The 121,896-nt window shown below is 41.7% G+C and overlaps 2 protein-coding genes across 4 annotated transcripts; one reads left to right on the forward strand and one right to left on the reverse strand.

Moving 5' to 3' along the window:
• The first annotated feature begins 17,262 nt into the window (after nucleotides 1-17,262).
• LOC311021654 (uncharacterized protein) lies at nucleotides 17,263-50,033 on the forward strand. Its single transcript, XM_084022340.1, has 54 exons — nucleotides 17,263-17,485; nucleotides 34,970-35,194; nucleotides 35,625-35,644; nucleotides 35,740-35,772; nucleotides 35,858-35,890; nucleotides 36,156-36,209; nucleotides 37,068-37,160; nucleotides 37,447-37,518; nucleotides 38,266-38,310; nucleotides 38,417-38,470; nucleotides 38,651-38,704; nucleotides 39,076-39,129; nucleotides 39,268-39,321; nucleotides 39,398-39,451; nucleotides 39,643-39,687; nucleotides 39,822-39,875; nucleotides 40,020-40,064; nucleotides 40,243-40,296; nucleotides 40,563-40,661; nucleotides 41,153-41,197; nucleotides 41,290-41,388; nucleotides 41,479-41,532; nucleotides 41,634-41,741; nucleotides 41,941-41,994; nucleotides 42,190-42,288; nucleotides 42,402-42,455; nucleotides 42,578-42,676; nucleotides 42,778-42,831; nucleotides 42,909-42,962; nucleotides 43,055-43,108; nucleotides 43,228-43,281; nucleotides 43,458-43,502; nucleotides 43,586-43,684; nucleotides 43,859-43,966; nucleotides 44,123-44,176; nucleotides 44,372-44,425; nucleotides 44,725-44,778; nucleotides 44,871-44,924; nucleotides 45,037-45,144; nucleotides 45,407-45,460; nucleotides 45,679-45,732; nucleotides 45,904-46,065; nucleotides 46,193-46,300; nucleotides 46,437-46,544; nucleotides 46,646-46,699; nucleotides 46,780-46,887; nucleotides 47,121-47,174; nucleotides 47,329-47,436; nucleotides 47,546-47,599; nucleotides 47,709-47,816; nucleotides 48,028-48,337; nucleotides 48,518-48,699; nucleotides 48,916-49,158; nucleotides 49,702-50,033. Exons 1-54 carry the CDS (start codon nucleotides 17,395-17,397, stop codon nucleotides 49,846-49,848), a joined length of 4,491 nt encoding a protein of 1,496 aa, XP_083878466.1. The 5' UTR covers nucleotides 17,263-17,394; the 3' UTR covers nucleotides 49,849-50,033.
• Nucleotides 50,034-52,277: 2,244 nt separating this feature from the next.
• Nucleotides 52,278-120,744, reverse strand: gulp1a (GULP PTB domain containing engulfment adaptor 1a). Of its 3 annotated transcripts, XM_084022342.1 has the most exons (13): nucleotides 120,590-120,744; nucleotides 90,747-90,831; nucleotides 74,403-74,483; nucleotides 65,836-65,897; nucleotides 61,173-61,244; nucleotides 58,623-58,721; nucleotides 58,340-58,477; nucleotides 58,006-58,122; nucleotides 55,865-55,951; nucleotides 55,012-55,248; nucleotides 54,704-54,842; nucleotides 54,450-54,544; nucleotides 52,278-53,106 (listed from the first exon to the last, which is right to left on the reverse strand). In XM_084022342.1, exons 3-13 carry the CDS (start codon nucleotides 74,428-74,430, stop codon nucleotides 53,035-53,037), a joined length of 1,146 nt encoding a protein of 381 aa, XP_083878468.1. In that variant the 5' UTR covers nucleotides 74,431-74,483; nucleotides 90,747-90,831; nucleotides 120,590-120,744; the 3' UTR covers nucleotides 52,278-53,034. The 3 variants fall into 3 exon arrangements, with proteins under 3 accessions (XP_083878468.1, XP_083878470.1, XP_083878469.1); XM_084022344.1 differs by lacking the exon at nucleotides 55,012-55,248 and having other exon boundaries at nucleotides 120,590-120,736; XM_084022343.1 differs by lacking the exons at nucleotides 90,747-90,831; nucleotides 120,590-120,744 and adding an exon at nucleotides 79,559-79,680.
• Between the last annotated feature and the right edge of the window lie 1,152 nt (nucleotides 120,745-121,896).

The raw sequence follows: 121,896 nt of genomic DNA on the forward strand, positions 1-121,896 counted from the left end.
GGCTACTTTAAAGCTTAAGCTAAAGAACATTGTTAAAGAAATACAATTTAATCCTATTCAAACAGGAATAGCACATGCATGAATGAATGCATGTTTCCATTTTTATTCAAATTGATTGACTGATTAACACTCTTTTGCGTCTTACCTCAGAGCAGCTTGGCCAGCGGTCGCAACACAATATCCTGTCAAGCCAGGAAGACAGATTACATGGCAGACTTCATAGTGGTGTCAGGAAACCCTGTTAATGTTTAAAGTTCAAAGATGTTTAAATCTGCAAGGCAGACGTTTCACAGCTGGAGGGATCATCCAAACGGAACATTTTCCACTGCCATTATTTGCTCGAAAGGAGAAGAGAGGAAAAGAGGGAGACTTCTAATTCTCTGTCCCCATTGAATCAGGGATGTCCTGTATTTTTGCTCAGGTTTCCTGCTACATCTTTCCATTCCATAAATATGATTCCAGCCCTGCTGCGCCAGTTAAACAAGATGAATATGGTTACAGTGTCAAACATGAAAGGGTCCGGCTCATACAGTAGAAAGTGAGCCTTCTCACAGCTGATGAGCTTCCAGAGTAATCTTGCTTTGAGCTTTCCTAAGGTGACCTCAGCCAGACGTCCTCGGGTGCTTTTACAGGCTGTTTCATTCGGCTCCGTAAGTACCTGAGGATTGTATCTTGAGGCCCCGGGGCGAGGCAAATGATTAGGTCTTTCAAGGAAAGAAAACAACACTTCAAGACCCCCCCCAGTCATTTATTCCACCCTGTTCAAACAGCTTTCTTCTGCTGAGAAATCCAGTGACCACTCAGCCTTTGCAGTGGCTGCTGATTTATCGCTTCCATGTGTTTAGTTACACTTTTAAATACTTAATTAACAACGGGTCGATTTGAAAGGGGTCACCCATAGAGATAATTATCACCAGACTTTTTATTTATTTTAGATCATCATCATCAGCATCGTTTCCAGATGTAGCAGATGGGTTAGGTAACCCATGGTAACCAGAGAAAAGGTGTTAAAAGAGTAAACTAAAATGTATTCAGAGCCTTTACTTTACTAACAGCTGCAAGGAAACAATATGCTGTTGCTTAAACAAGGTTATTTTAAAGTATGTATTATCAATAAAATGTACTTAAAGTTTTAAAAGTAAAAGGAGGTGAAATATTACATTTTTATGACTGATGCATCAATGAATGAATCAGTTGCAGATGATCGAAGTGGGAGTTGAATCTGCCTCTAATGTTAATGAAACAGCCTCTCCGGTGGTTATAATCTCATATAAAACCAATAAGTTGCTCCCTCTCATATTTCACGTATTTCTATGTGCCATACACCTTCAAACAGGACTGTGTGGGCCTCTAAGGGTTAACTCTTTATTATTTCAAATGTAAAAGCATTGCATGTTTCCTTTATGATCACAGTGCTCTACCATCTTAAATGAATAATAAATGATGATTTGTGCAGAGCAATGCCAGTAATGCCTGTGGTGAAGCCGAATCAGGCATTTTGAAAGGAAGTTGGCCCGATCAGCACTGCAAATGTGCAGATGATGAAAAGCGTGCCCCTTGGGAGCCTGGTCCAACCGAGCCGAACGTCTTAAAGGGACAGTCCAACAGTTGGGAGAAATAGCATTTTTATTCAGAGTGTGTTCACTCCTGTGTTACAAACAACAGACAGTTTTGTGGGTTGAACTACGATGATTTAATCCAACCAAACAGAGAAGATCTAAGTGAAGAAGAAGCTCTGTGTCAATGAGAAGAAAACCGGCAGACCGGCTCCCCTGGAGGAGGAGACGGGAATGCTGTGGCGAACCACACGGGGCAGCAAGAACGGTAGACAACTTTGCAAACAACATCAACATTTTTTTTTTTTTGCTTCAGCTCCCACAAAGACCCCAAAGGGTTAGAAGAGTCTAACAGAAAAAGTTAGTTGAAACTGACACCTGAGTTGTTCGTGAAACTAGTCTTAAACCATGAGAAATCCCTCATTTCCCTCAGGAGATTTCCCCAGTTGCAGCCTATCTTTGAATCTTGTTTCAACAAGAACATGATAAACAGAAACAGTGAAAGAACAAACTGTTTAAGGAAGGTAAGTGCCAAAATGTCCCTACACAAATAACTCAAATTCCCTGAGTGCCCAGGTTTCATGAAGGATCTTATCAACAGCACAGTATTTGTGAACAATTTTTGTAAATAAAGAAATAAAATATGGAACCCCAAAACTGACAATATAAAATAAAAAAACTGCATTTATGCAAAAAATAAAATGCTAGTTTTGCTAATGTTAAAATAATTAAAAAGCATTCTACTTGTATCACCAGCCAGATGTTAAACTGAGTCATACTTCTATCTTCAACATATTATCTTCACCCTCCAGTGCATATCTCTTCCCCTTCTTCAAGGAGCACAATGGAAATGAGTCACGTTTTGTAGATGTGCATGATTTAACACGGACCCACAATCTGGACCAATCCCCTCCCTGGACACATGGACACTCCCACCTCATTATCATGTGACAAGAAGGGAAATAAGGAAGAGATGAATGATCATGTGTGTGCCAAAACCCGGAAAACAGTCAATTGAAGGACTAGAAAAATAAATGAATGTAGCCTAGTTATAATTTCTTCAACTCAACATGATTTATTTTAACTGGCTTGAGTTTAAAGTTAAAGAACACAGCTTTATATTTGTTTCCATTTTAATTATCTAACAAAAACTGTTATATCTTGTTTATTTATATTGTATATTTTGAAAACCCTTATGATGCCTTTTCTTGGTTTTGGGGCTCTATAATTTAAATCCTGGATTGTAGAGCCCAAGTTGATATGGTCCCTCATTGTATCCTTAAAGTGTCAACTGAAACATTTGCTGACCTCAGTGTGTTTTTATGAGTCAACCTAAATTGCCAACTTTTTTGCCCACATGTAAGCCGTCCGTCGAGGCGTCTGCTGGATTCTGCTAGTTTTTATTGAGACGGCGGTATAAAGGCCGTACTGCTGCGTAAACACCAACCCAGACACTTTTGCATGGAGGAAAAACATGGCTTGTTGCCAGAGACGAGCTGTGTAAACAGTGTCAACCCCCCCATCGTACACATGGGCTTGTGCATGGTGTGGCACACTCGTATATCTGCTCTGGCTAAACAAGGAGTTGAATTACAAGCCTGTCAGCCAGCAAACACTGGAAATCGCTGAGTCTCAAACTTTATCTTATCAATCCGAGAGTTGCTAAAAAATGATAATAAAAAAGAACCGGACTGGTGATAGGGCTTGTTTGAAGAACATTTTCTCCATATTGCACTTATTAAATCAGTCTGGGGGTCGGCCAATGGAAAACATTGTGGGAAAGACACATGGTGCTTGTCAGAGGTCACATTCTAACGCAGGAAGTGCTGCTGTGCTCCTAAAATGGACGTTGTACTGCATCCTCCACATGCAGCACGCGCTGTAGCCCCGCCACGCCTTCGTACTATCACCCACTCAGGAATGTGACTCAGCAGTTAAACTCCACTTTATAGGGAGTAAACGGATCCAACCTCCGCCACACTGGGAGAGTTCAGCCCGGGCTCCGGCATCTTCAGGAAACGAGGATAATTAGCTGAGCCTTCCCAGTCTAATGTGGGGAACGGCTCTCAGCTCTGAGGTCATCATCGAGCGTCCGACTTGGATCGGGGGGCTTCCGTCTTCTACTCTCGGCCCCTCCTTCCCTGAACGGGAGAATTCTCAGTATTTTCTTTAACTTTCCACTACCCTAAAAAGAAGAGTTAAAAACAGGATCTGAATTCCTGTTTTTTTTTTACAGAAAAAGTTTTAAAACCGCAGTAAAAAATGGCTTCTGATGAAGCACAATGGATTTCAACATTTTATAGCTGCAGTCTTACTGCTGGAGGCCGTGGAAGGGTAACACGACCCACCTACTGTTTGTTGAAGGGATAAATCCAAAAGTGTGGAAGACGTGTGCTCTGTGCAAGATTAAAAGAAAATATTGAAATACAACAAATCTTGAAAAATCTCCAAGTGTCTTGAAAGTATGAAAATATATATTACTTAAATGTTTCGACCCCCAAAAAGGCAAATGAGTTGAGCAGTGGACATCGAAAAGAAAAACTGTCTTCAGACAGCCAGCTGGCCAGCTGTTGGTCATCTAAACCACAAATGATGAATTCCTCAGTTGTTATTTTAATATATACAATACATGAGCCACAGTGTAACAATCTTATGGCACCAGAAAGAATCTTCAATAGAAAGCACGAGATTAACTATTCCGTTTTATATGAAAAAAAATATTTAGAAAAATATGAATTATCCATTAAAGCTAGGGTTGGTAATATTGAGAAACTAAAAACTAAAAAAGAGCCAGATTCCCAGATTCTAAAAACGGTCCAACCAAAAAAGCCAGCTCAGTGATGGCAACACTTTTTCAAAAAAAACCTTTATACCTATTTTTCTTTCATTTCCCTTTTCTGTAGCCTTGAGATCCATCATTTTATGCAGTTTACCCATAATTCAGCCTCAAAACTTTGAGAATAATACAGAAGTTTCTGTGGGTTTGGGAAATTGTTGGTTTCACAGCATGAGTTTGCTCAGACTGTCCTGCCAGCATGAAGAGTAGAAACTACAGACTCATATTGGCAAAGGAGCTTTTTCTGTAGCATCTGTGCATGCAGGACTTGTTACTGTGGATGCTTATGCATATAGCTGTCTGGGAGTGTATTGGTGCATGCATCTCTGCATGCATATAGCATTGTGGTTTGTGCCTGTATGAACATGTAGCTGTTCAAAATATAATGCAGGTATGGTGGCCAGTTCACAACATATGGCTTCATTCCAGCAGGACTTATGTGAATTGTTGGTTTGATCCAACAGTTCTGACATGTTTGCTTACATCACATAACTAAAATTAACTTAAAGTTGTAGGATCGTGTGTAGGAACGTGTGCAACGTACTTCGGCTCAATAATGTGAGCATTTTCATGCCCTAAATAAACCAGAATAAACTTAATTAGAAGAAATAATTCACAGTGAGAGAAAACATTTACATTTAAATGTGTAAATCTGATTTATCTGGATACGTGATAGAACAACTCGCCGAGCTACTCGCCTTCTTTGTACAAGTTAGGACAAGATGCCGTTCTCTGAGAATTATTGGCAAGGAAACTCAACACATCGTCAATGTTTGCATCAAAGGTGACAAGACACACACACACACACACACACACACACACACACACACAGAGATCTCTGCAGGCAAACACTCCATACCTGTACCAACTACAACCCGACATGGTTGAATAAATAACTTTTTTGAAGAGCTGTCATTACTCAGCTATCAGCTATTTGTAACATGACCTGCCCGAGGTTAGCTTTCCCTCTCCATCACTCAGCTCTATAGCAGAGGGCGTGTCATCGTGCTGTATGGTGTATACATTAAGGGGAGTCTGCACAGGCATGTATTAGGCATGTTGCAAAGGAGGCAAACGGATACTGTTGTCACAGGAGTCCAGGGAGGTTGAGGTGGTAACGAGCACCGCCGTTATTTTAGATCAGCTATCTTTAGTATAATATAGCAGCCATAGTTCCCTTTTCACTTTTTCCTGCTGATTGCAAATCTATCAGATGAGTTGCCTTTTGTGTTGGTGGTGTTTCTGTTGGACAAAGGTGGCTTTGTAACGTTTTCATTGAGAAAATGGTTCATAAAGATTTCCTAAACCGTAGCTCTCCTTCTCCTCAGGGAATTATACATCTTTCCTCTCGACTCATAGACCTCAGAGTGATAAATGACTCTGGTGCATTCCAGTTTGGGCTGGAGGAGACCCCCACTCACCAGACCCACAGGGGTGGTTAACCCATCTGTAGAAGAGACTGGAATATGAGGGCCGGTACTTTTTTTTCCTTTCCCCCCTCGGCGGTGGAAAGAAAAGGCTCATATCCTAATAAAAGTGTGACATCACCAGAGTACGAGCATTTGTTTTATACCTAGTGATTATCTCTGTGCTGCTGACTTTAACGTTCTGGTAAGAAAATAGGACCCAGCTTCTTTCCTCTCAATGCCTTGTCTTTGTTTCAATTTAAAACAATTATGGATGTGAATGTGACATGTGTGGGGCATCATATCTGTTATTGTTAAGGCAGAGAATTTCCCATATTCACATTCCCGGGGAATATGAAGTTCATTTGACCCCGTCTGCAGTGCATTGTAAGAAGAGACTTTATTACAGAAGCTCCAAGAAGCCTGGACGTTTTCTGCCTCCGTATGCAGAATTGGTCCCCAGCTTGTGGTCACAGGGGCTTGGATGAGGAGGGCTTCTGCTCGTACACCAAATACTCCTAATTGGACCAGGGTTCGGTGCATAGCATGGTTTTAAAATGGAAGCAAAATGTTCAAACCGCTGATATTACTGCGATGAAAATTGAATGTTTGATCAACCAGTTCTGGTGGTTAGGATGGTGGGCGACCCTGTTTAATGTGAGCCAGTCATAGTTGGGCTCATACGTGGGTGGAGTGGTTTTTTATGTAGAAACCAGATTTTGGACTTCATACATTTACACATTTCTGCAACAAAGCATAAGTCATGCATACGGGCTAAATTCAGAACGATGCAAGACCACGTCACTCTTTGAGCATCAAATAACCTTTGAGGAATGAGACGCTTGTAGTTTGCTCCTCTGTGAGGAAAACGGCTGCAGTTAGCTTCATTTCACAGCACTTGCATTGAATTTCATTGACCACCTCGAGCCATGAAAAAGAAAGAACCACCACGCAGAGAGAAACTCTTTTGATTTGACACTTACAACACGAAAAACACAAGGAGCACCTCGGCGGTATAAGGAGGCGATAGCGTTAGTGTGTAGGGTGTCTGGCATCACCCTCAGGGCCAGGATGAGGAGGCGGTACCTCGGTGTAGAATCTCTTCACTTCTTTGCAATTAAAACAGTGCCGGTTGAGGTGGTTCTGGCATCTAATCAGGATGTGGAAGCCTCCCTGTGGACGTATTCAAGCCACATCCACATGGGGGTAAACACAGGGGCAAGCCCAGAAGGCAGTGGAGGGATTATACTGTATATTTACTGTATAGTCAATCAGACCGAGGAGCCCTTTGGAATCCCTCGGGACGCACTGGAGGAAGTAGCCATGTTGACTTGGTTAGCTTGCATCACAACACAGAACCAGATCAGCGTCAGAAAAAAAGGATTCACACATAGATATATGTCAAAAACTGTGCTTTCTGTAACTAGGTTTTTAATACACACTGTTATGAACTCACATCTTGTCTTCATGTCATGAAAATGGCCTCACAATCAGTTTCCACCCTTCTGTGCCATCTCTAGAGTCTTATAACCTTCAACCATAAAGGTGGGACAACACCCTCTCAGCCCCCACGGCTCCTCCTGCCCTGATTGGCTCAGTGGGAAGCAAAACACATCATGAGCCATTGCGATAAAATAAAACTACAATTGTTCTATAAGAACTTGTTATAACAAGTCACAGAAATAGGAGGAGGGAATATGTTCCAAAAATAAAAAATAAAATAAATAACATACATTGATAACCATATTCCAAACTAAATATGTATTTTACTGTAGGTGAAGAGCCTGTGAACAAATGTTATGTGCACAGCTGAAATAACAAGGGAACTGTCTTTTTAGTATGACAGCCTCTGTAGATGAAAAAACAGTGATTTGAGTGCTTTGTGAAGTCACAGACATTCCTTGATCTGTCAGTATCCTTATTTTAAACTCTCCCTGCATGCACAACTGCGTCAGATTAAGCTGAAAAGCAATAAACTCAAATATTTCCCTTTCTCTTCAAGTCAGGTCTTTGCCCCCATCAAACATTACCACAAACAGAGCTAACAGTCAAGTGTCCTTCCATTTTCCAAACAGCTTGACAGACAGCCGGGCTTCGAGCCCCGAGGACATGCAAAGGGCTCTAAGCCTTTATAAAGCCTCTGCTGCACTCACAAACATGCAGGTTCAGTCCTGTTCCACGTGAAAGGCCTTCAGTGTCATGCTTTGGTCGGACAACTTAAGGCTTTGCAATGTTTGATTCATGAAAACACACTAGGATTGTTTGTCTCTGTCGGATTATCGGCTGAAAGGTCAGAGGTTCATCTAAATCAATGGGAATCTATTCTCATCACGACCATGAATACCAAGCAACTGCAACATGCAATGCTCTGTCTGGGCCAGTGTTGGACCCATGAGTGAATGTGCCTTCCATTTAGCAGCACTGGATTATAACATGGTTATTCTTATTGTAGCATAACAAAACTAAGAGTTTCCAATGATGCTAACCGCTAATGTTGACTTGGGTGGAGCTGAGGAGCTCATGCAAGTAGCAACAAGGGTTAATTGATTAATTGAACAAACAGATCAAAAAGAGGCCAACTGCTCATTCTCATAGGGATCAACACTTTAATGAATGACATGGAATGTGTCACCATTTTGTAAAATGAATAGTCCTTGCAAGGCTGTGTAATGTCCGCTCAGAGTGACCAGACCTCACATCTCACTGAATGAGCTCCTGGGAGGTATAGTCATACTTTCCCCAGTCTGTTGCATCTGTCTCTCTTTCAGCCACAAAGTTCATCTGACTAGCCATGATCTCATGGGAACTCCATCCAGGGAAGGAAACCACTGCTTGAATGCCAAATCCTAATTTTGAGATAAATGAAAATACACGAAAGGCCACTTTCATACAGTTATAATGATCGATTTTCTCTTCTGTTGCATGAAAACATGTTTATTTGGTTAACAAAAACTATGGCTGAAATCTGATTTCAAACACTCAAATGTGAAATTAATCAAAACTTTTTAGGAGTAGGATCAGTGTACAATCTGAGCCTAAAGTAGCATTGCTACTTGTGTCCTCACACCTTCAAGCAATCACTGCCAATGATCACATCCAGCCAACATCAATGTATGTGGGCTTTTTTCTTACATTATGTACATTTAAAATAAATATTCACAGGAATTCTTACAATTTCCAACAATAATAATCACTTTATGAATTTATGAATATGTTTGTCAAAAGCATTGCTTGTAAGACTGAAATGTGTAACGTGAAGTTTTTGTCCAAGATTTCCCCCTTCTTGTGCCTCTCAGCTCCTCTGTCTGGAAAGTAAACAAATGTCTGAGTCCAGCACTCAAAGGCAAGACTTCCATCCCCCTCAAAGATAGCTGGCCAATGACTCATGCTCGGTGGCCTCAGCCCTCCTCACATTTTCCACAAGGTGCAAATCATTTCCACACAACCATGTAAAACCAAATGTAAATGTGGTCAGACACTAGGCCACTCTGAAAACCTTTTATACCACTTATTTGCTCTGGTTGCTGCCGTCCTCTGCCTGTTCCTGCTCATTAAAAGAACCAAAGCACCGAATGGCCGAAGTCATTCTCCACCAATGCAACTTCTCTTCCTGAAGCTAGCCTTAGCAGAATAATCCAATATTATGTTTAAGATGTAGTAATATGAGAAAGCATGCACATTTGAAACAGAAAGACAATTGGGACGATTCCTGCCATCTGGGTTAGGACAATTGGCACGGTCCATTCAAATGTATTCCAAACGTCTTCAAATTTGTATGAGCTGGCAGTGTATGCCAATTGTCCTCACTCAAATGGCAGAAATTGACAAATAATCTGACAAATAGGACACTTAAGCCCAAATGGCATATTGTCATGGAAATTGAAATATAGGACATTCCTGTAATATCTCTCCAGGGGGTTTAGGGAGCCAGCAATCAAAGGGCTGGTTCTGGTCTTCAGTAGGGAGATTGGTTGAGTCAGGCTGTTTCATCAATTTCCTGAGAAAATAAAAAATCAATTAAAACATGTTAAATAAAATGAGAAAGAAGGACATAATGGACTACTGGCATACATGACCGCCCCATACCCACTGTTCCCAAATGTGTCAGTTTTTTAAGATTTTTAAAGCACAATCAACTAAAATTAATCAGGGTAGATCAAAACTTCACTATGGTTAACTTAATTTACTAGTTGATGCAGCTAATTTACTAGGGCTGGGTTGAAGTTAATGTATTTGGGTTGGGTCAACTACATTTTCAACCTGGGTTTGATCCCCAGCCCTTCTAGCTGTGATGTGGCTGTGTTGGGACAAACTTAATTTACTTGGTTGGGGGTCATACTAAAATTACTTTGGCCAGATCAAGTTCATTTATTAGGGTTGATTCAACTTATTTTTCTTATGTGGTATTCTAGAGGAAATATCTGAACATGATAAATTCATGTGTAATTATTGTGTCTAATCATATCTGGTTTTAAGCACGGACTGGTCATTGTTCCCACAGCCCATTATTTTGAAACCGGTCTGAAAATTGCAACTTTGGACCAAAAATCGAGATCCCTTCACACTGAAACAAAACAACCATTGTTAAAAAACACATTCTCCATGCAACAAACAAAAACACAGATAATTATCATACAGAATGAAACCATCTAATGTTGACACTTTTTGCAGTGAAATTAGTTAGATTTAGATTTATTTGGGGTTTTTTTTAAGAGCGACGAGCCTTCAGAATAATAGTTGTTTAAATGGCTGTTGGCCAGATGGGTCTTCAGTTGAATGTGATTTATTTCGGACTATAAGGGTTTTGAAATGATGGGACGTCAGAAAAATTGTCATGGCACCTCTTAGAGTCTACCATAAGCCACTGCCACCAGTTCTGTTCAGTTGATTTATTCAAACTAAAAAAAGTAATCCTCATGCATTTTACAGACAGAAGGCAGGTTTCTTCATTACTTCCCAACGTTACATCATACATTTGTGGTTACAACAATGATCTACAGCACATGACGTTATATACTCCCAGATACTGACACACACTCGGGAATGGATCTCTTTCCGAAATACTCTCCACTAAAGAGAGTTTTAGTCCTCCCACATTACTGAGGAAATCCCTTCCCCAGATCTGCTCGCCATCGGCCTGGAAGAGCTTGTCTGAGACTGTGACTGATGACTGTTGTGTTATGGCTTCGTTTTCTCATTTGTCATTGGACATTCCGATTGGTTTGCCTCTGTTCGTTGGGACTTGTTCTGACGACTCCCTGACAATCTATTTGAGAAAATTCATCACCATTACAAAGAGAGAATCACCGTTGTCAGGAGAAATGGGAAAGGGGTAGTGAAAATAGAGGTTAAATGGACACATAAACTTGGCTTCAGCCAGCTGACAGTTCCACACCCTGAAAGGGGAAAGTGCATTTTTTTTGGTAAGCAAAAGTAATGTTAACATTCAATGTTACTCACTAATATGCACATGTAAGGTGTATCCTTGAGTTAGTTATGTATTTACGTGTTTTTAATATACCTTATAATGGTGCATTAATGATTCTATAATCAGACAAAGTTACTTTAGACTTAATTAATTTCCACACTGTATTCTATGATGGAGTAACGCAGTCATAGATCAACGGTGATTCATTGCTAAGCACCCCTTTGACCTGTTTTATTCAGGATACCTCCAGAGTTCAGCAGGAAGACTGAGGAAACAATTCATTTCTCTTTGGGGTGAAGGAAGTCGGCCCTGGATTCACTGCAGCATGCGGCGTTCACATGTGGGCACTGAGCAGGGCCCCTGGCGTATAGGTTACAAAGTATCCTTCACTCATGCTTGCCGGAAATGTGCTTCATTCTAAAAACAACAGTACCCTGCTGTCCATATGAGTTTTGAATTACATGATCAAAGAAGTTAATTTGGCGAGAACACCATTTAATTCTCGAGAAACAACAACAACTGCAGACCTAAGTGGGAAACTTAAAAGATTTATACAAAATGACACATTGCAACCTTCCCAACGGTTTTGAAGTAAAACAGCGTTTGTGATACAACATTTATTGAGCCCTTGTGACTCCTTAATCCCTCATGACAATAGAGGATAAGTACCATGAATCAGGAGAACAGATCTGTCCTTAAGTGGCTGATTGATGTGACAAAATGATATTATATCATTTCCCCTGACAGACAAATGGCTGATTCACCAGAACACTTTTACAACTCAAGAGGAAAAAAGGCTCGATATCGTGATTCTGTGTTCGTGTGGGACGTTTTTGACCTTGGACGTGTTTCGTTCTGTTAAGAAAATCAGAATTTCAAGTTTCAAGTTGTGTCCTGTTATTGTGTCTGTTTTACTGGCCTCAACTGTCTCCTGGTTTTGACAGAGGGGGGTTGGGGCGAGATGACTTTAACAGATGAGCCAAGACCATGAAACTGCATGTAAGAAAAGAGGGGAAAGTCATGGCAGCCTTGGCAGTCAGAGACTCTGGCTTAGTTTAGAGTGAAGGGAGGATTGTTGAAGTACGAGTAGGAGATAGCACAGAGGTTTTTCCGCTGGAGGAAGTCCACTCACTGCTTACATTGCCTGGGAGAATACTGTCAAGGCTTTCTGCCTGCACAATCAGCTCTTTAAAGAGTTTCACTTTCGCTGCAAACAAAGTATGGGTTTAGTCATTTTGTCAAAATGACCTTTTAACAATTTCCAAAGATATAGGCAGGTTTTTAGCTGAATTTGGGATTAATTTCATAAGATTGTAGTATTAATTGTTAAGGTGTTTTATGTTTTCATTAGAAAGCCAAGGAAATGAAAGATGTTGTGGTTCATCGACTTTGCTTTGAATCCCGTGGAATGGGATTGTATGGAAAAAAATAATTTAGCATTCAAAGTCATCAGGTGTGTAGCAGAATCTGCAATGTTGGTCATGGTTTTAACCTTGTTTTGATGTCTCTGAATTAGTTGTTTGTAAAGTGCTACATAAATAAAGATATCATTAATCATTATAGTTAAGCTTAGCTAAGCAAAAGGAAGTCATCTAGAGTTTTATTTTTTCCTTCCTCTGTGGGATCGTTTGACTGCACCGTATACTCTGATATACAGCATGGAGGTCTGCATTTTACAATAGGCTCCATGTGCATTCCATCTGCTCCAACATTCTTCCCGTCCAATCCCAGAGCTGAGTTTACAAGAGAGTAACAGAAGTACAAGGAATTCCCTCTTGGGGATTAAAAGGCGATCTTTAAAAACCCAAGGTGGAAACAATGTTAGTTCTTGGTCATGAACAGGGACTTCTTCCGAGGAAACGATGAGCATGCTGACGGTGTGTGAGCTCCGGCCGCAGCGTCTGTTTGTTGCAATAGTTTGGCAGGCGTAGCCCTGGAGACTAAGACACTGATAATTATTTCCATTCTCGGTTTCAGTCTAAAGCTAAGGTTGGTTGTTATCGGATCAAAGAAGCACCCCTGTGTCTGTCAATACAATCAGGTCCATGTGAACTGAGGATGTCTGACACAGGAGCACAGAATGTACAGCATGGTTGGACACTTTGCAGAAAAACAAATCGCATTAGCTCAAAGGCCAACATTTTCAAAACAACTTTCAGAAATGTTTTTTTTTTTTAGAGCTTTTTAAAAGTGTTTTTTTTTTAATTAAAAACTGCCTGTATCCAACATTATCTGCAGCATTCATTGCTAACAGCTGCAGCCACAGAGACATTTTAACATCACATTTCAGCAGTAAAATGTGTGAAGTATGCTGGGAGTTGAGAAAAAAAAAAGAAGAAAAACAGCCAGAGAAAAAGGAGGAGTTAATAATCTGGGAGGAAATCGAGGAGTGAAATGGAGGATGATGTCAGTTTTACCGAAGGAGTTCACTCCCTTCTACAGATGATTTATCAAGGCAGAAATTAAGCCTTTGGATCAGCCACAGTGTCTCTAAAAATGTCACTAAAGAAAAAAATACATTTGTCATAGCTGGTTGATAACTTGAAACTTGTATACACATTTTGAGCTTGTCACATCCCTCAGTGGACCACCATTGGACCTAATTAAAAGAAGAAGAAAAAGTATAAGGCAAAAGACAAATCCCTTTTTTGCTTCCTGGCTGATAAAAAGAGTTGCTGGATAAAACACATCAGGTAAGATAATGTTACGTTTGGGTCTCGAACATAGCTGAGTTAGCTAACTAGCTAGGAAGCCATGGTAACGGCCCTGTTGATGATTTACATTACGCAACACGACATATAGTTCACTTAGCGGTTTAACACAAAACAAAAGTATATTATAACGCATTTACCACAATGGACGACTTTCCTGACGAAATTTAAACTGGATCAAAAAAAGATTTGGCTGCTGCCGTTGACTAACATTCACGTTTTTTCATCCAAAATAAGGTCTCCTGGGACTGGAAGGGGCGTGACAGCTGTGTGTGTGTGTGTGTGTGTGTGTGTGTGTGTGTGTGTGTGTGTGTGTGTGTGTGTGTGTGTGTGTGTGTTTGTGTGTCACAGTCTAATAACCTTGATCTGATACCCTGTTGCATATCCGGCGTCTATCATTTCATTCAGTCCAAACAAAAAGGAGACTTTTCCCCCACGTCAAGGTAATAAGGGTTAGTGATGTATTAAGGCAGGAAGCAGAGCCAGATAAATATCTCCAAATATCTCTCCAGAAATGTGAATGACAATAATACTTCTTTCTTTTGAATTACTTTTAGTGATGACAGCATAATGTTTGCTACTGTGCCTTTTATGTAAAAGGAAACCCGGAGTTGATTGATTTTCCTTTTGCCTGTTATAATAGTCCGTAACTAGGAAAGGGAACTCGATAGAGTGTGGATTTCCGCCAGTTGTGTCTGCAAAGACCACTGCTGTAATGTTTGATTGAATGAATACAAACCACAATTACTTCCTGACTTAACCGCAGACGTATCAGACACGTTTATCAGGTAAGTAGATATGCTCTCATTTTAATCTATAGCGCTGTCCCCACCGTCTCTTTGCAGCTTAACTGCAGTTAACTTTTTCACGGGTCATATTGACTTTTAAAAGCTTAATCTAAGCTAGCTAGCTGTTAGCTCTACTAGCCAAACACCCATGTACCCATGCTAACTGCTATGTAGCGTTCCGACTAACTAAATGAGAAGACGCGCTCCGTTGAAGTCAGCACTCGGTTCAGTTTGTCATTTGCCAAACAAACGTTATATATGCTTAATTTGTCTTGCTTGTATACAAATGAGTGAAATGATCTGTGATCCTAAAGGGGAAAAAAGGGTTCAAACTAAGACATTTGTCAATAATATATGTTATCAATTAACAAGTTTGAGCATACAGTCATAAATGAGCACAACAACTGTAAGGCTGATTGGTCCAGCAGCAGATGCTAAATTAGCCGTGGACAGACAGGCAGACGCATAGATGCACACACATGACGAAAAACATCATCTCCTGGCAAAGATAAGACAAATAGGTCCACAACCTCTGTGGATGCAGCAATTTTTTTAATTTATTTTCCCATCAGTTGCAAAAGCTAGTTTGTTTAAAAACCAGTTACAACACAAATTGATCCCCAGAGCACCTCCCCTCCCTTTGGCAACATTCTTTGTAATGAAACCATCATGGGCAACACAGCAGCTGGCAGTATTTGTGGTGCCCTGATGTTTTTTTTTTTCTTTTTCACCAAAGCATTCACACTAAACAACAACATCGGATGCTTCTTGTGAGTTTTGTTGAGAACAACTCCGAATTGGCGGACCCGGTTTGTGGGCAGGGACGACAAGAAAACAGCTGTCTTTCTCATTAGTCTCTGCTCTAGTCTCTTGAACTCCCCCCTTCTCTCTCCCTCTACACACACACACACACACACACACACACACACACACACACACACACGTCTGATGGAGAGCCAATCACCTTTTAGTACCTTGTGAACATGGCACACAGCTGTTTCCTGTCTTACACTTCAGGGTTACTTGTGTGGCAAAGTTTGGGTGAAAAAACATTGGTGCATTGTCATGAGCTGGAAATAATCAACATTTAGGCCGTTTGAAATTAATTTGCATGAATGTGTATTTAGAGTGTTTTAGCTACAGTACATATTTGACCAGTTTGCTGTAATGTACAGTTAAAAATAAGGCGTAAAGTGTTACTGTGTCACTTTTTCTGTTCCTGACCATGATTCGCCACAACTGAATGAACCAGTTGTGGGAAAACGCCTCCGTAGAGAATCCTCACGCTGGTCACCATCATACGTCAACTTTTCCCAAAGAATGAATCAACGACTTCTTCACGAGCCATTTCAGTGACTTAGAGAAGTAAACTTTAACAGATTTCATCAATCGAGTGTTTTGGAAGGCAGAGGAATGGCTCCTCATTCCAAGCGGTCTCACGTGACGGGGTCGGGGTCAAATTAAGAGTCGGGTCTATAAACTTTATGACCAGCATCGGCTAGCTCGCCACAGCGTAGTGAGTTACGTTTTGGGGGAAAGATTTTGTCACGGATTCCACTTATTTTTGACGTATCACAAATTAGTTTGATAGAGTCTGTGGAAGTCTGAATAGGGAGGCGGTCCTGGAGAGAGACCGGTTTCACCCAGTATATGACCGCTAGTGTCCTGTGTGAAGTACCGAAACCTTACCAAGCAGTTTTGTAGCATTTTCTTTGGTTTCAATTTACAACGTTAACTACATGTTTCAATTGTTTAAAACAGGAAATATAACATTGATCACACACACTTAGATGACGTGGATTAGACAAACCTGTTTGAATCTAAAACGCTGAACTTTAATACCGTGTAAATCCAGTATTAGCACAGTGGGCGGATTCCAAAAGTCAAGAGGTGTTGACCTCCAGATTTCTCTCTAAATTTACCCCCTGGATCCCCCGTCGTGACCACCTACAGTCCTGACCACCCACCGTCAGTGTCAGGCACGGTTTCAGTTGGCTTTTTATCTCTTGTTGTGCACTTTTGCCTCAGGACGGTGCAACCAAAGATCATCCACGCACAAACAAATCGCAATCTGTGCTCCAATTTCTCATCAGAAAAAAAAACAGTAGTTATAAACTCTATTCTTACTTTTAATTGGCCAGTAAAAAAAAGGGATTCTGAGCTTACTTGTGTGTCGTTTGGTGCCCCAGAGACAGCAATAAAACAACAGTTTTATGATCTAGCTTAGCAACCACTTCTGAAGGGAGTCAAAACTCGGTGACACCTCCCAACAAGCAAAGTCATTCCCTTATCTGTTCCCTTTGCATCTTTTACTTTTGAACCACAGTTCATAAGATTGCATTGTGGCAAAGATAGACGGACAAAGAATCGCTGGAAAGTATGAGGAGTTGTGAACATGGGTGTAGTTCTCCCACAGCCACAAAAGCCTGTGAGAGGATGGTTATGGGAGAGGGCTGACAAAAGGGGGAGGAAAATTAGGCTGGCCAGCATTCTTCTCATTTAAAGCTGTAACTACACAAAAAAGCACTCACGCAGTCTGGGCTGGGTCTGCTTACAAGGAGAGGTACTCTTGTATTCATGGTGGGGCAGTGATAACCTTTTTTTCTTCTTTTTCATCCTTTTCCCCCCTTCACGCACACGGAAAGGCTCATGTCTTTTTTTTTATAGACATGATGAGCTTTGTGCATTTAAGGACTTTCTTTTTTCTGGTCGTCTCCGTGGCTCAAGTTTTGATTGTTACATGTCAAGACGTGACCAGTGGTAAGTGAATCCCCCCGCGACAGTGTGATGTGTGACGGTTGCTGATGGTTTTGAATGGACTGAACATTTTTTAGCTTGGACTTTTATTGTCTGTGCTTGTACAAGCAGATAGAGTTGCTCAATTTCCTTCTTTTTTTTTCTGCCAGCAGTTTTGGCATCAGAAACTCCTTTTTAAGTGTGCTTTTGATTTATATTTTTATATTGTTAATTTCCTATGTCGTGTGTTGGATTTTTATTTTTTATTTCCTGTGCCAAAATAAATCAAAATTCTTCTTGTACATGACAACTTAATTTGCCTTACTACCGTGTTATAAATGTCTTTTTTTCCTGCTGCTGAAACTGTATGGAACAAGTTGTATCTCTGGGGATGATTGAGACAAACCACGGGGGTTTCTTGAACACTAGCTTAGAGAAGATTTAAAAGAGATGAGAACAGCTCCGATGCGGATTATCTGCAATTGGCAAAGAAGCTGTGCACGTCCTGCAGACATCTGTCAGTGATTGGAAGTGATGTCACCCTCAGGCACCGAAAATGTGCACGGGCGGGGGGGTAAATGAGCACCTTTTTTTTGGCGGTTTTCATTGCTCCTGCACGACTCCACCACTTTGGAACATTCATTAAGTGTTACCACAACCGTTTCTCTCCCCCCTCCGGACTACATCGTACATCTGCAAAAAGCATTTCAGCACCAGGACCCGCGCGCCTCCGCGGGGAACGCTGGGCTGCATGTTAACGCAGGCCAGATGTGGGGAGACATGAGCAGGAGAGATGTTGTCGGATTCTCTGAGTCACTCGGTGCACTGAAGGGCTGCTGATGTCTTCAGCTGGCAACGCCGACAACCTGGAACACCTGAGTGTTCTTGTTTTACTTGAACTGTGCTTCCCCCCCTTTTTTTTCGCAGCTGGAGTGTTTGATGGCTTGTGTCGTCACACGGGGCCGTGTTGTTTCTACCTATGATGTCATGGGCCCCACGGAGCACTGGAAAGTTAATTTGAGGGGCCCCTGTTGGAGTTAAGCGGTGCAGCGCAGACAGAAGTGTTTATTTGACTTTTTTTAAAAGCTGTCGTTCCCTCTGGTTCATTTTGAGTTTTTCTTTCATTATGTCATTAACTTAAATTAGTTGGCTTTACTCTATTTATGTGCAGGTAAAGCAGAGACAGCTGTGAGGTAGCGTGGAAACCAGAATAGAGCGCCACCCTGTGGTGAGCGCAGCATAGGGGCCGAAAACACACCTTTTGCTAAAAAAACTGTCAACAACACTGCAGTTAAAGTCATTTTCAACTTGATATATGGACATTGATTGAGGTTTTACCTCACTGTACCAAGCTTTCGGCTGTTCTGACATCAGCTAGGGGGAAAATCCCACATTTTTATATTAATGTATGTTTATCGTATGCAGTTGAAAAGTTCCCAGAGGCTCTGTTTTAATCAGCTACTCCATCTCGCCTCTGTCTCCATATTTGTTCATGTGAAACGGCACAGTGGTCTTGCAGGCTTCCTTCCATGGAAGAGCGGTGGGTGAGGTGATTGCATTTCAACCAAATAAAAACAGTGGAAAGTTCATGGTTTTTGTAGACTAAGGGAAAATGTGGTTCACCAGCCCTTTGAGACAATACACATGTGAGTGTGTGTGTGTGTGTGTGTGTGTGTGTGTGTGTGTGTGTGTGTGTGGAGGGGGGGCCCTCAAGGCTTGTTCCACCAGTCAGTATTGTATGAAAGATAAATGTGCAGATCTTTTAGTAGAGTGGGCTTATGTTGACTAGAAAACATACTAAACACTAAAGAGGGTGTGAAAACAACATGAGACACTGCTTAAAACATTAAGAAGCACTGGGGCATTGCATACACCCAATTACCAGCCTCCATTTAACTGGGACTTTTATATGGAAAATGAAAACTTCACATTGAATGCGGTTGGCTGTTGATGAAACTACGTCATTATAAGCAGTCTCATTGGCTTAGTTAACTCTCAACATGATTTCTTTAAGTCTCTAAAAGTCCAAAAAAGTATCTGGAGGACATGGAGATTATTGGAAAGTTATTTTTTCACGTGTCTGGCTGCACATGTGTGGAAAGCTTGCGAAAGAACATACGTTGGCAACCCTAACCCAAAACTTCAATCTCACAATTGGAAAATGATCGGCAAATCCAACAAATCCTACCACAAGTGTTCCAATAGTATGTGGAGGAAGGTTTAAGGACGCGAACATGGAAAAAGGAAAAGAAACGACAATCGATCAGTGACTCCAATAACAAGTTAGAATCATGCCTCTGCATGTGTGTGTGTGTGTGTGTGTGTGTGTGTGTGTGTGTTAAACTCCTCCCAGACGCTGACATAGCTGTAAAACATCTTCAAAGATGCCACTTAGCGCCTCACATCAAAGAGCCTAAAGACCCTTTGTGAAACCAGTGGATTAGTTCAGTTTGTTAGCAGGGTAACATGTGCTTTATCACCACAATAGGGTTCAATGCTCATCACAGCCCCCAAAAATATCAACTCATAACCCTTTTGTCCCGAGAGAAATGCATGAGAGAAAAGCGAATATCCACTACTCCGAATCTACAAAACCCTACATGAGGTCACTCTTCCAAATTGGTTCCAGTTGTTGTTGCCACATCACTGACATCGCAACAAATGGGCTGTTTTCTACCAAAGCTGTAACGTCCAAACATGTGAATTCAACCAGGTCCACAGACGGCCTTTGATTAGAAACACATGCTGCATTTTTGAGCAATGACTTGATTACACGCCTCTTTTCCTTCCAGAGCTGAGGGGGTCGGCCTCGCCAGATTGTACATTGTCTTGAGTTACACGTTCGGGACAAGACGACGTTTTAACGCTCGTCTGATACGCAGCGTCTGGTCAACCTGGGATCTCGTGGTGGCACGGAACCGCCGAGCTGATAGATTTTCAATGCCGATTGTGCCTGTGAGGAAGGTTTCATGGGAACTACTTATAAACCGAATTGTTGGCGTCAGCAAATGGAGGCTTGGGGTATGGGGATCACTTCCAGATGTTATAATAGTTGCTTTGGCAGTATTTGGAAATATAAAAAAAACAGAAGAGTTTCAGCTTTTAGATATAGTTGGGGGAGGATGTAAACTGGCTGATATAAGACCCAACGTTCCTATATTGCTTCAGGGTAACTTGGATAGACGTGGAACTTACTGGCTCATGGTTTGTCTAAACAATGCTCTACCGTATCTTTACATTTGCTTCCTTGTTCTTTACACAGGTTCAAGTTAAAGTAACTGTTTGTCCGAAAGCCATGCAATTACGGCTCCCCCCCCCCCCCCCCTGACAGGCTTCCTGGTCCTTGATTGGCACTTAGTCACCAATCCGCCCTGTCATCCTCTCAGCCTGTCACATGTGGGAGGATGACAGGACAGAACGTAAACACAGAACAGGCTTGGTTTTTTGCTGTAAGTGCTGTAATTGTCTTTGATTTCGTTCTCATTAAGACTGTGTTAAACCTGCTACTTATAAGAGTCACGCGACGCCACCTTCGCCATTACATTCACACGTGACGTGCTGCGATGGGATAGATAAAACACATTAAGAGGTTAAGTTCACTCGTCAGGAGGAGTTCTAGTCAGCTTCAGATGAACAATGTTTTCTGTGGTTTCTGTGTGAAAAAACCCTGATGATGTCATCAGTTCTTGGATTTGAGACTTTTTCTAAAATGTTCAATGAAAAGTCTGTATAACATCCTGGATGTGGGAGGCTTGAAAGAGGTTTACATACATGAGGCAAGTAGGGTCTGAAGAAAGATGTTCTACTGTTGAATTATGGGTAATGTAGGATCCAGCATTTTTATAGCTTAACGGAAAGACTTCTGTGACTTTAATTTTGACCATTCTTTGTTTGACTCTTTTGTCTAATCTGACTCTTGTGGGACCCCAAACTTTATGGAAGTGTGATTCTTAATTGGCGGAGTACCTCTTTAATTGTGCATAAAAGTATTGGTTATATAGTGATAATGCGCATTACCTCTCTTAACAAGTAGAAAGTAATTCTGTCCATTCTCTAATGGCAGGAAAACAAACTTTAACTGTCATGTTCATGCCTTTGAGAACCCCTGCCGTTGCCGTTGCTGTTGCACAGCACAGTTAGCCTGTACAGTGTTGTTGATACAGCTGGTTGTAGTTTTTCCAGAAGATCAGGAGGACGTTTGCCCTTTGGAGCTTATCCTCTGTAGGTTGGTGGGTCTTAGGGTAATATAGCTCTCCCTCTGAACATGTTCTCTGTCTCTCCCCTGGTGAATACTTCAAAGGCTGATGTAATTGCTTCAAATCTTCCAATTTCATCTGGGAACCTTTCTCTCTGTGGTGAAGAGGTTTGGGCCAGGTAATGATGCAGCGAAATCCTATTAAAGTTGCTGTTGAGGGGGATTTTTCAATCAGGCAAAGATGACTGTATTTGTCACAATAACTACTTTTGTTGGAAGATAATTTTCCTGGAAATTACTTATTTTTAATTATCAAAGATATTCACACCTTGGAATTGAAGTCTCAAAAAATATATTAAAATATTCCAAGTAATTAAACGGAAATATAAAAATGGACTCTCGGGCCTCGTTATCCCCAAATCTAGGCCTATCCATGCAAAGTCTTGTACTGGTAACGGATAAAAAAACCTGCAGTTTAAAGTTGGTAACACTCTTCCATAAACACGCATGCATGTAAACAAATGTTCAGCAAATGTTCCAGGTCATACATCAGAATAAATCACTAGCGTAATCATGCACACATTTCCTTTTATGAAAGAGTGGAGCTCTCGAAAGGCCACGCCCACATTTTTAGATGTAACCGCCTCCTCGTATATTCTTAAAAGTGTCCGAATCTTGGCCGTCGGTTTCTCAAGCACTACTTGTTTAAACGCCACAACATGGTGGCTGTCGGCCATAATTGCAGGTTGTGGTCCAACCCAAATGCTACGTTGTAGTCAGGTTGTGTATATTACAACTGCAAAGTGGAGCTGCATGACTGACAAAGGTTAACAGTGTGGCCTAAGTTATGTTCAGGCTCTTAACAGCTCGTTGGACAGCTGATTGACGTGACGGGGAAATGTCTCATTTTTGTATCTCGGTGGTTTTCTTGTAAAGGGGAGTTACATTACTGCAGTCTGCTAAAAGTCATAATATTTCACTATGTTGTGTTAGTTAAAAAAACTACGTTCTACTGTTTGTGTTGAAAGCCAGGTGTTGCATCATTTTCCAGCAACCTCTTAGAAACAAGCAAAACGGTGGATTTCTTTTCCCTCGTGTTGTTTGTTCGTGAAGCCCCCACTGAATTGGACCACATACTTTGGGACTATTCTCTGTCAGGACGTGTTTTCAGTGGAATACATGATTCAGAGGTGATCTCTGGCAACATGAATCATTATAATTGATGTTCAGGAGGCTTTTATAGCCCAAACACAGGTAATCTCCAAGAGAGTCGTGCTCAGAAGAAGAGAAATATTAGGTTTAGTAGCGTTCCAACACACACACACTGGAGTCTTTACTGTGCAACACTGCCAGGACTGAGACGATGTTTCTCCAAATATCATCTGCTATTTCAATCATATCGTGTGCAAAGCAAAACCATGAGCAGCGTCAGTTCTGTGAAGCAACACGATAATCAGTGGCGAAAAGGAGATTCCAGGTATTCAATGAAAGCTTCCCATTGGATCGCGGACCAAAATCGGCGTCGCCCGTTCAGATCTCCGTGCGACGGACCCAAAAGATGTCCAGTAAAGTCATTCAGTGGAGAAAACGGGTGCATTCTTTCAACACAATGTGAGCCTGTGCTGTCCCATAGCCACTGACTGCGACGTCCACTCAGTGTCCCCGAACAAAGTAGTTCTCACACAGAGCCAGACCGATGACATGTGGAAATGTCTGCTCCTAGACGGTTACTCATGGCGACCATTTAACCTCAATGGTTTCCCCAGATGAGTAAAAGCGTTGCTGCAGAGACATGGCTGAAGGTTAAAGAGAGCAAAAGCTAACAGGACATCAACTGCAATGTACTGTGTTTGTGCACAGTTGTGTACTTTATACTATTTAGAAAATGTGAAAAATACAGGAAGTAACTTTGAAAAGCACATTCATGAAGTTGCTACAAAATCCAACAATGCAAAATAACTGTTTCAGTTTACAGTTAAAATGATACTGTAACCAAATGCAATTAATTTATTTTTTACAGTAAGTCAATGTCTGCCAGGTATTTACTGTGAATCTCACAGTAAGTCTCTTCCAGTGCATGCTCCCTCTTGTTTCAACCCTTTCACTGATGTGGCCTGGTATTTAGGGGGCTGAGCTTTAAACATGGGACGAGACCGGAAAGGAGGGAACTTTATTTCATCATAATATAATATCTAGTGTGAGCGAAGGGGGAGGGAAAGCAGGAGAAAGAAGGAGGGAGATGAGGACAGACGGGAGTCGAGGCAGGGGAAGGGTGAGGTGAAGAGCTGGAATCTGTAATGCAGGAGGGGAGGGGGGGTGATGAGGGTGAGAATGTGAAAAGGGTGTGTAGGACGCAGCAGTGAGGGAAGCCCAGAGGATTGTTTTAGTCTCGTTCTCTATCCCCCCGCACATCGCAACACACTGGTGTCCAGCACAGGAAGTCATGTCGAAGTGGAATTTCCTCTGGAAGAGCACGGGTTTTGGCTCTGCTTGCTGTAGATGATTGTTATGATTCATGTTCAAAAGATAAGACGAGCATGGGAATAAAACAATGTTTTATTTCTGCCTTCCCTTTGTACCCACGAGCAAGTGAAATACCAATGCACGTATTGAGGTTATGGATGAAAGCAAAGGAAGTGTGATGGCAGCACTGACATGTCTGTGCTCCACATGTAGGAACTTTTATTTACTTGTTTATTTATAGAAATAATTGATTATAGCCTTTTTCCCCTGGTTGGATTAAATGTTCTCAGGAATATGTTTATGAGGCTCACGCAGCTGTTGATGACATGTTGAATAAAGTATGCTGAAGTCTCACTGATAGAAGGGAGGAGCTTCAGTTTCAAACAAACTGCAGCAGATCGGCCAAGAAGTAATCCTCCGCTTGGCACTGGTGACGCTGCAGGAACGCTCTCAAGATGCTAGTAACACAGCGCTGCATTGGTTGATGCACGCCAGGCTTTTTGTCGTAGTGTCACAAGGACATATGTGGGAATATTCCCTTCATACATCTCTCATGGGGACATTGAAATCGTATTACATTTATGGAATTACACGATTTGACTATGTATTTCAAAAGGTAATGGATTGTGCTGGAATCAATACCAAAATAAGTTAATTAGTTAGTTATGTATGGAAGTTTAATTTGCAAGTTACAGGTTTATCAACATCTAAGTGTTGACCTACTTAATAAATGTGATTAATCGGTCCATATCGGTAAATGAGATGTCTTACGTCGATGGCAGTGGTTGATGTTTTTTTGTTGTGTCCCATCAGTCTGGCGCTGGTTAAATGCTCCGTTTGCGGTTACAGTTGGAAATGATAGGACTCGACTCTGGCATATTGTAAGAGGGCAGCGGGTGCCTTGTGCTTGTGTGGTGTGTTCGCAAACAGAGAAAGAGAATGTTGACGATGTCTCAGAGAAAATTCAGCAACGTTGAATTCTGTATGAAAAACACAAGAGTGGAATTAAATTTGTGTTTCTAATCAATTTAGCACTGAAACATTATTCTTCTCATTAAGAAGGTTGAGCAGCTTAAAAGACTTTTTGAAAGAAGGTTGTTTTAACGGCTGGTTCATAAATGTGTTTCAAAGAGTGTGTGAAGAAATAAATAACTAACCACAAAAACTAACATCAGTGTAGGCATTGGCAATCAGCCAAACTGTTATTTCAAACAGCCCAGAATTGGTGCATCCCTCGTAAGTAGCCTCCTTAGACAAGCTGTTTCTAAACTGCCTTCAAAATGTCTCTGCATGAATGCACTGCAGCAACAATCTGTCCACATATACACCCATACCTAATATCCCTAATTAGCCCTAATTATTAATATATCAGCTCAGACGTCCAGGACGTTTGGGCTCGGGTGAGTTTCACAAGAGCACCATGCAGCCACTAGCTCGCCTGGCCCTCTGTGACCTCGCTCAACAACAATGCATCATAACAGTGCCCTTCTGACCTCGTCGCCTCTCTCTCTCTCCAGCATTTACCAAAAAATGCAGGCTGCAGTAAACTTCAAGGGCTCCATGCAGCAATAAAGAGAAAGTGATAAATCCTGTGTGTCCCCCGGGGGGGGTTTCAACCCGAGTGAGGTCACCAGGGTAAGGTGGCGACCTCCTCTCAGGCTCTTCTTTCTGCACTGTTATCTGGCCACATATAAAACATGGCCACTGGCCAGCAGAGACGCGGTTCATCTGTAGATCAGGATTCTTCTACTAACGATGGTCCCAGGTGGTTTTTTTACCTGTGGAGAGGCAATCAGTGGAACCTCTTTCAGTTGCTGTCAGAAGTAAAGTGTTGAAGTAAAGTAATAATAGATGTCTCTGCCTGAAACACTAGTTGGACCAGCTGATGTAGTTCACCTGGAATTAAGTCATGTTTTCCGTTTCTGAGACGATACAGTGCCAACGCCGGATCAAGCGTATCTCAAGATGTTTTGAGGAATCTTTGGCCTAAAACATCTGTTCAGACACTCTGTTTTCTTTACAGAGTCAGCTTGTGCTTCCAAAAGCTTCCCCATAACATTGGCTTTGTGTGTTTGAGTTTCAGGACTGCAGCCCACTTGTGATATTGCATTTCTGTTACTACAATCATGTCACATCATTTTCAAACAAGCACCTTTCAGCAAGTTTTTTCAAACCTTTGTTGTGGCAAGAAACACTGGATTTACTCCCATTAACCCGTAAGAACCCAGACCCATTTTCCCCTTAAAGGAAAATACATTTTATTCATGATTTAGAGTTGTGGAAAACAGGACCAGCTAAAAAACTCCCAATCTGATGCAAATATAAATAATGTTGACGTGGTCGAGTTGAAACTGTAAATATCCTTCCCCCAAGGGGCTACACGCTGACATCGAGGCCTAACAGTTGCATCATTCTCTGAGCTTTTAGAATAACAAAATTAAAATGAGAAAAAAAAAGAAAAGGGACACAGGGAGAAAAAAAGAGGAGTGTGGAAGAATAGTCCAACAGCAGTCAGTGTGCTTTGGTAGGGATGAGGAGGAAGATTGAAGAGCTTGATGGGGATATGAGAAGAAAAAATAAAATGCAGGCTAATGCGAAAGAAAAAGTGGAATTTAAAAAAAACGGGGTAGCCATTTGGTTTAGGGATTGGATGCTGCGTCCTTGAAACCGCTGCAGAGTTCAGACAAAATGTGGAGGCAATTAATCTCTGTTGCCTTTTGGGTTGCTCCACACTGCTGATGTCGGACTCCTCGTGAAACAACTCCTCTCCAACACGGAGACAATCGGACATGAGTTTTCACAAGTGGGCATTAAGACTTCAAAAGTGTCCCATGTTGCTGCTGTATTGATTCAGAGACTGCAGAAGGGGAAACGGTTGACATGATGCTGTGTGAATGCAGCCGCCTGGGATCATGTTCCTGCTGTACTCACATATTTAAAGTGAAATCCAGAGAGAGAGGAGACAGTTTGGTGCCAGCACCTCGGCCTGCTCTTGAAAAGGCGAACAGATGTGATGGGATGTGATTTGCAGACAGAAAAAAATGCGGTTCACAGCGCAGAGCATTCGTTTTAATGATTTAAACTGTTGGTCAACCCAAATCACAAAAAAATTAAATAATAGACTCTCTGTCTCGCCATACACGTCATTTCAGAAGTCAGGCTGAGGTTAGACAATCTCTGCGATTTCTGCCACGAGCATCAGAAGATGACATTTGAGAGAAGTCTCCGGCATCTTTTTTTTTCCACAGTGTCCTCATTTCTCGGGATAATCTACAGAACACGCTGTCAGCAGATTTCATGGGGTCTATTTTAGGTAGAAAGTAGCTCAAATGTTGACGGTGAGGTCTGTGTTTCATCAAGAGCAACTTGGATTCTGTTTCTTTAGTCTAACATTGTGTTTAGATGCAAGTAAAACTTCATTCAGCTCCTTTTTATTGTGGTGGCGACAGATTTTTAATCAAATACCCTAAAATGTTAAGGAGCTAAATGATCCACATGGCCATTTAGATTCCATTCAATACTCTCAATACATTGGAAACGGCTAATAGTGATCCAGTGAAATAGTTTACAACATTCACAATTATAATAAACATTTTTAGAACACTCATACAGATTACATTCTAATTGATATTTCTCTATTTATTACATAAATACAAAACAGGCAGCAAATTCCAATTCCCAAAAGTGAAGCCAATGCGGAGGTGCCTTAAACTTGCATTCTCTCTGCTGTCCATCCACTCCTCTGGTTGCAAAAAATTGCATGGAAGTCAAAGAGAAAATGACTGATTTATTATCTCACTCATCATTGTAAACATGAGTCTATGGCGTCAATCTCTAGTTTCGAGTCTTCTTCAGTTCAGCATGATGTTCATAAAGTAAATTATGGTCCATTTAGAGTCAGTTACAGCAGGATATGATATGGGGCGTGGCTACCTTGTGATTGACAGCTCGCTACCACACCGTCAGCGTCCTCGCTACGTTGCATTCATGTTTCTGTCTCCATTACTAGCAGCCATCACTGCTCCTCCATGTTTGATTTCACAAGGCAGCATCAGGAACATCACGTTTTGCTGCATCTGCATCTGCATCTTGTTAGCTCCTTTTTTGGCAGTTTGTCATCAGCTTCGAGGAGACTACATTGATTGAGAGAAAATTACTTTATTTTTCCAGCCATGATTTCAGGCAAAGTATCATGGGAAAGTAAAATGAGTAGAATCACTTTAGTTTGAACATTATATTCCATAATTGTCCTGTATGAAAAGATCCATGATGAACACTGAAGTGGACTTCTTGATCCATATAACCACTGTAACTGATCACTGAGCTGTTTCCACTGTATTTCACCACAGGCCATTGTCTGTTTTTCAGTCATGCGGAGAAAATACATTGTGCTGGAAACCACTTCTCTCTGCGTTCTTGTACAGAATCACAGTTTATTCTTTCACATCTGGATATGTGCTCAGTTGACGTAAAACATCAGGGTGCTCTGACCTTTTGTATATGTTAACGCTCCGCTCTGGTAAACTGGAATGTTTGACGTCACCCATTTTCCTTTGCTGTATAACTACTCTTACTTATATATTTATATACTTATACAGTATTTATTTATTTATATGTATAGGAACTTAGCAGATATATCACTGGAGATTAGATCATGATTATGTACATATAAGGGATTTTCTGCCTTTGCAATGTCACAGTGTTTATGGTCAGACTTCATAGGATATGTACGCTTTTTTTTTGTCTATAAGGAGCCTCTCATAAAGCCAAGGTCAGACAGGTGGTGCAGCACCTTGTTCATATTTAGTCAAGTGTGTCATTTAGCTTGATGCATGTGGCTGGATTCAGCCTGAGAGGATATGAAAGCCACATGTTTGACAGTTTACCAGGACTTTGTGTACGATCGGATTCCAAATCAAAGAACTCCGCCTGGTATGTCAATTGAGTTAAATACGTTTCAACACTTTACATTTGTTTCATGAACTGATTCTCTTTTTTTTCTAAATGTGAAACCGTTGTGTTTGTTTGACGTCACTTTAAGGTGAGATGGAATTCTAAACGCTATACAAACATAAAATGGAGTAGAGTTAGCGCTCTCCTTCCATAGGCTATTTGTTGTATTCCAAGCTTGCATGTGCTAGCTTGATGCTAATTCATGGCCGCCACTCTGCACTGTGCTCATATGACAGTTACCGCTGACAACGCCCCCACCCTCTGAAGCCCCCTTAGCTAAACACTGTTGGTTCTGGCAGTACTGTTAGTGCGAGCAGCTAACAATGCTTAAAGTGCTGTTAGCTTCTAGCCGCCAGCTCAGCAGTCTCCAGCCATGTGGAGGCAATCGATAAATACATATTTACTAAACAATTCTATGACCATGTGTCTGCAACATGTGTGAGGCAGAAGTGCAGTGAAAATAAGGCAAACACAAAGAATGAATGGTTGCGAGAGTAACCGGATCTTTCTCAAACTTAAAAGCACACAAAGGGAGAACAGAGGAAGAATCCTCATGCATTTAAGACATGACCTTGTTTCGTCTGAGTTTTTTCACATAAAGTTTATTTTGAGTGTGTTGAACTTTGACCCTGACCTCAGAGTGAGCGTAGGTGTTTGCAGTGTAGAACATTCACTGTTTAGTCGATTGCATGTTCATTTCAAGCACTTGTATTTTCTAATTGTCTCCAATTTGAACAAGTTACTTATTTTGCAAAATGCCATGCCACTGCATATTTTATCAGTTGCATTGCTGTTCGACTGGTACAACTGCAAGGATTGCTCTTTCTGTCACAGTATTTAATGACACCGGCAGTGAAACGTGTGGCCGCATGCATCACCCATCCTTTAAATGCTCGGTACCCATGGTAACGTCTGAGATGCAGATTTAGAGTTCAATTATACATACAGCTATAAGAAGGAGATCAATCAAATCCAAGGCGACAGAAAGAGATGAGTCAGCCAGTCAAGTAGATAAAGAGGCGAGGAAGGGGGGACATGTAATTTAGCAGGAGCGTAATCCTCCCAGCCGGGGCTGAACGTGGGATGGGAAAAGCTCGCCGGCGCTGCGGTTGCCTCTTTAGACGAAGGCCAACTGGAGACGAGGCCTGTTGATGGAAAAGCCTTAGACATGTAATCATCAAGCTGCTTATTCATTTCCACTTTCCTGGCCTGAGCTTCGTACCCCTTCCTCCAGATCCCGGCCTTTTGTTCGGGGAAGCCGAAGTGAGGAGTGAGCGTGTTCAAACTAGAGCATTATTTCACATTTCAATATGGCGAATCCTCCAGGCATCAGAATATCAAACCGACATAGTGTGAGGGATAATCACAGGGCGTTGATTCACTTTGAAGCAAAAACACCGTGTTGACATGTTTTTGACCCCCATTACAGGTCAGGCTTTGGGCTAATATGGCCTGAAGTTTGTAGAACGGCTGCTTTTCTGGACAGCTTTATCGGTGGAGCGATCACGGGGCAAAGCGAAAGGTCCTCTGCAAGGGGAAGATTTGTGTTTGTCCTAGACACCGGGGTGTTTTAGAGCAGGAAGGAGCAGCTGCTGCAGAGCTGCTCCTCAGCAGCTGTAAAACATCTGCATCTGGACTAGCACTCTGTCCGTCCTCCACGCGGTATTAACCGTGTCAGGTATTCTCACTGCAGTGAGGACCTTGTTCAAGAACAAGAATGGAGACAAAGGTAGCATCCAGTAGGCATGATCACTCTGAAATGAGACCATCAGTTTAGGGGCTGCACTTGGACCCACTCACTCTTTTTTTTTTTTTAAAGGAAATGAGAGTTCCAGTTTTATGTGACTCATTGTTTCCATAAGGTCATTTTCTAACCCCTCCACTAGCTTCTCCCCAAAGACCGCGTCTTATAAGTGTTTCCAGATCAGCAAAGGAAAATCCATAAACCATCTCTTTTTGTGTCTCATGCCAGTCATATCACCTTGTTTTTGATCTGCGATAGGATATTTGGCAGGGTTCGATGTGTTTCCATGACTTTTTTGGGGGGTGTACTGGGTGTTATTTGACTGATGTCTGGTGAGCTGCGTTAAACCATGATGGGTGAAGAGTAGACACATGAGTCATGTCGAAGAGCTCCAGACTCCATGTTTTCAACCAGGAAAAGGAAACCGTCTGCCTGCTTACGGCTGACTGGTGGAAAAACCAGATCAAGCAGTCACTCTGGAGCGGGCGCATGCCTTTTCGCCGTTGTCACGGTTAAACTGTGTTTTTACGGCGTCTGTGGAAAAGTGTGGAACCTGCAATGAATTAGCTGAGAGGAGGGGAAAAAGTGAACGTCCCTCTCCTCCTTCCCCTCAAGGCTTGCGGTGTTTTTTCTTTTTGGGTGTTTTTTTTTTTTTAAGACCGCTCTGTAAACCAGACTTCTCTTCCAGTAAATTTTAAACTGCCCCGACATGCAGTGTTTGAAATGTCTCAAAACCCAACGAGGAAAAAAATGTCTCTCCAGCTTTGTGGCCGACAGCTCAGGCAGACTTCCTCGGTGGTGCGACGCTTTCATGTCTCAGTGATGAAAGTTATGCACAGTTCTTGTTTTTACCTGAATGAGTGTTTGCAAGTTGACGAGAATTAAAATCCACTCAGACATAAGAACGATAGCGGAAAGGAGCAGTCATGCTTGTTCTTGTTCTCTTTCACAAAATCAAGTTTATGGCAAAAGTGATTGAAAGCGTCTCCAGAAATGCACTCCACTTTCCAGAACAGAACTTAGATAGGAGATGATACTGGCTGTTAAAAGGCAGGACATTTCCCTGCTGAAGTATGTTGTGCTCACGGAACAAGGAATGCTGAGAAAGTATACATTCGGGTTGTATTTGGAGTTCTAAAGTATACACAGATAAAAGCTGCTTGGGAGAGGCAAGAGTCTATGTTAAAGACTTACAGCTGTTCTATGTCGTGGGGTTATAATAGTGGTGGCTTTCTGAGTGGGTGAATGTGTCTGTGTTCATAGATACTGTATGTTCTAGATCTATACCTGATCCATAGTCAAACCTCAATAACAGAAAATCTTCTCTGGGATGAACAGATTGTCCAACAATGTGCACAATTATTTGTTATATACTTTATTGCAAGAGTGTGTAAAGTAGATTTACACCTGATATTCCTAATGTGTTTCATCACGATTGAGAAAGAAAGAAAAAATGTTAAGCAAAACTGATGGGAAGATACAAAAAAGTAAAGCCACATGCAGAAACCAGAGGGAAATCTTGATTCTGTGTTTTTTCGGAGGAATTATCTGAATCTAAGATAAGCATTCTTATGAGATTAGATGTCATGGATTTAACATTCCGATTACATCATTGCTTGGAGTTTGCTGTAATTGGATGTGTTTCAGATCCAAATGATGATTAACATTAAATATAATTCATTACATTTATCACTGACATCTTTCTTTGATCTTATACCAAGAGTCCCTGAATCGTACCATTATATTTTCATTATATTTAATTATATTTTACAAAGCTGGCCCTCCACGTCATCAACGAACAGTATGTATGTTTATGAATGACTTAAAATAGGTTTATGTTTTATTATCAGCCGCCCTTTCTCACAGCAGCCATTTTGACTTGTGCTAGTAGATAAGAGCAGAGGTGTTGGTAAAACACCAACAGATGGCTCCGTTGGATTCAAACGTCCTGGTGAGAGGGACGGTGAGCCAGCAGGAACAATCCCAGCAACCTGATATCCAAAGCAGCTAAATGGAATCCAGCCATTCATTTCATTATGACACTTCCTTTTCGTCACCACCAAAAGTGATGCCAAATGTCTTTATAAAATGAATTATCATTAATCCTGATTCTACAAATTGTTTTGCTATATGGTATATGTTGCTACCGTTCATAATTTCTCACCTTTAAAATATCCTTCTTAGTACTCTTTAAAGAGTAATATTCTGACGGAATTTGAGGTATTTTGAAAAAAGGAATGTCAGAGTTTTTCTTGTTTTACTCTCATGTAATTCTATTCATTAAGATTCAGTACAGATCAGGCTTTAACCTATAGCTGAGCCGCCTCTGGGCCCTATAGTCCTGTATCTTCCTCCACATCTGTCCGAGGCAGTGTGTATACATTCCAAGGCTTGTCCAACACAAATATAGATCTGGGATTGAGCCATGTTAAAACATGTCGGCGTGTTGCATAAGGCCTCAGCATAAGGAGCCCTGTGCGTTTACCTGTCCTTTTTCCTTGAAAGGTTTATGGAACCACCCAGAGATTGCCTGAGGTAGAATGAAGTCCCATAATGTAGCTTCTCCTGGAATAGAACACAATGATATAAACCTCCATCAGTACTCTGCATCTTCCCTTTTCCCCTGTAGCTGCCTAACCTGACTTTACCTGCAGTCCGAGGCTCAGAGCTGCCACCTGCTGTTTACATCAGGAACAGGTGAAGCCTTCAGAGTCGTATCTCTGCAGACCTTACAGACTATAACAATCAGGGGTCCTGTAAAAGCCAGGCCAGCACACTGGACAACGGACCCGGGGACGTTCCATTTTTCTATTTTTAAAGAATACGTTCAGGGTTGTTTGTGTATTTAGCTGTTGATGATTTGCTGCAGGATGCCATCTTCAGTCATTTGTGAAGCACACATTAGAAAAAGTCAACATCCAAAAGTGGTTAATGAGACTTCTGGGAGTTGCTTCAAAGGAGGCTGCAGATTTCCTCTTTTGAACAAGAGTCAAGTTTTTTGAGACGTCGGGAGGAAATGATCTTATGTCTGACGGCGGCAAATTCACGACAACAAAGGGGCACGTCACTCAGACCTTTAATCCATCGCGGCTTTGCAGAATGTGGTGGTAAAGCTTGTTTCACATCACAGTGCAACAATGAATTGAACGGCGTTGTTCTGCTTCTTTTTTTTTAGATTCTTTGTGTTTGATTAATTGTTTCCTGGTGAAACGAGCAGCTGTTGAACACTCACACCTGAGATTTTGGATCCATTAGCATTTAAAAGGTTTCACGATTTCTTAGGCAACCATAATACCCTGCAGTGTTATCAAACAGGACAGTATCTCAGCAACTATTCCCCCGGAGGCAGCCACTCCAAGGACAAATACATTAATTTCATTTCTGTTGGCTTAAAGACAGAAGGCGCTCTCTGTGTTTCTGCTGAGGTTTGCTCAGAAGCATAGGGTCAATATGTTAACAACACAACCGTACTTTTTCCATATGAGATCAGCCTCCAACCTTGGAGACATTTTTGAAAAATAACACAAACATTCTTGTCCTTAATCCCACCCACATCAGGTTGGGGACAACAGAAAATCTGATTGTGACGAGCAGCAATAAGTTGATTATTTTGAAGTTGAAGTCAGCCTCAGACTGGTACATTGGATTTATTAGGACTATGCCCGTGTAGCTACGCTTCAATTTCTGAAAGCTTTTAAGATGCATTAGTTGAAATACAGGCAATAAATGCTGTCAAGTTGAGCCCAAATGAAATGTGAATAATTTGGTATACGAGTGGTATTAACGTTGAATAACATTGCAGATTTCCCTGCTGTGAGAGAAAAGATGTTTGGCCGTATCTTAACATGATTCAAATGTGTCTGTTTATCACTAAGAAACAGCTCCGAGGTCTGGAGATTGGAACGTTTGAGAAAACATATAGTTCTAATGGCATCTGAGGTTATGCTTATGAGGAGGGGTCTTGGAAAATGTCCTCCCATGTGGGGAATCCTAAAGGTTTGAGAATGTGCCAGTTGACCCCCATGACTTCTTTCCCTGCCATTGGAATAGAGGATGGATGAATGGATGTTTATTTGGATGAAAAAGCTTTAGACGACCACAGTGCATTTTATTTAATCGACTAACCGGCGTCCTCCTTCTCTGTGCGTCCCAGGCGATGACGTGAGCTGCACGGCCGACGGCCAGGTCTACACCAACAGGGACATCTGGAAGCCGGAGCCATGCCGGATCTGCGTTTGTGACAACGGCCAGGTCCTCTGCGACGAAATCCAGTGCGATGAGCTGTCCAACTGCCAGAAGGTGGTCGTCCCCGACGGCGAGTGCTGCCCCGTTTGTCAGACGGAGACGGCGAGCACCGGCGGGCAGGACAACTTCGGTGGTAAGCAACGGCTGCTCCCTCTGATTGGTTGAGGTGAAAAAGGAGATTTGCTACCTTTTTTAGATTCTCCAGCCCCAATGAAGGACAAAAAACAAGACATGATGTTCACATTTGGAATCAATAATGATGTCATCACCATGAAATATGTGTTAGTTGTGACAGGTGAAATCCTCCACTCGTCTGTCAGGAACAATCAACAGATGACGGCCAGTAATGAGCTGTTGGACATGAATGTCAGGGTGACTTTGTTAATTGATTGTGCTGCCTTTGTTTATTATGACTGGCCTGCGTGATGATGACGAATGAGTCTCTTTGGAATCGCTCCCCTTCCTACTCAGTATTCACTTTGATGATTTATTGACGATATTCAGGCCCAATCATTGTAGGATGGACAAATAATGGGATCTTTTATGCCTTTTCCTCGTTGCAGGTGGGGGCAGGGTCTATAAGGTAGGCAGACAGTTTTGTGTTTGGCTGATACTACTTCATCATATGGTGTCAGCATCGTGGAGTATGAATATAAATGTTGTTGTCTCTTTATTCAGGGTCCGAAGGGAGAACCCGGGGATGTCCCACTTGTAAGTGTTTACTAAATGCAAAGCTTTCAAACAGTATTGATCATAAAAGACAATTCATAACTCGTGTCTTTGATGATCCCCGCAGGTGACTGGCATCCGAGGCCGCCCCGGACCGATGGTGAGCACCTTTACCTGCCTCATCCTCTGCAAATGACGTGTTTTGTGTGAACGCTCAGCTGCCTGATCTGACACTAGATGGCATAAGAGGACAGTCCCGTCCCGCATAGCATCACCTTACAAGGAGTCCTGCACAGCGGGACAGTCTCCCAGTCGTCCCAGTCACTGTGACATGTTAAGCCCCCCGAGATAGGTGTTGTTGTGATGTGATTGCAGTATTCTCACTCTCAGACTTTTTTATTGGCTCTCTCTGTTTTTGGCTACAGGGGCCTCCCGGCTCTCCAGGAGAAAGAGGATCTCGTGGAAACAAAGGAAGGCCTGTATGTCACATTCACAAACCTCCACCCACAAACAGAGAACATCTAACTTGAAATTAGAAGTAAAAGTAGGGCGATCAAATGTCATCAAACACAAACTTTGAATGCAACAGTGGCAGTATGTGATGCTGTTTTATTATATATATAAATCTACATTTATTTGTAAGTTATAAATTGAACAAAATGGCTGTCTTTTTGAGATGATTGGGATGATTTAGGTAATCAGATAAATCAATTCATTCCAAATTAGGATTTTATTTTTCATTTTAGGTTGATGACAAACCAAAATGAGCATCAAATGTGGAAAAATAAAGAAAATAATTCACTACAGACATGATTATTATGTAATAGTTTCATTATTCAGACAGATATTTTTTCCTATATTTTTAGTTAATGGTTCCATCCATTCATTCTATTAAAGTCTCACTGCTCTTTAAACTAGAATTCACCTCATCTCTGTGACTTATTCTTGCTGGGGTCACAAGGATGACTCCTTATTACTTCATAAACTTTCAAAAAAGTCTATATAGGAAGCATATATCCTTTTATGTTAGCTCAAGGGCAAGACTCTTACCATCAAAACATAATGTAATGTGCCAAGCTGATGTATGATGTGCTATGAGAGCAGAACTGTATCAGGCTGATGAATGGAGGCGTCCCTCATGGTGGAGTTACGATCCAGTCGAGGGGCAGCGTTGTGGTTTTCCTTACTGGACACACTTAATAACTCACGGCACATGAACACAAATTAAGCTGCATCATTTGTTTCAAAGTGTAAAAGACTGGTCCCACTTCACGTCCAAGTAAACCCGAACGGTTTCACAGCCACACAATATTCACTCGTTGTCTCCATCTCTCTAGGGACTGCGGGGCTCTCCGGGTTATGATGGAGAGCCTGGTGTACCAGGTCAGCCTGGTGAGCCGGGACCTGCCGGACATCCAACACACCCAGGGGTGAGTTTTGTGCCGTGCAACCGCACAAATGTTCACCTACATGCATGTTCTAATGGCAAACAAAAGACCAACACTACACGTTGAACCCTATTGACCTTTACTCATCCAGACATGACATCAACACCCAGTTATAGATCTTTTTAGTTTGTAAATACTGAATCAACTGTCCTTCATGTGTTCGATTGTATATCCACATTTATTTATTTTTGCATTACTGATGAATATCAATACACGCTGGTTATACAACAGTTAGCCTAAAACCAGAGGCTGTGTGCTTCCCCTGCAGGGTCTGGGATCCCAGATGGCTGGCGTGATGGATGGAAAAAATGGACCTCAAGGCGTGTTGAGTGGCGCACGGGTAAGAGGATGTCCGAAAAATATGGACTAATCTAATCTGAATGCACTAAAATTAGGATTGATTCTGTATTGGAAAAATAATTTTCAGCTTGTAGCTGTGTTTAGAAGAACCAACAGGAAGAGAGTCGTAAATCGTTTGCTCTGGTTTCCCAATTTGTCTTTAATACATCTTTAGGCTCGAAGGATAGAGATTTATTGCACAGGTTGTAAAGCAGTCTGGAATGATTTTGTAATTTCCGGCTAAATCAACAAAGTTTACTTTATTTATTTGGTGTAAGTTGATGGATCTTTGTTCATTCCTCAACTTAAACACACACGTTTATACCAGGTGGGGTGTTGCAGCTGCACCCAGTTTGTAACTCAGGCTTTCTATTATACATTGTAGTCCAAGCCAAGGACAATTTAAGATCAAGACATTTGAAACTACAACCTTTGCTGTGAAAACCTGCAGTCTTCATTTAATAACTTAAAGGGTCATATTTTAAAAACTGAATGTCATTTTTGGCATATTGCCCGACACCAGAAAAAAACAACAACTATACATGAGTTTATAGAGTTTATACATTAAAAATGAATCCGCAAAATGGAGCCAAGATTCCACGCAGTGTCAAAGAGACCATTAATCAGTTTACAACAAATGGAAGATCAGGGTCATGTTACACTCAGAGGGCAAACTTCTGCCACTACCATCGGTAGGATTCAGCTGCATTCTGTTCATCATTTAACTTTTGCATCATATTTGTTTTAGGGAGAGTCTGGGCCAAGAGGAGCTCCTGGGCCAAGTGGGAACGCTGTAAGTCCCCAGTAAACACAATATAATAATATTTCAATGCTTTTTCATTTTTTTGTATCTCTCCAGGTTTATCTAAGTGTTTTGTCTCTTCCCTCACTATTCTAAGGGTCAAGCTGGACCCCAAGGATCTCCTGGAGATGTCGGCGATCCTGGGCATATGGTAAAGCATCATCCTTCTGTATAATTTCTCTTTATGGTCAAATCAGCAATACACTTGATTAATTTTGATGTTCATGTTGGAGCACAACTGCAACAGAGTATCTATCACCGTTTTGGCCTCAACACATTGTAATTGTACCGTGATGGATGGATGTTTACACTCTGACTGTGACTTTTTCAGGGTCCTATGGGCCAAAGAGGACCTGAGGGCCCTGCAGGAAAAGCAGGTGAAGATGTAAGTCGGCTCTGGGACAAAATCACTTTGTGTCTGACTGAAAACTACATCAGTTTTATGTCTATGTTGATGGTTAATATACCCACAAATGTTAATGAAGTGTTTAAGTGTGTAGTTAGCATCACATACTGTATTATCAGTGAGTCAATTTTCAAAAAAGAAACATTCAATAGCATTTTCTGTGTTGGTATGTGGTGGTCATGATGTCATGAAGATAATGAAAGCATTATGTGTCGATGTGCCCAAACATCTTGATAAGCAAAAACAACACATTAAGTCAAAAATGTGGGATTGGATGGCAATCATTTCACTATTACCGCCAAATATTTTGCAGCGGACTAGGTTTGTAATGTGTTAATGTCGTCACACAGGGAGAACCAGGCAGAGGAGGAAATGCAGGAGAAGTTGGATTCCCTGGATCAGCAGTAAGTTTGCAGACCTCGATACTTAACTGCACATACACTGTGTCTTCTCATTCAATCATAACCCCAAGATGTGTGCAGTTAGTGCACCTTCACTGGCTTTAACCATAAATCAACGCTGTTCCATGTCACGCTTTTCAGGGAGGCAGAGGGTTTCCAGGAACACCCGGGCCTCCTGGACTGAAGGGTCACAGGGTGAGTAACGCTAAGGAGGAACACCAACGGGCGTGCTGACTTCTACCTACTTAACTATTCTTCTCTTTGTTAACAGGGCCATGGTGGAATAATTGGCCAAAAGGGTGAAACCGGAGCACTTGGATCCAAGGTATAAATTAATCCAAATTCAAATCAATTTCAACAGTTTGTTTGAGCATGAAAAGCTGATTTCTATTGTTGCTTAAGTGAAACCTGTTTGACTTAATTACTATATGAATGAACTGCCTTGCTAAACGGCTTGTAAACACCCCGCCGCCATGCTATTTTATGACTGAAGTACTTCTTCTGTGGTTTTTGTAGGGTGCTACAGGGCCTCCCGGCCAAATGGGAATAAACGGACCCATGGTGAGTTATTCTATGCTTTCTTTTATAGATTATTGTGCTTTTACTTTTCTAAATGTTCTGAAAGCTCTTAATTGAGGCAAGGCGTTTGCATTGGATGAGGAACACTGAAATGTATCACTGCTTGTGTATAACAGGGTCCTGCTGGGATGCCAGGAGAGAGAGGACGCTCTGGACCCGGCGGCATAGCCGTAAGAAACATCTGCGACCATTATTTTTCTCATAGATTTGATAATGATTATATCAAATGTGCATTAATTGTTTACAAAGGAAGTGCTTTACATCAGCGTATAACTGCAATTTATAAATCAGAGTGATATGATTTTGTCATTTAGGGTAAACGTGGTATGCCTGGTAATCTTGGAAAGCCTGGTCCAATGGTAAGTCAGCATTCACAACATGTATTATCAAGGTGGATTTGAGTGGAAAATTATGGGAAGACCTCATTACCTGCTTAAACTCTGCATATTTCATTCAATATTTGTGTACATTTGTCACCCATTTGCAAATTTATTATGCTTTATTGAAATCTAATTGGCATTGTTGTTGGTGTAACAGGGTCCCTTGGGTCTCAGTGGTCCGACTGGATATCCAGGAACCCCAGGAATGAAGGTAGGAACAGTAAAACCCTCCTCCGGCTACATGCTAATGCTAATGGACTCTTTTAATGGCTCTGTAATGGAAATTATATACTTAATCAGTTATTTACCCTTAAATATCAAATGTATTACTGCTGTTTTCTATTATATTACATGCTGCTATTATCTGTTTAGGTTTGAGACCTATGTACTGTATGAGACCAAACTGGCACCTCATTTTCAAATGTATCAGTGTCACATTTATTTATCTCAACTGTGTATGGTGATGCTCTTCCATAGGGACAACCAGGCGCCACTGGAGTCCGAGGTCCAGAGGGCCCACAGGGACAGAGAGGAGAGACCGGTCATCTCGGTAGAGCTGGACCAGTTGGTCTAAGGGTGAATTTCTCACTTTACTTATTTTATAAATCACCTGCAGTTCATCCTAAGGAAGTTATAAATGAAGCTAAAACAACTATGGTGGAACATGCAAGGCTGGCATGTGTGTATACTACTAGTTATGTTGATGCTAGTGTTTAGCATTAGCAACTCACAGGCTACAGAGTTGATTGTATACGAGGTTCAGGGAGGGGGCTGGGCGGTGAGGTCAAGCCAATAAAGTTGGCTATACTTCACCTGGCTCCAGATCAGCTAATGGCAAAATTAAAATGCAAGAATTGGGTTTCAACCAGTAGAGGGCAGTCACTATGTATATTTATTACACAATATGTAGAATGCACAAAAATGTCAAGATTGGGACCTGAATCCAGAAACAAAATGACTAAATCCCCACAGCCGAAAACAATCGTTTGTGGGTTAAGGTATTCTTAAACTTGTCAGCATGCTGCTCACTACAATGCTTTCTATCTAACTGAATGTTGTGTTCAAAGGGACCCACGGGTACGGATGGTGGGCCTGGTACCAAAGGACCAGTGGTATGTACAGTGCACAGTTATTTCTTTTAAACAACATGTTCACTATTTATGTTACAAAAAAGGTCAAATATAACATGCATTACTCTTCACAGGGTAACCTTGGTCCACAAGGTCAAGGCGGCCATGCTGGACCCTTCGGCCCACCAGGACCTCAAGGAAGCACTGGTCAGCCTGGTATCAAAGGACAATTGGTAAATGTTTAAACTTTATTGCTTTTCATTGCTGGAATCTGTTTTAAATTGCTGAATAAACAGTGGTAATAATTGCCGTTTGTGTTACAGGGAGATGTCGGTGTAGGAGGATTTAAAGGAGAGTCTGGACCCAAAGGAGAACCTGTAAGCTTCTAGTCTCTCTCTCTATAGGAAGAACAAGGTTTTAATGCTGCTCTATGAGACACGCATGTTTAAACAACACCAACATTCATGCAACCTTCTAGGGTCCGTCAGGCTCTCAGGGAGTGCTCGGACCTCAGGGTGAAGAAGGAAAGCGAGGACCGCGTGGAGACTCCGGCTCCGTCGGTGTCCTCGGTCCCCCTGGAGAGAGAGTGAGTTGGCATTCTGCGTCCTGCATTAACATTAATCAGTCAGAGAGCTGCAAGGTCAGGGGTCATCTCAGTAAATGGGAGGCAGCAGTTATTAGAGACACAAATCACGCTCAGTACGATCTACTATTGTTACTCATTGTTTGTGTAAGAATTAAAGTATGAACATGGGGTGGAATCTAACTCATGATCTGTTTTTCAGGGATCTCCGGGTAACAGAGGATTCCCCGGTGCTGATGGTTTACCAGGACCTAAGGTGCGTAATTGTCTCCACCTGCATATCATAGTAATAATTCAAACAATTGAGGCAAGATATGTTAATAGTACCACAGTAGTGGATATCAGTAGCTTCTTGCCAGATGTGAGATTTTTGCTGTTGGTGTTTTATTTGGCACTCACACGTTTCAATCAGCAAAACTGAATGACTTATCATCTATTTTTCTTTCCAAAGGGAGCCCAAGGAGACCGTGGAACATCCGGCCCACCTGGGCCAAAAGCTTCTGTGGGAGACCCCGGACGTACAGGAGAACCTGGTCTACCAGGTGCAAGGGTAATACTGAAGCTCGGCATTCCGATTTCGATCTGCTATTTCATCATCATCAGTTATAATGTCTGTATCCCACATTTCCATTGCTCATATATTTGTTTGCCTCTCAATCAAAGGGTCTTACTGGTACCCCTGGAGTCCAGGGAGCAGAGGGCAAGCCAGGACCATTGGTAAGTTACAGTGATTAACCCTAACCCCATTAGAAATTAGAAATTGACTTAGCATCCATCTAATGATAACTACTATGAGAATAAGTAATTATTGAGTCTGCGTGTGGTTTTCCTTTGCTTAGGGAGCTCCAGGTGAAGATGGCCGTCCAGGCCCAGCAGGGTCCATTGGAAACAGAGGACCTGCAGGAACCATGGGAGGACCAGGCCCCAAGGGCTTCAGTGTAAGGCGGCAGGGTCACTCCAAACTTTGCATTAACAGTCAGTCAGGTCTGTTTAATCTCCTGTTCTGATTCTAAGACAAACCATGTTTTTACACTTGAAGGGTGACCCAGGAAAGACAGGTGAACAAGGATCTGCAGGAGTGTCAGGTCAAAGAGTGAGTATTGTTTATGAATGAAAGAGTGTGTGGTACATGTTGTTTGGGCAGATTGTTAAGTGTCTCTTTGTCTTCAGGGTCCTCCTGGAAAAGATGGAGAAGTTGGCCCTGCTGGCCCCCCTGGCCCATCTGTAAGTGTCTCATTCTTCATTCATTGTATGTATGTAACTTCTTGTATTCCTGCAATGACAAATTACTAAGTTGTTACTGTGTCCTTTTAAAGGGGGTTGCAGGAGACAGAGGAGAGCAGGGACCTCCGGGTGTGAATGGATTCCAGGTGCGTTGTTGGTAGTTAGATAGTAATGAACGTTTACGAACACTTGTTTCTTGAGACATGTGACCCAAGTCTGCTGAAGACGTGCCCTGATGGTCATGTTTAACTCTTGTGTTTGTTAGGGTTTGCCTGGAAATCAAGGGCCTCCTGGAGAATCTGGAAAACCAGGTGACCAAGTGAGTCTGACAGACGCTATAAATGCTGCTTTGGGCTAAAGGACTGAAGCACATTCACTTTCACTCTGATATCTTTGATGTTGCAATCTGTCCTGACATATTTCAATCAGTTAAATTGTCATAATTGAGAAATTGATCTGGATTAATTTAAGTAATGTATTGCTTGTTTCCATCAGGGTATTCCTGGAGAGCTTGGATCTGTGGGACAAATTGGACCGAGGGTAGGTGAACTTCCGCTATGCTACATTATTCAGACGGTAAAGCTGAATACCTCAAGCTCAAGCTGATGGTTTTTCTTCCCCAGGGAGAGCGTGGTATTCCTGGGGAGAGAGGAGAGCTGGGTCTGACTGGTCTGCAGGGACCAAAGGGAATCCCTGGTGCACCTGGACCAGATGGGCCAAAGGTACAGTAAAGGGGCCTCACCTGAATGTACAGCATGTTGACCGTGTGATAAGGATTGAACTAAAAAGATAGTAACATTTAAACATTTAAAAATACAATATTGAGTGTACCTTATAGAATGAAAATGTGTGTAAGCGATAAGCCTGCTAACATTGCTGTTTGTTTGACACTGAAGGGTAGTCCTGGTCCCACTGGTGCTCTTGGGGACATCGGTCCTCCTGGTCTCCAGGGAATGCCAGGAGAGAGGGGCATCTCTGGTCCTTCTGGGCCTAAAGGTGACAGAGTAAGTGCATCATTATCTTCTCTTTTATGCTATAAAATGCTTATCTATAATGTATATTCCACAGAAGAACATCTAATTGCAAACTAGGTTAATGAATGCAAGTACAAGATACGTTGCATAGCTGCTGAGTCTTACTTTTTGCTGTATTTTGTACAGGGAGCGCTTGGTGAGAAAGGATCAGAAGGTACAGCTGGAAACGATGGTGCAAGAGTAAGCAACCTGTCTTTCACTCGCAGCCATGAACAAGGAATATACATTCACACTTGTAAATAAACTGATGCTGTATAAGTGCACATTCAGGACTTGTCTCAGCTTGTTCAGAGAAAGGTGCCCACTGACTTGCCTGCACAAGTTACTGGTAATGTGAGCGGAGATCCCCCAACCTGATCTGTTTTCTCTTAACAGGGAGCCCCAGGTCCCGTTGGCCCGCTAGGACCTGCTGGACCCAGTGGTGAGAAGGTAGAGTATTTTTCTTCTCTTTCACACACACATTAAGAGGCTGCTATTCCCATTTTAATGATTCAATGTGATGAAAAGTTCTAGGAAAGTGACGATTCCCAGGATGCCCACTATGTTGTTAATCTTTTCTTTTCTTGGCTGCGTCTGAGAGCATCTTTCACCGGACCAGGACAAGGACAGTCCTTGGGTTGAATGTGTCTGAAAACATAAAAATACTATAATACAGGATTTATGGGGCAACAGAGTCTCAATGAATGGCTGTAGATAATATTATCAGTAAGTTTGTAATATCTTTGCAGGGAGAACCTGGACCCAAAGGACCTCATGGACCCCCAGGATCCAGAGGAGTGCCAGTAAGTAGACTCGGCCAGTGTTTATAGTGGTAATACAGAATGGGTGTACATTTCTATATCAACTCACTGTAATAATCTCTCTCCTATAACAGGGATCAAGAGGTGACCCCGGCCCAATTGGTGCTGTTGGATTTGCTGGACCTCCTGTAAGTAGTCATTCATACATTGTGTTTCATAAATCCTATTAATGGCTATATGATGCTCGAGGAGGTGATGTAAACGTTATAACCGATTCAACTTGTTTCACACATTCTACAGGGTCCTGATGGCCAACCTGGAGTCAAGGGAGAGCCTGGAGAACCAGGCCAAAAAGGAGATGCAGGATCACCAGGACCTCAAGGCTTGTCTGGAGCTCACGGACCACCTGTGAGTCACACACAGAAAGGACACAAGATTAAAAAATGAAAAATTTCACTTGAGTTATTCGATTTAATATAGCTGTTTTTATGCAGGCAACTTGTACAACTTGTGTCATCTGTCATCTCTTTATGTGGTCCACTCTGGAAGTTTTATTTTGTTAACCCAAATTGATGAATTGTTCTGTATGTCTTCAACGTTCCAGAGACGCCAGCTTTCACGTTAAACATGCTGCTGATGAATGTTCCCTCATACCGTGTTGTTTTTGTAGGGGCCAACTGGAGTTGCTGGATTGAAAGGCGGAAGAGGAACACAGGGTGCACCGGTAAGATCATTTCATAGTTACATACGTATTAAGATAAGGTGGAATTAAAGGGAGTAGAAAGGAGTTCATGATCATAGTGTGTCACTCCTGATTGTTCAATTCCTCTAATGTAGAGTTTGAAGTTTGAATAATGTGTCACTTTTCCACACAGGAGACATTGGTATCTGTTGAACTTGTAAAGAACTATCTAATCACTGTGTATACTTTTCTCCTTCCAGGGCCCCACTGGTTTCCCTGGATCTGCAGGACGAGTCGGCCCGCCAGGCCCAACCGTAAGTACTGGCCTGCATTTTTATGAGAACACAGTCAGGATAACAGGAAGAAATATTTGACATTAAAGCGTAATAATGATATAATTCCCTTAAAGGTGCAATATGCTATAGTTTCCTCAAATAAAAACAAATTGAATGCATGTATCTCATGACCACTTCCATTCCTGCCAGGGTCCACTTGGGGAACCCGGACCCCTTGGACCTCCAGGGAAAGAGGGTCCTCTCGGTCTCCGTGGAGACCACGGACCCCCCGGAAGACAAGGAGAGCGAGGACCAGCAGGACCACCTGGCAGCCTAGGAGACAAAGGGGACTCTGGAGAAGACGGACCAACAGTAAACTTTACATTATAGTTACAAATTTTCATGCAGATTAATTTACTTTTAAACCACGTTATTAATATGCTACTTTTCTAAACAGACATACATCTAAATGCTCTGTGTGTGGTGTTGTCTGCTCTAGGGTCCTGATGGTCCCCCAGGCCCAGACGGAACTACAGGACAGAGAGGCATTGTGGGTCTTCCTGGTCAGAGAGGAGAGCGTGGTATGCCAGGCCTTCCAGGACCCGGGGTCAGTATTCTTCTGAGTGTCTTTCTTCATGTCATTGATCATGAATCATATAAGTTCTGTTTCTCCATCTTTAATCACAATATTTTATTCCAGTGTCAATTTTGACTTTATGTGGAATGTATGTTTCTTTTTTTAGGGTCCACCAGGAAAACAGGGATCCACCGGAACACCTGGAGATAAAGGCCCCCCAGGCCCAGTTGGTTCTCCTGGTGCAAACGGACCCCGCGGTGATCCTGGTCCAGATGTGATTGAAACCGTTTTTAATTAATTATGGTTCTCAAATTATATTACCCAAGTGTGTCTATAATTTGCTGCTGTCTTAATATTTCCTGGTCTGGTCCTCAGGGCCCTGCTGGATCTGATGGCCCACCAGGCAAAGACGGCGTTCTAGGACAAAGAGTAAGAGGCGGAAAGAATGTTAACGTCACCCGTTTGTTATTCTACACATTTCAAGTGACTGACGGGTGTAATTTCACCAGGGAGCCCGAGGAGATTCTGGTCCAGAAGGTTTGGTCGGTCCCCAGGGACTCCCTGGCACTCCAGGACCTGTCGGTGTTCCGGGTGATGCTGGAAGGAGAGGAGACGCTGTAAGTCCCTTCTTTGTGTTTAGTCCACCAGGAAACAAAACTGTAATAACAGATTCACGCATGAACGCCGTCTGAGGGTTGATCTGATTGAAGCCCAGCAGGCACATTGGAACGTGTGTGAGCTTAATACAAAGCGATGGGGATGATGTGTTTGGGGATAACAACAAGGGGGGGAGTGCTGACAGAGGGACGTGGTCCCTGAAGGGCTTCTAACGATCCCGACTCATTTGCAGGGATCAAGAGGACCTCTGGGTCCACCTGGCTCAGCTGGAAAGAGAGGATTAGTGGTGAGTTTCCAACTCGATGTACCACACACTCACGTACACTAGGGGCGCTGTACATTTTTGTGAATGATGCATCTGCATGAAATTTACAAATTTACAATGAAAACGTCCCCATTTCAAAATGATCACGAGATGTGTTAAAATCTTTCTAATTCAGGGACCCCAAGGACCAAGGGGAGATAATGGTGACCTGGGAGATCATGGAGAGAGAGGGCAGAAGGGACACCGAGGCTTCACTGGTTTGCAGGGTCTTCCTGGACCTCCAGTAAGTTAAAGTGGTGCTCATTAATCCAATCCAATAGGAGTCAAATCTAATGTTGAAATCGAATGCGTTATTATAAAGAGACTAATGAATATTCACCTCTTGCTTTTAGGGTACAACAGGTGAGCAGGGAGCTCCGGGAATCGTTGGACCAAGCGGACCAAGGGTAAATGCTATGAAAACACAATATATATTTGTTTTATTTCAGCAATCATTGATTGATTGAATGATTATGAGGCAGAATAGTAAGCATCTTTCATATGAATATGATTCAGGGGCCTCCTGGACCTGTTGGGCCTCCTGGAAAGGAAGGATACATTGGACAACCTGGACCGATGGGACCTCCTGGAGTCCGTGGAATCGGTGGAGAAATCGGACCTGAGGTATGAACTGATAGAAAAAGATTCCGGCAAATGTGGACTTTAAGAAATATGAGACTGACTTTAAATAGTTGAACATCTTTTCAACAGATTTTCCGTAAGTCAAGAACAAAGAGACTACTTTAAGTGTCCTATTATTGTGTGTGTAGAGTTCTGACCGGAAAATCAAAACATGAAAATTGTACATACTACACATACAATACCAAATCCACAGGGCCCTCCAGGAGAGGATGGACCCCCAGGCCCCCCTGGTCCTGCAGGACGTCCCACGGCTGCTATCGAAGACCTCTTTGGCCGCACGGACGATTACGACATGGGCCCTCCACCTCCTCCCGAGTTCAGCGAGGACGAGGCCATGCCCAACAGCAACTCCTCCACCATAGTGGCCGTGGACCCCGGCGTCCAGGCCACCCTGAAGGCCCTCAGCAGCCAGATCAGCAGCATGAAGAGCCCCGACGGCAGCAAGAAACATCCTGCCAGGACCTGCGACGACCTGAAGAGATGCTACCCCATGAAGAAGAGTGGTGAGTGTCGGTGGCGTGTTTGGGAGGATTTCACGTTTAACATGATCCACTGAGAAATATTATCGGGGCACGATGCCTCCAAGTTGTCAGCTAAACTTGCTTGTATGCAATACAGCGGAGTTTATTTTACCGTTGTGGTCAAAAGCTTCACATTTTAAAATTCCTGATCGCCCTGTTTAGGGGAGTTCTGGGTGGATCCAAACCAAGGCAGCGTAGAAGACGCCATCAAGGTGCACTGCAACATGGACACCGGGGAGACCTGCATCACTGCCAACCCATCCAGCATACCTCGTAAAGCGTGGTGGAGCTCTGCCAGGAACAAACCCGTGTGGTTCGGAGCCGACATCAACCGTGGAACACATGTGAGCAGTTACAGTTTGACGATGGGGGAGAGGGAAGCAGGGCCGTTCAGGGCCGAGGCACACTGAAGTTGTTGAATATTTTATTGTAATTGAAACATTAAGAGCTACATCCTGAGAGCGGTGCAGGAATGTAATGTTCCTGTAAAAAGAGTGAAACTCATGTTGGAGCTTTATTAGTGTGACTCTGCATTGATTGCATTATTTTTATTCCTCTAGTTCACTTACGGCAACAATGATCAGTCGGCAAATGCCATCACAGTTCAGATGACTTTCATCCGCCTGCTCTCCAAAGAGGCGTCTCAGTCCATCACCTACAACTGCAAGAACTCTGTGGGCTACAAGGACGAGAGGACGGGCAACTTAAAGAAAGCTGTGATCCTCAAGGGCTCTAACGACCTGGAGCTCAAAGCCGAGGGAAACAACCGCTTCAGATACACGGTGGTGGAGGACTCCTGCTCTGTAAGTTCCCACAGATCAACAGTGGCTTTGCTCTTCTTTTTTTCATATTAATTTGTTATTCACTGCATCAAAGGTTTCTGTAAGGGATGCTTTATTACATGTTTTTGTTGTTCTCAACAAATCCCGTGAAATGACCAAAAGCAACGAAAGTAAAGCAAATTTTAAGCCACATATTAAAAATATCAAATACACTTGACTATGCAAGTGTATTTCACTCAAAAATTGGCGTATTGCCTTGGCTTTATGCAGGGACTGCCCATTTATCAGACAACCCATTTTGGTGGAGACCAACAATAGAGTAATCAATACAATCAATTTATTGTTGGTTTTGGGCTTCTCGTGGGGTTTGTTGAAAGTTAAGGGAATAGAAAAGTATTTGAAGTTACTTCAAAGAAAGACAATTCCTGAAGTTAAATGATTGGTACAGTGAGGCAGCAAAAAGTAATAAAAAAGTCTGTCTGACCTTTCATTAAGTTGTATCGATCCTCGTTGTGGAGAAGTATTAAGTTTGTCACTGACCTTCTATTTGTCAATCTTTCACAGCAAGCAAATGGCAAATGGGGCAAGACGGTGTTTGAGTACAGGACACAGAAAACGGCAAGACTTCCTATTGTGGATTTGGCCCCTGTGGACATTGGCGGCGCAGATCAAGAGTTCGGCATCGATATCGGGCCTGTGTGCTTCTTGTAAAATCGTCAGCAGGGATGCGTGGAGGAGAATCCCGAGACTATTGAACTGACAGCTGACCCGATCAGCCACATTGTACATACGAGTACTGAGGACTATTCTGGCCCTGTGGCAAGATATTTATTGTGCCTTTCAACCCAGTTCAAGACATCGAAGATTTGTAACTTAGAATGAATGTTTGGAATTTACTTCAAAAATTGGTATAAAAAAAAACGAGTCAGAATCATTCCTCTGTCTTCTTGTGTATGTTTGACTCCAAGCGTGATGCATCTCGAGGCTCACTAATGGTGAAGTTTGGTCCAAAGATATTACCCTTTTTATTTTTATTTCATAAAAAACAACATTGCCAAAGATTGTTGAGCATGAACGCTTTAAAATAGTAATTATAACTGCTGTTTATAGGCCCAGAGGAATCCCACTGAAGTCAAATGTTGTCCCTCCGTTACTATTTTTTTAAAGATTTGTCTACTCATTTTTTTTTATTTGAAATGTTTGCATATACAACAACATTGTGGTGCTATTGAGGAAACAAATACAGCCAATGACGCTTTAACAGGCACAGGCATCAGACAGTTTTGATGAACCAATGTCTGTATTCAGTTCTTTTAAAACTCTGTACCGAGAACGTACGACATTAAAAGACGACATTAAGACTGTCGATCCCTCAGTGTTAGCTACCTCGTCACTGAAACAATGACACTCCATGTAAATCTTCTTTCACAGGTGCTGTTTTGTAAGTAGTGTGATCCTTGTGCGCTCCTCCCGGCTGGGCGGTACAGGGCAGGGTGTGGGGCTACCAATAAAGATCTTTCTGTCCACGATGGAGAGACGAATGAGGTGTCGTGTGAGTAGTGTGTGGTGATTTGTAACATTTTTTTCCCTTCAATTTCAGTATCGTTTAAAAGGTAGCACAGAATATTCTATTTTTATGCATGTCAGTTCCCCCCCCTTTCAGTATCCTGGACTTATATGCTCTTGAAATCCTTTTTATAATCAGTCTTATAGGATGAGGTGGCTGTGAGTTGCCTGTCTGCTTTGTATTTCTTGCTATGCAACAAATTAAACAAACTGCTTGTTAATCCCCCCAAACTCTTTGTCATATTGATTCAGGTATAGTTAGGTCCTTTACGTTTGTCATTTTGCACGCAAACTCGTTTGTAGACATATTTTGTAGTTAAAAAGATTATGTGTTTAACATAATGTTCACAGTTGTTTTTTTAATGTAAGCTGTTTGTTTAAAATGTTCATGAATGTGCCGCCGAGTAATTCTATTGTGACCTTTTGGTTCATATTGGAGTATATTTATTATAGATTTTGTAACTCTTGCGCGGCTCGACTGCCTGCTAACACCCTAAAGGCAGAGAGGAGAAGAAAGTGGCTTTCCACGCTGGAAGCAGAGGCGTTTCATCCTTGGAAATAAATATTGAAAATACTTCTCGCTGCCTGTTCTTGTTTGAGAAGATTTCATTTGGTTCTTTTTGTACGATAAGAGAATCATTTCAGCCTCAAGAGGTGTGAAATCCTGAGGCGAAAAACCCAAGAAAATAGAGATGAAGGGAAGAAAATCGGATGTTAGACTACAAAATGAACATACATGTTAATTGAAGAAGTAGGACAACTGCAGAACGAGACTGACTCAACATTACAAACCACAGAGTATCTATACAGCAAATCATTCTAGTAGGCTACTGTGAGGCTGTAGTTACAGCAATGATATGTGCTAAATGCTAGTGCCAACATGCAAACAATGACAATGCTAACCTGTTGAAGTATAGCAGGTAATATTTGCCCGGCTCGCCGTCTTAGTTTAGTGTTTACTAAAATTAGCTAATGTGCCTCAGTCACAAAGGAATGAGAATGCCCCACCATCTTACTTAAGCATGTTAGCATGTGTGTATATTTGCATAATGAACACCAACACGAGGCTGTTGGGGAATGCCATTCCTTTTGCACATTTTTGATGTTATACCAAAGCATTGGACGAATGTGGATCACGTTACAATTCATGCAGTTGGGAACACATGTTTTTACAGTAAGACGCTGGAATAGTGGAGTTTTTAGTCAACCTCTTGGTGGAGCTAGAGGAAAAGTCAGAGGATCATCAATGTCTGTAGGGTTCATCATCTGGGAACCAAGAATGTGTGAACCAAAAAATGCTGTGCCCATCAGCAGTTCACTGGATAAGTGAACGCTTTGACCTGCTGGTGATGCCAGAGGGGGGAAAAAATCACAGGATCACTTAAGTCAGTAGGGTTCATCCTCTGGGAACTATGAATGCACTGGATTTCACAGCCATTGACATATGTCAGTCTGGACCATTTGTTGGACCGATCCAATGCCAACCATGCTGCTCTGAATCACAAAGAACACAAACATACAAAACAGCTAAAAGTCACACAAATAACATTCAATGATAGAATCAATGAGTAGCATTTTGTTGCAGTAAGATTTTCTTTAATATCTGTAACAGCAAAGACAATGCAACCAAAAGTAAAATAGTGGAATAGTACTGGAGACAGAGACTGTCCAAAAAGTGCCTTCTGGTGCAAGAAAATAGGAGACTAAAATGATGACAATGCAACAATATGACAAGTTAATACTGAAATGGAAAATCAAACCTATGAAATGCAAAATTAAAATTAAAATTTAAAAATACCAAAAAGACACAACAACTAAGTGTTGAAAACAAAAATGTGGAAGAATCAGCCAAAAAGAAAAAGATTAATTGACTACATAATGAGTAAAATGTGATGTTACGGATATGCTGATGCTCGTGTTAATGATACAGATTCCATTTTTTATTTCCCGCCAGCGTGTGTTCGGGATACAAACAGGAATGTGTTACAATACAACAATAGAATTCAAATGGTGCATACACACAAACTGTCTCATATGAAAATTTTGCCACATATTGTACCATGGACATATTCGACTATTTACATCTCTCGTTGCCTGTGCGAGCAAAAGTACTTTTTCCTTTTTTACAAAAATAGTTATTTTTCTATAATGGATCTGAGTCTACCTTGAAGTATTGAAAAAACAAAAAACAAAAAAACAAATCTAAATGCAAATGCATATAAACCTCAAGATGAAAAACCGTGACATCTTGACTCAACCGTGGAGTGGATTTTGGCACTTCTTCATACAAACGGGGGTTAAAAGTACGCGACAAAGAGCATCTTCATGGCATCAGCAGCGGCTGTCTAGGGGGTCCAGAGAGAAGACGGTGCCCTCTAGGGTTAGTCCCATTTTGAACCCCTCCTGGAAGACAAGTCGCAGAACAGCTGTGAGGCTCGGCAGAGTGACCTTTACATTAGAACCAACGGAGAAACGGGAACGGAAAAGGGAATGAACTAAACGGAACAGACACTACAACACTGTCGTGCCGCCATGCTCGGACATGCAATGTGTGGAAGATCGACGACTCAGCAGAAACAAGGCATGCAGCTAATGATGGAACTCATTCGTAACAGATGGAAAAGTCAAAAGCAACTTTATTTTTTTTTGTAAAATGAACTTTTTTCCAATTTAATGCAATGTGGGTTTCGAAAAGTATAATTACTGGCTGGAAATCAACTTCTTGGATGATTAAAAACCGTGTTTGCTCACATTAATTAAAACACGTCGGAATGAGACGAGCAGCTCGTTAACTACAGAGCGAGAGAAAACAAACCGCTAATTACAGACAATGAGGCCTGAGCCCAATAAACTTCTTCTCTACGGGGGACGGAGATGAAGATTTCGGAGGCGGGTGGAGGAGGTAAATCACTTGACGCGGCATGCGGCGCCCTCTAAAGGCATGCAAGACGACAACCACGGTCACACACAGAGAAGCATAGAGTACGAACCATCTCTGACGCTACAAGTGGGAAGGACAAGAGATGCATTCGCTTGTTAATAGTTCAGAGGAGGAAAAGTGAAGTTCCCTAAGAGAGGGGTGTGTCAGTGCAACATCGCCTCCTACTGGCAACAGGAGAAGTTGCAGGCGATTTCCACTTCCAGAAGTCATTATTTTCTAATAATAATACAATTCAAAACCTTTACACAGACCAAGAGAGAATGACTGATTGCTGTGTGAATGTATTTGTACTGAGAGTGAGTCTAGTTTGCGTTGGCTCCCCCAAACAGAAACCGCCCCACAGCTGAATGAATAACATAAAAACAGAACTAGGTAATACACCAGCGTTGTTTTGTTAATTCATGAATTTCTAAATGTGTTTCCGTGTTCTTGATACATCTAAATAAAGAAGTGAGTCATAATCAGCTGAGGAGGAGAAATCCTATCGTGCTCAGTTCTTTCAGAAATCCCTTACATGAGCTTCTTCTGCACACCACTGTCAAACCCGAAGCATTTTGACATTATTCATTTTAATAAACAGTGTTGCCGGAGCTGGTTTACAGCCCACCACAGACCAATTAGGACCGAAACAGTCCAGAAATGATTCGGCGGTGGTCTGCGGCGCTGAGGCATCCCACGATGCACAGAGCCTTTTGATCATATAAACAAGAGTGAAATTGACTCTTCAAAGCGCTGATGGTGATAATAAGACAGACGAGGTTTAACCCGTCTCCCTGCAGCTCTACGAAACACAGCGTTCACTCACCTGCATCTCGTCCAGCTTCGACTGGATGTCTGGGGGGAAGTCAGCTGACCCGCAGGTGAACGGGTCAAACGGCTCGGCGCCGAACAGGTCTTTCCCTACAAACAGCGGAGAAACATCCCGATGATTGAATGTGAACATAAGGACAGTGAATTCACGTCTTCTTTGAATTATGCTCATCCTCCAAATACTGCAGAATGCATCTCCCAGGAGAACTAACAGAATCCTGTTAATCATGTGATGAAGTGACTGCTCACGTATATCTGGTGGTAATGTGGTCGGCGGTGGTGGTGGGCCTCCGTTGCTGGCCGGTGTGGGGACCATCGGTGTCACCGGGGAGAAGGGGACCATGTCGAACACGTCCGTAGACTGCGGTTTCGTGGAGACGCTCCCTGCCTGTGAAGTCATGGAGACGGATACACCGACGTCACGTGTGAAAGCTACACCGCTAGTTTTTTTTTTAATGCAAAAGCAAGAGAAGAAGCAGAAAACAAAGCAGGTAACAGCAAGAGACACTACGGCCACAGGGGCGGCGACAAAGCACAGAAAGAAGGAAGGCGCGTACGCGAGGCCGCGGGATGCTGCACCCCTCGGTGGGCTTAGGAGGGAGGAGAGCGGGTTTGGCGGGCAGAGGAGGAGGAGTTAGTAGCCCGCTGGACAGGTTGGACTCCGGCGAGCTCATGGGGGTGAGCGTGATGGAGGAGATCTCCAGACAGGAGAGTGACTTGATGCTGTGACACCAGAAGAGAGAGGAGGGCCTCTGCAGCATGTACGCCTCGTTAGATGCGTTTATGTGCAGCGGCTGAGAAGAAAAGAAAGATGGCAGACAGGAAGATGAGCAGAGAGGAAGATGAGCAGAGAGGAAGAATATTATTCAGAGTCGTAGAGGAGGAGAGGTGTGGGTGATTTGCATTCGCAGGAGGATGTCACAAATAGTGTGCTGAATGTATCACTTTCTCCCATCAGACCAATCAGGTGTGTAATAGCCTCGCTTCAGAGCCAGCTTAGACCCCCACACAGGTTTGGTCATTCCAAACACTCAAGCAATATGTAAAACACATAATTGCAAGCTTACATATGATAAGCTTTCATAATTAAAAGAGGGCGTTGGGTTGTGTACTTGTTGAATACCAAATCATTTGAGATTTTGTTTCTCTGCAGACCCCGCAGTTAGAGAGAGACTATGTGACTTATTGAATAAGGAATAACACAATCTTAGTCTTTGTGATAAAAAGTTATATTCATAAGCAATAAAACAGCTACAGACTAACTTGGTCTGGTATGACCAGTAACTCTTGGCGGCTAATGGTCGAATAAGACTTTTCCGAAATTGTGGCCGGCTGTTTGAAAAGTTACACAGAGCTTTATTATGAAGAATATAAATGTTCTGTAAACTGAAGAGGTGTGTTCCTCCTTACTGGTGGAACGTGAGCGATCATCAGCTGCTCTTCGAGATCTTGAAGCTGTTCCTTGAGCTCAGAGTTTTCTGTCTCCAGTTCTTGAATCTGCATGAAAACGACAGTTCAGTCATTTTAGAAGTGCATTTATGTTGTCTGATATCAAAACACCAATTTGACTGCATATTTTTACAGACATTATTCATTATTCATGATTTAGTCTGGCCAGGTCAACATAGTTTCATGAGGCCTTTATTCACTATTTTGTTAAAATATGTCACTGACCTGTGAAAACAAAATAGGTAAAATATAATAAAAAATTGAAGAAAAAAACCTGTGTTTTCAGCTTTTTGATGTAATTAAATGTTTTTTTAAATGGTTTCCTTTTTACACCTTCAAAATAACCTAATTTTAAGATACATAATAATAATAATAATAATAATAATAATAATAATAATAATAATAATAATAATAATACATTTTATTTGTATAGCACTTTTAAAAGTTCTCAAAGAAACTTTACATAAAAGGTTACCACTTTACAAAGTGTAATTTTATATTGCGAATATCAAGATAAACATTCTGATATATTACATTTGTGATGATTCAGTTGTGTTTCTGGTTTTGTGTTTTGTCTTCTTTCTCTCCATTCGCTTCTACAGGATTAGGGTTAGTGTGTTAGGGGGCGTGTCAGGGGGGCGTGGCTTGCATCTCCTGCTGGAGCAATCAAGGCACACCTGATCCCACTCCCCTCATCAACCTGACAATAAAAGCTTCACTCCACCAGTCTTCCAGATCGTTCTGTCCTGTTTGGTTGTGTGCTGTGTTTTTGTGCCCGCTTGGGTTTCAGTGCTTTGGTAGCTGTTAGACTTTCTAGTGGTTCTGGCTTCTGCTTGTGGTTTTTGTGTTTACAAGTGTCTTCTGTGCCTGAGTTGAGGCCTGTACTACAAAGCAGGTTTTGGTCTTAAGGAGGTAACTTCAGGGTTAACTCTGGGTTTCTGGTTCACTTGTTACCGGGGTACATGGCCATGCTCAGCCCTCTTATCTCCTCAGGAGATATTATTCAAGGCAGCCAGCTCCCAGCCTCCGCTGCCTTCTCTTTTAGTTTCTGCTCATGTTGTTTTTTTTATTTAACTCTTTCTACCTTCACCGAAAGAAACCAAAAAAAAAAACTCAAACTTTTGAAAATGACTGCTTATGGTGTATACAAAGCAGTAGACTGGGGAGAAACTGATATTGATTGATTACAGAAATAAATCAAAGAAAACCTGAAACATTAAAGAAAGATGGTATGAGGAAAAAAATAACATTGTCTCATGATATTTATCATCAGATCACCCAAACCATAGCAATAGAACAGGACTGTGACTACCTTGGCTATTGGTTTAGCGGGGAGCTAACCCTAATCCACCATCAACAACAATGGCCTTTTCACCACTGTAAACAGTTCAATGTCTGTTCTATTCTCTTCTATTTCTATGATCCAACAAAATATTCCCAACTCAAAGGCCACTTACTAGCTTTTCTCAGGGCTTCATTGCATTTCAACAGATTCTCTCAATCTTTATCCACTGATGAAGGCTGTGTGATACAGTTGAAAGCTCCAGAAAATGCATGCTAGTAAGCCTTGAGCTGAGATTGTTCTTTCGGAGTATCATTTCCATGATCAATTCTGACTTTTGGAAGTGTTTTTGTTCACATGGAAATAGCTTTTAAAAACTTTTTTCTGCTCAAGTATCTGAAAAACCAAATGAAAGTCTTTTTAAATGCTGTCTAGAAATGACTGCAAAACAACCTTTTAAAATTCCTGTCACATTGGTGTTCAGCTCCCCATCCTCTGTCCCTCATTTAATCAGGATCATACAAATGTTTTAATAAGTGGCCATCCAAACAAAAACCTCTGGAAAAGCTCTGCGGGTGCAGCAGCGTGTGCAGTAATATAGTTACAGCTCGGTTCTCTAACATCGGAGCTCATTAATATTCATTACTGTCATTCTTCATCAACGCAGCTTAATTGTCCACACCGCATGATTCCAACCAATCAATACCAAACAAGCTACGCATGAATTAATACAAATATCAACGTGTCAGCAGCACGGTGGTACGGGTTTCAGGTCTGCCTGAGAGGAAACCAGCTGAGTCAGCTGAGGAAGGAGACGTACTCTTTTCTGCAGGGTTCCGATCTGCTTCCTGGTTTCCACGTCTTTGCCTCCAGACTCCAGGAACTTCTTGTAGGCCAAGTCGAACGCCTGACCGATCGTCAGAGTTATCTCTTCCGCCTGCAGCAGGGAAGAGCAACACAGGCTCGCTCACAAGATTTCACTAAATGTCACCACAGCTTATTTATAGTGGGATCCTCCCCGGACGGTTAACTAAAAGACGTCAAAATATCCCAGAAATGTGGGCACGGTATCAAAAATATAAAGCATGAGGATACAAAACAATACGTCAAAGGTGTTCTACATTTGTTTCACTGAAAACACAGAAGGCACTTACACACTTTTCACTGTCAAACACGTAGCAGAGGTGTTTGTTGGACTCTGAGTCTTTGCAGATAAAAGTAAATATCCTTTTATCGGTTTTGTCATCTGCACAGAAGGATATCCTGTGTAACTGACAGTTATGCAGCACATCCTGGGGAACACAAGCACAAGCCATTCAGTATTTATACACGTCATGTCGACCTAGGATCTCTTCTTTTTCTCTGCACGGCTGCTGTTGTCAGTATAACCTCAGGTGTCGAACACAATTCTGCACCAGAACCGATGTCTGGACTCACTTTCGTCTTGGGGTCTAGAATCTTCACGCCGTAGATGGAGATCTGCAATTCCACTTTGGGGGTCTTCTGTCCCTCCGACTTCTTGATATGTCTCTGAAACTGCCGACGACAAACAGAAAAAAAAGATATGTAGGACGATGTGAACATCTGTAAATGTGTGCTCTTTGGCCACTAGGGGGCAGCAGAACAAGCTGAAGGCGCAACACTGTCACCTCTGAAAGCTGTTCTGGCGAACACGCTGGGAATCAATTGCCTGTGTGCAACATTCAGCAGATACAGAGCAACATTAGCATTCATTTGAATTTCTGGCCATCTGGCAGCTCCGTTTTGGTTTCCATCATCTCCTGAGGAACATATGTGGTACTTGAGCTGCTAAATGCTCCACTTTGTTCACAGGCGTGTTGCTAACTTCATCCGATGAAGTGAAACGCCAGCATTTTAGCTTTTAAGGGTAATGATAGTTTGTTCAAGACAATTATCAGTAAGTGTTTTTAACAAATCTGTGATTCATTCAATGGCTCGTTCAAGCACTGCCAAAAAAACAAACTGTCTCACAGTTGTGTTGCTAAATGACATAAATACCAGCAGGACTTGGCAGTGAGTTTAGGTCAATAACCAATAAAACATGTCTTTCAAAAGGGCCGTGAGAGACTCTGAGTCATTACACATAAGGACACTTTCAGGAAGCTTTTGAAACCAGGGTCTTTAGACACAAACGTCCCCAGTGAGACACAAAGGTTACCCCTCCAACACTGGCACTTTAAGGCTTTTAATAGAAAAATGATGATGATCTCAGCAGATTCTTTTTTTTTGACACACACAATGATAAACGACTGCAGTATTTGACCTAAACCAAGGACGCATGTCTTCCAGGCCTCCATCTCACTTCTCCTCACATGATCTTTGAAAAACAATCACTCGGCTCTGTGCTGATTGCCAGTGTATCTAGGAGAGTAACCATGGAGACTTGGTCTCCAAACAGGCTTTCAAGATCAAAAGTAATGTAACAATAGAGGTATGGGTTTGGGAAAGCAGTCCACCCCTACAAGTGGCCTCCCAGAATCAACTCTTGGCAGGAGAAGACAGAGGCGAGGCCAACAGGCATCGAGCGCAGCCGCACTACCAACAAGCTGTGAGAAAGGACCGGCTTTGCTGCACTTCAACCTTAACCCTTAAATACAAACCCCAACCCTAAGACTCCATGACACCGTTTAATGTGACTCAGTCAAATTTGTTTTCACCAAGATTTCACAAATAATAAAAGAACAAAACATTGTTTTTCTACTCGTCCCTAAAAAGTTTCTACGATTGTTTTACTTTTTTAAAAGTCATGGTGCATAATGTTGTTTTTTGCCTGTCTGGTTGATAAATGGACTGTGTTAATAAGCACAAAATACTCCGGGAAAAGCCAACAATCTCCCTCAGCTGTTCACATGGGAAATGAAAATGAGTCCATTAATATTCCTGTTTACATGCAGCTGTGCATACTGTGATTAATGTAAAATGCTCCCATGACGTACGTCCTACAGCTCTGCTCTATCCAAGTCTTACATAAGAAATGTTGCTAACTGTTGGCTGGATGTGATGAGATGGTAGTCCCTGACTGTTGAGGTTAGACATTGATCTCTAATGGTTAATGTTAGGACCTTCCGTTGGGCCTCCAGACATGACAGCTCGCTGTAAACAGGCAAGAGGTCAACTCCCAAAATAATTTGGTGTTATTGTGAAAACATGATTAAATGATGTTGAAAACGTTGAAACGTTGGAGGGTTTTGATGACAGCAGGTCTGGAAATCAGTCTGCTGATGATGAGTAATGGGTCATACCTGTCCAGCACTAAATGGCAGAATTTGGAATAGTGGAGGAGACCAAACACTGAGCTCAGTGAGCTAGTTCTCCATATCCACATTATGACACGATGTGACAATTTGGTGATTCAAGTGGCCAAAAACAGACGGAACTGCATACAATGGTGGTCATTCTCAGTGGGTTAGTTACTAGAAGTGATGCTTTTTTATATAGTAATTTATGCCATTGTTAATATATGATTGGTGCAGCTTTAATCAATGCGTTAATTAGCAAAACATTGCATGGCACACTTGTGTATACATGAGTTGTATTATCACTAACACTGTGTAATTTAATATTAAGGGATTATATTGTTTCAATAAATGTATGCTTGTCTTTAATATGCAAATGCAGTCTATAATTACATCACATCATTCGCACCAGTGGTGGAGAATATTAAGCCAAGAGTACTTAAAGTGGACTCATTCTTTCAGGACACAACATGTTGCCGTTGAAGGATTCGAGTGTATGAAACCGGTTTCATGGCAGATAATGACTTTTGTTGAATTGTGCATCAACCTGGAGGAAGGCTGACAGAGCCAACTGCACTGCTTATCCAGCACTTATAGGCTTCCCCGATTGGGAGCAGAAAAAAACTCCAAGGGCACCTTGCTGGTAAATGATGAGGGAAAGAGCCCCCCTCCCCCACCGCCAATCCGGTCACTCTAGACCACTCTCCCATGCTCCAGGCTGCAGCTTTACCTTCAGCTTTCTGACTGCATCCTTCACAACTTCGGTGCCTTTCGGGGCTTCAACCTCTGTGTTTCCCAGGAACTGGAAAGAGAAGGAAAAGAAGGGGACACTGTGAAATGACTTCAGCACAACAAAGACATACAGTAAATAATCCAGTGTTTGGTGCAGTAAGCGGCACATAAATCAGACCAGGAGATACAAACTGTGGAATAGTCCTTGAGTCGTAAACTGTAGGAGGGCAGATGTCTATCTGCATAAATAATGGACTCCTCTATGTTGGCATACTAATCACTGGTGATATTTGAGTCAATATCATCTGATATTTCTTATTCTCAGTTCAAATTAATGTAGAAAACGTGTATCAGACATCAATCACCTCTTTATATAATTCAAAGTATAAGTCCACCTATAAATGTCCCTAACCTTAATCCTATATGTATACATGCACTCCTGCCAGTCCCCAACAGATGGCGCCATTAACCTTTGTGCCTTAACACTGTGTTTACCATCTCAGCAGCAACTTAGTTCCAGTCACACACACACACACACACACACACACACACATACACTGCTTCAGCGCCTCCTGAGTTTAACGCGTAGCCTGTTCCAATATCAGCCTTCATAAACACCGGTGTCAGCCCCTTTAAAGGTTAGGAAAAAGAAAATAACAATGTCTCCCGCCGGAACTCAGCAGACAGACGGCTCAGACGGACGTGGACCTGCCGACACAACAGAGTCTGAGTGAAGCTTTCCCTGATTTAGGCTTTGCTAATGACCTTTTTTTTTTTATCTGGTAGCTCGGTTTGCAGACACATTTTTTATTGTATATGGATTGCCGATAAACTCTACAAGCCGTTAAGTTTTATAAAAAATAACTCTTCATCATCCTGACAGAAGTATATGAGACGGATCATCTCTGAAAACCTCAGGTTCCTCCACCTCCTTTTCCGTGCTCCTCCATGACATTTCATTCCCCTGTGCCCAGAGAAAAACAGCCAATCAGAGCCGAGGAGTCGCTCAACGCAGCTGTCAATCACCGCTCATGAACTCCAATCAAACTGTCAAACTAGGCAGCGCCAATCAAATAAATCAATCACGATTCTGTCAAAGCGTTACCTTTGTTATCCCCGATGCTTTCAGAAACATATTTTGGTTTATTGCTCAGTTGTAAAATGTGAAACTGTAACATTACAGTCGTGAATCTAGGATGGATGGATGGATAGGTAGCTCCTTTATTGATCCTGAGGGAAATTCAAGCTGTGTGTGTGTGCAGTTAATAATAAATGCTCACACACATTAAGACCTGTGACGACACACAATCTAAGTTCCCGTATTAAAGTGAAGCTGGAAGTTTTAATAAACTAACTTTTTTTTGTAACAGCCCATTTCCACATGGACCCTCTAACGTCTTCCCAATCGTCTAAACGTAATGAGGTGGTAGAAACCCTAAAATGGCACTTATCAATAGAGCCAGAAAACAGATTGAGGCTTCATTCCAAAGTGTCAGCAGTCTGCACCGGTGTGACGAATGTACTCGGCACTCTCGAGGACGCGTCTGAGGGCGCCGCTGACATTAGTCCGGAATAGAAGGAGAGACTCGCTTCGTTCCTGACCGGTGCATTCTGGGCTTCTGGGGACTTTTCACAAGGTAGACCGAGCTCGCAGGCTCATCAATCAACGAGAGCGTGCAGCTGCGAGACCAATCACCCCTGACCTTCATTCCCAGCAGTGAGGAGTCACACGTTAACTTAACAAGGGGCTACTGTGCACCAAATGCAAAACATTTTTTTTTTTATAAATGACTGGAACTCAAATATGGCAACACTTCGGCAGGTATGAAATTTTAATTGAGACGACGCAAAGAGGAGTGAAAACTGCACTCAGGAGTTCCTCCCCTCGGTCCTCCTGATTGAAAGGTTCCATCATTCTTTTGACGCGATTCTAGAAAGTTCAGGATCTCTCTGTCGTGTGTGATTTAAATGTGATGTACTTGATGTTAGACAGCTCTCAACATTCTCTCTCCTCCTGCAGCCTCGAGGTCAATAGCACTCGTCGATGCCAGAGGTCAGCGGAAGCTCGGAACATCCCGGTCGCTGTTGACGACAGCCGAGATATTTGGCATAAACATGAAAACAGGCAGATGTCTGTCGAGCCAGCTGGTGTTGGGTTTCCTAATATGTGGCCCCCCGAGACTTGGGATTATTTTTACTGCTGAGTAATCCGGTGATAATCTTCTCGGCTAATTGTTTATAATGTCAGGAAACTGTGAAAAATGCCTGTTGCCGTTCCTCCACAGCCCAAAGGAATGACGGATGGAGCTTATTTTAGGGCGGGTGTTGCTCAGGAGACGGAGTGTGTCATCCACTTATTGGAAGATCGGCGGTCTGATCTCCGGCTCCTCCCGTCGGCATGTTGAAGTGTCCTTGCAAGATACTGAACCCCAGATTGCTCCCGAAAGGCTGCGGCACAGAATGAGCATGTTTGGATCGTGATGGGCAGGTTGGCATTTCGTATAGCAGCGTCTTCTATCTGTGTGTGTGTGTGTGTGTTGAATGTTGGGACATAGTGGAAAGCAGTCTAAATACTAGAAAGGCATCCAAGACCCAAAGTCATTCAGTTAACTGGGAATGAAAAAAAAAACCTTGCAAAAGTTCCCATTTAAGAAGTTCCCAAAATTCCACCACTCCATTATTTTTTATAACTATTATTTTTACTTTCAAAATAATTTGGAATTCAATAACTGCTTAGGGAACTGATTAAAAAGGCAAGTCCCAGCACTTAAACTCTTAATTTCCCCAAATAATTAACACAAAATGACATTTCTTTTCACAAAACCTTTTACTTTATTAACCATAATCGATCTGTGTGGACATTTTGTCATGATGATCGGGCACCAGCTTCTCCAATGTTCCTCCTTTCTCGGGAAAACGATTGCAAATGAAATATCTTTGTACTTTTTTTCAACAAAACAAACCATTTCCAGGTTTCACGAGAATCTCAATGCTGTATACGACTAAAAGTGTGAAATACTGAACACTTCACTTGTGTTAGACAGGCGTAAAAAGTACTAAAGTTAAGTTAAGATATACCCCACATATATATGTTTCTAACTGCTCTGCATTATGAGTCATAAGACAACTCAAACTTCATCTAAATGCCTGGAGGAAACCTTCAGGATTCTGGGTAAGATCAAAAATGATTCAAGACACAAATTTTATAACCGTGTTGAATGAATGCAGGAAGTGATCCAACATTTCAGATTTTACTTGAGGGATCTAGCCAAAAGATTGTTGCAGTAAATTACTTACTGAGCTTATTTTCAACCATTCTGAGCACTTAAAACCAGAGAGTACCGGCTGACTCATTCCCTCCGACTCCTTCAGTGACGAGTGGCGTTACTCAGATCTCGGCAAATTTAGCGAGACAGGCAAGTCACCAGTAAAGCCGACAACACGCAGACAGTAAGGGAGCTGACTATGCTTTGACATTAGAGATGTGTCACATGCCAGCTCTGCCTGCTTCTTTGCCGCATTCAGTAAAGCAGCTTCCGCAGTTTGGATGGGGGGATGCAGTGGTTTCAGAGCTCCACCTCCTTAAGATTTTCTGAAAATCAGGATGTAGCTGACAGATTGGGTGCCCCACAGGAGAGGAACGCTTCAGCGAAATGAAGCAGAAAACCCCGTCTGACAGAGAAGTGCTCCCCGAGATCTCCTGGTGCTTGAAAAACTTAACTTAAAGTGTTTTAGTCACAAGCCATGTTTCCCAGTTCTCCTCGTGTGAAGGACGCGTTTTTGGCTGGTTTTTAACAGAAGTAACTTTACATACTTTATTATTACGCTTTATATTTGTTTAACATGCTCAAATGCGCTGAATGAATTGAGCAGCTCATTAGTCATTTTGTCTTTATGGCGATTAAAGTCGTCACAGCGGCTTTTCTGGGATGATTTTCATGTTAAAAAGCTGAGATGACATTTCTGTCACACTTTTAATTTAATAACTTTCTTTATATACATTTTTTTTTTAGAAATGTTGTCAGAACAGTTTATAGGCCTATTAATTTGAAATGGGTAAATATGCATACGTGTCACTGGGGACTACACAAGGATAAAGCTGTAGAAGGAACCTTCCAGGATGTTTAGTGTTTGTGAGAAATGTGTCTCTGTGGGTTTCTAGATATACAAATAAATAAACAAATCAAGTATTCTATTTTCTGAGGGAAAACATCTGCCCTGGATGATAAATACTACAAAATACATTAGAAAAGTTCATAATTCTGTTGTGGTGGCATCTAAATAAAATATCATTAAAAATCAAAATGATAATTATCATGTCATTCTTTAATGAGTTATCATGCCGGTGGCTCCATCCGGTGCCATGCTAATGTTTTGGACTTTCCCTCAGAAGGTGCCCTCAATGCTAGACAGAACTAGTTGTCTCAGGAGAAATGCACCATGGGAATCCTGGACTGACAGAGCATGGGTTTGCCCGCCAGAGAGCGAGCAAAGGAACAGGAAGGTGGACAAGACAAAGGGGGGGATTGTGTTTTGTTTCTTTGTTTCATTGTGGACACCATGACAGCCTCCCACCATTGTTCTACAGCAGAATGGCCCTCTGGTCTCTGTGTTTGAGATGTTTTACAGTCACAAAGCTCCAGTCTGACAGAAAAACCTACCTTGGCACTGTAGGGTATGTAATGCTTGGCCAGAGCTTCCGGGGTGTGCATCCATGATTTATCTGAAACGATAACAGACAGCTCCGTCAGTAATGCATGGTTTCACCAGAGGAAATGAGGTACGATCATCTAAATACGTGGTTGAATCTCACACGGGCAGACGGGTGAGCTGTGGGGAATTAATATTATACAAGACAATAAATAATATAGAAGTACAATTTAATAATAAAGCACATACACACATCACGGAAAAGGGAAGAGCTGAACTTATGAACATAAATATGTATTCGGTAGGGAGTTCACTTCCATAATTCAAGCTTTACAGTTAAGTTTTGAAGTCATCTTAGTAGCTAATTGTATTGGTAGCGATGGAAGCAACACAGCTGTAACGAGGACATGGTATTAGGCACCTGTCCATCACAAGCATACCCTGCTTCATCATCTATTTCACTCTAAATGGACCATAATTCATATATTCTTTAATACGTCACGCTGTATTGAAGCTAGAGATCAGGAACATAAATGTTTCCAGTGTTTACTGAGATAATAAATCAAGTGAGAAGTAGGATCATTTCCTCATAGACTTCCATGCAATCAGACTTCTTTTTAAACCAGAGAGTCGCCCCCTGATGGCCAGTAGAGAGAATGCAAGCTTAAGGCACAAGCATTGGCAAGTCATGAGAATATCCAGGACGACGGAGACAGCAGACACAGGAAGTAAAAAAACCCAAAAAAACAGACTGGGATTCCTAGAAAGACAACAGCTTCAATGAATAATCCATTAAGATCACAAAGTGAGCAGCGGGTTAGAGGTCGTCACGCTCCGTTTACGGTTTTCAGCATTTTTTAATCATCCACTGATTAAGCATCCTTTTTTTTTACTTCACTTCATTTTTTTTTCTTTTATTATAAATGGCCTACGGCCCCGTTAATGAATCCTCTGACAAAAGATGTGTGATGTGACCTTGGGGGGGGGAGGGGGCGGGTTGTGCTTGTGTAGGTTGATTGCATTAATCAAGACTCTGAAAGGTGCTAACAACTGTGTCCTCTGCACACGTATGCTAATGACGGTGTTTACATTGACGTGGTTTGCTAAGTGGCTTGATGAATTTCAAAGTGTACTCTAATTAGTGTTAATTCGGTGCTCGCAATTGCTTTAATTGTCATTGCTAATCTTGCGTATTATTCACAAGGAAAGCGACAAGCTTCCGTTAGACTCGAAGTTGTGCCGAACTCTCCCGGATCTCAGTTCGGTTGCACACACGGAGACGGCTACTTTGTCTCCCTTTTTTCAGGCGCCGCACACCAAACTGGGAGCCTTTTCCTCCACTTCCCTTGGTAATCCTTTTTAAAATGACTTAACAGCTGGGCAATGAGATTATCCTGGCTTGCACCTTGCAACACTCTTCTTCCAAAGTGCAATCAATTTCCAGACTCCAGAATGAGAGCTGATGGAAGGATGAAGTATCTCCTCCCTTTCTTGTGGCGGCTTAGAAAGTGTAAATTCCAAGAAAGAGGGAGGAAGGAGGAGAGCCGTGAGGGCTGACACAGCGACATGGCAGGTAGGCTGACATTTTTTTTTCAAGGCGTCAGCACACAGTGTTCTGATTAAAGGAGGGGAGGGGTTGGGGGGGAGGGGGAGCGTGTACCTCCTTTCTCTCACTTTGCAGCATGAAACGGCGACCACGTGAGCTCGCCGAGAGTCGTAAAAGTTACAAGTGCTGCTCGGGGGTTCGCCAAAGGGGCGTGAATGGAGAGCGGCGGCGTCTGAAGGTCGCTCCGTGTGGTTGAGTTGTCAGGTGTTGGATGAAGATGAGGGCAAGGAAATTCAGGCGATGACAGCCTGGAAAGCGCCAATGACTCTCCGTCACGCTGTAGCGTCTCTCTCTCTGGAGACACTCTCCTCGACGCGTTTCCTGTTTCCTGCAGGACCAGTGAGGAGGCGCCGCGACGGAAAGGTCACGTGTCCTTCACGCGTGTTGCGCACACACAATCCAGCGACTACCGTTACGAGTAATGGCTGTCTTTATCTTTCCCCTGTCACACCACGGGGTCGGCAATGGCCACTTCGTAATTTTCAATCCAGTGATTACAAATCAGAAGGTTGGATCTGCCAGAAAGGTCGGCGGGGGGGTGGTTGGGTTGTCCCCCCCCCCGTCGTTGGTCTATATGTGATTAATGCTACTTCCCCAGTAGACGATATAACATGTCTAAACGCTGGAGAGTCTCCTGTTCATCTCAGTAAATGGAGCAGGGACTTCCTCCTTCCTGCCTGCAGATTTGCAGAGATGTGGGACGACACACCGTCGATGACCCTTCCAAAGAAAGGTACATTATGGACCTATATAACACTCTTCTAGACTTTTCAACCACTCAAGGTTCTTTACACTACATTCACACACTGATGGCAAAGGAGCCGCCTGCCCATCAGGATCTAATCGAACTCATTCACACGCCGATGGCACAGCCTTCGGGGGCTCTGTATCTTGCCCAAGGACACTTCGGCATGCAGACTGGAGAGGCAGGAAATCGAACCATCGATCTTCCTCTGAGCCACAGACGCCCTTGCTTATCAAAGCACCTGTTTACTTAGTCTTAAGGCATAAACGGCAGCCTATTCATTTTCATGTAAACATGACAACACGCTGTGCTAATACAATTTGTGATTATTATCATGATATTGAAGTTCGAAGTGTTTTCGCACACCTGAGTGGAGCTCTCCAGGGTACTGAAAGGGGGATTTAAACTTTTGTTTTGTTGACAAGAGAATGACAATGTTGTACTTGAAGAATACAATTTTTTTTTAAAAACATGAAGATTAAAATATTCCTGCAAATGCAGTAGTTAGCTTAATTTGCGAAATTCTTTTGTTAAAGTTTGCAATTATTCTAGAAATGTCACTTTAACGGCTTCATCGGTATTATTGATTTATTATGAACAAAAGGCTTCAAAAACATCCCCGCCTCACACCACAAAATCAGTGGTTCTCTGATCTACTTGCTCTGTGGACCAGATCCTACAATGTTTCCCGTAATTGAACAGAGCAGATGGATATAAATGATTCACCATAGCTCCTTTTAGCTGGCGTTCCTCTATGAATCTGGGCATTGAGGTGATAAAGGGGCTCCACAGTCAATGAGATGCACATTAGAAGAAACTAGTCCACTGTACAAGTAAAAATAATATATTTTACCTTGTTGAAAGACACTGGAGACTAGACCATAAATGATACCAAATAAAAGTAAAAGAATAATATGTGCCAAGAAGAATCCCAGTAACATGACTTAGTATTTATATTACTGATAAAAACAACAATAACTTTATATCAATTATTATTATTTTCTTGTTAGATGTTGTGGTCACCCCATATTAACATTCTCAGAGCTCAGCTCTTACCTCTCAGAGCTTGAGTGCTGCGCTGTAATTTCACTTTTTTTCTTTCCCCTATAGGGTCTCCCCAAGTGGCCAGGCAATAGCCTAATTCACTGCAGCGCTCAATCAATGCCACACAATGAATGTGCTGGGTATGCACAGTTCTCCATCATGGCAGAAGACAACCTCAAAGGCGCTCCAATCAGAGAGGACCTCGGCTGTACCACACGCCTGAATCCCAATGGGACAGCTGTTACTTGGAGATGAAGCATTTGCATTTCTGGTCCATTTCTGGTTCCATACGTCAACCACTGTTTGGCATAAAGGGTAAAATGCAAAAAACGCTGCCATGACACTGACAGCGTGTCCTTTGAGAGAATGTCACTCGAGGTTTTGTCTGAACCACATGAAGTCCATTCAGGAAAAATATCACAAGCTCCCGACAACTAAATGCAATTCAGTAACGCTGCACAGGACTAGCAATACCTCAAAAAAGTAATAATTACAAACACAATACATTCCCAGCTGCAATTTAAGCAATTGGTATTAATTACCAATACATACGTACTCTCAAATAAAGCCAATGGAGTTGAATACATTACCCAGGCTGTTACTGATGTCGTACCTCCCAAGCAATTCAATTAATGGAAAATAATGATTTCAGCTTATATATGTGGAAAGCATCAGATTTCATGGTTACAACCAGCCCAAGGACGAAGGCGGACATAATCATGGTGTGTCGTATGGCTTTATAATCAGTGATATTCCAGACGGTATAGCTCAGGGGTCTCATTTATAAAAAACAGTGCGTAGGATTCACACTTTCTACATTTCTGAATCTTGAATAAACAGTTCTGAAATGAGTCACTCTTCAAAATTGCCTTTTGTTTTGTTCCAGTAGTTGAAAAACACACATTGAAGACAGATTCACCATGGCCAAGTACACTTGAGAAAATATGTGTCACAGAAGAGAAGTACTTAAGTATCTCTGGTTCCCACTGCTGGAGGAGAGTAAATGGTGTCCTTGTATAATGCACAATCAGAGCACGTCATATTATTATACTAGACTTTTCTTCTGCACTAACAGAACATAATAATGTTCAGCTACCATCCATCGGTGTGACAGAATTGTAAAATATGTATTAGTGCAGTCCATCAGCTCCGATATGAGGCGGCACATTACAGCAAGCTGCTTTGAAAGTAACCCAGATTTCTGCAGTGCAGATAAATACATACAGCAACATAATGATATCTTAGAAAAGACAAAGATAGTAAATATTGTGCAGCTTTTGCTAATTCAGGACTGTTGATAATTCTTAGGTAGCCTACTCAAAAGGCAGATGTGGTAACACATGTGGTAATACAGTACAGTAGTCAGTCAAAGGTAATGCAATGCACTCGGTAATGAACGTTTGCGGCTGTTAAACCTGCACATATAAGGCTGGAACCTCTAACTGCTCCCAAGCAAAGAGCATCTCGGTGCTCCGGTGTTATTAGCACGTTTTTAAATGAGGTAATATGCATACATTTCGGGCAAAATTGGCCTCTTTCTATGCAAATGAGTCTCATTGTAAAAAATCAGAGCAATTCGCAAAGATCAGCGCTAATAGCCACATGCAATTACGGTCAAATTATGAGCATCTTCAGGGAGTTTTTGGTAACTGAAGCACATTAAGAAGTGGCTGGCACGCCTAGACTTTCCAGAAATTATGGCATATTAAATCTCAAACACATTATTTTTTTTTACTTCTCTGCCTCCGAAATGTGTGACATCAAATCCTCAAAAGGTATAAATTACAACAATTTCCTCAAAAAAATCGATAGACTAATCAAAAAACAATCCCTCTCATCATCACTTATGAGCGACTTCAAGTGTCTGGTGGTGTCTGACTCCGCCCTCTTCCTGTATTTTATTTTTCTAATCATTCTGCTGTGTTTGGAGCACTTGGACACTATGTGGGAATGTAAACCCCGGACAATAACCAGAGTATAGAGTCAAAAATGGTGCTTTTCACACCCCTCGGCACACCGAGGCTACAGACCTGACAGAGAGAGCAGGCAGGCCACAGCAGGATGAAGCATGCCCATTCAACATTGTATGCTTTGTTTACAATGTGAGTACACGTTCTACCTTTTCAACAATCTCAACAAACACTCAACATTACAAGCTTTTGTGGAGGTGGGATCTATCCAGAATAGTTGCATCAGACTGTATTAATTTCAGTCCACAAGGTCGTCAGCTAACGAGGTCGGGGTAGGTTACGTTAGCGGTGCGCTACATGAGACGTTAAATGAGGTCTGTTTTCTAAATTGCCGCTCTGTGACTCGCCAGAACTCCGTCTGCCTGTTCAGTGCAAGTCACGTCCGACAGCATGGGGCAATAAACAAAGGAGATAAAAATGATCAAGATCCCCCGTCGGCGTTACCTGCTAGACGTGATCAAGTCCACAAAAACACATCCAGACGCAGAGATGAAAGGGGGAGCTAAATCAGCAGAGCGAGCCTGTTCCCAGTGTTCTCTCAGCTGAGAGAAGCAGAGGACGGGTAGAAAATATTATAAAGACATAACCATTTTATACTCATGTTGGGGCCGCATGTTGACTATTCTAACTGTTAGAGATAAAGAAGTGAAGAAAAACAATGCTGGAACCATCCTGTAGGTGTAAACCTCCATCGTCTATAAATAAATAGGTCAACAAAACAAATGTGCAAATGATAATGGAAGGGGGCAGCATCAGCAACACAAGGCAATTATCCTCTTCTGGACATATTAGGAGTTCAGCTGAGTCTGAATTAAACTGTTCTAATGTGGAACCACAAGCGAATAAACCTTGCCTGCGTGGGAGGTTGTCAGCTGCGAATGAAAAGTTCCATAACAATGTTTCCAATCAATGGGGACATTTCATCCACGACTGAAGTCAAATTTGTGAATAAAGTGGAAACTGTCACATTGTCGAAGGACATTAAATAATGACGCAACGATCTACCAGCTTGTCTGCATCGAAATATATTCTAATACGATTCAAAGCCCCTGAGGAGCAAATATGGCACAATGCTTATCTTCCTCATCATACTTTTCATTACAAATAGTTCAAGATACCAACTCATTCAAACAGCGATTCAAACCTCCATATAAAGGCCTTTTATTCCGAATTTTTTTTCATTGCCTTTTCGGAGGGTAGACTTTGAAGTGACGTTAAATAACTTTCACTTTGTTTTGCAACAGGGAACGTGGAATGAGGTCCATTGAGCATGCACGCCTGCGGCTAAAAATACACATGAATGCTTCCAGATATTTTTTCTCTATTAAGTTTCGCACACTCAAATAGGAATATTTAAATAAAAATGGTTTATCTTCCTGGAAAGGGGGGGCTTTTGTCATGCAATCTGTTTTGGCACCATTTGCCACGGACCGACTGTAACAAGTTTTGCAGAAATCAAATCAAGAGTGAAGCCTGTTGGTGAAGCATCTGCGTTTTAGATATAACAGCATGTGGTGCAGGTCGGACACAGTTTGCCCTTTGCTTAGAGAAAAAGGCTTTAACAAACTTTTAATGGCGGGTGGATGTTTGTTTGCAGCTCCTCGCCGTCGTACAGAGATGGAGAGTTTGGGCTAGCCTGGGACAATTTATTAAGGGATCTATTTAATCGCCTGTCCCCGTTTTTGCAGGGGGGGCTCATTATCTCTCTTGTGCCTAGCTGTTCATTTACCATTTTTCCACAATCTAAACACAGACATGTGGGCAAATGTTCAGCCGAGGTATCAACTGGAATTAAGTGAAATGAAATCCTAGCTGGAATTAAAGAAATGGAGCCATTTCCATTAGAAGCAATCAAATGGGAACTTAATGTGAGGTGAGGAGAGACTACCTGCCGTCCCCTGATCGCCGTTCCTTCGTTCATCAAATACTGGACTTAATGGGAAAATGTGAATAATAACACCCAGACATCATTAGTGCCCGATGCACCACCTGGGCCCGCCACACTTTCCCCCAACGCTGTCCAAGGCTTCTCCAGGTCTGTTGATTCACACCGGAGGGAGCCGAGCAGATGGTGGTAAACACATCAAGCTGTTCTGCAAACTGCAGTCCCACATTTCCTTCTCTCTGCATTTGGGCAGGGTCACCTCGAGACTCCACCACCTTAACTGTCTCACATTTCCAGGAAGACAGGGCATTCAGATGTTGGAAATGTTATTTTGAATTCTGCCCGTATTGACAGTTCATTTGTCTGAGCTTTGTGGAAACGTCTAATTTCACGTTCGGGCTGTTTTTATTGCAACCCGTGTCAGACAAACCCACCTTTTTGAAGTTTCACGGTGGATTATATATTTATCCGATCCATAAAATCATCATCAGCCACGATAATACACATCACAGTTTTTTGATTTTCCTCTGGAGCTTTCAAGTGTAAAGACTTTATAGTCCAAATTAATGAATTGTATGGGAATAAAAATGAAGACGGTCATTATAGTCCTCCATTTCAGAGGAGATTAAAATATTAATATCCAACAAGTGATATGTACACCAGAACAAAATCTTGATGAAGAGATGATGAGAAAATCAGCCAGGTGAGGGCTTCGTCAAAATAAAAGTCGTTTTTATCACTTTCACGCTTACTTGAGGTGTTTTGTCTTTGTCCAAAAAACGAGTTAATGAGCTAAATGGATTATTGATTATATTATGGATTATTGAAACGCTGAGTGAACATTTAAGTTGCATGACTCATGGGCTGTCAGCGACCCTGGCTTGTGTATTGGAATCGTTGTGCTAATTTGTCTTTGTCTCCAGACGCCATGAAACACGGACAGATTGTTTTTTTTCAGTCGGCCAATATTAGCCGACTGAAAAACAAAATCCTCAAGACATCAATCACACATGGGTCGGATGGCCAAGCCGGCTTGTTTTCTCTTCAGTTCAGAACCTTCGAAAAACAACACGTGTATTTGCTCCAAACCAGATGATGGAAATGTGTCGATTTCTTTTTTTGTGTCTAGAAATTTGAAATGTGAGGCTGTTGTTCTGTTGCAACTATTGAGAGCTCCCGTGACAAAAAGACATCTGCTTTGTGCAGCACAACAGCGTTCCTTTGAAAGACGTCTAAAAAGAGTCTGTGCAGACTGTGGCACCGTTGTGGCTAAAAACAGTCAATGCTAAATTCCACATGCTAAAAAAGCACCGGTTATTTCTGCTCACCTTTTTTCCTGTTGAAGGCGCGGTTCATAGTGGAAAATGTGCGTCTCCAAGGTCCCTCCGGAGTGTCTGCCTATATTCCACCTGGAAAAGCAAAAGGGAGAAGTGAGTTTAAAAGTGGCTGACCTCAAGCCCCCATTGAAAAGGCAGTCTGAAAACATCATAGTCTGATGTTTCTCCTGCAAAAAAAAAAAAAAAAATCCCCATCCTCTGAGAGTGAAGCAATGTTTAGCTGTCAGAATGTGTTCCTGTTAAACTCCCAGACCTTCTGCATTACAGTTGTTTACCACTGGGCCGCATTACAATCACAATCTGGGGCTGAGGCTGTAATTCTAACCGTGCTGTTAATGATAAAGTACTCACTGTCCTTATTGTTCTGCAGCTCAAAGCATGCCTGGTGATAATGGTGTGGCACTGGGAAACGGAACATTGTTGACTCTGATCCCCCTGCTGCATTAGTTTCTAATCTTTCCAACAGAACTAGGGCGTATCTTTCTGGCAAAGTGCTGCACGCTCAACTGTACCACCGATGCACATCCAACTACACATAAATGAGGCAAAGGACTTGAAACTCGACCCGTGAAGTTAAGTCATCACAAGAGATGCCAACGTTGACCAGTGTTTGTGTATTAATCGTTATCTCCACATTTGTGTAAGTAATGAAATGATCTGAGAGCTGTGGTCAAATCATGTTTTCTACATTTCTGTTTTATTCTGCAATAAACTGTATATTACAATATAGAAACATGCAGGAAAATGTCTTCTAGACTAGGCTCTGTCTATTTTGCAGCCTGGTGGAGTCCTAACACAAACAAGGGTACAGTACTAATTGATGGAAAAAGGACCTATTTTTTTTAGAAATACAATAGGCCCACCTCCACAGCAGCTCTAAAATGTGACACTTTGCTTTGACTGCTTTCAGACCTTTGCATCAATTACCCACGGGATTTCAGCAGTCGAGAGTGACTGCAAGGACAAACTGTCCAGGACAAGGATGTAAGCCTGCTCCACAATCAATATTCTTTACTGTGGAAGAATATGCAAGGGCTGCCGCATAACAGCTATTTCAATCTTTGCCTTTGTAAAGAAATGAAGGTGTGCTGGGCAATTTGGAAAATGAATTTTTCCATCGTTGGGTTTTCCATTCATCAAGGGAAGACTGAGTTAATGTTTTTTTTGTTTTTTTTTGTAAATGGAAAAACTAATTCTGCTCATGCTTTGGAACCAAACAACCACAAACTGCTTCACTGTTTGAAACAAGGGTTGATGAAAACTGTGATAGTTCTCTACATTCTAGAAGGTTTATAGGATCAAAGTTGTCACACTAAAGTAAATCCATACGCCTTATGTATTTATACCAACAATAAACCAATCTTTACCTTCAACTTCATCTTCAACCTGGTTAGATTTTCTAATTTAATTCCTTGCATGTGGAATTGACAACTGTTCTCTTATCTCAGTAGGATTACAATCTGGAAGACAACTCTGGAAAACAAACCGTATGCAATAAATTATGGGGTGAAAGGGGAAAACTTGTGAACCATTCATAGTTATAAGCATGGTGTGACATTGTGAATAGAAACTAAAGTACTTGAAACAAAAGGTTAGATTTAGGCAACAGAACTACATTCTTTAAGTACATACTGTCAGGAACTTTAAACTGTATGAAACAGTCTCAGTATAATAGGGATGCCTCTATATAACCTACAAATGGAAACAAGACCATCTGTGAGAATATTGGCTATTTCTATATAGTTATTTTTCATGCTTGTCATCAGTGCCACCGGGTCACATTACATGTAAAATTAGACATGTGGTTCACCACAAATTCCTTCAGCTCAGACTCCAGCAGGACCTCCAGCAGCGACCAGCTGGGAGCCAACACCGACAGCACTCTGCTGGAGACCCAGGACCTATTAATGGGCCCACTGGAGGGGAGCGAGGAATGGGAGAACCAGAACCAGGACCGCACCGGAAAGACTGTCAAGACCCTGCTAGGGTAAAATAAAAGGTTTTCTAAGGGGAACCTGGTGGTCTGAAACTCTACCGCTTTTGTTACTGGCATACATCATTTTAATTCAGGCAACTGTGTTCTTTTGGTTTATTATGGAACACGAACAGCGGTCTCCTGGTTGAAAGTCCTGTGTTTGTTTGACCCATACACCCCTACTTCGTCACTCCTTATCCTACGTCACCTGACATAATTTGCTCCTGTCATAATTACGCCCACTAGAGTTCAGCGCCTAACAATGCATTGATCCAGTGTACCAATAGATTAGCGGCCTGCTGAGCCAATTAGGAGACAGAGCAGGGCCGTACCACTTTAAATCTATGCTCCCAATGACAAATGATGACGGCCATTTAATCGGCTGATAACATTCGAAGTGGGTGTTTCCGCTCAAAGTGATCATACCTTTTGGACCGAGGCCAACCTGGGTGGATCATTTGCCACTGCACCCAAATCTGAGGAAGTTTATGATGCACCAATCCCTAATGATGAGACATAAATGACGCCATTCAGAAAATAAGCTGTTACGTAAAAGACCAATCAACAGGCCTTGGGGCAGTGATACGAGAAACTGAAGTATGTGAAAACAAATCGATCGCTGCTACATGGGAGGTTAATGGATCATTATCCTTCACTGAATAGCGGAGAGGAGCCACTGCAAAATGATGGTTATGCTATTGAGTCACATATCTCAACTTATGATGCTAGAGGAGGGAGCTGGTGACGAACAACAAACCATCCTAAACCTCCCCCCGCAACAAAAAAAACCCCCACCAATGCTGATTTTGCATTAAACAGGCTCCGCAAGGAGAAACAACTGCCTCCTTAAAAGGAAAAACCCTTAGCTGCACATAATGACACTCAGCATATAATTGAAGGAAATATAGTTTGCAGATACAAATACAATGTATGTGGGTTTTCAAAGTAAGGGGATATTTTACTGCAACAGAGGCCCTGGAAAGGGCTGCAGAGAAGTTAAACTGAACAAGCTTCAGGGTGGGGACTGGGACATTCCTCAGTCTGCCAAAACAGAATATCTTTGCCGCTGAAAAAGACAACTTGTGTTCCTCATTTACAGGTCTTATGTGCGGCTGTTGACATTGCACGGGCAGATGAACGAGGACGGTGCCATTGTTTACATTTCACCAAAGACAGGGAGCGTGGATTCTGCGGATCTCAGCGCCAAACTACCCTGCAGTATCTGGACTGCCAAATTATGACCTTGGCAGCGGTTGGCCTCAGCATTTTTAGAGAACCAGTTTCTAGGAATTAAGTGCACTGACTTCAAAGCAAGTTTGATATTATTTTTCTGCGATACAGCGCTGGATTTATAAAATCCAACTTCCCTTTAATGAGTTTCTGGTATTTTAAATGGCACAATGTTTTATCTTTTCTACAATCTGGGGGGAGGGAGAGGCATTAGTGGGAATCTTTTGTGGCAGGAAGTGTGGAGGCTTGGACTGTCTCTCTTCATTTCCATCATGAACATAATGTATTTTTAACCAAGTGCTGCACTCTAGAGGTGTATTGCACCTGCAGATGTTGCCAAAAAAAAGGCCTATTCTTAAAAAAGTAAACTTCCACAAGAACTGTGTTCCAGGTCAAAATGCATGTTTGACAGCTGGCATTTCTCAGAGTAAACTGGGCGACAACAAACAAAGGATTGGACATTGATCAGGCTTTTAATATCCAATCCCAAATCACCAAAAGCAAAGCCAGATCCCGATCTTGTGGATTGACTTCGGACAACCCGAAGAAAGTCATCGATAAGAGCATTTTAGCGACTGAGCTGCAGAAAGATCTGGCAACCCTTTTTTTCATTGTTTGGAACATGCTGCGGTGTACTGCAATGCTTCGCCTGACACCCGGCTGTGATGTCACTCATTTTGATTGGCAGCTGCAGTGTTCATCCTGTTTTAATAGCTTCCTGTCTGGTGAATCAACAGTACCCCCTTGGGAGAGATGTTGACCCCAACACACACACACACACACACTCGGACTTAACGCTGAGCTGCAAACTTTTTCAGTCTCCTTTCGATGTTTGCCAGCTGCAGTGGAAACTCCAGGTTAGTCCGACTCAAATCCTCACTAGAGGAGTGAGTGAACGCACATGTAAAGACATAGAAAAGTCCCACAGTCTATCAACAATCCACACAGAGAGTCCATACTCAGCTTACAGCATGATCACCAGATCCATGCTCCATTGTTCTGAATGCTGTAACATTAGTAACCCTACAAAAAACAAATGGTCACACAAACCACGATGACACAGGAACAAAGCTGCGGAATGTGGTCACAGAAGTTAGAACATCAGCAAGATACAAAAATGCAGTCTGAACATCAGAGAGAAAAAAACACTCAAAAAAGCTTAAAATGTAACATTTAGGTATAAAAACCCTTACAAACACAGTCTGTTGTGTTTTCGGAATTTTTTGTATGATCTGTGGAAAATATGAGCTATCTTCCTCATCCTTTAAAAGGCAAAGCCGTCCAGAGTCTAACAATTCACCTCCAGTGACTCAAACATTTGGAATTTAGAGTCAGAAAGACTCTTTTCTGGAAATTAACGTGACCTACTTTGACCCTGTGATGTCCTCTCTCAAGCCCAAACAACAAGCTGACAATGAATCCAAATGCAGATGTTTTCACAAAAAGTTAATGTTTTAAAAAGGTTTATTGACAAAAAAAAGAAAGAAGGCAAAGTTAGCGTCCCAGTTATGAATGCCTCTCAGCCAGTCACTAATCTGACCCATATGCACTAAAAATGCAGCAGGCTTTTAACATGGACTAAAAGCAGAGCATGCACTGTGGTCCCGGCATAATGCCTCCGAAAAGACAAATCAACAAAGATCCTTTGTTTTCTTTGCTTTGCTCTCACCCCGGCTCTGGAATCTCGCTGGCTGAGCAGCAGCACATAAAACATCCCAACGCCAATCTGTTTATGAATTTAGTCCCGGAATTCCTCAGTTGAATGAACCGTGGTGTCTTGGTGTCTAATCTAAAAGCCAGACTTGCTCTTTCCCAGGTTCTTAAACTCCGCAGAGCCCTGACATACTTTATCACCCTGCTAGAAGAAGAAGGGTTGAAAAAAATGAAGATCTATGGAGAGAAACATGCAAACAACAACAGAGCTGAGATAAAAGCTACTTACTTGTCTTCAAACTGGGGAGGAATAGTGGAGAGGAAGTTCCAGCGGATCTTAATAGTTTTCAGCTGTGGGCCAGATGGTGGTACACTAAAGACTGCAGCAAAGGCGAGATGATGGGGTTTGCAAACTCAACAAGAAGTTTTTGCCTAGACACATGATACTTGACATTCAAAGCCAACTTCCTCCGCCCACAGTTTGTCCGAAAGGACTCTTTTGGAGTTTTTCATGTGCAAAACAAAAAGAGAGACCCCTTTCGACAGAAGCGGCTCCACTAAGATGCACCGTGGCATAGCGGGGGTGACCTATAAAAGCCAACATGCAGGAGGTTGCAGTCAGACCTTTTTTTGCTGCAGTGTGTGATTCATCATCACACTGTGTGCACTGGCAACAGCCTTAGGTCAACACCTTGGCATCGGTCAAAACGTCAGTATGGCCAAACCGTTGTGAAGTCAAAGTCACCGTAATTCTCTGACACAATGTCTTAAAAGCCTGCCTGTGAGATTATGTCAGCATAACAATACCCTTTCATTTTCCACTGCAGTTCAGAAACATTCAAGGAACAAAAGGTGTGCATTCTGGCAGCTAAATTGTATAAAAACAGACATGTGATTGTCCTTTTATATCATAAGAGACGAACTGTCTGGAATACCCTCAAAGTGAAGACCAGAAGGGAGGGGGATCAGAACACGCACAATGCTGGACCTGACAAACACTGAAAAAGTGAAGCCTGATTACTCTGCTTATTGAGAACACAGCAAAAAGCTATGCAGTAGGGTTTTTTTTCTTCATCTCCACATCTAAGACCTCATGTAAATGTTGTCTCCTTGGGGTCTAATCAGGAAACCTTCTATCAGACTCTGCATCCGTCACAACCTGTATTTAAGTGGACGTGGTCACCGTGATGTTTGTGAACTACGGCTGTGAAGCCCTGAGTTCATTATTTTGGCCGGCACCATTTCTATTTTCGGAACCAGAAGTGACGAGAGAAGGTGGAGCTAAATAAAACGCTGAATAAGGAAGTTTCATTTGTGAACTGAAAACATGCTGTGAAAGAAGAAGTTCTAAGACAAAAGCCAGACAGCTATGAACCACACCGTGGTAGCAACCTGTCAATCAAGCATCAACTGTGAATAAGATGTGGGCGGAGTCATTGTGATGTCACCTATTTGTTTGTGCACTATGGATTTGAATCCTCGAGTTCGGAATTTGGGCCACAACCATCTTGGATTTGGGCTTGGAATTGTTGCAACCAGTGAACGGAAGTGACCATATTTGGACTGCCGAGGAGCGACGGGTGGATCTCACGAACACAAGTGGCATTGCAGATCGTCGAGCAGCACCCCTACTAGCTGGCTCCATCTAGCTTGTAAAGCTTTTAATCTGTTACCTTCATAATTCAAGGTCAAGTGTTAAAGTCCTCTTAGTAGCTAATCGCTTCATCGTCTCTACGAATCAAGGATGAGCAACTGACTACTTTTTAAAGGGTCAGTAATCATTTTCAAAGAATGCATTTGCAATTTCAACAAATATGGGCACTACAGAAGAACATATTTTGGGGTATAGGTGAAATTCCATTAAGAAAGCATGGAATGGAGGTTAATAAACCGTAATATGCAAATACCTGACATGTCTTAGCAAGAAACGTGTGAGATGTACAGCTGTCTGTGGTCAGGAGTGAAAGTGGAATTTTGAATATTGGCCTTCAGCTGTTTCACAACAATGGAGACATTCATCCAAATATAATGAGCGAACCCTCAACCCAGATGAATTCACGTCTGTATTAGCATGGGTGTTATCGCAGTGTTGAGTGTGCTGTGCATTTTGCATATGGGCTTCAAAGAGCTGCTCACACATTTGGTGTATGTGTGGAATGTATCGGCTCAGGGAAAAAGTAGCTTAAGAGAATCTTTGTTTGGGGAAATAATTAGCTTTTTTTTTTCTTTTTTTAAACACAAATCAAAAAGACAAAAAAGGTCACAAACACTTGCCAGCCAATTTACAAAGGTTATTCAAATCAGTGGAGGGCATTTCTTGCTCTTTAAATGGTATGTGGTTAGAGATTTAGCTCAGGCAGGGGCCTTGGGTGGTGGCGTGTTTTTGCTGGCCAGCAGACTTTGCTTTCTGCCTGAGAGAGCATTTAAAATAGGGAGGGTCTCAGGATTTGGGCTGTTCTGTTCCCTCTATTTGTCTAAGGTTTTATTCCTTTTCACTGCCCTGTATCATTTCATGTTTGCGTCTTGTATTAACAGCTGTGGTGGGGTAAGGGAAGTGGCTGGTCCAGACACTTTCCGGGAAAGTGGGGCCTTCGATGCTGAGCAGCCACGAATACAAACTGAGGAAAGAAGTAAAGTGAAAAAAAATACTCCATTATACAGATGAAGTGTAAACATTTGAACCATGATTGATGATGTCCATAACACTTCATTTTTTCACTAATTTGTCTGCACAATGCGTCTCTAAATGTTGCATGTTTGATAAAGCTGCAAGACAGACAAACTCAAATGCATCTAGGTCAAGAGAAAGCAATCCTTTCAGACTTTGTTTAGTAACTAGGCGACGGAATCATAGTAGTTGTCATATTTCATGTTCAGCTGCTAAATGTACAAGGAGAAAAATCCAGTTGGACATTATGACAAATGAAAACAGACAATTTTAAAAGCACTTCCATATCGCTACCAACTGCTACTGTTTACTGTCCATATTTGTTTACACATTTGCAAAAGTTCAGAGCCCAATTATTTCCCTCCTCCCCTGGGATGTGTGGGTGGACAGGCAGGATCATTGAGATTTGCAGCCTCCACATAAATTTGTGTTGCATCCAAGCAGTACTACAAAGCGGTAGCGTGTTGTACTAGCGACGTGTCCTGGTGTGGCCAGTAGACGTGGAAGGAGTAATTTCCATCTCCCAGTACTACGCATTGAATAATCTCAACCATATCAGCACAACACAAGTTGGGTTTTAATTAATTATATGCAAACTGCTCTTGATATGAAGCCTAATATAATAGTTTTGAAATTCGTTTTTAATTTCTGGCTACACAGCAAAAGGAAAAAGAACATTTTGATTAGCCAATGTAATCAAATTATTATTTATCCTTTTTATTTTAGCTCTAGATGGTGAAACCAGATTTAAAAAGAAATCTCCCATTCCATGAATCCATGTCAACACATAATATACAGTGCAATAAAGGGTAAAATCAGTGTGACACCCTTGTATATTGTATTGTGGGCTGTTTCATAGATGGAGGCAGCTGGCTGCTCTATGCCCTACATGCCTGCTCATGTTTACCATTAAAATATAATCTCACCTGGGGAGCAATCTATGCACTAACACCGAAGTCTTACAACACCTGTTCTCATCTCAGTCGTTGTTAACTGTATTAAGTTTGTTGTTGGGAGGCAAAGTGCATTGATGTTAATTAAAAAAAAAGGAACATGTCATATTGAAATCGATTTTCTTCCGGAATCTACAACAGGAAAACTCAATAGGTTATGAGCTGGTATGTTTTTTTTGCTGAATCTACACATGAAGCTAATTAAAGTAGACAAGCCATGCAATATCACAAGGTAAACGGTGGAAGCATGAAGGTCTCCACTATTAATGTTCCCCTAGCTCAAAAGGTGTGTGATATGATGTTTAATGTTATATATGTTTTGCAGTATTATTCGTATGAATTAATTAACCTTTTTTTGTTTTCATTCAACTGGAATCTGGAGAAGACTTTCTTCTATATCATTAACCACAGAGATGTGAAACCTGAAACAGATACAGGAAGATTAATGTCCACTATAAATTGACTGCAGACTATTTTAGTCCTTTTTGTCTCTTTTCCTTTTCTTACTTTCTTTTATAACCAATGGCTGGAATGAATGAAAACTGTAACAAGCTACACTATTATGTTATTATAAAAGTATTATTGCTTTAACATCTTTCAAGCCAATGTATTAGTTTTCCATTCCCCTAAAACTCTCATCAACCTTTGTAGTAGTGATGCAACACTATGCAGTGTTTTTCTTAGAATTTCAATCCACCAGATACATCAAGGTCTCCTGAATTCACATAATATGTTCTTCAAATACACCCTCATTTGCAGGTGGGAAGTAACGATGTACAAATACTTTTTTACTGTAGTCAAGTAAAATTTTCATGCATCCGTACCTAACTTTTTTTTCTGACTTTTTACTTTTACTCCCTACAATTTAAACAATACAAACACAATATGTACTAAAAGAAAGTACAGAGAACTTGAGGTGTTACAAATGATTGAGCAAGTCTGCAGCAATAAGTGACAGTGAGGGTTAGTGACTCCAGGTTTATGGATTTTGGTGGAGGGGGTGAGAATGGAGTCATTAATATTTATTGTAAAATCCTGAGTGGGGCCGATGAGTGAGTCTGGGTCACTGATTAGGGTTTCTGACATACTGCAGTAGAGTTTCAGAAAATGTCTTTGCATCCATGTTTTAATGAGTATTACGCAAGTGGTGAGGGTGGAGTGAATGGCAGCAGTGAAGGTCCCGGAGGAGAGGTAGAGTTCAATATCACCGACATAACAGTGAAACTGGAGACCATGGTGTCGTAGGATCTGTTTTAGTGGTAGCATTTAGAGGATGAAAAGAAGGGAGCTAAGCATCGTACCCTGGGGCTCCCCATCGGTGACAGGAACTATGGTTGATTTGCAGTTACTGATTGATGTGTCTGTCATTTGGGGGAGGGATGGAAACAGGAGAGGGCAGTGTCAGTAATACCAAGGGTGGATATGATTTGATTGATGTGGATTGATTCACAGGGTAAATATGGATGAGAATGCTGATGAAACCAGAGTCCGAGGAAAACAGTCAACTTTGATAAGTCTTTTGATCAGGCTCAGTGCTGTGATTTGTACTGAAACCTGAATGAGAAGGCTAATAGAATTCACTGGAGTCAAATTGGGTTTTGATCTGAGTGGCAACAACTATGCAGTACAGTACAGTTTGGAAATGGGCCGGTAGCTAGTCCTGGAATCAAGGTGAAGTGCACTGTCTTTTGGGCTATCTGGACGACTGGATAAGTGAGGAGGACATCGTAGTGGAGTGAGGAGTTTGTCAATGGTGGAGAAAAGGGTATATTGTATTATCACAACCTGATTGAAGCAAACATGCTGCTGAGGCAAGTTTCACAGCTTGAACAGAAAAGTTGGTCTCTTGGCGAGCCGCTCAAGCTGACGTCCCTTGGATTTCAAGTGGTGCATCTCATCAGCGAACGAGGTCGCAGAGTGTGTGAATTGTATTTTGTTTGAATGGTTGCAAGCTGGCCTTGAGTAGCTGAAAAGGCTAGAAAAGCGCTATATTAATGCAGGTCTATTTATTCATTTGATTTCTTCTTCTTTTTTTTTTTTCAGCGGACTAAACACAGGAAGTGCATTGATGTGTTCCACCAGTTAAAAACAATAATGCATTTGGTCTCTGCAAAGAGAACGTTCATTTGCATATAGATCGGGGAGGTGAGATCCAATAACAACTGTCTCCATATTGAGAAGCTGTATTATGAAAGGGTATGAGTCATGCTATATATGTCATGGAAAATTATATAGTGCTCAATAATGTGTTCTATTATGTGCAAGACATGATAGGATTTGTGTTCTTTCTGTCCAAAAAGCTGTAGGGAGGTTAATTGTTTGCACCAAACATCTCTTTGTTGGATAATCCCCTTTCAAAACAAATAATTGTTATAATTATCATTATTATTACTATTATACATTCCTGCTATGCATGTGTAGGCCAAGAAATATGCACACCATGCATCCCTTGGGGAGAAGGCAGAACAACAGACATGTTACCGTTAACATCAATTTCTGATCAAAGTGTCATCACTTCATCATTTTATCCTATTAGACATGTTTGTGAAAGTGTCATAAGTAGTATATCAGTTCTTGAGTTATGTTGAAAATGTATTTTATGAGGTCACAGTGAGCTGACGACCGATTTCAGTTTATCCTGGAGATGGAATTCTCAAGGCCTTTCTCAGATATCGCATTCATGATGGACAACCCGAAAACATGCCACCAGCTGTCGACCGCCACGGAGGCATTAAATAAACGTCGATATGCTTCTTCAGGATGGAAAGTTATGGAGGGAAGGAATGTGGCGGACATCATTTTAGTGAAACCAAATTGGCAGTTTGCAGTGGTACAGCTGTACGATCCACACTGAGAGGGCCCACGAGTGAAGGACTTTTGCTGCCTTAAGAAGCCCATTTCACACAATCTGTCAGGTCATGGTGACCTGGCCAGCTGATTGGACTGGAGTGCCAGGCCAGTGTTAAAAATGCTCAATTAAACTTGTAAATCAAAGCAAAAAAAAAAAATGACACTTGGCAGCTTCAGACAACTCGCTCAGAACTGTAGACCGCCAGCCCTCCCGGCCCGCATTAACCTGATGGTGTGATCTCTGCCTGTCATCACACCTGATTGATCACACGTATACATCACCACAATGTTCATTCAGTGCAGGGCTGAACAGAGTGGAGAAAAACTGGGCGGTGCAGGTGAAGAGCGAAGACAAGAAATAGAAATATAGTGAAAAAACAACACTGTTACAGTACACGTGGTCTGTTGTGAACGTGTGGAAACTGGCGTGGGCTGATGTGTTCCCCTGAGATTAACATGGATGTGGTATTCCACAGGGAAGCAAAAAGTAATGCCATATGTGCACGCTGCTTGTATATAGAAGGTAAGTCAGTTCAAACACAGATCCGTTGCAATATCCTAATTTACCTCAAATGCAGCTCCCTGATATTCCCTAATTGATATATCTCCTCAGGATATGTAATGTGCAAGATAGAAACTATCAAAGATGGCAGCACGTTAGAGTTTCCTTCCTATGGGAAGGATCAGGAGGTGTGTTAATATTGTTTGAATGGCGTGTATTAAATATGTTTCAGGCTGTTCGGACTCTGACATGTTTACCCCTTTGGGATGTGTGTGTAAGGAGAAACAAACATGATCATTTCATCATCATTTCTTTTAACTCTACAGAATGATATGTTCTTTAATTTATAGTTCATAATTACATCAGTATATTGTCATTTTCCAGGTGTATCAGATAGCCCGAATGTGCTGAAAGTTGTACACTGAGGCTAAATAGTTCTAGTTGGACCACACATTGACGCGGCCACTAATATTTATAACACTGAGAGCTGCAGCCTGAACTCATGGCATCTTTTAGTTCGTCAGCCATTAAAGATTAAATCTGTGGAAAAAAAGGGCTCGATAACTTTATGAAGAGTGTAGTTTGGCAAATCTTTCCGACTGATAAATATAGACCTTATAATTCAGTTTTATTTGTCTTGCACCTAATCACAAGAGAAGGCTTTATAATGCTTCAATTATGAAAAGAAAATGCCCCCCAAATCATCCAGATAATCCACCACCAAAACCTCATTAAGATAAGCACCTAAATCTAGAAGAACAAAGTATTGAGAAAAGAAAATCCCATTACAATAACAGCAGTAAAGACCTTATCAGTGGGGTGGTCCTGCTTTCAGAGCATCCTACGCCTGATAACATTCTCAACTGTAATGTCATAGGATGATGATGAACACGACAATTACATGAATAAACTATTTCCTGACATCTTCAACCACCAAGTAACTGCAGCTATAATGTGTATCTATCACAATGTGCATATGACTTAGTTTATCCTCATTATGTGTGTGAAGCATAACATGGAAAACCTGAGGGGACTATTTCTTGGCAAACAATGGTGCAACAATGGTGCACAGCTTCTCAAAGTCCTGTCATCACATTGATTTTGTGATATTTGTTACCAATGTGGCCGTGCAGATTCAAAAACCCTCTGTGTGTGTCTGTGCTACAGCAGCATAACACTGTTGTTTGTCAAGACATAGTTGAAGCACATGATTCCTCTCAAACACTGCTTATGTATAGGTTCTCTAAATGATTCACCCTTATTGGGTGCATTGCTGAACTTTGCACAGAGCCACACTAGCCGTTTCCCCCTGGTAACAATTGTAATGCAACCGCTAAGCTAACCACATTATGACTCACGTCTAAACTTAACTTACAGTCATGAGATTGATCTAGTCATCTCACACTCAAAACAAAATCATCATTGGCACTACTGAGCAGGGTTCATATCTGAATGGTTTAATCACATAATGCTAATTGGTTTTGGGGGGAAAACTTGTCTACTAAAGTTGACCACACATATATTTAAGATTCTACAATGGGAACTGCTTTAATAAATACAGAACTTGCAACCTCAGCAACCGCCCAGTTGTTAATATTCATGTCAGCAGTCAACACGATATAGTGTCGTTTAATGAAATGCTGCATCAAACAAGACTCATCATTAGTGTCATGGCAGTTTTTCTCTTCGTTGGGCTCTGATGGACAAGTCTGATGCTGAATTCCTGACGAGAGGAAACAGCTGAGAAAGGGCAGCGTATCTGGAGGGGCGTGGCAGCTTCGCCATGTGTTTGGATAAGCATAACAAAGAGTTAGATCAATCCACAAAAGGCACGAAGAGTGTATTCTTTACACTGCATCCCGAACAGCAACAACCTGTCGGCAATCATCTGGCCATACGATACATATCATGATACAGCGGTACGATTCAATACGCTGATGTATCGCGATACTTTTCTGCATGAAGATCACGTGCAGAAAAAAACAAAGTATTTGTTTATGTAACCAGGACTCTGCATTTGCAGTGACAGCACTACTTTTTGTGAAATCCAAACAACACACAGCTGAAGGAACATCTTAAAGAATCATTTAAATACCATTTATGAGCCAAATCTATTTCATAATATATTATGACCCTCCTGTTTCTGCATGATAATACATTCCCTAGCTTTAAAATACAACTCCAGCCAGGGTCATTTATACAAGGCCACAGTTTAATTTCAGCGACTGTTTTGCATGTGCTGGCAATCTCTATTTTCAGACTTTACGTGAAAATACTTTTCAGGTCATGTTTACCCACTCTGACACTCATAATATAAGTGCATAAGAAGCAAACGAGACACTGAATACAAGCCAAAAGGTATAGTAGAAGCTCAGACGGGACCTACATGATAAAAGACCTCCTGCAACCGTACAAGCATTCCTCTTTCAAATGGTAAGCAAGGTGCTGCTACAAAGGCGCGCCACTCATGTGAAGTCTTGCCAAAAAAGAAAAAAGCCAAAAAGGAAGATCACATTTTCTACAACATTGCCATTCTCCACATCAAAGCTTCAACTTTATAGCATGCAGCCCTTTTCTGTGCCTCTTTATCATCCCCTGTCCCCACCGGGCCTCTGAAAAAATGCCTCAAATTGAAGAAGACATGCAGCACTATGACGTTTGGACTCTTTCCCTGATAAAAGCATGTCACAATAAAATGGGCTACAAAGGCTAAGCAAGTCTGGCTGTAAGATATGGAATGTTTCTTTTTCATCACTTATTTACTCATTTTATGATTAATCTTTAGTGAAGGCAATGCCAGAAAATGAGTGTTGAAGATAAATAATATAATAATATGAATAATATAGATGTCCATACATTTTAAGATGACTGGTGCATCAAATCTTATATCTGCTTACAAGACAGGCCGGCAAGTTTCAGTACTTTTTCTTTCAGCACATCAAAAAATAAAGGCAGCATCTTCATGAACCACAGTACTGCTGACTGCAACAGTCTGATCACGGTGTAAAGTATTACGAAATGTAATTATAAAAAGATCAATGATGATCATAAGCTAAATCTTCCTTGTTTTTTTGTTGTTTTTTTTTCTCATGGCAGACCAAGTTTTAAATGTGGTGAACAAAGAAAAATATCTGGGTCACATCATCAGGAATGATCTATGTGATGATGACGATGTGCAGCGCCAGAAACAGTACGCACAGGCCAAAATGCTGGCAGGCAATGTTTCATCATTTCTATATGGGTGTGTTTGTGTGTATAGATGATGTGTGCGGTGAACTTATAGTAATGAAAAAGCTTCAGGTGGAATTTAATGATGCATTCAGAATCCTGCTTGAGCTCCAGATATGGTGCAAGTCATATGTTTGTGACTAGTAATGTTCCCGCCTTTCATGCAGTGTTGAGGAACTCAATGTATGAATTTTACATTTAATCATAACGGCCTTAACTGAGCCAACACAAGGTGACTCTCTTGTTTTTGTCCCTGGACTTGTAATGATCATACTGCTGTGTAGGTTTCCCTTTATTGTATTTCTTTTGAATTAAATGTTACTTTATTCTTATTCTTTATGTGTATGAAATCAATCTTGACACAGAAAACCATTTTAGCCTAAAAACAGTTCTGCCCAACTTAAAAAATGCATAATTTCTGCATTCCTGTAATTCTATTTATCGATCTAGATTCTCAATTGTTTGGTTGATTGCTGATTGATTGGTTGCCTGCTTTTGGAGATATCGGCTGTGTAGATGTTTCATGTGGAAACTATTTTCTATCAACTGTAATTCCTACAGAAAACTGCTCACTACAAGATCTTTGGGTTATTATAGAGTCACTGGGTCTTAATCTCTGGAAAGATAGATTGCTATTGATTTTTTTAAATGTATTTTTTCTTTGGCACTTTGAGCACCATAAGCCAAGGATCATACAATTTCATTATATTGGAAAGAAGGCAATCATATCAACTGTTGATATCTCAAAGCTGGCAACTCACCTGCATTGCTGTCTATCAGTCTAGATTCTTGTGAGAGGAAAAAATATCTATTTTTGCTTTTTGAGAGCTGTCACTTCATTGTACTCCTGAATGGAACAACATAAACACATGTAATAGTATGTATTATTTAAAATGTGTGTGACATATACAATAACTGTGTGCATTTGAAGGCTGCTCTTTTAAGGTAGAAATGTTGCTGGCAAACATAAATAGATGTTCTAATAATACAAGCAGGATGGCATCAAAATGTCAAACCTCATTCCTGTTTATGTAATATGACAAAGCAAAAGGACCCGAACAAGAATATACACAGTGTGTGTGTGTGTGTGTGTGTGTGTGTGTGCCACCATATGTCACCGATGTCATATGTCTTTTATTCCAATAATCACAGGGAAAATCCCTGAACAATAAGGAGGTGCATGAGCACTGGGAGCATCTCAGCTGATGGGTTTTTACAACTCTATAATAATAAGTATATATGATGGGAGTGTGTGATGGCAGATAGGGAGCCTTACTGCGCTGTGGACTGTCGATGTTGGGCCGTCTTTGTTGTGCTTCACTCATCTAAAGGCTGATGGGAGCTCATTAGTGCTGCATCTTCTGTGGGCAGGAAAAGATCAGAGAAACACTTAAGAATCAAGCTTTTAGAGATGAACGAATGCCGGCGTATGGATTACATTAAGTTCTTTGATGCAATCTATACAATTATCTGTCTAAAAAGCCATTTACTACTTTCTTCCAGAGTCCAAACATTTATTTGTAGATAAAGAGCAGAGCGCTGTAGTTGCAATTAAGCCTGGGACAGCTACATAATGAGGAGCTGATTTTTGTTTTTCGGTTTGCACCATCAAAGATGCAGACGTGTTTGGACTGAAATCAACACTTTTTACCTGTTTTAATGACGTTTCGTCTTTGCTTCAAAAAAGGTAATTTTTAATAGCACATCAAACTGTATCATTCAGACACCAAATATTAAACCATTGGCCCAAAAAGTAGAATTAATGCATGACAAACACCCTTCGATTTTGAATTTGTTTTCCATTCCAGAAAAGTCTTATTATGTATTTGGGCTCTTAATATATTGGTGCACCAATTTGTTTTGGGGTCCTCTGCAGTCTAGCCAGTGTTGGTTAGATTGAATAGGTGTCAGTCCAGCTGATATTGTCTGATCCAGTTCCAACACCTCTACCCCTCCACTAATCTTCTATTTCCATTGTGAAGTTTGAAGAATAGCGTTGCTCAATCAACACACAGCTGTTAATTCCAGCTTGTTAAAGGCATAATTGTGTTCTTGACAGAATAATGCCTGTAACAAGCTGTTCCTATTCTATAAAACCCAGACTTTTACCCAGGAGGCCACTGTTCGTGTGCCGTGTGAAACCAAAAGTCAACATTGATTTATTTAACACAACCTGTACTTAACTGACGCCTCTTCTGTAATGATTTTTAATCCGAACCAAACCATTACAAAACTGCAGAAACCTAACCAAGTTGTTTCCTTTGAAGACTGAACTTTATTTTGAAAAGGCCGTATGTTTGCAATGAGTACATTCATAGGATAATGCACAAAAAAAGAGGAATACATTTTCTTAAGATATCATATGCAACTGTTGCACTCGTGCTTTTGTGGCAGGGGATTTCAAACTTTTGAATGCTGTACGTTGACCTTGGATTGCCAGGTGGAAGAAGTGTAAGACAACACCAAGAACGAATGAACACCAGGGGGGAACACGGGACAGGTTTATGTAAAACAATCAAAACAAACCAGAGAACCTATTCGACCACAGTTATTACGTTAGTCTGTGATTGATGACTGACGTGCTGACTCAGCTCTCTCCATTGGTAGCCCAAGAAATATGTGTTTTTTATTTGAGCACCATGAGCTGTGCTTTCTGTCCAATACTATAAAGCATTTATATTTGTATATATGCTGTAAAATTTGTAGCACAGTGTCAGTGCCATGGTGATTAGTGAGCCGTCAGTCTTTATTCATAGTTTAAATGGAAGCAAAAAAAAAACATTGAGAAATCAATCTCAAAAAATGCAAAGTTGAGAAAAATATAAAAACATCTATGAAATGCTTCTATGGCAAATCTGAAAAAACACAAGACAGTTCACTAGAATGCCTTGTCCCCTTGCAGTACCTCCCGTTTGTTCCCACAGGACTCTTGGTTTAACATTTTAGCATTGAGCAAAAGTTAGTTAATTTAGTACTTAAAAGGGCACACTCCTTTTGGAGATTAAAGTGGTTGTACTCACTTGACAAATGAAGGCTAACGTTTTCTATTATGTGTTACCCTGTAGTATTGAGTAGCTATCATGGAAGCGCCTGAGGAATTTGTGGGAAATGACATTCAGAGATAGATGTAAAGGGCACAGTGTGTGTATACACGTGGAACGAGCTGCATTAATAAGAGTTGAGTGAGTCCCCTATGTATCATTGTGTGCCATAGTGTGTGTGTGTGTGTGTGTGTGTGTGTGTATATATATATATATATATATCCAGCAGTGAAGGCAGCACTTGTCCAGCATTAGTCCAACAACTGCACAGAAAAGGAAAAGAGAATATAGATCCATCCACCAGGAAATAGATGTTGGCATTGTATTACAACTAGGTGAGATCTTTCTGGTTCTGAAAAGTGAAGCCAATAATGTCTTAAACTTGCATTTTCTCCTCTGGCCATCAGGAGGCGACTCCACATGTTGCAAAATGCAGTCCAATTTGCATTGAAGGCTTAGAGAAAATGACCCTACTTCTCTCCTGATTTATTACCTCAATAAACATTGTGAACATGAGTTTATGGTCGATCGCTAGTTTTAAGTCTTCCTTAATCCAGTTGGGCAGGGTATGATTTAGGACGTGACTACCTTGTGATTGACAGGTCACTGCTGTCACTACCAATGCACAATTGACATTTCTTTTTCAAACCTTAACCAAGTACTTTTACTTTAACCTAACCAATCCTTTCACAACGTTAACCACATGGCATTCTGTGTTTCTGTCCATATTCAACTTATCTCATGGTTTGCAGACATTTACAATGCTAACTTTTCTTTCACTGGCATCTGGGTTTTAAAGATAATAGTGTGTTGAGTAAGTCTATCAGTGGAAAATACTGCCTGCTTTCAAACAAATTTGAAAATAATGAATCCTTTATAACTCTTCTTCCCTTGCCTATAATGTAATATCAGCATAAACAAAGCTGATGTGAAATTTCCCCTGTCTCTTCAGTGCTGAGGAATAACGTTGAATGGATATTCCTCAGCATCTCTTGCAGGGTTTTAATGTGTTCAAGTGGCATCTCACAAGTGAATTATTTACCTGAATAAATGAATGAGCAACTAATTTTTATCTGTCCTTAGTTGAGTTTATGTTTCAGAAATCTATGTTTTGGATCTTCAGTTAGTTTACAGTGAAGTACTATAAATGCTATGGAAGTAAATGGTCTAGTTCGTAGCTAGTGGGCAGGCAATCAACCCTCCCATAAAAGGCTCCAGTTTATGCTGCATTACTTGTCCCTGTAATGACTGCACGTTGGAAGAACATGTGAAAGAAAATGGCAGAGGATCACAGCACCATTCAGCTGAAATTAATTCACCCGTTCCTTCTCATTAGTGGAAGCCAATCACCCAAAAATCATAATTAAGATACACTGGCAATGGGAAGCTTGAAGTCCCGGGGATGGGGGTGGGCGACTTGTCACAAAGAAGGGAGGTCTACTGGATTAATCTTCTTAGGCAACTTTTGACAGCTCGGTAGAAAGTCGACTCCCAAAAAACAAACTCAAAGAAGCAGGGCTTGATAAACCATTCCAAGTCAAGTCAAGTTTATTTGTATGGTCCCATATGAAATATGACTTGAAGTATTACAGGCTCAAAGCATGAACCCAGCTCAAGGTCTCCAAGACAACAAGAACAAAGATTCCCCCCCAAAAAAACCCAAAGCACATATTTCTCAGATGACTGCAAGTAGAATGAGGGAGAATTGTAATTACAAAAGATTGTTGTCGCAGAAAATTGGATTATATTCAACAAGAGGATTACAACAGGTCTAACACTAATTTGGTAAATCCGATATAAGACCTCTAATAAAGTAATCATGAGAAATATGTCCAGGAAAGGGAGTTATTACTTCTGTTCAATCGCACAATTAAGTTCTTCCCATTCCTCCAGGTGCATGGAGGAAGGGGAGGGTAAGGGGGCACATATTAATGGACGGCGCGGTTGTGGAGAATCTGTTTTAATAGATGAGGTCATGGTAGGCATCAAATTCAATTGTACACCCCCAGACAATAATTTAAGTTAAGTTTCCCAAAGGTCCTGACCCTTTTTCTTCCTTCTGGGCTCCAAAGCCCCGAGTTCCCTGATAAGAAGGCGGCATCACAAGGGCGGCAGCTCAGATCCATCACGTACAGTAACATGCTGGAAGTAGTAGATAAGAGACATGCAGGGAGGCAGATAGTGCCAGACTGGCTCCGACCCAGTGGACTTGCTGAGGACAGATGTCCGTCTACGTACTGAGTTCATCTTCAAACCCGCAGCGTCCCGACCTCCACGGAGAAACAACGGATGGTCGAGCCGCATCAGCTTCGTGACATTTGAGAAAATAGATTGCTCAAAATAATTACATAATAAATACAATAAGTGGAGACTTTGGGATCCTTCATGGTACATTAATGCTCGTACAGCATTAAAATGACAATAGGAAAATATTGTGTACGTGTGCTTTCAATACACCGGAGTGAACTGCACAGTGAATCGAAAGAAATCTTGTACTGAAGATTTCATTTTAATATTATTTCATGAGATACGTTATGTTTTTACGCCCTAGAGTTTTTTTTCTTTTTTAAAAAATTGGTCCATAACTCATGTTGGTTATGATAAAATATGATTCAGTGGATTTATGGCTTGCAATGCAGTGACTCTCCTGAGGAAAATCTCAATGAATTGTTAAAAAAAAACCTGCAAGGACCACCTTCCCAAATAAATGAGAAAAAAAAAACCATCACAAATAACTCAGGAGGAAAAAAAATAAAACTGGGCTGTAAATATGTGTTATGCCTCTGTCAGCTGTAATGACCTAAATAAATATTCTTCTTGCCCTCAACCATCACCGCCTGCCATTATGAATCCAAATGAAATGTATTCAGGGTCATATTTCGTCACCGCATGATTTGGAGCTTTAACTGGCACAGGGTTGTCTCCCACATCACTTCCATTTCAAACAGTGATCCATTTTGTCACACAGCATCCAAGGGAATGTCAGCAAGGTGAAAGTAGCAATTGCAACACACATTTGTCTACCTGATGATGTGTCACGATTGGCGTGGTGTTATTCAAACATCACATCTACGTTGAAATGATGCGTTGTTTCAATATCTTTTTTTTTATTCATGCAAATTATTGGGTACATTTCGAGATATTTCAAGTAAAATAATAATTGAATTTAACCATTTGATAGTAAAGTCCACCTTTAAGGCATTCAATGCATTTTGGATGAAATGCCAGTGGAAGAAGTGACAGAAACAGCCACACAATCAGACATACCTTCAACTTGACCACTCATTTAAAATTTAAATTATAAGGTTAAGACATCTCAAATGGCAATAGCTATGCTATGATTACAGTTATTTTAATTCTTCTGCAACAACCCTAGGGTCCATTTAGTAGATGTTCTGGAGCTTTCAAATAAAAACAATGATGAGAAGTCCATAAAATGCTCAGAAAACCAGAACTAGTGCGGCATAATTGTATCCCTCTGCCAACCATCCAAGTTGCAGTTCACATCAATGTCTGTACAAAATGTCATCACTACATTGTTTATCCTATTAGAATGTTATGTGAAATTGTCATTATTAGAATTTAAATTATAGTCATGGCAAGAAAATGTGATAGGTGAGGTCACAGTGACCTTTTCAAATTAAAATAAAGTCTTCCATGCATCCAGGTGGACATTTATTCTACATTTGAAGAAATTTCCCTAAAAGGTGTTCCTGATCGCATTCATGAAAATGGACCGGATGGAGGGGCGTATGTCAGTACGGCAGATGAACATACGGACAAACTAAAAACATAATGCCTCCAACAATGGCTTTTGCCCGTGAAAATGCGTACTAAATGATTTAGAAATTGGAATCCCCATCTGCTGATGAAGATCATGTGATATGGCCAGACAGCAACCTCCAGGTCTGAAACGTGAAGCCAATGCTGAAGTGTCTAAAACTCCAATTCCAAGATGGCGACAGCCAAAATGTTGAACTTGTGGCTTCAAACCCGCAGTCCACAAACCAATCATTGATCACAAAGACTCCGTTCACTGCTTCTAAATCTATGGGTATGACTGAGAATATAAGAATACCAAAAGAATACCAATACCAACTTATAGTGAGACTGTTCTCTCAACTGCTGTTTCCAAAACGTCATTTAGAATCTCAGCTTTGATGCAGATGAGAAAATGCTCAAACAGCGTCAGCATAGATTATTCCACAACAACACAGCATATGATCAAAAGCTTGGGAAGAGCAGCTTAATGGACCTTGTTGTGTATTCCATACATTGTAAAATGTGACATGTGTATGTGTATGTGTGCTCAGCAGTAATTTTAGATGTAGAGTCATTGTCTGCATATAGTATGAAGCTACACCATGAACTAAAAACCCTACAGGCATTGTCAACATGCATCGTGTCCCAGATGTGTTCTGAGAGGAAACTCATGCATCAGAATCACACTACGCTATGCTGATAAGCACTCTTTGTCAGTGTGTTGTGGTTTTAAAATATCTTTTTGTTGACTTTTTGTTATCCGTCCACATCCCCAGATCCCGGCAATAGAACTATTGAATAAAGTCTTTCCAAAAAGATTGCAAAAAGTTCTAAAATGAGATCCAGGAGGCGAAAAACTATATTTCCATTACCTCGGTTGAAGCTGCGAGGCGGGTGTCGTTCAGTGCACATGGGAAGCAGAAAATTGACTTGGACATCTAATGAATAAAAGAAGGTCTATTGAAAAGCTGAGAAATATGAGCAGTGTTTGTGCACATGTCATGTTCTTCATGTCAGAAGATTCCAAATTTTGCCAGCAACACACACGCAAACACACACACACGCATCTCCTTTGCATGCTTTAGAAGAAAGGGGTATTTGCAGCATTTTTAATGTACAACCTGACCCAGTTAAAAGATAACTGATATTCCATGTAAACCTGAGTCTTGGTTGAACTGTGTCTCCGTGTGAGCCAAGCAGAGTTAATCAGTTTCTTGCACACAGCAAGACCAATAGCTGGCGAGTAAATGCAACACAGGGATTTGTATTATTGATAAAACATTACCAGCACACACGCTCCATGATTTGGAATAAATATAGAGGCTCTCCACAGGCCTGCTTCTGCTGAGCCAGTCTTACCTTGCACACTTCACTATAAACATTTTACTTCAAAGTGTGTAAGTGAATTCTAGTGTTTTCTCGTGTGCTTTGAGGGTTTTGACAAATACCCCCAGCTGAGCATTGCACTCAAAACTGAGGAGAGCTTTTCTCCCTTTGTCATAGTGTTGACACGTTCTCGAGTAGCTACCTGTGCAAGTCAAACCAACAGGCAGTGCTTTTAAATCACAGCAGTTCTGATAGTAACTGGCAGGAGTAGATTTTTTCAAAGTTGACAACATAAGAACAGCAACAGAATGGCAACAACGGTCTATTGCAAGTGAATGCCAAGACTGATGAAATAATGGTTTCTATACATCGTTGACCCTGGTTGGTAGATGATAATATAAGATGCAGTTTACTTATCTAGGACACGGGAAACAACGCTCCTTTCCACAATCAATACAAGAATCACTGATTGCTCTGAGCCACCGCTGTCGCTAACTGCTTATATCGACGCTAAACGACACTGAGTGGACGGATACACGAGTCACTGCTGATTGATCAGGGAGATGGCTATTCAGTCTGATTATGAGGCAAACAAAATCCATCCAACTGCCCATATTGTAATTGTCCCTGTGGGTGCCTAATGACTAAAGGCTCAGGCCTTCCATTGACCTCCAGCAGGACATTGCGGTAGCTGAGGCATTTGAGTCTTGAACATTTATTTTTTGTGTGTTATGTATTTATCTTGCGTAGATGTGACCTCTAGTTCCCTCTTAAAAGACGGGAGATGAGCTAATTATGAATACCACAGCCAGTTTTAACAAGAAGGAACATTATACCTCTGAAGATGTGAAACCAGGCCTGAGATCAGTGCGTTGGCTGCCATGTAACAGCTTGTGGTTGGTAATCTTTTCACCTTGTGATTCTGAGTGCGCATTTGTGTGTCATCATGGCAAAATATGGTACCGGAGACAGCTATTATACTGTTGTGGCGACTACCACAGAAGGGGTATTAAGTTCTAGGTGAATATATTTCTGTCCGTGGACTGATTTCTCCAACGCACAACCGTGCAACATGCAGTCATAAAACTTTGGCGGTGTGTAGCTGAGCTCAAAGATGGGAGCGATACGAGTTGTAGAAATTTGGATTTATTACCCAAAAAGTCCTGCATTGCCTTGCACTGCAGTACAATTGACGGAACCACTGAAAGAAACACTGTTGCCTCTTTTGTTCTCCTACAAGAACGTTTGGTGTTGAGAGAATTACGTCAAACGTCTGTAAAGTTACTTTGAGTTTTACTGATCCTAGTTTTCACTATGCTCCGCTAGATTGGATGTGTATATGATTAATGAGATTTGTATTAGATGTGTTCCCACTATAATTCAAAAGTATGTCTATAAGACTTTTTTTACCCTTACACATTTTTTGGTGAAGTTATATTATTCCATTTGGTTTTAATTAGAACAAAAAAAGCACAGGCACAGTGTCTTCTTTTTTGTGTTTCTGTGAAGTTGATCCCTTGAAACTAAGTTAAGACATTCTGTTTGACTGGATGTGTTGAAAGTGGTACACTTAAGCTGCTGCTCAAAATCTCTCCATTTCCCCACACTGCCAATCTGGCACCACAGGGGCTCTACTCTGGACAGTCCCTGCTTCCTGAAAATACCCTCATTCCTGTGGTACACTCTTCTACAACAAAGTAGTCTTACAACTGTGATGTTTTGTGCCAATACAACTTTGTTAAGTTATGATTTCTACAGTAAAACGGCCCAGAAAAATCAAGAGAGCCAAGCTCCCACAATCAATGATGGCTCTTATTGCAATGTTAGGCAATACACAAGTTGACGATCTGGTTAGTCCCCAAAAAATTGGCATGAAAACCTCAAACCGCTGGTTCATGTCGCAATTCCCAATGAATCAGACGACTCGAACTTGGTGGAGTGGTGGATTCAAAGGTTTGGAACCAGACAAGCCAAATGAGTAGTCAGACAGGTCCCCCGATGGCAGCTGCTTTCTAGGAAGCACTCAAGAAAACATTTAAGGAATTGCTTAAAATACACCCTTGATCTTAAAATCACCATTTTCTCTTCAAGGAACCAAAAATGGGTTATTTTGATTCAATCCAGTGAAAATGCACTTCAGAGAGTTGAATTAACATGGTGTCACAGAGTGGGTAATCTGCATTTTAACCTCTTTCACTCCACCCCTCCTTACAATAGACCCATTTTTGTCTTTTTATAGGAGAAACAGGGGATCTACAGTGGGAGGTTTCCGGTCAACAGCACATGCCACAGTTGTTGAACATGATGATGCAATTATATGATGTCACTCCCCATGATCAATTTTGTTTTGCAGCAATTTCTGTGTGGGTACCATTTGTTACACAGATTTAACCATTTTACCGCTTGACAATTGAAAAAGAATAATCGGGAAAAAAATTCCTCCAAAATACCAAATGAGGACACCAAGATTTTGAGGAACAGCATAGAAAAAGTCATGCTGTGATTTGGTCTCAAACAGTTTTGCTATTTCAAGACGGAGACACTCATATTATCTGCCCCAGCATATTCCTACCCAGCCCTGCATACAAGACGCTTCACTGGAGTGGATTCCAGTCACACAAAGAAAGGCAGACCCCATGCCAATTTTAAAGTTCAATGCCTGTGCGGGACAGTGTCCAAAACAATCTGCCAAGGGGCCATCCTTCTCTGTCAGTGTATAGAGTAGCTATGGCAGGAAGTAGCCTTGCGGGTAACTAAGCAAACGAAACACATCTCCGTTCTTCCAGCTCGTCTTGATTCCATGGAGGTCAGGATTCCTCCGTTTTTACACGGAGCTCAAACTCACCGTGGGGCAGAATGACAGCATTGAGACCAAGTGGAAAAACCAAGCAAGTCATCAAGCTCTCACTCGGAAACAAATTGTTATCTGTTGAATATGTATGGCATATCGTGCATAAAAGCATTACCCATACCGTAGATGGGCCAACTACATAATTCATTATATTTATCACACTCCAGATAACCTTGCCACAGTAAAGAACAGCTGTCGCACTAGCAGTGTACAGTAGCTGTGATCAGAAAGTTGAAAGCAAAACAACTGTGCCCTTGCACATTTAAAACCTCCCTGCAGGGCTGTTTCGGCGAGCAGCTATTTAAATACGCTTATTAATCAAAGTCATCACAGAACACTTGATAACAGCAGCAACATATAACTTAAAGTCAGCATGACTGATCATTATCGCATTATCACACATGGTGGTGGGTACGTGGTACAAAATACAGATAACTGAATCTGTCAAGACAGATAGGAATAATTTACTCTGAGTTCGCCTCAGTTGGTATTAAAAATAACTTTTTGTCATGTTTGCTCAAAGTGTCACTGTATCCTGACAACATTACATGAGACAGATTATCTGTGAATATATCAGGCTCCCAGTGGCTTTTGATTCCACCGCGCCTGGAGAAAAACAACCAATCAGTGCTGAGTCTCTAACGCAGCTGTCAATCAGTGCTTGTGAAGCTCTAATCAAATATGAATGGTGATGTTGTTACTTATTTCCCTATTGCTCCCCTAAAATGTTTTCAGAAATATTTTTCGGTTTGGCTGTGAAGTGAGAAAAGTTTTCTCAGGCTGGTGGGCGGTGCTTGTGGTCAGGTCACAAACATTCTCATTTTACAGCAATCAATACATTTAAATATGTTTCTGAAAACACTTGAGGTGAAACAGAATCATTCATATTTGATTGGTGCTTCCTAGTTTGACAGTTTGATCGGAGTTCCTGTGCTTTACGAGCAGTGATTGGCAGTTTGTTAAGGACTTCTTGGCACTGATTGGTTGTTTTTCAACAGTAGTGGTGGTATCTTGGAAATGCCATTAGGAGCACGAGATGATAGAGAGATGATGAGAGTTTGAGTATACATCATATATAATACAACAAATACAATATTTGTATGAAAGTAACCAACATTAGTGTTAAAATATCCTCTCTTTAAAAAATGCCAATGTCCAACCTGTAGCTTTGTTAGTCTGGTACATTAGTGCCACTATTCATATTCATCCCACATCATTGAGAAACCAAAGTGAATCACCCAAAAGCAAATAAAAATGGACAAATAATGGTGACACTTTTCTGCAAGGATGGTGCCTACTGACTCAATGCAAAGCTCTAGTGAAGAATTTGTTTCAGGTCATTGCACTTCAGTGCCTTGTAAGCCCGGGTACCGTTGAGACTCAGTGAGCTCCGGGTTTGCCAGCTGATGGCTCTCAAAGAAAGATGAGATACTGCATACTGCCACAGTTGGTGGGCTGGACCCTCCACATTTCTACACTTAATATGTCAGAACTGACCATGAAGCAAAGGCTCCAGGGAATGTGTTCTTGATTTGTCCGAATGTGTGGGACATAATAAGTGTGCACTTTACAGCTCTAAATATACAGTAATCCATTGTGGGCTGTGGAGAACTTTCAGGAAAGTCCACTTTTAAAAGGCAGGGTCTGTTTTGGAATATCCTATAATATTCCATTCCCACCAATTTTCTGGAAAACCATCAGTCATCTTCTTGATGATAAACTGATATGTGGATGATTGTCATCAATAGTTAATTGCTTGAAATGTTTCCTGACAAAAGTCATTCAGCAGCTCGTTACTGATAAAGGATTTTTGAATCCCAAAGCAAGACTGCAGAAAGCACTCATCAAACCCGTTCCAATGTTTAGGAGGCTTCTCTTCACGATTTTGCCTAAATAATAATTTCAGCAAACCACAAAACAAATGTTAACACAATTAGAAAAATACATTTGCAATGCAGACATCATCAAACAAACCAAAAATGATGTTCTAAAATATTTGTATTAATTTGGGCTGGGGTGGATTGAGTTCAAATAGTTTGTGGAACATAAATTTTAATCAGCCGCCCAATAATATTTCAAGCAATATTGGGAGCAACATACTGCAGTAATAAACACAACAAAGCCATCTGTGCCAAACAAACAGGACGTGAGGCTTGCTGAGATCAAAGTGTTTATTTTGAGGTAGCTTCACCAAGAGACCTCTCCTCGACAGCACCTCATCTTTTAGCTAAGGAAATAAATGGTTTGGGGCCACAGAAAAAAAAAGATCATATTAGATATTTTTGACAGTCGCTGGCTGTAAAGTGTTTCATTTCCTGCACTTTATGAACATGTTATGAATAGCAGAGTAGATTAGAGGCGAGGGAACGCTCACTTTCTATTTCACATCAGGGAGAGAGCCAAATAACAAGGTTTGTGTGGTATTAGATTGAGGTAAAAACATAGGACTGCACATTTCTTGTTTTAGATTTTTCTTAATGCATGCATTATTCTTTATTTGACATGCAATGAGCATTGCCTGGGCTCCATAATGGGGTGGAGTGGCAGAGAAAATGGTGTTAGAAATGAGGAGAGCAGCTCATTTATTCATAGGCTGGAAGGGGGAGGCCTGGGCCAAGCTTGTTGACTAGGTGGTGGGTTGGATGGGCACACAGGCAAAGTGATTAGCATCCATCAATGTCTGTTCCTCTCAGACAGCGAATGGTCTTGTGACAGATGAAGGAGGCACAATCAGGGGTGAAACAGCAAGGCATGGCAGAAGAAAAGAAGCCTGGGAGAGAGGACGAGCCCGGCGCGCTGAAACAAATGATGAAGTCGGGCCATCGGCTTTCAAAGGTCAAAATGAGGATGGGAAAATTGTGATGTGTGCTTTGTGAAGATGACAAGGGGTTTAACACCCTTAATTTGTGCATGGGGAGGGGGGGCGGCGTTAGAATTAGAATTGAAGTGTTAGAATTGTAATAAATGCCTAGGAACCGTCAATGAGGACAAGCGGCAGTCTGGAGGGCATTTCCACGTTTTAATGCAGGGTACAATGAATCTTAAACCGAGTTATCAAAAAATATGCCAATGCAAATGTAGAATACTTGCACTTTGAGCATTGCTGCAGAGCGTAATAATTACCTCATGTTGTTTTACCCCGAAGAAATGACAATCCTTTGGTCACACTAATGTAATTAAAGGCCTCAGCAAGTGTCTGAAATTTGGTGACTTCTAATTTTCTTCGTGACAAAGAACATTTCTAAGCTGTTTTTTGGGCCTGTTATGAAATGAAAAAGCTGCAGAAGCTCCACATGTTACCGTTGGTTTCATTCCCTAACAGACTACTCTGCCAGTATGTAATCAAACACATTCACAATCCCTCAAAAACCTGAAAGAAAGTGCCAGATTTTTAATGAAAGCAGCCCTAGGCACTTTTCATCCTGCTGTGGCCTGTCTGCTCTCTCTGTGTTGGGTCTGTGAGGTCTGGGAGCCTCGGTACAGCGATGGGCTTGACAAAGCGGCTGTGTTTGACCTGTTGGCTGGGGCTCCAAGTGCTCTCCGCTGATGCCCAGAGGAGTCCCAAATACAGCGGTATAAGCATAAATGACTAAATACAGCCAGAGGGCAACACCACACACGTCACAAGTGATGATTGAGAGGAATTACGTTTGTGACCATTTGCACCGCGGTAGCATTTCTTGCGTGATCTTGTGATTCTTGCATGAGCCTTTGAACCCAGCTGCCTCGAACGGTTATGTGAACAGAGAGCAGGAGAAGGTTTTCCAATACATTTGCAAACTATTTTGAGAATGATTTTTCAGGTGTTTAAAAGGGAAAGATGAGCAAATTAATGAATGTATTCCTTTCTTTATCCATACATATGATCTAAGGTCGAGGGTGCCGTTTGCTGTATATATTGTAAAGCCCCATGAGAAAACTTTGTGATTTCTGCAATATATAAATAAAATAGTCTCGACTATCCAGCCTAGCCTGCATCAACGGTCTCGGAGGAGTCACCCTCCAGGTCTGTATCTTAGCTCCTGCACAAAGAGAGAAACCAGGCTACTGTTAGTGCCGCAATTACACACTGGATTTCCTCACTGGCCTCATTTTCGGTCATACTGCCAGACCAGCTTTCCAAGCTGGTGAGCAGGATAAAGCAAATAAAGTGCTTACAGGAGATGGAAAACAATCTGAGTTTGCTGGGACAGTAAAACATCGAAAATATCCACAACGTTAGAGGTGAGGAACCTAGCTTTAACATGCTTTAAAGTGTATTTCAGTGCATTTTTTTAGTTTTATTGGCCTTTTTATACAGACACGCAAAGCTGGCTGGTAGACACAGTGGAGCATTTAGCAGCTAAAGAGCCTGATGTTTCCTTATAAAGGGTTGGTAAAGGAGACTGAATATCACACTTGCCATAGGACTGAATTGCTGAAATGCTAGTAGTGAAAGAAGTCCTGTTGTGGGGGTCTGATGCTACTATTTTGTGCTTGTTGTCAGATTATGTAGCTTGACAGCAGTTGAGAAGACGAGGGTCTAACCTGAGAAGAGGATAGATTTCATCAAAAATACAGGAATAGATGGGCAAGTCTTGTTACTGGTAATTGGTTTTCAATCTGTTTTTATTCTCCTTCTGACTTATTTTTCAGAAACAACTCAAAGGACTGAAGGAGCTTATTGCAAAATAAAAAGGACATTCTGTCTTCACCCAACTGTCTGCATGCAAAGGAAAACATTATGGTTTATAGGTTTGACATTGTGAAACGTTTCTTTGCCTTTTTTGTGATGTCATCATAGGTTCTGAGAACCAGCCATAATGCAGTTGGAAAGTGTCTTAACTGAAGCAGCCAAGGATATGCCAAAGTGATAAAGAAGGTTTATGCTGTAGTCAACTTAGAGCGCAAACAACAGTGATAGAACAACAATGAAACCCTGGCTGTGTTTGCACCGGGAGGCGGCTTTGTAATGAGCCTGAATAAATCTAATTAGTTTTAATGTGAATGATCTTTATGGAGGAAGCTTCCAGGCTGATAGTGGTGAAGAAACTAAATAATGCACTTGAGAGGGATAAGTATTTACTCCAGACTGCAGCCTTGGCAAAACATCTACAACATAAATAGCCATTCAGGCCTGCAAGGATGAGATATGTAGTATACTCAGAAGAATGAACGGAGAAATCAGCCTCAAAACAATAGCAATAAAACATCCATAACTCCTGCCAATTCATTACCAGAAGGCGGATAATGCAGTCATGTTGTTTCAAGCGGATAAAAAAAGAAATCCAGCTGCGCGGCACTGAGGCCGGCCCCTGGAAATGAATGGTACTCATCACGAAATAAAAGAGCCATTAAAAGTGGCCTGTTTTCGCCCACAAGAGGATGACTTCTTGAATTAACTGGCGACGCCTCGGACAGCCGTATGCCAGTGCTTTCTTTGGCGGTGTTGGATCAAGAAGACGTGCTATAAAGCCGACGCCAAATTGGACAGCGTTCGTCTGTCTGCTTTGGTCAGAGCAATCAGCTCTTAATGCGGTTTGTCAGCTCCATCAATGCTGAACACAATCCGCGATGGCATGATGAAACCTGGATATATCCGAAGCCTTCATCCGTACGCCGCTTTCAAGCAATGAGACTGAGAGGTGCTGGGCATGTGCCAAATGCCTAAATGGTCACGGAATTGCGAAACCCACGCCATGTGGGTCCACAAAACAGAAATGATACAGGATGTTTGCATAAAAGACATCATGCACCTGTCACCTGCAACTCTTCATCGAGCAGTTCATTGTGGCAGCGTCTGCTTTTACTTTCCTGTCTTATTAATTAATATGTAAAGAGGTCCATCACATTTTGACGATACCAGATATATAACTGATATGGATGCACACATTAACTGGTATTTTAAAATGTGTAAATTCATGTTTGTCCAGTTCCACATTACCTAATATTGGAGACCCAACACAATTATCCATATTAGGTCTACCTTTGATAAACACGATTATACCTCGCCAAATTTTATTCTCAAATTTAACACAAAGTTTCTTATTCATCAGTAACTTTTCCACTCTTTGGTTCCCCCCGGGGTTAAGACTGCTAGCTACTGTTACTACAGTTAGCCCCCTAAGCTGCGAGTCCCCGGCTCATCCTCATTGGAGGAAATATATCCCAATGTATTATTTATTGTAGCACCTATGTAAAAAGAAAATCTGTTTAATTTTCGAGTTGGTTTGCCAGTTATCCAAACGGTGGAAGAACACCAGGACAAAATGCAAAAAAAAAAAAATTAGTGTGTTGACTGCGTGGCAAATAGTTCAGAACACAAAGGCCAAAAGCTCAAAGTCGGCAATGCTGTTTCCAACAGCATGGCAACAAGAACAAAATGCAACAGTCTGTTAGATGAAGTTCAGATCTGAATCACAGCAGTGGAACAAAACAAAGCACAGCAAGTCTTTTGTTACACTTCTAAAAGCTGAATATAATAAGCATCTTTGTTAAGGGGTGAACACTCTCCTGGTTTGGCCCATCTAGCAATACTCCAGCTGTGCGGTTGCAATGTAGTATTCAAATAGAGCAACTTTTTGGGGAGATTGGACGGAAAGATTTTTTAACAAGATTAGTTTTAAACAGTTTGTAATATTATAATATTGAGTAACATAACAGTACTTTTACTAGAGCAGGATATGCTAATACCTGTGATGTCATGCCCTATCTATAAAGCATGCAAGTCCGCTGACTACAGATGATGCTGGATTTATTTAATCACAGCTGCTGCAGCGGTAAAATGCCCTGTGGTGGTAGAGAGGGAGGGGGGTGTTCAGCTGATTCTGCCCCAGCTGTAGTACGCACCAACAACCACCATGTAGCACATGCGAGCAGTCCAGACCACGTGCAGTGCAGCGGATTGCAGCTGTGAACGCTGGTCTGAAGTGTCTGTTGTGTCAATGCTAATAAGTTTAATAGCATTTAAACAATCATTCTTCAGAACTAGGGGAATTGACACTGCCTGTATTTCCCGTGGACATACCTCGTATAATTAGTTTCAACCAGATGGTTTCCCTCGGGTCAAAATCAATATGTGAACACACCTGTATGTAATAGGCAAACAATGATTAAACAGCACAGCATTATCTCCTAATTAGCCGTAATGAGTCTCAGGTTCAGAGAGACACTGATTCGTCCACTTCTCATGGTATTGTCCTTGTGTGATTGGAGGGACCTGGATGGGATCTGTGGGTGTCTGTGATGGGAACTGGGACTTAGGACATCTATCCTGGAAAGTTTAAGGACACTAACGTGTGGACACTATATTTACACAACGGTCTATATGGACACGATTTGCTGATTCATTTGTCAAATGCTAATATAACATAGGAGACAACAACCAAATTGTGTAATGTTCTTTTTCTTGTTTGCTTAGAGTAGAAAATGAATGAAATATTTTGTGTGACGAAATGTATTTGGCAACCAACAGAGTCATCATGCTGTTTGAGTTAGTTTAATCATGTTGAGTTAAATAAAGGGCCCCATCATTTCCACGATGCAGAAAACGTTGACGGAATCGCGGAATCTAAAGATAATGGAATCAACTGTAAAACACGGAATTATGGGGAATTTGTATAAATCTGGATACAATTTATAAAAATCTATATTTTCTCTAACATTATATGTGTTTGTCACCGCACCTGAAAAACGGGGTAAAAAACACGTAGTCGAGAGTCTCTACTCTGTTTTAGTGTAATTAACGGGCACACCGCTTCATTCGGCGTCTCTCCACTGTCTGTTTCACCGAGGGGCGGGGCTGAGACACACACACACACACACACACACACACACGCAGTGACAGTCATCTCGAAGACATCTATTCTAACTCTTTTCAACTTACAACTTTTCAACAAGAATGACTCGACCCACAAGAATCTGTGTGATGAGCAACTACAAACAGAATCTCACATCAGAAATGTTCAGAAATGAACTGATTCGCAACTGAAAGTGAAACTTGAATGGCGGCAAGTGGATTGACAGATGCGCTGACTTTAGAAGGTAAACATTGGGGGGGGGGTGACTCCTCCACAAATGATTGCACATACACTTACATATTTATGCACATGTGTATGGTCTCTGAATGACAAGAACTACTAGAATTTTTATCCCTATGTTTTTGATTCATCAACTACATGATATTAGACACCATTTGATGGAACAGAATTTAGAAAAGTTAACACGGAAAACACAGAATTTGGAAAAAAAATTCAAACGGATTTCATAGGGTCCTAGTTAATTATTTTGAGGAAGATTTGGGGAAATATGAATTACATCAACCAGGACTCCAATATGATTGAGTGTTTGTAACAACAAAATGCGATTTAGTGGAATAACCACATTTTATTGAGTTATTAACAGGTTCCTCATGTTTTCCGAGGACTAAGTAAAGACAATGAAACCGTATTATCTGTACTTCTCATTGTACGGCACCGCATGTGTGGATGCCTGTGTGCAGCCCCTTCGTTTGATGTGGTTTCAATAACTTATCCGGCGGTGCATTGTATTTTAGCCCGTGGCAAGTGTTTCCACTGAATGCTTGATCAAAGCGAGAGAGAGAGAAGTTAGGCTTTGTTGTCTGAGTGGATAGCTTATTCGGCACTACAGTATGTGTAATCCACGAGTCAAATAAGCTGCCACAAGGCGTTGAGCGTGCACAGAGCTCTAGGAATACAAATGTACCCCTGAAATAAACAATATGCAATACCCTGTGGATGTGGACTTTTCAAATCTTTTGGACCACCAACAGGCTTGGTAACTCTTAATAACTCTTGATTTCCACGACACATTGAAGGTCATCTGCCTTGACGCCTTGGAGTTCGCTGTCAAGGGGAAGACAGAGGTGTGAGGAATGTCGCGAGCCATTAAAACAGCAAAAACGCCTTTCGGCATTCGGGCCACGTCCGCTGTGTCGGGCAAAAAGTTACCATCCCTATGAAAATTTGATAGCAATGAGTGTTAATTGTGAGAAGCCAGGTTTTTCTCTTCCCATTAGCGTATCCCTCACAAAGGCAGTAGACACATTCATCAGGAAATTAGATTGCAGGGAGACTTTCATTAATCAAGAATGTATAACCTTATCCACGCCTAAACCACGCCAAGCTGCCCTCATTGGTATTCAGCTGTGACCCAGCCTTCAATGACACAAAAACATGCACAAGTCACAGGTTCTTGTTGCTAAATTTAACACACAGTCTGAAAAATAAACACTGTAATGGACCACGATAACAGCAAGGCACATATCTAGCGAAATGTCTGCAAATGTGTGACTTGTGTTCGTTTTCCAGGCCATTCCAGCTTTGTAAATGCCACCATACTCTGAATTCAGAAGAGAAGGGGAAAAGGAGGTTTAACAGAGGGAGCCAGAAGCAGCAGGCAGCGCCGCACGCAGAGCCAAAGATGCAGACTGCATTAAATCAAATCAGCGGTTGTGATTTGCCTCAAATCAAAGGAAGTCTAGAGTCACCGCGTGGAAGCAATAACGTAATGAGGCTGATGGGAGCTTTCTCATCAGCTCCGCCCGCTCGTCTTCCTGCGTTATCGGCTTCCTTTGTCTCCGTTGTGATTTACTTACAGGATCAATCTGACCTATCCCGGAGACAGAGGAAGGCATTTTCCTCCGAATGTCAATGGGCAACAGATGGTTATGAATGCAGAAGCACCTTTCACGTTCGAATTGCGCCACATCAACACCATCGCCTCCCGGCTGTAGACTAGCAGCGTGGAGCAGGGACCTGGATCCCCACACAAAAAACCCACTCATAATAAAATGATTGTTATGAATTTCAATTATTGTGATAATCCTGAATAAGATGATAAAACATTGTCTTTTTCACTATCATGCCTGATTTTCTTTTTAAATCCAGTAATTATGAAGTAACAAAGACCAGACTCACATAATGTTGCTTTTTTATCTATTAAACAGGACCATGTGAATTCTGATTACTTTATTTAATGATTATAATTAGATTTGTGTCCTATCTGTGATACAAAAAAACTATGTTTCTTCACAAAATGTGAACTAAAGTGATTCCAGTATGTCTTGGTGCCGTTCTACATTTCCAATTATTAATCGTGACATGGACTTTTCATCCCATGCATAGCAGGGACCCGCCGGCTGTTAGGCTAAAAACCATTTAAACAGTGGAACGTCAACGTTGAAATATGGTAAAAAAAAATTTGCTAACGTAGGAAAGCATATTACTAACGCCAGGTAATCCGTCATTAACATATTTGTAAAGGGTTTAATTTCCAGTCCACAGAAAGAAGAGCCTGTGCTGTGTTTGTAATGCAACACCATGGCTATGGAAAGAGACACTGTGAAAGATATATATAAATTGAATATAAACACTGGCATTGATGTGTTTAAACAAAACACAGTGGTATCATTCAGTTTACAGCTTAATAAAAAAAACCTGTTAAAATGTGCAGTTACTCTTAAAAGGGTTCTGGGGTGAGTTGATAGACACTAGCATATCTCTGTGTCAGCACTATGAGAACCTGGCGACCTCTCCAGGGTGAACCCTGCCTTTGACCTTTGTCCCCCACAAGGATAAGCTGTTACAGATACAAGGTTACAGTGTTCATGGATGGATGGTTACACCCCACGGTCATCGATTTTCTCTTCATTTTAACAGCCATTTATGAGGTAGAACATTGCTGCTACAATAATCAAGTCATTTTTAATTGAGGGCACAAACATTGCAGTTATGTGTGAGGATTTGCTGCATTATTACTGTCAAACAACAGAAGCAATGTGAATATTGAGATACAGGAACTTGTGCTGGACGTTTTTCATTATCTCGTGGCATTAACCATGAATCGAGAAAATAATCAGCAGTGCAATTATGAAAATAATGATTAGTTGCAGTGTAACAAGGTTGTGGAATGTTAATCATTGTTTATCATTTCTCCCGTTGAAATCGCATCATCTGAGTCTGCTGCAGGAAATATTTAATTTCAACACACTTTGTTAACGAAATTAAAACGGGTTGCATTTGTCTTTATATTTTCAAATACATTTTGATAGATTAAGATTGAACTATAGATGGAGCATAAGGTCAACTTGTTGCAAATTTGCATTTGCTTTCATCAGCATACTGGGTTGTCATGGAGATTGTTCAGTTTTCATCAATGCAGCTGAAAGCAGGAAACCCAAGGCCATTAACGGACCTTCAATCTCCAATGTATATATATATATATATATATATACTAATACATAAATATTAGCAATGAGTTAACATCACCTGGCTGATTTATTGGTGCAGCTCATAACAATATAAGCACGTATGGTACAAGTAAAATTCATACTGTAAGTCAGGCAACCTCAATAAGGTTTATTCCTTATGACAGAATATCCGTCACGTATGTTTTACCGTGTGTGTACTGGGTCGGTTAAACGAATCAACCCAAGCGTGCAACGGTTCGAGCATTCGTTGTCAGCGGCTCCCGCATGATGATGTTTACCAGCCTCTTTCCTCCACTGGAGAACAACAACAAAATATATGGCTAAGTGATTTCTGGTGTCACTGAGCACGGGTCATAAATATTATACGGTAAAATCCAGGGAGGTTGGCAACGTGCCACGCTCTCACAGAGGCCATGTGGAAAGATCTTACAAATCAAATGGCTTAGTATTTCATACTTAAAAAGTAGTATAAGAGGTTGCATGCAGTGTGTGTAATATTCACTAAAAGATTGCAAAATCCAGACAAAAGCACTGTGAATGAAACATTACGGTGTGTTTCTGTGTCAGATTTACCCGATCATAACACTAAAAACACCTCCCTACCTTGGGAGAAGAAGTGTTGCAAGAAAGGTTGTCAAACTACACAGTACGGCAGTACAGGGAGTATTTAAAAAAAGAAAAAAAAGGCCGTTCTTGTCTGTAATGTGGCATCTGAGGGGCAAGGCTAATAATATGGTTCATTTATCACACTGAAGGTTTTCATTAGGGCCAGCACCTTGTTGCATTCACTTATTTGGCAGATTTATTTACCCTTGGCTCATTTGGCTTTTTAAGGGAGCGGATCCAACTGCTGCAAACAGTTGGTCCAGATAATGAAATGTCCCTGGTACAGACTTTCATTTCTGTCTTTGATTCTACGTATATTTGTTCCCATTTAGTGGACACGATTCGGTTACATCACCCTCAATAAAGCACTTATCGAGCCAACAGGCAGTGGTGTGACTACAGATCACCTCCACATTCACATAGGGGGTGGGCGATAGGACCTACAATTTGGATAGGGACTTTTTTGGGGGGTTTGACGCTAGCATATCACGGTATTACAAACTGAAAAGGGATACACCACATCAAAACATGATGTGAGCAGTTTTCAGTCTAATGGCAATGTAAGGGAACGTTTACTGTTTTCCACACATTTCCTGTTACCTGTTACCATGGCCGAAAGGGAAAGCGAGAGGTTCTGCGATAAAAACCAAACGGCGGTTGCTTGTACGTAACCACAGAGAGGTAGGAGTGTTCATCGTGTGTTGTGTCTCCATCTTATATACCTAAAACCAATGTGTGTGTGTTTCCTGAAATATTGCAAAATACATTTTGTAACCGGATGTGACAGTGGTAAAGATGATGAAACAAGTTTACACTAGTTTTTAACAAACTATTGTACAGACTAGCGACCGATTAATATTAATCGCCGGTGGCGAGAACACCCGGAGAAAAACCCACGCGACACCGTAGAACTTACTGTGCCGCCCTATTTTAGTTGTACCCACTGGGGGACACGGCACCGGTTCAATGCTTCTTGGGCAGACCGATGCTGTGTCTGAATCTCGATGCTGTGTCTGAACAGAGATTCAGAAGAGATTTCTTCTTCTTCTTGGGGAGCTGCTCCTCGAAGGTTTGTAGAAGGAAGATCATGCTCCAGGCTGTCGACCAGGGTCCAGGGTCTTCTTCTGGAGCTCTTCTTTGAGCTGAGTTAACTCAGCTCGGCGGGCCGGATTGTCTTCAATGGCAGTCTGGAGGTTAGACACCAGCTGCTGGTTGGATGAGACCTGTTTTTCTTTCAGGTCCTCCTAGTCTTTGAGGAGTGCAGTTTTCTGCTCCAGGTGTTTTTTCAGAGCCTCCTTCTGCTGCTCCTGCTCCAGGGTCTTGTACTGGTGCTGTTTTTTGAGCTGAGCTAATTGGGCTCGGAGGCCTTGAGTGACCTGCTTCTCAGCATGGAGGTTAATGTAGTTCTCCCGGCAGGCTGAGCACTAAGTTCAGGCTCTCACTAATGTCAGTTAAGGTAGGGATGTCCCGATCCGATATTTGGATCGGATCGGCCGCCGATATTAGCAAAAAATGCATATCGATATCGGATCGGCCTGCACGGGAAAATCCCGATCCGGACTCCCGATCCAGTTTTTTTTTTTTGAACTCCGGTCCGTGTTTTCCAGCGCACCGATGTAGGTAATCCATTCCAGTTTTTTTAGGTTTTTCCCCAAAATCCGGTCCGCGTTTTCCAGCACACCTAGCGCACACCTCGCGACCTGTCCAGCATCCGCTAAACAACAACAAGACGGACTTGTCTGTGCATGTCCAGTGTTTCCCCTACCATTGTACAGGCCATAAAATCAATATGCCAAAAATAAGCCACCTATCAATCCATTCATAAATCACTAATCATTTACATTAGGAGCGCCTCTGCGCAGCACAGTGTAGACTTGCTCCGCAAGACGCGCAGCCACAACAATACTTTACGCGCTTGATGTTGTTCTGATGCCGTTCCGCCTCGTTAAACCACCACGATGTCACTTTCTACTTTGAAAACACGGAAAGTTGACACTGTATTTTGATAAGCTGGTGCACTCTTCAGACTCGCGGTATGAGCGGAACCGGACCGGCTTCCGTGCTGCCTGCTCGCACAGATCCGCTCGTGCGCACATGCGCTGATGCAGGTCGAGTGTATTCGATAAATATATGCACTCCTTCAAAACAACATCAAGCCATATTGTGTGTAGTATTAGGACGTGATGACGTCTGTGGGGGGAGGATTGTTTTTGATAAGATGTGGAACTCCGAGTTAACCTATTTCTACCCGAATTTCTATTAACTATTAAGCTGTTGAGTAAACCCATAACTTATATTTTACTTGATAAAATAAGACAATATACTGTATGCACTCATATGTCGTTATAGTGTTTTACAGTATCTGTAGCTATTAGTGTGATGCTCATCATTTTCCAGACATATTTTTCCGGCCCCTAATTTTGGATCATTTCCATCAACCTGTACCTTAATAAGTCACTCTCTCCTTGTGATCTTGAATACACTCTGGTTGAACAAAAATGTTGAATGCAAATATAATAATTGCAGACTGCTTGCTGTGCCACCTGACAACAGACCTGACGCGTCTCGTCTGTTTAGGGTTATTCGGCGGGTACCACCGGGCCTGAAAAAAATTCTAGGGGAAACACTGATGTCCCACTAAGAATTTAAAGTTATCGATAAAAATGTCAGCTGTGTGGGATTATTTTACCCTAAAAGACGAAAAAGACGAAGAGGCGGAGTGCAATACTTGCCACAATATAGTCAAGCGTGGTGGTAAAGCGGTAAGATTGACTATTTATTATTTTGTCTATTTTGTGTTTATTTAACCCTGTTAAGAATAAACAGGTCAGCTTCTCATTACCAACCATTGTGGATTATTCAAACTAACCTAATTAAGTTGGCTAGTTGTTCTTAAGAGTAAAACCCTTTTCAACATGAGTCTGACAACAAAATAAGTAAATAATTTTAATCTTTAATACATGCTTGGATCGGCCGGTATCGGTATCGGCCGATACTAAAAGCCACAATATCGGTATCGGATCGGAAGTGCAAAAAGCTGGATCGGGACATCCCTAAGTTAAGGCCTCGTCTTTCTCAGAGATGTCTTCTTTGAGGGTCTGGATCTCCTCCTGCAGCTGGTGGATGAGAACATTCTTCTCATGGCTCGCTGGTTGAGGACTTCAGGTTCTCCAATTCGCCCTCTTTCTCAAAGTTCTCCTGCCTGAGGGTCTGGATCGCCTCCTCCAGCTGTTGGAACTTTTGCTGGAGGATGATGTGAGACCTTAAAGGAGTCATAACCTGGTTTTATACGTATCCAGCCCCCCTTGGATCGCTTTGGATCAATTCGTAAAACTTATTAGAAAAAGAAAAAAAAATTTTAATCAAACATTGAGCTTGTTCTGACCCTTTTTCGTACCGCGATTTTATCACGCGAGATTACGCGCGAGGTTTTGACTGGTCCGGATGTGCATTGTATAATATGTAATGAGGCGCGCGTTGATTCGCCGCAGGAAGGACAGAGCCGGGGGGGCTTGCCTGCATGCAGACTCCAAAACATAATGGCGGCGCTTCGGCGATTTCAGGTAGCGGACGGGGCGGGGTTGGGTGGTGAAAGAGGGGTGGGCTTATGCAAGTAGCCGCCACGGTGACGTCACCGAAGGCGCAGAATCAAAATCTCGTGCTTTAGGAATGCACACCCTTGTGTGCTATTCCTGTTCGGAAAAAGAGCAGAAGCGAAAAAACGGCGCCACTTTCAAACTCCAGCCTTTCAGGCAAGTTTCAACTGAGGTCAAACACAGATATGCATGTTTTAACAAGAGAAATTGCGATTTCCTGGTGATGACTCCTTTAAGGTCTTCATGGTCTCTCTGGAGCTCCCTCTTCTGTTTGGTCTTGATGGTGCTCCGTACTCCGGTGGCGATCTGATTGGTGATCAGGGTCTCAGGGTCACTTTGCCTTTTAAGCCTCTCCAGTTGGTACGGTTTTACCAATATCGCAGTGTGACTTTCAGTCAGTTTCAGATGTTATAATGGGTGTGTATGGCACAGAAACTTCAGGAGCAGACGCAATCATGCTTACCAACCTACACTGAGTTTATTTAGTTTATCAATATATAACCTAGTCCTGACGGGCAGGTTGGCACCTTGCAGGGCATCCTCTGCTTTATAAAGCGCTTTATATGAACCAGTCTAATCCAAGAAAGAGTGGGACAAGAGGGATATAGGTACAGAAAACAGCTAATAACATGCATGGGCCCAAAGCTCCCCGAGCTGTCTCATTTGCACAAAAAAAAAACATGATTAATTGAGATGCAGGGAGGATTAATTCAATCACAGAGATGTTGAGAACAAAGGCTTTGGCATTTGTAGGAGTCAGCACCTTCAGCCCAGCAAGAGCAAAATATCAATTATCTTGACTTGTGGTGTGGTTTCAGCCTATAAGGATGATTTTGTTTTGACATAGACATGACACGATGACGGGAGGGAAAATAAGCCAGTAAATGAGCAGTCGTGTAATCTTCCCTCTCAAATTCCACTCCCCAGGTAGCAGCTGCAATATTCATAGCGGATGAAAAGTTGTCTGATGCGGATGAGGCTTTCCAGCGGTCTGACAACAAACAGCTCGAGGTGGAAAGATGAACGTGTTGTTAATAGAGTTTTTGGGTGACAGTGAGGAATGGGGAGAATGGGCCGATAGTAATGATGTTATCAGTCAGCGTGTGATCCTGCGCTGATAGATGAAGTGTCTGAGCTGAACCTTCTGAAGTTGTGAGTGCTGAACACGAGTGGCGTCAACATTACGCCGGCAGCAACGCAGATTTTCTTAGCTTATAATGCGCTAAGGCGCAATCGTGTCTCAGATGTCATCGATCAATGTGTGGACGCCGTTACTGTGAGCACAATCGCTATTTTCTGCAAGATTAGTGTTTTACAGACTCGTCAGGCGGCTCCTCCCCACAAACACACACACACACACACACACACACTCACACACATAGCAACAAGAGCCAGGTGAAGGGAAGATAACGTCAAGTCTAATAGGTATTTTCACCGACAGCAACTGATCAGCCAGAAAGTTTGGGAGAGGCGTACGTGGTTTCAAAGCTGCTCTCCACACCTCGCCTCTGGGAACATTTTGAGTTTAAGCCACACAGTATATAAGAAGTGGACGTCGACATGGAGACTTCACCTATTGGTTTGTGGAAAACGGTTTTGAAGCCTTGAAATCGGCATTTTGGTTGTTGGAATTTTTTGCGTCACGATATTTGGACAGCGGAGGAGCTGCTTTCTGGTCTATTTGACTCTAAATGGACCATAATTATCTAAATGAACATCATGCTGTGTTGAACAATAAACTACAGTTTGAGATCATAAACTCACGTTTACAATGTTAACTGAGATAATAAAACAAGTGGCAAGTAGGGTCATTTTCTCATAGACTTCTTTTTGCAACCAAGAGGAGTTGCCCCCTGATGGCCAGCAGAGAGAATGCAAGTTAAAGGGACTTCAGCTTTTGCTTTATTATTGTTATTGTTAGTATGTATTTCTAATATTGTGCAGTTTGTTACTGGGAGAGTCCACTTTATTTACTTTAGTTATCGTTATCAAGCATTCTGCTGATTTCAATTATGTAAATAATGGTTAGATGTACATCAATAAAATGTCCAAAACTATTGAAAGGTGTTTAATGTGTTTTGATCGTTTTGAAGATATTCATTAACAATAATAAATTACAAAGAAAAGCAACAAAACATTGAATTTGACAGGCTGGAACTCCAGAATGTTTGCCACTTATTCACCATTTCTGTTTGGGAAATTATTGAAATACTGGATTATTAACAAAATGCAGATTATATTTCCCCGGGCCATACGCCCACTAAATCCCTACAAGCATTAAAGGAGCGTAGGCATACAATATCATATAATAGTCTTTTTGAGGGCAAACCTACTTGATACAGTACAATTGCATTCATTTATGTGCATTGTATTTATTAATTGTATTATTACTTTAGAACCTGTGCTGTTGGCTGTGGGTGTTTCTTTCCTGAAGTTCTATAAAATGACAAAATGTCTATTTTCTTCATTTCTTTTCCTGATGATCGACAAATCAAATGGTTGTCTACTCATTTCTGCTGCACTTACTAAGCTGTAAAACTCTGCAGACGACAGAGGCGCTACGTGACATAGCAGGGGACACATACTGAACGAGTGAAGCCGCAGTTCATCTCGTACCTACGTTGACAGCCAGACTTGTCAGGATACATGTGATTCAGCTCAGGAGGTGACTGATTGTGTTCGACACCTCCGCTAACCGATATCCCGTCAGAAACCCTCCTCCGGCTAACTTCGTCTCGGTGTGTGCCATTGCAGGCTGCGGACATACTCACCTGTTGCATGTTGAACCCACAGACCTTTTTCCCAGAGTCATGATTCTAGAAAATCATGGCAGATGTCAAATCACAACTTTCTCACTTATTCTCTACAGCATTCAATGTCCACTGAGGAAATCATTGAATCTGCTGAGGACCTGTGATCATGTTGCTGTGCAACCAAGATGTAAAAAGCTTACTCAATGAAAGCACTCCACTTCCTGTTTACATCACCCAAGGCACAGTCACTTCCCAAGAAAAGGCAAACAAATCAGCTTTAAACTATCAGGGCACTTGGACGAGACATCCGGTATCTTAAAACGACCCTGAATACCGACACGCTATCCAATTTATATGCACACATTTTACCATGTGTTCAAAACCTTTGGACATGATGAAAGACAAATCCAAAGGAAAACGCCTCCTTGAAAATCCACTGATAAGCCAGATCATGGCTGAAAGTAACAACATGGCGTGCCTGTTTGAGATATGTAGTGACTATACCTCCTTGTTACAAAATCATGAAGAAAATCAGATGAGAGCCCAAAGAGTGAACGATCATTTGACACCTATAAGGGACCTGAGATAGACCAAAAATATTTCCCCTTTCCACCTGCTACATTATTTCAAAGCAATGCATCCTGTGAGCCCTAAGGCTGTACGATCATATTGTCAGACAACAGTGAATAACAGCCATTTTGCAGGGTTTTTTTACAGCTTCTTCTGCCAGCATTTTCTCAATTTTAGGACGTTTGGTCACTCATCCAGCACAGTAAAGCACAACGTCTTGTTTATTTTTGATTTATTTATATTTGCATGACCTTTATTTAACTCCGCTTGAAATCAGATCGCCGTGTTCACCTTGTTCTATTATAAGGAACATTGGGAGGGGGAAAAAGCCCTGTCCTGAATTGCAATTTGTAGGAGCCTCGGGGATAATTCATGCTGATTTGCACAGCATGCATTAGGAGCTACTTGGAGAGCAGCTATTCAATTACCGCTGGATCCAGAGCTCGGTACACCATCAACCTGGTCTAATTCCACGTTTGTTAAGCGCTTATTATCGCTGACTTCAACAAGTCTCCAGAAAATAACCTCTATGTCACAACCGCAGGAAGCGCGGTGACTCCTCAGCCATGAAATGAGAACTGTGGAACCGAAAAACCACAAGTGGCTCGGCAGTCGGATGCTTATCCATCATCAGAGTGATGGTTGTGTTATTAGGTTATTAATATCTCATTCAATTCACAAAGTTGAATCACGTTTCTGACAAGTGAAGGTACATTTAAGTCGACCCTTGTTCATTTCTGCAGGTGTCTGAGAATAAGAATAACAGCGATGCTCTAAATATCCCAGCCAGACATTACACACACTCACAGCAAATATGAGCAAATAAACTCTGAAATCAGAAGATGTGCTATTATATGTGGTCATAGCTGAGACCTCAGCGGTCTCGATTTAGATGCTGACCCCGATATTAGTAGACCCCACAGCGTCCCGATGTACGCTGCCTCTCATCATTAACAATACCGGACACGCAGTGTCGTCACACTTACTGACAGCGCCACTTTCAGCGCTGCGAAACACGAACTGTCAACTCGGGTGCGCGCGAGGAGCTGACGTGCTGCTATCCGCTGTGGTTTCACTTCCAAGTGGAGACAAGCAGGGGAAAAAAGAAGGTTTTTCGACGTTAGCTCAAGAGTCCAGCTCGCGCAACAAAAGTTTCCCCCGTTAGGTCGCAGGAGCGCGCGGGATGCGGATTCCTCGTCGCACGCGAAGCAGTCCACGGCAACAATGTGTCCAACTTGGGAGTTTTGTGATGAGAAAGACTGACCGACGTGTGTGTGTGTGTGCAGCGGTGCTACACAAAAGATTGTTGCAAACTCGACAGCTAAGTCCAAACAGCAACAGAGAGGTGGGGGAGCTCAGATAGACAAGAAAGAGAGGAAACAAAATGAGACCGCCTTTTACTTACAGCGAAGCGAGAAGAAGTCCGAACAGTCCCGGAGTTTAAAAAAAAAAAAAAAAAAAAAAAAACACACAGCCCACGGTGCTCGGCGCTCCAGAGTCAGAGCTCCACATCCAGCAGCGTCTCCTTCCCTCTCCTCCTCCTCCTCAGACCTCGGCGCCTCTACAGCTGCTGCTGCTGCTGCTGCTGGAGGAGAAGTTTGCTGACGTCAACAAGCACTCAGTGTCGACCGGCGGAGCTCTTTGGTCGCAACTTGAATAATACATGGGGAAAGGAAGGGGGGGTGGGGTGGGCAAGACACGGCCGGAAAGAATCGCGCAGGCAGCCAGGCACCACATTAGGGGGCTGCCCTTTCACCACAATGGCCATATTCATAAAAAAAAAAAGAAAAGTTCCCTCAGCCTGTGAAAAGATAGATAAAGTGGTTGTAGATTGTAGATGTTAAGTACACTCTCAAGGAAGTTGCAAAGTGGCTAATTGTGCTCGGGTTTCTGCATCAGAATTCAGGCATCAAGATAAAATACCAGGAATATTATGAACAGCCAGAAAAGTTATGAAGCTTTTTTATACATTTAAAGTTTATCGGTTTTGCCTATCATATCAGCAGAGTTTAGTTCAATCAGTAGTTTTAGCTAGGCCTAGCTGTTAGCAAATAACGTATTAGGCTAGCCAGTCGTTGCTGTAAGGGCAATGTTATTTTTACCTTTTTGAGTGTCTTTTTTTTCTTATGCATTGTAAGGGGGCCTTGGTGTCTTGAAAGGCGCCCCATATAAAATGTATTATTATTATATCTGACTGCGCTGAGCCAACAGCAGCTTAATTACGTTAGCTAGTGTAATGCTAGTCGGCTAACCAAAGTTAGCCTCGTATCACAAACCATGCATGTTTCAGTAAATGCACTGTTGATTGTTTTATTCTAGTTTTATTTTCTGAATCTTATCCATAGACACGTTAAAAGACAGATAATTAGTTAAATGAACAATGTATAACTTATAAGTTATTACATTTATAAGAATAAGTAGGCTTCTAGTAGCCATCTTTACAGCAGTGATAGCTGAGGCCCATTGCGAAGTGACAGAAGGATTACAAGCCCATATCATAGGGAATGTCAAAGTAGGTGTAAAGAGGTTGTAAATAATGATCGCGTTCAAATTAATAACAGTGTTAAAAGCATTCTGCAATATCAACTGTTTTGGTCCAGTAGTCAAGTAATTGGGGAGACGACCCAAATCGGCGAGGGGAGCCCTGATTATCATTATGATTAGGAAACATCTCTGCTGATCTGGCATTGGTGTTGTGTATTTCAAATTAGA

This window comes from Eutrigla gurnardus, assembly GCF_963514095.1.
Source record: "Eutrigla gurnardus genome assembly, chromosome: 12".
Classification (NCBI taxonomy): domain Eukaryota; kingdom Metazoa; phylum Chordata; class Actinopteri; order Perciformes; family Triglidae; genus Eutrigla; species Eutrigla gurnardus.

Bases quoted from the DNA above. Each gene is read 5' to 3' on its own strand.
- gulp1a (XM_084022342.1), bottom strand. From the start codon at position 74,430: ATGAACCGCGCCTTCAACAGGAAAAAAG. The intron at 61,245-65,835 runs GTAGGTTTTTCT...TTCTCTTTCCAG, and splicing joins ACATACCCTACAGTGCCAAG to TTCCTGGGAAACACAGAGGT. The intron at 58,478-58,622 runs GTGAGTCCAGAC...TGTGTTCCCCAG, and splicing joins TTCTAGACCCCAAGACGAAA to GATGTGCTGCATAACTGTCA.
- LOC311021654 (XM_084022340.1), top strand. From the start codon at position 17,395: ATGATGAGCTTTGTGCATTTAAGGACTTTCTTTTTTCTGGTCGTCTCC. The intron at 39,688-39,821 runs GTGAGTTATTCT...TGTGTATAACAG, and splicing joins TGGGAATAAACGGACCCATG to GGTCCTGCTGGGATGCCAGG. The intron at 44,925-45,036 runs GTAAGTAGTCAT...CACATTCTACAG, and splicing joins TTGGATTTGCTGGACCTCCT to GGTCCTGATGGCCAACCTGG.